General features: G+C 36.5%; 1 protein-coding gene across 1 annotated transcript; it reads right to left on the reverse strand.

Annotated features, from left to right (window-relative positions):
- Positions 1-37,915: 37,915 nt before the first annotated feature.
- Positions 37,916-119,738, reverse strand: si:dkey-12h9.6 (macoilin). The gene is made up of 11 exons (XM_028797448.2): positions 119,519-119,738; positions 88,330-88,471; positions 72,537-72,663; positions 64,243-64,366; positions 61,215-61,393; positions 54,908-55,346; positions 50,113-50,271; positions 49,794-49,970; positions 46,478-46,598; positions 41,686-41,860; positions 37,916-38,611 (listed from the first exon to the last, which is right to left on the reverse strand). Exons 1-11 carry the CDS (start codon positions 119,593-119,595, stop codon positions 38,430-38,432), a joined length of 1,902 nt encoding a protein of 633 aa, XP_028653281.1. The 5' UTR covers positions 119,596-119,738; the 3' UTR covers positions 37,916-38,429.
- Positions 119,739-144,179: the final 24,441 nt, after the last annotated feature.

A 144,179-nucleotide genomic window follows, 5' to 3' on the forward strand; every position in this document is an offset into this window, starting at 1 on the left:
CTGAGCTTTTAGCACCACTGTCTCAATTCCATCATCCATTTCTGCATTTAATTCATTAATAGCTACACCTGTTTGTCTTGTGAAAGCTTCACATTATGCTAGTAAAAAATATTTGCAAAAGAGCTGGTTTATTACTGACTTTTATCACAGTATGTCCAACCTGACTTTTTCTGCTGCATAAAAATAGATTACAGAATTGCTTTTGTCCCTGCTGCATTAACTGTAGTCAAAAAAGATGTTTTCAGCTCCAATTTTTAGTGTGGTAGAAAATTTCTAGTGAAAGTGCGCCTTTATATATTGTTGTCTTAGTATGAAAAATCTTATTGTACTGCCTTTTGGTGCAAGAAATCAAAGTTTCCTTCACTCGAATCATAATTGTTCACAAAACCTATAAAGCCATTGACTATTGATCTAAAAGTAATACAAATTTCAGTAACACTTTAGTTTATGTACTGCACAAATGCATCTAATTCTCATTTACTGCTGTGTAACAAGACTTTAACAAAGGCTTCTTTGTGACTTTATAACACTTAAACAGTAATACATCAATAGATTGGTTATTCATCTCTGTGCAGGGTGGCATATTAACATGATGATGAAATGACTTGTTAATATGAAGGATTCACAATTCTTATACAGTACTAAATATTGTAATATTAAGAGAAATATATCTTAGTTAAACCACCTCAGGCCACTCGAAAAAAGTTTTGTTTTGTAGGCCACATTGCAGATATAAATAAACACTTTACTGATGCTTTGTAAGTGTTATGAAGACCCAAAGAGGTGTTTGTTAAGGTCTTGTTACGTAACATAAATGAGTAATACATGCATTTTTGCAGTACCTGGACTAAAGTGATACTTAAATTTCTTACAATATTGAGGTGCATGGTGAGAATAAGCCTTGTAGAACAGAAAGAATTGTAATCTTCACTCCAGTCTTTGTCCAATAGTCAAACTGTAGTGGGTCCAGGTGGTCTACTACAAGAGAACTCATATAGTCCAGGAACAGCCTCTCAAAGGTCTTCATGATGTTAGACGTAAGTGCCACTGGAATATAGTCATTAGGTGAAGAGGCACCTGTCTTCTTTGGAACAGGAACAATGCAGGTTGTTTTACACAGCAGTGAAACATTTTGAAGCCTTTTCCACAAAGTTGGTCAGCACAGACCTGAAGAACTTGAGGAATGATTTTATCTTGTTCTGTAGCTTTTACTGTGTGTAGCTTCCTCATTTGTCTCCTTACGTGGTCTTCCGTTATGGACAGTCCACACTGATGGTTAGAGGTAGACTTGTCACTGGCCGTTCCACTTGACGTTGTAGGAGTTGTTGATGTAGTAGGAATGGTGTGGGGAGACTGGACATTGGAAGAAGGTGGTAGTGGGAGGGTAAATCTATTAAAAATGGTGCATGGAGTTAGCTTTGTCCACATCCCCTTTCTAGCACCTGAGCCCTTGATTGCATGAGTCCAGTAATTATACCCATTCCATTCTAGACATCCTTCATGTTATTCTGAGTGAGTTTGTTTTGTAAGCTTTTTAAGCTTCCTTTCATTCACTCAGTTTTTTCTTTAGCACACACTTTATGTCCTGCAGAGCCTCTTTGTTGCTGGATTTGAATGCTCTCTTTTTCTCATTCAGAACACTTTTTAGCTCCTTAGCAATCCAGGGCTTGTTGTTTAGAAAACAATACACTGTCTTTGTGGGAACCACTGTGTCAACACAGAAGTGTGATGCAGGGACAGAGTCTGTCAGTATTGTTCTTTTAAGAGTAGGACCAAATTTCCGCCTATCTTAAGATTTTTGAGCCGGTTAGGACTGTTTTCCTACTCTGAGACACATGATAAATTGTGCCACTGGTTTTTACATTATTAAGATTGATTTTGAGTGGTTTAGATGGGTGTTGAAGCCTACACAAACAAGCTTTAGCAATTTTGTCAATACTTGCTCCATCAATATTTTAATTTACTAATCCAGTTTAGTGTTGTAGGAAGTTGCCTATCCTGGTAACATTAGGTGTAAGGTAGGAAACAAACCTAGATAATGTGCTATACCATTTAGGGTAAATAATTAATTGATGACCTTTTAAATTCATCTTTAACTTTAACCATATTCCTCATTCTTTTTTCTAGAAGGAGCCAATGCTTATTAATTTCCTTATTAGAACTTTTCAGTTTTTCTTTTAATGCAACAAAACCTAAATAGAAAAATCAGAGCTGATACCTTCACTAGCAAGTTGAACAAGTCAAAGATTTTGTCTGCCTTTATTTATTCATTTCTTTCCTTTCATTCTTAACATAATGTTGCTGATCGCCTTTAAACTACTTCCAAAAGTACTCGAAATGTAATTTTTTTTTCTTTAGTCAACTTTGCGTTCGTCAGACACTTGAGTTTTTAGACATTGCCTGTAATCACAGTCACACGCACCACTAACCTCAAACCCCAGGTTCATTTAAATACAAAGAAGCTTAGTCTGTAGGGAAAAGTGTGTCCATTCATCTTGGTAGGGGAAAAAAATAAAACCCAGTGCACAGAAAGGATTAAAATGAAAAAGAAACAGGTTAAAGTAATGAATACTGAAGAAAAGCATAAACTGCAGGGAACTATTAAAAGCCAACTATATTCTGTAGGACCATTTGTGTATAATGTAATTAAATATATTAAATTAACTTTTTTTATAAAAATATAATAATACTTCACATGCATTTGAATACATTTTCTGAATTTTTTTTTTAAGGGAGCACTTTTCTAACCTGCTATTTACTGATCACGATAAAAGCACATAATGGCTTGCTTTTGTCCCCATGCGTCCATTAACTTATTTTATTTCCTGCATCAAATGTACTCCATACATTTCTTCTTTTTAGCAACTGACATACTTTCATGCTGTATTTCACACTTGTTTTGTCTGCCCAATTTTTAACTGCTCCTTTTAAAGTTTTTCTTCAGGTACTGTTGAATTAATTTCCCCAAGTTTTCTGCTTGCCTGATTTGCAGTTGCTTTATAGTCTTTAAAAATAACCAAGGCATCATTTTGTGGGTCAGGGAAGCCAGACAACACAATGTTTTCATTTATTGTTGTTTAGCCATGTTCTTAATAAAGTTTAAACTTGGTGGGATAGGCTCCAGCTTGTCCAGGACTCTGCACAGGATAAAGCAGGTTTACAATTTAAATTCAGTAAATGTGTTTTGTGGTGGCACCAATTTGTTTGTGAAATTGATGCAGCTATTTAGTGCCTTCTGTGAGCTGCAAGTCAAGGTCAACTGGAAGCATGTGGGGTGTGACATCACCAGGTCAAGGGTATAAAGGTCAGCGTTGTGTACTTCCTGGCATGTCCAAGTTTGTGGTATTCTCATTAGTGTTTCTATCTTATTTTTGGCATTGAATTCTTTAGTTATTTTACTACAAGTTTTCTATTACATTTTGCTCTGCTTAATCATTTTGGTTTTCGACTCCACTGCTTATTTCTTGATGTTCGGTTTGGGTTTGACATCCAGGGGCTGCTTATTTGAGTCTTCTCTGTATTAGCCTTTGCCTGTAGAAAAAACATGATCTGCCTCTTGATTCTATTCATAATTAAATACTGATGCCACCCAGCAGAGTAAATGCATCAGGTTCATTACAATATACAGGATAGGTGTCATTATTCTTAAATGGGTAGCAAGATTACAATACTAACCTATGTAAATTTTTACGTACCATTATATGAATATAAACTTGATCGATAGAATGGATTCAGTAGTCATTTATGTATTTGAATATCTTACATATTTCATAATTTTAGTTGTTCACAGTGTCTAGTCTGCTGGTGTCAGTGTAGTATGGTAACAGAAGTATACAGCATGGTAAAAGCCTGTTTAGAAAACTGCACCATCTCCTTATTCAGCATTAATTGATTATTGCAATGAATGTAGGGTTTGGCTTTCTAGAATTCCATGTAATTCATGTAAGAATAAAGTAGACACTGAAAACATGTTGTAAAAAAACAATATTGGGCAGTGAAATGTATACACTAAATAGGGAGTTTTGTATTTGTTTGTACCTGTATATGTTTGGCTGCATGTATGCTGTCATGTTTCATTTTTCTCTTTCAATTTAAAACAAAGAAATACTCAACCAAAAAATATTTTTTTATGTTACCTACCCCATATACTTTGTACTGGCGGCTGAGGGAAAATTTTAAATCTCATGTTTTCTGGGAGGAATTTCATATGAGAGATTCTCATAAACAGGACTGACGGTTGACCAACTCTGGACAATGGCAAACACTATGAAAAACATAAATTAAAAATGGAAAAAAAAATCTCACATTGCTTGTGTTGCATAATCTACATGTCTTTTATGCAGTTACTTTCTCAAAGCATCAAGTGAATACTTTTTTTGTTTAAAATGTTCTTAAATAGTTACTTCTGTTCTTACTGTTAATTTTTTGCTTGAAGACATGCCTCTCCCCAAAATTCACTGGTCACAAGTCCTATCTCCAAGTCAGAAAGTCCCTCCAGAGACTTTTTAATTTTCCAGTAGACATACTGTATAGGTTGAGAATTCAGGAAGTGACTATTTAATAATAATTAAATAAAATTGCATTTGTTTTGCATATTTTGTGCTAACAATGTTTTTTTTTTTACAACATTTGACGCTGTTGGTCACCTATCAATCCCATTTTCAAGACTCTCGCTTATGTACTTCCTCCAAGAACACGAGAGTAAAACTTTTTCTCAGCCACCACTGCAAAGTAGAAGGGGATACTAACAAAAAACATAAGTTTTTATGTGGAGTATTCCCATAAGTATTATGTGACCAGTTCTGGTTGAAGCCCATTTGAAGTCCTAGTAGGGGTGGATGGATGTTGTCCCTCATTGTCTGTAGTGGGTAGTTGGTATTATTAGACTTCAACAACTGGGTTTTGGTGTGGGGTGGTCCCCTTTATGTCTGGAGCATGTGTCCCTTCAGTAACACAAATGGTTACCATTTGTGTATATATTATGGATTTTAAGGAGAGTGCGCCCATTATTGTGTGGAGGAAACACAATTTTACTTTCGTAAATAGCACAACACCCACTAATTATAATTAGATTTCAACAGTGGGGTGGGTGGGGAAGTCCCCCCTGGTGTCTGGAGCAGTGCCCAGTGGGTATCAGTGCCCACTGAGTATCCTTAGACAACCGGGGAAGGGTTAACCCATTGGTGGCTGGAGCAGATGCCCCTTAACTTTCATAAATGGCTACCCTCAGATGACAGTGCCCTAGGCAGCCACCTATGCAGCCTGGTGGATTGACCAGCTATTATTGTAATGGCAGTCCAGTCAACTTGACTTTTGAGATCACTGTAAGGTAATACCAGAATAGATATTTAAAGCGGTGGTGCCAAAGTTTGCTTTTTTTGAATGATGTAAGATAGGAGAGAAAGCACAAAATGTGTACCTAGTAGAGAGGCAATCCATATTTTCTTTAGTTGGATGTAAGCATTAATGAGGATTTAACCCACAGGAATCAAGGAAAAGAAAATCATAAGGTTGATTTAAGAACGTCGTGAAGACTCTCTTTCTAAGTGACTGTAGACCCAGGTTAATGCTCAGTGGTTATATTGAGGCTGTGGAGGGATTACTTTTATTCCTTTCAAAACTTAAGCTTCCTTCCAGATAGATGCCTTTAATAAGTTTTTTGCAGTGTTTGGGGAAGTGACTCTTTAAAATTGAAAAGCTGTGTTGTTTGGTGATTTTTGCTTGTATTCTCTGTATGTTTTTATGTTATGTTAATTTAATACATCATATGGGATGTAAAGGATGAACTGTGCTGAAGTACATTATTTCCATGACAGGTGCCAATGTTATACAATTATAAATAAGAAAAAGGAAAGGAGCTTGCTTTATTATAAACACTCCTTTTTGGAGACCTTTTTTACAGGAATTGGGTGTTGGGATAATGTTACATAACAGTGGTCCCCTCTCTGAGCAGCTGAATTCAAAGTACTATATCATGAGCAGCAGAGAAGGGATGTCAGTGGGTTCAATTTGAGCCAAACCTGCTAGAGACAACTGCAGGACAGAGAGAAAAAATGAAATATAGTCCTGTATAGTTTTTGTTGGAATGTGACATACTATGTCATCCTGTCTTGCTTATTTAAGACAGTGGAATTCAGCTTCTGTATCCATACTTTCTAATTCACACTTGGCTACAGGAATACAAACTGTGGTGCACACCTTGTGATAAGTAAGGAAAAACAATTTCAGGAGAAACCATTTCAGCCAATTGATCTGAAGGAAAACTGAAGAGACTAATGAGGCTTCTTATTGGTAGCATGTCTGTTCTCTATAAAGTAGTATGGAATGAGAAAAAGTATTCAAGTTTTCTAATTTATATTGTCTATATATCATTCAAAGAGACTGTTGTGAATCCATAATTGAAAAAATCAGATTCAGATCCTATTATACTCTTTTCCCTTTTACCTTGGAGGCAGCTAGAGTCACATTTCCCTCAAAGAGATGGACATGGCAATCATAAAGTTATCTATAAGAAGGGGAACTTCAAAAGTCAGGCTGTTTTCTACTATTTCACTTTCTCCCTCTATAATATTCCAAAGTTGCATGCCCTGTGATCAATTGATGTTAAGTCTGGGTGAATCCTCAAGGAATTTAGGTGCCATCTTTGACATTAATGTTATCTGTAGGTGTCAGTGTCACATTTTTATACTATCTAAGATCTGTCTTCCCCAGCTTAAGTAATGTAGAAAAACTAAAACTAAGCTTCTCTAGGGTTTGGCTGTCAAAATAGTTTTTTAAAGAGAAAAAATTTTAAAGAGAGTCTGTTACAGATGAAATAACATGTTCTGCAGAGTTATATTGGTATTTTAATTCATTTTTATTATTATTGTTAATCATTGAACAAACATTTGTGGTTGTACGATAATACGAAAAAGACAAATTAATATGATGGGTATTTAGCAGTTTTTTTAAAATGCTCCACAATATTAGCCTGCTAAATTTCTATAGGTAAAATATCTGAGATTTTAGGTGCCTAGCATCAGAAAGCTGCCTTACCACTTCTTTTAAGCTTGGCTCTTAGAATTATAAGCAGACCTCCATTGAAAGATCTAAGGTTACAACTTGGAGTGTAGGGGGACAGGCATTCCAAAATATAGGATGTAGTAAGATTATTTAACACTTTATAAACCATCAGTAGTATTTTAAAGTCAGTTCTGAATGACACAGAAAACCAATGAAACGATGCTAAAACCGGTGAGATGGGCTAGATTTTCTTTTTCTAGTTAAGATTCTGGCTGCTGCAGCCAATTGATGTGTTTCCTAGGTAGTCCTGTTAGGATTGCATTACAGTAATCTAGTCAACTAAAAACAAAAGTGAGAATTAATTTTTCAGCATCTTGTAAAGTTGTAACAAGTCAAAATTTTGCTGTATTCCTTAACTGAAAAAATGCAGTCCTCGTAATCTGGTTAATATGCGATTTTAAAGATTAGGTCAGAGTCAATGATTACCCCTAATTTCTTTAATTCCGACTTGATTTTTAAACCTAAGGGATCAAGTTTATATCCAATATCTTCACTACATCAATGTTTGCCAATCAGTAAGATTTCTATTTTTTTCCTTATTTATTTTGAGAAAGTTACTACTCATCCTTTCAGAGATACTGCTAAAAAATTTCATCAGAGAGCCAAGAGCATCAGGGTCATCAGGCACTATAGGCTCACCTTGTGCTTTAAGATAATGTTACCTAATGGAAGCATATAGATTGAAAAAAGCAGCTGTGGTATAGCGGGTCCATGACTCAAAAAGAGGTGACTGATTTTTGAATAAATAATCATGCCCTGAATGTGCAGGCTTCAACTGGGCTCTGCTGGAAGCACAAGCATATTTTGCTCTGAGGATGGCTGATTGCAAAGGCACATATGAGTGCGTGTGTCAGTCATTCATCCATCCATTATCCAACCCGCTATATCCTAACTAAAGGGTCATGGGGGTCTGCTGGAGCCAATCCCAGGGCACAAGGCAGGAAACAAACCCCGGGCAGGGCACTAGCCCACTGCAGGGCACACACACACACCAAGGACAATTTAGGATCGCCAATGCACCTAACCTGTATGTCTTTGTACTGTGGGAGGAAACCGGAGCACCCAGAGGAAACCCACGCAGACACTGGGAGAACGTGCAAACTCCATGCAGGGAGGACCCGGGAAGTGAACCCGGGTCTCCTAACTGTGAGGCAGCAGTGCTACCACTGCGCCAGTGTATGTCAGTAAAGTGCCTATTTAATTCCTCAGAGGGCGTGTTGTGTTCACACCTGTGCCCTGTTAGGAGTGTCAGAATAAGAGGAGCCTGCATGGGACAGAGAGGTAAAAGGAAAACCAATCAGCAGAAGGAGAGAGAAGAAGCCAGAGTTTAGAAGATGGGACAGAGAGAAGCAGGCAGGTGGACGAGAGAGAGAGAGAGCCAGTGCATTCGTAAGCGAGTGAGAAAAAAGGAGATGGCAGAAAGTCAGGAAGAGAGTCCCTTTGAAGGGAGTGTGTGGCCAATGCTCAGGACTGGTAACGTGGATCACTCTGAATGATAAGTTGAGGAGAGACAGAGTGATTTGGTGCTGGATGAGATGACTCTCGGCAGAAGTCTAGGAGGGCAGTGGGAGTCAATGAGATTTGGAGTCGGAACTTTGTTGGAGTCAAGGACAATAGTTTTCAATAAAAGCACTTCTCAATTTCACACCTACCCCTTGCTTTGTGCGAGTGTCCTCATTTGATAGGCTTATCCCTCAGATATGTTATCAGCGGTAGTGAGTTCAAGGGGCTCCCTGGACACAACAAAAGCCTGGACCCGACCTGCACCATCACAGCAGCAGACCCAAAATAGATCCTTGTGGTACACCATATACAACCCATACACAATATCATACCTGTCCTGGGTATGAGGTTAAACTGCATTCAAGATTAATCAGCTTGAGTAAATACTTACTAAACCACCGGCTTTTTTTACCTTGACGAACTGAATGAGCAAAGCTGTAATTCAGAGATTCTCCTTCAATTAATATTGCCATACCACTTAGTGAAAGAACATTCAGTTTCCTATCACTGATAAGATTGTTAATGTCAAAAGTCTTGCTGGCTAATACTCTAATATTTACCAAAGCCATATTTAATGTCCCAGAAGAGCATAGCTGAATAGGAGTGTTATGACAGCTAGAAATGGTAATTAAGTTATCTGTGTTAATGCTGCTTTGTGTGAATTTTTTCTTTAATCTACTGTATGATCTGTTGTTATAGTTCTAATACAGTACACATCTATAGGTGAAATGGTAATTAAATTTTGCATTTATACTGCTTTGTCCAGGTTTTATAGTTAGACTGTGTTTGGTTATTAGAGAGCTAATACAGTGCACATCTAAAGGTGAACACACTACAGAATTATCACATCCTAACACCGCATTATAGAAAACACTAGCAAAATACCCGCGCTTCGCAGCGGAGAAGTAGTGTGTTAAAGAGGTTATGAAAAAGTAAAGGAAACATTTTAAAAATAACGTAACATGATTGTCAATGTAATTGTGTTGTCATTGTTATGAGTGTTCCTGTCATATATATATACATATACACATATACACACACATATACACACATATACAGATATATTATATATACATATACACATATATTTTTTATATATATATTTTTTATATATATATATATATATATATATATATATATATATATATATATATATATATACACATACATACATATACACACATAGATGCACTTACAATAACATAGAAATCAATATAAACAACATTAACATCATTATCATATGAGAATATGAAGTAATATATAAGAAGCACATTTCATATAAATATAAATAATTAAACAGTAAAATCTTCTTGTATAATTTGCTACCGTGGCTTTTCGTTGGTCTGTCCAGGATATTTAAATCACCTGTAGCTTGCAAACTGTTTCACCTATTGACTTGAAATGTGGTACACATATAATACGTCACGTCTGCTATCCGCTTTATGGGTGATGATTGTATTACTCTTTTTATGTTTATTTTATTTTAGAATCAACTCCTATCTGCGCACACCAGGGCGGCCGTGGGCAGATGCGTATGGTGTATTCACTCCATGTTATCGTGCATTGCGCTGTCACTGGTATTTTGATAAAAGAATTTGAACAATATATAAGAAGCGTATAAATTATTAAACAGTAAAACATTAACATTTAAGAAGTAAAGTTACATTGAGTACTACTGCAGTGCCTTCGGGTATACCTCATTTTTTCTTTGCCCATTACATGCTTAAATGTATACATTTTTTGGTGTACCTACCCGAGAACACGCGACATATAACCGACCGTGGGAGAAGCATGGATTTTAAAGAAGCGTTGAGTTCATCTGCTGGTCTCCCTCGTGGAATAACTGGTAATGTTTCACTAAAATCTACAGCGAGTAAAACGACATTACCTCCTTTTTTTTTTGTACGATCTCTGAGATGTTGCTTTTTTCGGTTCAAGGCTTCATAAGCTCTTTTATGTTCCATGGTGTACTTAATAAGTACTAATTATCCCAAACCATCATCTTTGAATGTTGCAAGACTTTCGCCTTGTATGTAGATCGGGGTAATTACATTCATTGCATTCCTAGTCTGAATCACAATCTGATTGTATGGGTGGTTACCTGGCACTGTAGGGTTGCCACCCGTCCTTTAAAATACGGAATCGTGCCGCGTTTGACAATGAAATTGCGCGTCCCGTTTTGAATCAATACTGGACGGGATTTATCCCGTATTTTTGTAATCATTTTTTTTTTAAAGCAGCGTCTCATGCAAATCATCCCACACACATTTTATGAAGATGCCTCCTTTCCTACTTTTGATAGATAGATAGATAGATAGATAGATAGATAGATAGATAGATAGATAGATAGATAGATAGATAGATAGATAGATAGATAGATAGATAGATAGATAGATAGATAGATAGATACTTTATTAATCCCAATGGGAAATTGATTGGGTAATACTTGATGTCATCGTTAGTTTGATTGGTGTTTTTAACTGTCCAGTGAGGAGGGCGTGTCTTTTAAGTACAGTCTGCAAAGTGTTGGCACTGAGATGTGGCGTCAGCGCCATACTTGAAGCCCCTAACGTTGCGGTCAGCAAGTCGGCTAACATCCGCCATGTGCCGTCTTTCAGTTGCGAGAAGCAGATCATAGAATGGTTGAAACTGTTGCCCCTAACGTTGCGCCACGGCGTGTGGTTCGTTTATACCTCGTGTCTTCTCATTAAACTTTTATCTCGCGAATATGTTATTGCAATCCGCAGCGGGAGCGTTTCTATAAACTTTATTTAAACTTACGTTTTACACCGTGGTTTGTTTCCCTTATGAACATGCTTGTATGCTTAACTCGCTCCGTTCTCAATTGTTTAATTAATTTTTTGCTCTTCGCTGTTTGCGGCTGTTCCTCCATTTCCCCCTACTTCGTTCTTTTATCTCGCGAATATGTTATTGCAATCCTTAACGGGAGCGTTTCAATAAACTGATTGAAAATAGTTTTGCATTTACCTTTTTAGTAAAAGGCGAGCTTTTAAGCCTGAGAAATCACCCCGTAAATGCACACGTTTAATTGGACATGTGTTAATATGTATGTTTACACAGTATTAAAAGACAGTGAACAACGTCAGTTACCTTTGTTCCCGCGTTTGATAAAAGGTGAGCTTTTAAGCCTGAGAAATCACCCCGTAAATGCACACGTTTAATTGCACATGTGTTAATATGTATGCTTACACAGTATTAAAAGACAGTCAAAAATTAACGTCATTTACCTTCGTTCCCGCGTGCGACTCGTGCTGTAAATCTCTTCCTTGTTTTTAGTTCACGTGATTACGTAGGAGGCGTGATGACGCGATACGTGACTCCGCCTCCTCCATTACAGTGTATGGACAAAAAATATGTTCCAGTTATGACCATTACGCTTTGAATTTCGAAATGAAACCTGCCTAACTTTTGTAAGTAAGCTGTAAGGAATGAGCCTGCCAAATTTCAGCCTTCTACCTACATGGGAAGTTGGAGAATTAGTGATGAGTGAGTCAGTGAGTGAGTGAGTCAGTCAGTGAGGGCTTTGCCTTTTATTAGTATAGATTAGGACTAAAATTACATAGTCAGGAAAGACAGATTACCTTTGAGATGTTTTCAGAGAGGAACCAGTTGTTGAATCTGTTATGAAGCAGACCATCTCATCTGAATAAACATGGTCTTTCCCAGAAGAGATCCTAGATGTTTTGTCTTGTGTAGAAGCTTCTCAACCAGTTGTTTATGGACAGTAATCGACTGTAGGCTTTCTTGAGTCTTCTAAGCAATGGCAAAGGACCTAACATGATGATTCCTCTTTTGTGGCCTGAACTAGTGCTACAAAATCCATTTTTAGAACCTCCAACTGTTGATATTGAATGTTGTTTATGCCCGCATGGAGTACGATTGTTACAACAGCCCTGTCATTGTGCTTTTCAAAGACTGTTGGTGCTCATCTTGTAATATCTCGTACTCCTGCACTGGGAAGCAAGAAGCAAAAGATTTCTGTTTAGGACATAAAATACTGAGGTTGTGTACAATTGAATTTCTGATAACAACTACATCACCAAAGTCTGCCGGCACCATGGGAGAGCGAAGAGGGTCAAAGTGGTTGTGGATTGCAATGTTTACCTGAGCTGATGGAGGTGATTTGTCCTTGACCCCCTGTCTGCAACGCTGAAACAGCCAAATCCATTATCATCATCATTGTCATGTTGAGTAGGAGCAGGGGTAAAACTCACTTGGCCTAGTGAGCATGTGGCACAGTGCAGGTTTGATGTTGCAGTTTCGAGACAAGTTGCATCGATCTTGGCTGTTGTGGAGGTCTCTTTTCACAGGTGAGCTTTCTGATCCCTGAGATGTGTCTGTCTAGCAAGAAGTTGCTGAATCTGACTCTCAAGGGCCCATTAGTTCTTCATCAACATGTTGCAGCTCACATTTGGCCATCTTCCTGTTCCAAGAAACACCATAACCTGGTACATTGTTAAAAATATTATTGTATGTGTTAAGAATTGAACCCAATGCAGCTGCATTAATGAACTTTTTATTTAACATGGGGTGGGATACCTAGTAAATAAAATAATTACAGTGAAATGACTAAGATTATTCTGCTGAATCCCAGAATAATTTCATATTTTAAGAGTTAAAAGTATATCAGATTTGTGACAAAGCAGTTTATATTTCTATGTTGAATCAAACATAATAAACAAAAATTTTAAGAACTATTTAAATGGCTGAAATGTAAGAAGCAAACTAAAAAGAGAAATACAGTAATCCCTCCTCCATCGCGGGGGTTGCGTTCCAGAGCCACCCGCGAAATAAGAAAATCCGCGAAGTAGAAAACCATATGTTTTATATGGTTATTTTTATATATTTTAAGCCCTTATAAACTCTCCCACACTATTATAAACATTTCACACACAATTATACAGCATAAACCCTTTGTATTCTCTTAGATATTAGGTAAGATTCGTTGAAATTATGTATGTAAACACAGTTTACATACAGTAAAACCTAAATATTATTTTAAAGATATCGAGCGTCTCCGATATCACATATGTTACAGCCATTACGACAGACAGGCCACCAGCAATAAATACGTACAATGCAAGAAAAATTGTATACAGTAAAATGTGTGTATAGTGACACTAAACTATGTACATGTAATAAGTACTGTACATAGATAATTAATTATTGGTACTCACCAACAATGACACGACGACTTGTCCGATAACGATGAGTTTAATTTTACTGCACAACAAAGGATAGCGTTACAGCTCTTCTAAAGGAGCCTCTTCATGCAACTGTGTAGCACCGCCGTTGTTCTTCTTCCAGCACTCTTCAATCCAAATCCCCAAAGCAGATTCCATCCAGACTACTGCCTTATCACGTCCACTTGCAACTCGTTTTGCGCCCTGGTTAAAGGATACTGTGGCCGTAGATCTTATATGCTTTTCCTCCTTTTTAAATAAAAAGAATTGTGGACTCATTGATGCTGTGATGGTGTCCTGCAGCGGTGTAGCTGTTTCCTTCCTTCAACATATCCAAACCTTTTACCTTTTCTGTAATCATTTGCATCTTCTGTTGGCGCTTGGACACGGCTCCTGAAGCAGTAGCAGGGGCACGTTAATGCTGAATGAGTGAGATTAGACTTCCTGGTTAATGCAGCACTCCGTCGCTGAGCCAATCAGCAGCACACAGGAACTTAACTGTATGCTCTGATTGGGTAGCTTCTCAGCCATCCGCCAATAGCATCTCTTGTATGAAATCAACAGGGCAAACCAACTGAGGAAGCAAGTACCAGAAGTAAAAAGACCCATTGTCCGCAGAAACCCGCAAAGCAGCGAAAAATCCGCGTTATATATTTAGATATGCTTACATATAAAATCCGCGATAGAGTGAAGCCGCGAAAGACGAAGCGCGATATAGCGAGGGATTACTGTACATTACGGGGTACTGAAATTCCAAATAACATGTAAACTAGCCCCTGAAACCCTAATTAAGAGATTAAACAGGGCACTCACCACATTTTTTGAACGATGGATTGCTTACTTTATGACACAATACATTTTTGTAGAATGTTTTGTTCCATATTTGTGTAGCGATATGCTTGACTCTGTTTAACAATCTTGATTTATACAATTGGGTGAAGTATGGCAGGGTTTGTAACTATCAATGAAAAAAAAAACTAAAGGCACCGACTTGTTTTAATGAAACAATGACACCAGGAGATAACACTGGTGGAGTTGAGTTTTGATAGGGCAATAAGATTCCAATGAAGTTTTATTTGAAGATGATCTCCATCTTTTTAAAACCTAGAACTGGCTAATACAGTTATTTTTTGGTTCTGTTTGCATAGGACAGGACCTGGGTTTATTTCGTGACCAGTGTGAACTGTTGTAAGGGTACTGGTCCTCTGCAATGATCCATAAATTCTGCATGACTGTTGACCTACAAATAGCGACTTTGCTACTGCTAAACCTGTCTTGAAAGCTATGGAAGTTGAAACCCAGAACCCCTCTTTTGGACACCTCAGAAACCGGGAAGGAGGAAGCTTCATCACAGAAATCTTTATTACTCTTTGAAGAGGGAGACCTTCATACAGCAGCTTGCACCAAAATACACACCTCTCCCTTTTTTTCATTATAATTTTTTAGAGATCACCATCAACCATTTCCAGTTCCACTCAACCTCCAGTCTTGAGGACTGGCATAGGTCTTCCAATCAATACCTCAAAAGGAGACAGACCTAGCTGTTGATGTGTCAGTACTAGTGGGAGGGCATAGGCCAAGGCAATGTAGTTTTGTTGCAGATTTTAGCCAATTTCAATTTTAATGTCTTATTTACCTTCTCAACCATTCCCAGGTAAGCACAATAGTCCTTCAAATCTGTCAGCAGCCATTCTGCCAGATGGTACATGACATTATTCACAAAATGTGACCCATTATTTTAATATAATTTTCATGGGACCCCCACAACGTGGCACTATTTCTTTAACAAGGCTCTTTGCCATGGATTTAGCATCCGCATGGCGACATGGGAATGCTTCTACCCACCTAGAAAACATGTCTACCACAATTAGGCAATACTTAGAGCCATTTAAAGTGTGTCTGTTCAATGAAATCCATCTGCAGGTGGTCAAAAGTTCCCTCTGGCATAGGGATAGCAGAAGCTCCTACCTTATTTCCTTTTCCTATATTATGCTTCATACAGACCACACATTTCTGGGAGAAGTTGGCTGCATATAGAGTGAATCCTGGAGCCCACCATAACCATTCCACTAGGGCCACCATGGCTTCTTTAAATGCATGATCTAATTTTGCAAAACCAGGAAAAGCAGACTTAGGGAGAAAAGGTCTATTAGTCGGGGTTTGTCTCCACACACCTTGGTCATTGGGGGCATACCCATCTGTCTTCCAGGAATGATGTTCAAATCCTGTAGCTCCTGTCTGTACGAGAAAGACATGGTTAGTTTTGCTAGTGCACTCAGATGATGTTTGTAGCAACAATTTGCACATGGGTGCATCTGGCAAAAGAAGGCTTCTTTTGTCTAGTGGACTGCTAGAGCGTTCCCTTCAATCACTGTTCTTTCTGGCCCATGTGGGCTTGACATTTCACCACTGCCACTCAGGCTGGGAACATTATTGCACTTAATAGATCTATCCATCCATTATCGAACCTGCTATATCCTAACTATAGGGTCATGGGGGTCTGCTGGAGCCAATCCCAGCCAACACAGGGCACAAGGCAGGAAACAAACCCCGGGCAGGGCGTCAGCCCACCGCAGGCAACACACACACACCCACACACCAAGCACACATTATGGACAATTTAGGATCGCCAATGCACCTAGCCTGCATGTCTTTGGACTGTGGGAGGAAACCGGAGTGCCCGGAGGAAACCCACACAGACACGGGGAGAACATACAAACTCCACACAGGGAGGACCTGGGAAGCGAACCCAGGTCTCCTAACTGCGAGGCAGAAGTGCTACCGTTGCACCACCGTGCCGCCCCACACTTAATAGATTCTCCACTAAACTGTGATGTTGAATCAATTTCCCAGTGCTCATCTTGAACTTTCTCAATGCATACCTAGCGTCGGTATCGATTATAATCTCCATCCCTTCAGTGAGCTGACAGACTCTCTTTAACGCAAATAGCTGTGCTGTTTGAGCTGACCAACTAGGAGGGAGCTTTGGTCCTTCCAGTAGCTGTCCATTCCTTACAATTGCGTAAGTTACAGCAGGTTCACCATTTTCCAATCTTAGTGAACATCCAACCACAAATGCCACATATCCCAAATCCAGAGGATTTTCATCAAAATTAGTTCTCAGTTTCGTAAGTATCTGAATTATTTCCTCCAATCATGTGGCTGTCCATCCGTCTGATTTGGCAACAGTATTGCTTGGTTCAAGTTAGCGCACCTTTCGATTATTACATTTGCCAGTGTCAACAAGTCATTCTGGTAATGAGTTAAACATGCTGCAGTTAGATGCGAAGTTCTTGTCTGAGCTTCGATGGAATGAACTGCATGGCAAACTGCTAATGCCGCCACCTCAGGGTCCAGTCCAGAATAGAATGCCACCAGTCTCTTTTTGTACCCTTGGTCCTGGGTCAATACTGCAGTTACAAAACCTCATCTTTCATCCACCTAGAGATAGAAAGTCTCCCTATAGTTGTGTTTACCATCATTAAGGTCTGTTTGAGATCATTCAGAGCCTTCTCAGCTTCCTCTGTCCATGTAATTTAGTTGGCTGGGGCTAATCCCTTACCATGATCTTGGAGAAGCTTTGCTCTTTCAGCAAAATTTTGAATCCACTGTCTGCAGTAGCCAGTCATCTCTAACAGTGAGAGCAATTGCTGTTTTGTTTCCAGCTAGGGCATTTTTTAAAATTGCTTCAATTTATTTATCTGAGAGTGATCTTTCCCCAGGTGTCAACACATGCCCCCTTGTATTGAACATTTTGTTTCACCAATTTTGCCCTGGACACTCTGTGTTCATTTTCTGCCAAATATTCAAGTAATTCTTGTCTTTTTCACACCCCTCTTTTGTGTCAGAACAAAGTAATAGATCATCTACATAATGGATCAATACACTTCTCCCTTCAGGCCAGTAGCTCTCCAGGTTACAAGCTACATCCTGACTTTACACGCTTGGTCATTCTGTGTACTCTTGTAGCACAACAGTCCACATCCATCGCTTGTTTTGAAATGCAAAAGCAAACCAATACTGTGAGTCAGCATTAACAGGTACAGAGAAGAACGAATTTGCTAAGTCAATTAATGAAAACCAGTTACCTGAAGAAGGGATAGGGCAGAAGATAGTTTCAGGGTTTGGTACAATAGGTGCTCGCAAGTGAATTTCAGTATTCATCCTCCCACAAGTCCTGGACGAACATCCAAGAGCCGTCCCCTTTTTTAACAGGAAGAATGGAGGAATTTACTGGAGAATAGGAGATTTCAAGTATTGCACCCTTGGCCACCAAGTCAGAATGGACCCTTGCTATGCCTTCCTCTGCCACCTGAGAGAGAGAATATATTGTGCCTTACTGTATGTGGCTGATATTGTGACAGGGTGAAACACTAGAGGATCAACCCCCGTATGCAACCAAAATCATTTTTCCCTTGTGCCCATAACTGATATGGAAGTGAATCTATCCATGGAAAATCTGAATGTGATTTTTCTAGTGTGATGGAATAGATTTAATCAGTCCTCAAACCACCCCCACATGTTGCATTATCTTCACTTTCTCAATCCCATCCTTGCACTTCCATGTACCTGTCCACTTTAACCTCAGATCTGTCACTGTGTTCCAAATGATTCAGTGTCATGATGCATAAAACTAATAAACCAGAGAGCTGTAATTCAATTTCCAAGACAAAAAAGTCAGATCGACTAAGCCTGTACAGACTGAATCACTACAGCAACCAAATTGATCAAACAAGAATTGTACTTTTGAAGAGACAAAATATAAATTACCTAATGAACAACTAATGCTGCTTCAGAGGCTAGTCTTCTTCAGCTGATGATTCTTTTCTTTTATAACTGGTGTAATCGTGAATTATGCTTGCACCTAACACAAATATGCCACAACAACGCTCTGTTTCATATTAAACGAAACACAAAATGACACTGGTGGTCCAGACAAAAGAGCAAATAAAAGCAGGATGTTACTCTGTATATCACCACAATGGATTTTAAAGAAAGCAATCAAGGTGTGATTTATAGAATTGTAACTCTAATTGAAGGGATTTAACAAAAATATTATTTGAGCTATTCAGAAAAGACATTTTTATACATGGTGCCCCTATTTTCAGGGGCTCAAAAGTATTTGGACATACTAACATAATCCTAAATATAATTATCATTTTCAATATTTGGTTGAAAATGTTTTACAGTCAATTTCTGCCTGAGGTCTGGAACCCATGACCTTCTCCAAGTGCTGGGTTTCCATCCTAGTGATACTTTACTTCAGCTGTCTTCAGTTGCTGCTTGTTCATTGGACTTTCTGCCATCAGTTTTGCCTTCAGCAAGTACAATACAATACAATACAATTTATTTTTGTATAGCCCAAAATCACACAAGAAGTGCCGCAATGGGCTTTAACAGGCCCTGCCTCTTGACAGCCCCCCAGCCTTGACTCTCTAAGAAGACAAGGAAAAACTCCCCAAAAAACCTTGTAGGGAAAAAAATGGAAGAAACCTTGGGAAAGGCAGTTCAAAGAGAGACCCCTTTCCAGGTAGGTTGGGTGTGCAGTGGGTGTCAAAAAGAAGGGGGTCAATACAATACAATACACAGAACAGAAAAAATCCTCAATACAGTATAAAAATAAAAATGTAACTAGTACAGACCAGAATTTAACAGTAGATGATATCACATAATATGATTTGGATTTGTTTAGAGTCCTGGGGACCTCAGTCATCAAGCTGCCTCCCCCATTTGGCCATTCCACAGCTGAAACATTGCTTGGCCAGCCAATCTGATGAATGGATCCCTCTACCCCATGATTCCTGCAATCCTCCATCAGGGATGACTTTACCTTAGGCAGGCAAAACAACTTGGTAGGTGGGCCATGGCACCAAGTGCCACATTTGAGTACTGAGAAGAGAAACAGAATAGATGAGAGTTAGTAACAAATTATACAGTAACTATCATGTTAATTATGTTTTAGTGCTAATGACTAACAGCAGAGATGCAGTATGTACAGTTAATCAGCAGCTCTAGTCAGGATATGCTAAACTGAAGTAGTGAGTCTTCAGCCGGGATTTAAAATCTGAGACCAATGGGGCATCTCTTATAGTGGCAGGCAGACCATTCCACAGTTTAGGGGCCCTGTAACTAAAAGCTCGACCTCCCTTTGTTATTGTATTACTCCTTGGAATCATAAGCAGACCGGCATCTTGAGATCTTACTGTGCGCTCAGGTTTGTAAGTCATGATAAGTTCAGACAAGTAAGCCGGACCGCGACCATTTAATGCTTTATATGTTAAAAGGAGAATTTTGAAATCTTCCCTAAACTTAACTGGGAGCCAGTGTAAGGATTTAAGAACTGGACTTATGTGTTCGTACTTTCTTGTTCTTGTCTTGCAGCAGCATTTTGGAATAACTGGAGGCTATATAAAGAATAGTTTGAACATCCAGTGAACACCGCATTGCAGTAGTCAATCCTACTAGAAATAAATGCATGAATTAATTTCTCAGAATCCTGTTTATTTAGAAAGCGCCTTAATTTCCCAACATTTTTAAGATGGAAGAAACATGATTTGGACAACTTTGTAATATGTGCTTTAAATGACATGCTAGAGTCAAAGATAACTCCTAGATTGCGGGCTGATTCAAGTGAAACTCATGTCCAATTGGGTTGAGGTCAGATGATTGACTTGGCCTTTGAATACTATTCCACTTTGCCATGAAAAACACTTGGTTTGTTTTTGCAGTTTGGCTCATTGTCCGTCTGTGAAGCATCATTCTATCAGTTTTGCATCATTTGGCTGAATCTGAACAGACGGTATAGCCCTGTACACCAAATTCATCCTGCTACTTCTGCCAGCACTCCTATCACAAATGACTGACTTTCATTCACAGCCATGCATGATCATGCCATAAAACGGCCTCCACCATGTTTCACAGATGATGTGTTATGTATGTGATCATAAGCCATTTTCTCTTCTCCATACAACATTCTGGCATATGTTGATCTTGGTTTCCTTTGTCCAAAGAAAATTGTTCCACAACTGGACAGGCTTTAAAAAATGTTTACTGGCCAAATCTAATCTGTCCTTCATATGCTTGATGTTTACGAGTGGTTTGCACCTTGTGGTAAACCCTCTGCCTTTACCTTCATGAAGTCTTCTCTTGATTGTAGACATTGGCAATGATAGATCTGCCTCCAGGAGAATGTTCTTGGTTTGGCTAAATGTTGTAAAGGGGGGTTTTCTTCACCAAGTACAGAATTCTGCAATCATCCAGCACAGTTGTCTTCTGTGTTTTTCCAGACCTTCTGTTGTTGCTGAGTTCACTAGTGCATTTCTTTTTTTAAGAATGTACGAAATGATTGATTTGACCAATCCTCATGTTTCTGCTATCTCTATAAAGGGTTTGTTTTGATTTTTCAGCCTAATGATTGACTGTTTTTACTTGCATGGACAAGTTCACAGTGACAACTTCCAAATGCAAACTTCACACTTGGAATCAATTCCAGACCTTTTACCTGCTTAGTAGGTGTTCTTTCCCAGACTACTTGCGCTGTAGCAAATGCTATCAGAATAAGTGTGACATGACCTTTCCAAGTGAATGCTGCAAATGTCATATTGTAAGAATTGTTGTCAGTACTAAATGACACTACAGTATGGTGTACAAGAAAGAAAAACATTAAATTGAGCTTTTAATACTTTAAGGAAAATAAAATCCTTATAGGAAATTAAATGAAGAAAATGCAAGATTGTCTGACATTTGCAACTGTCAAATATCCCAGGTTATTGTAATTCTAAATAAAACCACAAGAGGTCAGTATGGTACTCTGTATTTTTTTGTAACTTCAGAACAAAAGCTGATTGAAACAGCATAATGCAGATTTTATAGCCGTGGCTTCCACATTCAGTCCAGGGTGGTTGCAGCTTTTTGTTCCAAACTGTTTCACAATCATTATGTTTATATTTACCTTCAATTTATCTCATAGCTTAATTAGCTGGTCATCTTCTACTTTGCTTATTCTGCATACAGAAAAGTGCAGGACTGTGAAGTTCACATATACTTTTACCAGTACTAAACTCTCTGTTGTCATTTTCATCTTAAATCAACTTTTTCCTTGAATTTTACTTGTTACTTTTATGCTAACAACAAAGATGAGCAGAGTGGACACAAGAAAAACTGCACTGAATGTTGAAAGGTGGCAGCTTCTTTTTCAATGTCATATCCACTAGTGTGCTCATTAGTAAATAATGGAATAAATAAGCTAAAATACTTGGAAAATTAGGATGACAATCATAACGATTGTAAAACTCCTAAAAATTCAGACAATAAAAATTAATGCTTGTTACATTCCAAAAAAATGAATTGACATCAAAGCATAGAAATATGGAAATAACAGCTTGCTAAATTAATTAAACGACCAAGCTGGTTGGGAATACTGCCACAGGGGGCCCAAGACTGAACAGGAGAACCACTAACTTATTAAAAATTATAAGATTAATGGGAATTTTATTTATCAGTGGTCTTACCAGATTTTTATTAAATTTAAATAATTATAATAAGACTAATCCTTATAATAAGACTTATCCTTAAAAGCCTATTGAAGACATCTACTGTTGTACCAAATTTTTGACAGAAAGCATCTAAGGGTCAAACCTTAAGGGCACAGCTTTCATGTTTAAAATCACATTGAATAATGAAAAATCACAAAACAAAACCAACACAAAATAGAAAAGGCAAGAACACCAAACAGTACATTGTCTTTTAAGTCAGTGGTCCCCAAACTTTTTAAATTCTCAGCGCCCTTGCTGAATCCAGGTTTTCCCAAGCCCAACCCCATCAAATTCTAACAAGTATACTTTGAGAAATAGCCAGTAATTTTTTTAATTAAAGGGTCAGGTAAAAAAATAAATAAAACACATATTTAAGATCACAAAAATGTAATTGAACATATTCAACTAATTATAATTAGTTGGATGGATGAGCCTGTTGATCACTGCACATTTTCTCAAATCTTGGAATCAAACTGGACACAGCCATGCTCATTTCCTTCTCCACATTGATTTTCACACGATACTTAATTTTTATCACAGCGACTGCCAAAAACCCAGCTTCGCACAAATAATAAGTTGCAAATGGAATTAAAACTCTCTGAGTGTTAGCACTCATAGGGGATATTAATTTTTTATGGATATCCAAAATTAACTTAATTGCATGCTGCTTCTGCAGCAGTAAATTCAGATGGAGCACTAGCATTAAATGGATCTTGAATCCATGCAAATTTATCTATATTATCATTTTGAAAATATTTCTCAAACCAGGTGATAAGCTGTGATAAGTGTTCTTCAAAAATTGATTTCATACCTTGAGAGAAATCAACTCCATTGGAGGTCAAAAACTGCTGCAACAAGGGGAAACATTCTTTGCCTCCGTCTTCATTCATTTTTCTTTTCCATAGTTTCAGTTTTTTTATAAAAGCTGAAATTTTCTCAAGGTGCATGTTGTTTCCCTGCAGGGAGAGATTCAGAGCATTTAGATCTTCAAAAATATCACTTAAGTATGCTAGTTTTACCAGAAAATCTTCATTCACAAAATTTTCAGAATACTTGTGGTCTTCCTCTTTAAGAAAAATATAAATTTCCTGTTGCAGTTCAAACGTATGAGACAAAACATTACCACGAGAGAGCCATCGTGAAGTGCTGTAGTACACCAAAGATGTGTGCTTGGAATCCCATATCCTCACATACACTGTCAAATTTTTCGTTGTAATTTTACAGTAAAATACTGACAGCAGAGTTGCCAGCCACTTACTGTACTTTTACAGTGAAGATGCTGTAATTAAAATTTACAGTATTACACTGTCATTTAATAATACATAATGATACTGTAATATTATTGCACAATACTGTATTGTGAAATGACAGTGTAATACTGTAAATGTTAATTACAGCAGCTTCACTGTAAAAGTACAGTAAGTGGCTGGCAACTCCGCTGCCAGAATTTACTGTAAAATTACATGAGAAAATGTTAGTTTTAAAGCTGTATTTTCTACAGTTATGTATTGTATTTTTGCAGTGGTCATACTGTGAATACCATTTTATAGTGTCACTACAGCATTGATAAGGGCATTATATTGCAATATTTACTGACAGATTAATTAAAATGTAAACAAATAATGCTTCTTTCATTTGAAATATTCCAATAAACATTTATTTTTAAGATCTTGATTAGCTTTTTAAATTACCACTATTTTTAATAGTTAGCAGTCTTTCATTATTTCAGATAAACACAAATGGTTGCAACAGAGGTGGGAAACACTGGCAATAAACATAGTGCAGCATTCAGTACTAAATTTAAAAGTAGCACCAATGTTGACTTTCACATTAAAATAGAATATGAACACCATGTTAGACAAAAATTGCCTAAACTGTCAAAATTAAAAGTGAACAAAGTGGTCTTGGATGAACTCAGACCAAATTCCATTTAAAGTCCATTATCTTACAAAGTGGATAGAAAAAATGAGGGTTTACTGCATTCTTCTTGTTATAGATTACTTGGCTAGTCTTCTTGGATGTAGCTTTTCCTTGATTGGCCTTGGACATTTGTTTAGCGTTGATGTCAAAATAATAAAAAGAAAGAAAAACACATCAACTTAATTGTTTATAAAATAAAAAAAAAATCATTCACTTTGTCATGACTGCAATGGTTCCTCTTTAGGTTCATGTGGGAAAGTGAACCCATAACACATCTTCAAAACAGTTCCTTAGTTCCTGCACACTCAACAATTTGCAACCTCTTAAAAAGATTCAAGTACATGACTGAATTTGCCAATATTTACTTTTATCCAACTTTAATTTATAGAAAAAATATCATGGTGTGTGTCAGGGTGGTTAATAGTGTGTCACAAAAGTTTAATAGGGCATGAGAGGGAGAATAAGCTTACTGTATGTCTAAGAGTAGTGTGCAAACGTTTGCAGGCAGTGTGTAATAAAGTCTGATGGAAGTGTAAGATAATGAAAATATATGTATGGAAATAAGCCAATATTTTACCTTTGAACAAAATCAAGGGTGCTTGCAGTCTCTTCCTATATTGGAGGTTGAAATTGTAACATGAAGCAAACACAGCAGACAAAGCTGGGTTGTGTTCCCTCACATACAACATGACCTTCAATACTCACCATCCACTGCCGGTTGCTTAGAATTTGACCTGAAAATAAAAATTACAAAATGACATTGATTACTCTGTAAAGAGTACTCTGAAACATGAGAAACTTTTATCAGGTACAATTAGATATCTGCACTATTATGTCTACATACCAAGAATTATAATACAAGGACTGTCAGGCAAGTTGAGTGTTCCTTGGACATCTGCTGAAGTGGCAAAGCCTGAAGTAAAAGAAAAAAAAACTGACACAGCATGCAAGCAGACATTACAACATATAAGTCATGCATGCAATCATACATATGATTTTCAAAAAATATTTAACTCATATCTGTTTGAAGCATGAGTCCATCCATTTTCTTACTGAGGAGCCCGAGGAGTTCATTTGTGGTGAATTTGAGGAGAGCTAGGTCGAACTAATTACTACACCAAAATGCTGCTTCTTTGTTCTGAAAAATGTAGTGAAATATCAGTTCAAGAGTGACGCAACAAACAATGCAACACAACATATTAGCTTATTGTCTGACTTATCATGATCTTTTCAGGTGCTGAGCAGTTTTCGGCACTGGACAGGTTGTAAGAACTCTTAAGATGTCCTCTTCTTTCATGTACATTAAATCTTCTACTCCTAAGCCTACACATTTCTCAACTGACTGATTGAGTGGCTCCTCAGGAAGGCTTGGTGTTGCTCACAGTAAGGTTTGCTTAATCTCTTTTTGCAACTCAGACATCATTCTAGTAATGGAAAAGAATGACAAAGAACCATTACAGACAGACTACACAAGGAATATTCAGACAAAGGCAGGCAGATTATTTTGATTAATGCATAAGTGACCCAAATTTTGTGATGTCAATCAGTGAATTCCCTGGTCTACAAGAAAGATATTTCTTTGGGACAACATGTACATTGGAATTGCTGTGAATGAGAATCGACTGAATTTTCCCAGATACAACACCTTCATCATTTCTGTCCAGAACAACATGCTTGTTGTTTTTTAAAGTGTTTCCTGACTGGAATATTTGTTGGTCAATCTCACAATATCTGCAAAAGTTGCTACTCCTACTAAAATTTGCAACAAATCCACCAATGTAGAGTGAGCTGAGACTGTCTCCTTCTCTGGTACACAATGTACTTTTGTGGATTTTTACATCACCAGAGCAGTGAAGACTAAGTCTTGACCCAAGTATTTAAAATCCTGCACAACAAAACTAACTGCATGTACTCAATGCCTGACCTACAGAAAATTAACGGGATTGCAAGCATGACACAAACAGCAAGAATCTCATGTTTTTTCTTTCTTGCTCCAAGACAATTGGCAACTTCAAAGGCAACATGATATAAGATTAAACCTAATGAATCACTATTAACACACTGTTTTCATAAATGTATCTGCCGTCCCAAACATCACAGTGAATATATTTTGTTCTGATTTCAGCTTTTGTTTCCTTATATTGTTTCCTGAATAATAAAACAGTACTTCTAAAGTTTGCTTAATAGGAATGTACTGAGCAAAGTTTTTTCTAAGGTAGACTTCCTCCACTGATTTGTTTTTAGTGCATGGATATTGCAAATCTGGGAAAGATCTTCAGCTTTCATAACATCAATAACCATCTTTCTATCATTTTCTGAAATTCCAAAGTAGTCCATTTTTCATTTAGTTTGTGTAACAAATGTGACTGGTTCAATGTAGGACTCAGATATTTTGACATGAGTGTGAATAACGGAATAGGTCCAAAGTGCATCAGGGACTTTGCTTCAAATAAGTGCCTGCAATCCTCCATAACAAACGAACATAGAACAAGCACTATCAGTTACAGACACCAATGCACTTAGTCCACTCCAAATCATTTTCAGATATAAAAGTATCAAGTATCTCGAACAAGTCTTGAGCCTTAGCACCAGCAGTGATACTTTTACAAAAGAGAAGGTCTTCTACAATGTTATTACCATCTATAAACCTCATCCAGCTGCAACCCAAATTCCTTCCTTTTTATTTTTTTAATCAATTGATCATTGATGTCCTCCGCTATGTGCTGCATTCTGTGACTGATGGTGTTAATGGAGAAAGGCACTTTTGAAAGCAGCTTCCGAGCATACACACCGATCATAATGTTCACCATATCTACAGCAGCTGGTAGAATGAGTTTCTTCTGCGATTGTATGAGGCTTCTTATATTTTGCGATTCTATGTGCCACCTTGTAAGATTCTAGCAAAGCATTGCTTGGTATTGATGCCAGCTTATAAAAACTACCTCTTTGTTGATTTAACTCTTTCAACTTTTTGGTAAAGTAGTCATGAGATTTACTAACCATGCTTGGATGATTGGTTTCTAAATGGCGTTTCAACTTACTTGGTAGCATCTGGTGCCAGAACTTTCATACATAGTACACACTGCGATCTCTATTGAACATTGACTTCTGTCGACGTAAAACCAATGTCCAAATAACTGTCATCATATTTTCAATATTTGCGCTTCTTCACATTCTTGCCACTGGTTGACGGTATGCCCTCTTTATTTTCACTCTCACAACACTTATTACTGTTTAGTAAAAACCGATCCATTTTTAAAAATACATACAAGAAGAAATACTTCAAAAACTTCACTTGACTTTAGCACAACAATATTCAGCGATACAATCTCCAAAAACTAAGCCTGTGCAAAACTGACAGCTATTTATATACGAACACAAAGTACAGAGAAAGTTTAACAAACTACTAAAACAATCGAGAAACTTAATTATTGTAGAGCGCCACCTAGTAACCATTTATAGAGGCTTCCGCAAAACAGTTATTACTAAGTGAACTACTGGTTTGCACCAGGTTTGCTAGATGTCGCATCCTTTCACATTGAATTGAAAAGGGAAATATTTTGCAATATTTTGTGGCACCCCTGTAAGGAAGCCGGGGCGCGCACACTTTGGACACCACCGTTTTAAGTAATATTTGGGGTGTTCTTCTTTCTATGATACTTTTTTTTTTAACAGTAATGGCCACAGCATAAAGGATCTAAGGGTCACTGTGCTTATGGGTTGGTAAGACCCAACAGGAGCGGAGACAATGGGAATACAAACTTAAATTCAACACTCTACAAAATGGTCTGAACAGAGACAAGAGTTTTATGACCAGATATGTAACTGATTGACCAGCTGAATACATCAGTGGCCTATCTTACAGACAATGTGCTTCAAAAAAACCTTACAGGACTTTCTCTAGTGATGGTTATCTTATCTCTACATTTTATTAGTTCATTGTTCTCTTCTTTCAGGGTTAATTCATCTCAGGTGTATTCATTTTGCTAACATTTGAACAAAAGGATTGTTAAGATGAAAGAAAAAAATCACTTTGCTGTTCCAATATAAACTAGAGTATTTTTCAGTTTCTTTGTTACACCTTGCCTGATCAGGGCCGGATTAAGACGAAATTGGGCCTGATGCTGCAGCGCAAAAAAGGCCTATTTTTTCTCTGCATTGGTGCACGTGCATTTGACACTCACCGTACATGCGCACTCAGACCGACCAAGGAGCCTTAATTTCTTGTGATGCAACCAGCCAGCCTTTATTGAACATGAATAATAATAACAACGTAGTATCGTGACAACTCGAGATTAACATCAAACTATGTAACATCAACATTTAATAGCAATTGTCTGATAGATAGATAGATAGATAGATAGATAGATAGATAGATAGATAGATAGATAGATAGATAGATAGATAGATAGATAGATAGATAGATAGATAGATAGATAGATAGATAGATAGATAGATACTTTATTAAGTACACTTAATGCAGAAAAGGCTAAACCAGATCATCTTAACCTAGGCATATTGTCACCCTAACTACTGCCCTAGTGTTGCTTACTTATATTGCTGTTTTTAGAGCCTTAGCAAGCGCAAATTCTTCGATAGTGTCAGTGAAGAATCCCCAAGATATTGCAAAAAACGCAGCTAAACTGTTTAACGTAAAATTGATAGCATTAACTTGAAATCTTCGGTTAACAATAAACACAACGACTTTATAGTTTCCTCACAGTGCAAAGAACAATAGTAACTGTATAATAAGTAACGCTGTGTCTAGGCGTCCGAAAGTCGGACTCCAAATTTCATTCTAAGAATTATTTTGAGGTTAATATAGCAAAGGAAAACTGTTCAGCTTCCGGAAAATTCTCGTCTGTTTTCATCTGGGCCTATTTCAGGAATGGGCCTAATGCTGCAGAATCAATAGCACCCATCTTAATCCGGCCATGTGCCTGATGAAGGGGCCTTAGCTGCCTCGAAAGTTTGCATTTGTAATCTGTTTAGTTAGCCAATAAAAGGTGTCATTTCACTCTACTTATTCTTGCATGATACTTTTTGTCAGAAATAAGGTCTTTCTCTTTTTTACTTATTACTGATTTCTTTTCTTCTTTTATTTATTCTTATTTTTTTTACACATGGCAGTGTCCATCATTAATAAATAAAAAACAGTAACACTTTATAATGACAATCATTTTTTTCTTTTATTAACCTTTACAATTGGATGAATACTACATTTATAACTATATTAGGTACTGAAAAAACATCTACAAATAATCAATAACTAATTTTTAAACATGTAAAGCAGTAGTAAATGTTTTATTATTACAAAGTATTACCAATAGATGACTTATCATTTAATGATATTTAGTATGTACTCACACTGGCAATCCGTTCTGTGCCCAAGCACGTTTGTCCACATGTAACCCCGCAAAGTCTAGTTCTTTGACTAGTGTGATTGCTACATGCCGGGCCAACCGTACTGTAACCTGGCCCACTTGGAAGAGGTGTGCTTGATCACAGTTCACTAGGGTTTGGGAACAGTGTGATTGCTAAACACGCCCGAGCACGGTAAACAAGACATGGCGTCAATGATGCGACAAGTCAGATAGTGCAATTCTCATTTCATTCAATACCATTGGAGTTAAAAACAGGTTTTTATTCTCATGTTACACATGAACATGATTTGTATTTGGCAAGAAAAGCTTTAACTTCCTCCCTTAATATCATTTGTCTCCATAAAATCTTCTCCTACGTGCAACACAATGAACAGTAAAATGCTGCACTGCACACTCAATAAATCTGTAAGAGGGAAGAGCATTATCCTGCCCTACATGACTCCAAAAAAACACAAAATAAATAAAATGATTTTGACACTCGGGCGGAACAGTGGCGCAGTGGTAGTGCTGCTTCCTCGCAGTAAGGAGACCCGGGTTTGCTTCCCGGGTCCTCCCTGCGTGGAGCTTGCATGATCTCCCCATGTCTGCATGGGGTTTCCTCCAGGTGCTCTGGTTTCCTCCCACAGTCCAAAGACATACTGGTTAGGTGGATTGGCGATTCTAAATTGGCCCTAGTGTGTGCTTGGTGGGTGTGTGTGGGCTGGTGCCCTACCCGGGATTGGTTCCTGCCTTGCGCCCTGTGTTGGCTGGGATTGGCTCCAGCAGACCCCTGTGACCCTGTGTTCAGATTCAGTGAGTTGGAAAATTGATGGATGTTATCACTCCATGTTCGGATCTTATTTTGGCTTTACACAAAATCGCATAGTCATGACTAAAGCGTGCCCAGGCCCACAACCTTTAGGCACAGTGTGAGTGCAGGCAAGCGGGGGAGTAGGGAGGAGAGACAGCCACGCTTGGGAATGTACCTAGTGTGAGTACACTCCAAGTGTTTATGTATGAACTAATTATTTAATATTTGACAATGATTTATTGTTGGAAGTTATTAAAAAGTGTAACCCTAAAAACTACTAAATCCCTTGCATAATTATTAAGGAATAAAATTAAAAGACAAACGGATTACAATTTTTTCAGAAACATTAAAGCAAGGAGACAATCAACTTGTAATAAAGAATGAATTTTTACCTTCAAAAAAGAATGAGTTTGCTGCTTTCAGATGAATGGGAACTGATTCAGTTCTGATGACTTACCATTGTATTGCATACTGCAAACATGCATCTACTACACATTTACTCTTATGTAATAATACCTTAACAAAGGCTTATTTTTTGATCTTCATTACGCTTATAAAACATCAGTAGATAATTTGTTCATCTAATTTTGAGTTTTGACTGAAAATCTGACATAGGAATGTGTTTCATAGGAGAAAGACATATTTGACTCTTTCAATTAAATATAAAGATATCTGAAGGTGAGTCTTTTTAAGCAAATGGAGAAATACATATTTGTTTGGTATCTTTACTTGGAATATAACTGGTGCCTTAATCTCATTTAATTCAGTCAGTCATTGCATCATGGACCATGAACACTGAGAACATCCTCTTATCCAAAATAAAAAATGAGGTAAAGATTTACTACTACATAAACTCAAAATTATATAACAATGCAAAGTGTGAGTTTGAAGTTGCAGTAGTCATGTTGACTGTTTGCTCATATCCTGAAATGAACCAAAATGAAAACTTTTCCATTCTAAGAAAAGACAAGCAGTGGAAAGCAGTTTGCCATGGAAACTAAATTATTTGTTAAGTCTTCTATCAGAAAGAAAGGTGAACCTGTTCAACTGTATTGTTCAGTAAAAGTCTCAAGAATTGCAGTTATTTTTGAATAATTCCCTTCTCCAATTCTTAGATATTTCTCTAATACTATTAAATAACTTTAGTTTTATAAATGTTTGAAAAGGATGAAACTCTCAATATAAAAGAAGAATTCTGGAATAACTCATTTTCAAATTCAAAACTTTATTATTTTTTTTGTTATTACATAACATTATTTATAAAAACACATTAACAACAGCCCTTTATTAAATCTATAACAACATCTGGTTTACAGCAAAAATTACCTGAATCCAGAGGTCACTAAACCTAATATTGCTCTGTAAAATTTCAGGTGTAAATAAATAAATAAATACATACATACATAAATACATGAATAAATACATAAATAAAATTCAAGATGTTAAGTCATTAAAGTTGAATTATAAATTTCCCATGAATGAGACAGGTTTTCCATGCAAACAATAAATAGCAAAACAAACAACTTTCCTCTACCTTAAAGGGTTAAGAAATACTTATAACAATAAAAAAATACTCTATGTTTCAGTGTTTGCAATACCTTACTGTACATTGTGTGTGTGTGGCTTAAAGACAATGGCTTTATATTTAGAACATTTCTTTGAATTTCTGACTTTCTCTCACAGGTTGCACGATGGTGCTGTGGTTAGTTGTTGCTTTCTTTTAGTTCCATCAACCAGGACTCATATCTCAAATAGTCCATGCATATTTTCTTTGTGTAGTGTTTTTTCTTTTTTAATGTGAATAAACGTGAATGTTAGATTAACTAAACTGATACTGGAAGGCATTGCTTGCCTTAGATTATAAATAAGTGTAAAGACAAATTGTTTTTGATAATTTGAACATGGGCATGTTAATTTACTTGCTGAAGATCTCACAGAGTCCGAGTAATGGTCTAAGGTAGATTAGACACATCCAAGCCTTTAAAGTTATGTTCTTTCAAACTCACTTAATTTGTGTAATGTTTGTTCTGTTACAATCAATGAACTCTGCCAGGATTGGCTCTGATACCATACAAATGGAAAAAAATAGCTCAGAATTTTAGAGAATAACCCACAATCATCTTTTGAACTCTTCACTGTAAAAATTTATATAAAAAAATAATAATTAAGAAAACTCCATAATGTTCAGTACAAAAGAAGTAAGATGCCTCAAATTGATTAAATTGTCTACAAAAAAATGTCCTGAACTTGAAAGGTCATATTGATATTCTATTAGAACTTGACTAATGTTACCCTCTACACACATTTAAATGCTTGAGGTTTGTGTTTAAAACATCATTCATTTAAAATGTGCTGAAATCATGGTAAACCTTTCAGTAGCAGTCCAGTATTATTAAGTTTTTCTTTTCTTAGTGGGGAAAGACTGAATTTTTTTTTGCATTCAAAGATGCTGTAATAAAGTAGTAAAGATACTTGGTTTAAGGGCCAATAGTTAAAAGTTGTTTTGTTATTTTGTTTGTAATTCTTGTCTGTGTTTGAGGAGGGTTATTGTTGTTGTCTGTTATATTTCTATATTTCTTGAGCTTCTGTAAAAGTTACATTTTGTCTTGGGACAGATAATGTTCTATCTAAATATTAACATGGTACCTGGGGCCTCATGTATAAACAGTGCATACGCACTAAAATGTTGCATACTCCCGTTTCCACGCTCACATCACGATGTATAAAACCTAAACTTGGCGTAAAGCCACGCACATTTTCACGCTAGCTCAAACCCTGGCGTACGCAAGTTCTCAGTTCGGTTTTGCAAACTGGCGTCATCCAGCGTTAAAGCAGTGCTTTTGTTCCAGTGTGGTTTCCCTTTCTTTTTAAGATCCACATCCCTGTTGTGGTTTTATCATATACACTGAAATTAACAACATATTGTTTATTAGTTTAAGGCATCTGATTGTAATTAACCTGTAACAATATAATGGTACAAGGAATAGCCAAACTATTCCAAATACCATAGCTGCTTTAGCGTTGTTACTCTCACTGCACCTTCTTCTTCTTCTTTCAGCTGATCCTGTTAGGGGTTGCCACAGTGGATCATCTTTTTCCATATTATTCTCACTACACCATTCGGAGTATTTATATCACTGTATCTGAGTGTGGAATCACAGCTCTACAGCAGTTGATTGGAAAACAGAATTGTCGGTATAAAGCATCAAGCACACGCTGCCTCAGCCATGCTGCCTATTTGAACTGCTTTCATGCGAGAAACGCTTCAGAGCCTTTCCTGTACGGACCTTGAAGTTCAGAAACAGTTTCATCCCATGAACTATAAACACAATCAATCAGTCCATCAAGTGCTCCTTGTAGAACTGTTTGTACTTATTAGTACAATCACCTCACTTTATAAAGCGCGTATTTACATATGATGACAACATCATTTTTAAGATGAAATGCAGCAAAATGTTTATTATATTATACAGATAAAACTTTAACTTCATTTAAATAATCTCTATTGTTAATAATTAAACACTGTGTCGCAGCGCTAGCTAGGAGCTGGTGTTCTGTTCACGTATTGTTCCTGCCTCGTGCTGTATTGTTGCTGGGGCTGGCGTGACACTGGAAGGATAAATGGATAGAATAATTAAACATGTACTACGAAGATATTTTAATGTTCCTTAAAAGTTTTGAAGAATCGGCGTTCTCAATTTACAGATGGCTTAACATCTACTACAGAGCTGATTGTGTGGCAATTGGGTATTTGGAGAAAGAAAAGGAAGGACAGGAATTGGGAGTTAGTATGTTTCAAAGAGACAGTACCGCTGTAATAAATTATTTCATCGAAAGTCGCGCATGGCGCAGCAAGCATCTTGCGTGAGGCAGGAACAATCTCTGGAACAGGCGCCAGCTCGTCACTATCACTGCGCCACCGTGTTCCCATGTTTAATAACATGCTTTAACTGCTATCATCATGAAAATGATATCAAGTATACATCTCAGTATTTAAATTATTCAGAGAGCTGTAATATCATGAATGTAATGGATTCTGTGTCTTGTTGGATGAAGAGAAAGGCCGTTTAAGAAGCACGTAGTGATTCACACACATAGAGCACATAGAAGAACATATACAAAACAAAGCTTTTAACATGCTACTTTAGTTATAATGGAATTTGAGAAACTAGTAAATTAAACCATTTTAAGATGAAGTTTGTGATGTTTGACTTTAATGACAAAATAAACTATGTGACTAAAGTGGAAATTTCGAGATTAAAGTTGATATTTCGAGCTTTTTTCCCACTGTGTCCCTATTTTTTTTTCTTTTCTCTGAACCCTAATAAACTTTCATATGATAATCAGATGGTGGGCTATGACTCGCCTTTTCATGGTGACTTTGATATCTGACAACTTCTTTTTTATTTTGGGCACTCTGTGACTTTGTGAACTTGAGCTTTAAAGTTTCTCCGACCCTCTATGTCACTCAATCAACTTCCTTTTGTTGTTTATACCACTGTTTAAACCAACAAATAGTATGTTTTTCCTTGACTCCACTTGTTGTTCGCTGAAATTCTATTTCCCCCCATGCTTTTGCCATTGCCTTTTCACAGAACGCTGAGCTTAAGGGCTATTTATATTGATTTGCATATTCAAAGAGGCGTAATTCTGGGAGGAGTTTGGGGGGGTGGGAGCAGGCGTGTACAAATGCGTTACTTTTCACGCTTACCGGGATTTATGGAGTGGAAGAATGTGGAAGTTGGCAAACGCACAGATTTATGCATCTGGATTATTTTGTGCGTATGAAGATTTCTGCTTTTGTCCTTACGCCATGTTTTAGTGTGAATTCTTCACACGGTGTTATGCATGAGGCCTCTGGTGTCCATCAAGTATGTGTAAGAAGTTAGCATAGATCATCCATTAAAGCAAAAACAGTGAAAAGAAGTGTTTAGGACATTACACAATATGACTAACCTAACCTTGCATTACTGCATTTAAACACAAAAGAAAAAATTATCATTTGAACATGGTGTCATTTATGCACCTCTAAAAGGGCAGGAAAGAATCAAAAAGTATATGGCTTTTGGTTCTTAAATTGAGTTTAATCTCTGCATTAAAGTACTGGAGATGAGAGCTTTCAAAAGTTAGAGGTGGGTACATTTGGTGTATTAAGAATTAAAAAAAAACTTGATCATTGGAACTGGCTTTCTAATAAAATAAACTGCAGTATTTTAGATTATATAAAATATAAATACACTAAAAAGTGTTAACCAGTCTTTGCACATTTTCCCTGTAACATTTGTGATGCACACCTTTAAAAATGCTTGTAAATTCAGCATAGCAAATTATGTGGATGTGTGCTGATGGTGTGTAATTGGCACAATTCATAAGTACACCTCCTAAAAAAGATCACAATATATAGCAGAAAAAAAGAAAATTCTGATGAAGTGTACAGAATCTATTAATCTGGAATGCATATAAATTCTGTTACACTAACTACTGCGAAAGTGTTAAAAGTCTAAAATCATGCATCTGTCTATTGACTGATGCATGAAATTGTTTTAGTTTTTGATTGCCTTCTTTCTAAGACAAGTAGTAGATATCAGCGTCTTAATGTCAGTGTATCAGGTAAGGGTAATAATATAGTTCCCTGTGGGTGATTACTTCTGGCAAAGACAGTGTAAAACTATATAAAGGAGAAAACATGCTACCCACAATTACCACTTAATTCACACTAATGATTTACAAATAGTCATAAATTCAAATTTCTTCAGTATAAATTTTTACAAAGTATGTGACATGAAATTCAGAAATAGCACTTTGGCTATATATAAACTTTGTCCTCATAAAGGATTTATAATTGTGCATTAACATGCTAGCTTCCTTCTGAGTTACAAAAGAAATATTAACAGTACATAAAAAACAAGTTACAAGTCAAAACAATTAATAAATATAGATATACAGAATACAAGCCAACATACAGTATACAAAAATAAAAAATAATTATTCTTTGAAGTTTTAAAGAAAGAAGCAAAGGTAAGTTCAAAGATTTGCACATACCTTTTACACATGTTCTACATTCGGATTAAGCTTAGGTTTTAAAAACATAGAAAAATTACAAACAAATGTATATATGGCTGCAGATTTATAGCAACACTATATAAATAACCTGTCATAGCCCAGCTACCTGTTTTTATGTAGTAAGAATGCATGACATACTTAAATACACACAGTAAAAAAGATTATACATTTTTTGAATGCCACTCACTGTAATATGTTGTAATAGCAGCAAACAATACAATTTCACCATTCAAGGAATGGAAGAGGATGCCCTCATAACGGTGGTTTGAAATTTTTAGAGCAACAGAGTAACTTGTTAAACCACCATCCCACATGTACCCCTTAAGCTATTTATTGATTAAAAATGTTAACGAATTCAAACCAACACTGAGTTGGAAAAGGTAATTAGAAATATAGTAATGTGACAGAAAAAAATCTCAAAATATGCACATCCCACAATAAACAACTACTGCATTTACTACTTAAGACACATTTGTATTTCATGACAAACTATCATAAGTCTTAAAACCTACATAAAAAGAACACTGTCTCCAACAATCTGTCAAAATTCAGTTAAATACTCAGACAAGAATGTCTTCTATTTCCACAGTACTAGTACAATGTAAAAGAAAAACAATTGTGGGATCAAAGAGTTCATAAACAAATACATCTTACTATTAGATCTCCCTATCAGTTAATGAATCTACTCTTTAGATGATCTATTTTTTGAATCACAACTTAACATTTTTATGTTTAGGCCATCACACTGACCAGCCTGTAAAACTATAGGTTAATTTGAGTGTGAGAATAATTTCCAGTGTTGTTCTCTGAAGAAAAAGAATGCGTCCAATATACTGTATTATGTTGTACTGACCATCATGTATACAATGACACACAAATTGCAAATCTGGTATGTATAATATTAATGCAATATGTATCAGGAATGTAATGAAGTTATTATCCATGTATTATCTTCTCATGGTAGTTTCTAACTAATTAGGAAGAATAACAAAGTAAACAACACATTTCTAAACAACAAAAAATTGAAAACAATCATACATTGGGTGACTTTTAGCCTTTTTTAACATTCTATAAACATATAACATAGTAACATCTCAGCAACTAGTAAACATGAAATGAGAATGTTTTGTAAAATTTCACTTTAGCTGCGTATTGCTGATAAACAATTGGTAATACCTATAGTAAAGAAAACTGATGCCATTGTTAATCTAAGTGTCTTCTCACATATTTTCATATTTCCGTTTAGAAAGAAAACAAAATTTCATGCTACAAAGTTTATAAAATAAAAACATCTCAAGATTAAATAAACCTAAAATGATTGCGTATAAATTATACTACCAACATATGCCAAATTGTAGGAATGAAACCACTGCCTAATAGGTACATTATATTAAAAATTAAATAGGTACATTATATTAAGAATTAAATTCATAAAATCATTTATCGCACTTTTGAGCAAGCTGTAATAGCCTAGATGGCACTAGCAGCCTTGAATCAAAATACGTTTTAATTCAATTTTATATATCGAAACCGCATAGACTTTAGTCTGTACTTTCTCCGTGAGTGACATAACTCACTTGCACAAATACAAAATCGTCAAAACTGTGCATTAATATGAAATAACTGGATCATCCACATTAGGATTTCTGAAGGAATGAGAGTAATATGAAGCAAGTGCCATTCAGAAATCATTTTTGTTATATATGTATACAAAGCATAAATTTAGAAACCCTTCTAGGGTTTTTCTATACCTTAACCAACCTTCTGGGTCCTCTGACTAATCTGTTTTAGTATGTCCATAAATTTTCACACTGAAAAGCTGAGCAGCTTCGGCTCTTTTCTCCTAAGATAGAGATTTGTAGAAAAACTGTTTAGTGCTTCTACATATTCAGAGCCATAGCAGCTACATAGTGCAACATTCTGTAAACTCACTCCAAGCTTCAGTATAAGATGGGTAAGAACAACAGCTTCATTTTTTAAGACAGTGGTACATTAGTGCATTAGGGTCAAGAACATAATTCTCAGAATTGAGAAACTTTGTTAAATATTGAGGTGTTATTTGATGTGGCACACCATATGGCATGACAGCCATAACTTCTGCAATCTTTTGCTTCATCTCCCCAATCTCTTGGTCCTGTTTCATTATTTTTCCTAGGGAACAAAAACAAACATTTATTCAATGAGAATTACATGGGGCTGTGGATGAACTGCACTGAATGTACAGTATTTATTAAGCACTCTATATGTGACAAAAAGCTGAATTTTAAATATATTACAAGTTGGGAAAGTAATCAGCTTTAAGTAGTGGTCATTAACACAAATTATTGTATACAGTACATGTATAATCTCGTTATTTAAGTTGCGACAATTCAGTTTTTTTTTTAAGTTTCTGCTTTAAAAAAGGTATATTTTACATCATTCCATCTATTAATCTTAATCCAATTATTCCATTTCAAGGTAAGGGGAAGACTTAAAACTTTAGAATTCAGAGGTTAAATCCTAGTGACAGATTTTCTTCTTAAAATGATTATGTTGTATAGTATGTGTACGGTGGAGAATGATTTAGCATGGCTATGTGAGTAGATGTGCTCTGTGATGGAATGGTGTCCCATCTGGGGCTGCTTTTTACCTTGCACCACATGCTGCCATGATATGCTTCAGTCCCAATGACGCCAAAGTGGAATGATTGCAGAAATAATGATACATCAAAAATTTTCCAGGAAATTTACTTTTAAATCAATTTAAAAAAGAATATTTGACATGACTGTGTTATATTACTGGCAAAAGAGTCAGAATGAAAGGTGTTTACAATTAGGCAAAAAGTTTTAATGCCTTTTGCCACTTAACAATAAAAGAAAGAAAGTCAGCCTTCACAAATAAATAATAAGCCTTTAAAATGTGAACATGTAGCGATAATGTAAAATTAACTTAAGGAAAAAGTTATGAAATAAAAATGGTACACAGCTTAATAAAGATATAACAAATAGCACAAGCACAGTACAAGTGAACATAATATAAACATGTTCATTTTGCAAATAAAATATGTACTTTAAATCCACATATTACTAGTGAATCTTACCTTGTAACAAAGCACTGTTAATGTAAAAAAGACGGACAAAAAATGGACATATGGGTGGATGGTGAGATAACCCAATGTCGTTACCTCTTCAAAATGACAGGCATGCATACCTGGAGCTAAAGAAGGGCTGTCTGTTACTCCAAACGTGGAGCTTAGTCAGTTGTCATTTGAGGTTATATACATCTCAGGCAAGAAGGTCTGACACGTAGGAGAAACGAGATGAAAACACAATGTCTGTCAGGAAAGTGTATGAATGACAGACACAATGTCATACTGGGAAGGCTTTGACATTCAGCTTAGAAAGTGAGTAAGAGACTAAGACACTTCTGAGAGACAGGTTAATGCCAGTTGAGGAAGACCTAGGGAGGCAGTAAAGGTTTGTGTTCATGGTATTCTTTCTCTCTTTATCCTCACTTGAATATTTTACTTGATAAAATCTCTCTATTATATAAAAAAAATCCTAGTACGAGACAAGACTTTTTCAGAGAGATAATTTCAAGTGCCGTGAGACAAGACTTTGTGCCAGTTGATTTAACCATGCCCACGGTCTACTCACCTCTCATTCGTGTGAATGCTATTGTCAGACACAGTTCCTGTGCTCTCAGCTCTTATAAATTTTTACGTTTTCCTCATTTTAATACAAGACATACAATCTGTTCAATTCCTTCGATGTAGTCCTCTTCTGGACAATAATTTTATACATTCTAGATGACATGTCAACGACTAAGCGAAGAAGAAATGGCAGTGCGTCGAAAAGAGGCCAAAAAGCGTTGGAGAGAAAAGAATTCAAAAAAGAACAATAATAATCTAAGTGCAAATTCGGAAAATAAGGAAAGCTATAATCAGCCTGGACCAAGTGGAATTGAAAACCTAACATGTCCAAGCGGGGGCGGAAATAAAAGACAAAGAATAGAAGACAAAGTAGAACATTGTAAAGATGTCCAAAAACATTGGCACGATACGCATGCAGAGCAGGTTAGAGATTATGAAAGTACTAAAATTTGAAAGTCTCAAAAAATTGATAGTAAAGATCACATTAGCGCTAATGAATGGAAATTATTACTTAGTGAAATAATGGAACAATGAAAAGAGATTGAATATTTGGACACAGGTGATATGACAGAAGTATGTAGATATTGTTTGGCTTTAAAGTTTAAGTCGGAGACTTGTAGATTGTCTAATTCATGTGGACATCAGGGAAAAGTAGTGTTTCTTCCCAATAAAAGATTTGTTATTTGGTGAAAGTGAACTCCACAACGCTACAGGCAAAATAACGGCATCTACAATAATCTGTTCACGTTCACGTCATTCAATGCTCAAAACGTAGATTTACACGATTCAGGACCATACACTATGAGAATCTGTGGTCCCGCAACAATTAAAGCTACTACAAGTTTAATTTCAAAGAAACCACAATTCTGTCAGGTTTATACTGTACTTATGATCATGGAAAAGCGATGCAACATAGGATTGAAAGAGTTAAACGATCGGACGTATTAGAAATTCTACAGCCAATAATGGATACAAATCCATATGTTCAAAAGTATCACAATTTACACAAAATTTATCTGAAAAACATGGACAAAGAAGTTTTCTTGGATTTCTATATGAATCCGAAAGATCACACTCACGCTCAAATGAACATGTGACGAATTGTCAGCGATAATAGTTTCAAAAGATGGAGATATCAAAGACAGAGTTGATATTCATGTTTATCCAAAATTACAGCACGATTCATCGCAAGCTGCAGATCCAGGAAATGACTAGCGTGTAGGGCACGTACAGGGGTTAGAGAGTGAAGCGAGCAGGGAACAGAGCCCCTATTAAAGCAATACTTTTGATATGTTTTGGCTCCTTGACATTGTTTCTGATGTGGAGAAACACTAGGATGGTGATTTTTCTCCCTAATGTACACACACATGAATGTATGTATTAAAAAATATTTTAACTATCATATTTTTAGATGTATACCATACTCTGAGCCTGTCTTATTATTAAATAAAAATGAATGCATTAAATAAGAATATATAATTGTTATAAATATATAATATTATCAATTCATGTTAGAATGAACATTAGTAGAATACAAAACAGATGGAAAATTGCTTTTAGTGCTTCCTATAACACATTTGGCAAAAATACTAACTTTGTGCAATTCCCAGCTGTCGTCGCGCATCTCCCAGTGCAGAAAAGAGATCCAACTTGATCCTGGTTTCGGCACTTAGATTGTATTCCAGGTGTTGATTTTTATCCTGCATTGCTGACAAGGCTGACAACAACATTTCAGCATCCTGTTCAATACCTTTATATTTGCAAAGCATCTGATAAGGGAAAAAGTCATAAAATATTAGACTCACGTTTTCAAAAACTCTTTGACTTTGATCAGTACTTAAAATTACTTAGTAAACATTTTAAATAGTTTTCTCTGTATAGACTTTGGGAAGGTCTTCGGTTATGTAATTAGCGGTGATTTTCTCGAAAGCATTGTAATGCTAAAGGCACTGTGAACTTCATCTTAAGATCGATTGTAAATTTACGAGTGTTTCCAAAATGTATTGAAGTTAAAGTATCAAATTACCACAGTTTAATTCCTTGGCAGACTGTGTGCTACTAGATCTATTCCATAATAGCTAAATGTTTTTTAAATTATAGTAAGAAACAATAAGAAACAATAAATAGTACTCTGAAAATTAAGAATACTGAGACTTATATTTGAGTAGTTGCATTCTTGGGGGACGCAGTATGATTGTAATTGAGAAAACCTATGCAGAAGAAGAATGTCCATTGAATTAAACAAATACAACCTTATGAACATGGCCATGCCTTACACATTATTTAAGTGAAATCACTAGGTTGACGCTGATACCCATTCATACTTCCAGCCTTCTGAAGCCTGCCATAAAGGTTTTTACACATTATGCCATTTTATACACCAGTGATCTGCAGTCACTACGGACCTTTTATGAATCTTGTGGCAGAGTGGCCTGGGATTACACACAGGGTCTTTATCTAGGCCAATTCAGCATTAAGTTAGAATGCAAGGAAATGTCAGGTTTGGTGGTGGGTGGTTGCAGGGTGATAGCTGTTTACAACTCTAATGAATACCCAAGAGGATGACTGAAGAACAATACAATGCAATACAACACATCAGCAAATCCACAGCATGGTGCAGTGCGATACAGGTATACGGAAAACAGTCCTTTATTGCTTCTATAAGTTATCAGTTGGTATCAGATTTTTATCTCAGTTGTACTACACTGTATTTATGTAATGCTGCATAACAATGCTGCCTGCAGAAGACAAGAATGAAGAGATGGAGGAAAAGTTCCCACTGGTATGGAAGATATGCAGGTTGAAGGAGAGTGGGAATTCTTTAATATACAGTATAAAGCATTATTCACTTATCTTCACTTAAGAATTGTGAAAAATAACAGACTATTTAAAATACAGAATACACAAACAGCTCACAAACTGACCCCAAGCTATCTAGGTGATGCGAAAAGACAGTAGTAAGGTTGTGATGTACTGTCACACACGTGCGCATGGGAGGCAGCTAAAGGGCTTGAGTAAGGGCAATTCTGAGTCATACCGGGATGTGGTAGAGTGCACTGACTCTTTTTCTCCCTTTCCTGTCGACCATTCATGGGAGATCCCACCTGGCCCTCTTGACGTCACTTTCAGGACCGAGCCTATGGAAGGAGACCTTGCCGGCTCCAGCCCCTGTGGTCATAGACATAGAATTACTAGACGCCTCATGACCAGCAGCATCATACGTCAATGTCGCCGGCATATTGCGAGTGGCACTGCTGTGGAGTGAAGTTATGAATAAAGATGCCTCACGCATGTGCTGCTTGGGATTGTATAAACCGCTGTACACTCCAAACCAGATCATAGGGATTACATTTCATAGGTAAAGCTGAACAATTGTTTTGGTTATATTTGGCCATTAGAAAATCCCGTTTTATAATTTTAACTTTAGCTACGCCAGGCTAAAATATCAAAGCTATGCATTTATGTGCTCAAGTGAGCCTCCAAACAACGTTTTGGCTAAACGTATTTAGTCACTAACTATGTAGATTGTTGTTAGCTGTTAACATTTCTCAAACTTTGAAAGTTTCCCAAAGAAATCCACCTCAGGAAGCAGTGGGAGGTAGCCCTTTGACAGGATTTGAGAAAGCTGTCCTGTGATGTGTACCGTGCTAGTTTGGTAACAGATGCTGTACCGGCATCATATGATCAAAGCTACCACTTGCTCACATTAAAAAAACAAAGGAAGTTTGATGATTCCTTTTGAGGGTACAGTCAAGGTGGTCAAAGTAGTTGAGCGTGTTATCCGACAGTTGACATTAAGACAAGCTGTCAGTGAATCTTTGATCAATCAGATTGTTCGGGCTGAGATTGGTTCAGATGATGTGTTTTTTCTCAAGGAGCACATTGAGGAAACACAGCGTGAAATTAACAACCATCATTTTATGCTCATGTCTTTAGTTGTGTCTGTCTTCCACAAACTAAGGCTGCATATTGTCAGACTGAATACTCTCAAATTACAGAGTGGCAACACACGGAAAAAGCTATGTAAGACAGTTCTGTTTCATGGATTTTAGATCCTATCCTGTATATATTTAAGTAACCACATTGTGTGTGTGTGTGTGTGCATAGGAGTGTAAGTCTGTTGGAGATCAGTGAGGTTGTGGAGTGCTTTAAATGTTAAGAGCAGTATTGTGTATTGTATTCTGTAGTTAACAGGGAGCCAGTGAAGTTGAGAGAGAATAGGTGTAATATGTTCAGTGGATTTAGAACAGCAGGTTATTATCCTGGCAGCAGAATTTTGAAGAAGTTGTATGGGATGCCAGATAGAATAGCATTACAGTAATCTATACGTGAGGTGACTAGGACATTAACCAATACTTCAATACTGTGTTGCATAAGAACAGAACAAAGTCTAGGAATGTTTCGGAGATGGAAGAAGGCAGTCCGAGAAATGTTACTTATATGGGAGGAATTATTTAATAATTATAATAATTATTACTATTTAATAATTGTCATTATTAGTGTATAAATGGATATAAATAATTGCATTTAAACGATTCACCAAAATCTGTTGTATGTAAACGATACTGTTTTAAATGTTATTGTTTTTTCATCAGAAAACCCGGTTTCCATGTTTACCTGTATTAGTTTAAATGGCACTTTTAATGGGCTTGAACCTGTGGCTGAAGACCTTCATGAGCCCAACCCCTTTGACCTCACTTCCTGTCTTCCCCTTTAAAAGCCTCCACCTTTTCCCTATTCCCTCAGTTCTGTTTCAGACTCGGTTGTGTGCACATCAGTGCTGTATTCACTTGAAATGACTTTTGCAGCCAGGAAACCAATTGTACGGGTGGCTGCCCCAAACCTTTCTATGACTCTGAGTCGAGTTTGTGACAGTACACACACTTATTTTCTTTACTATCTTTTCTGACTTTTCTTTATTCTTACTGTTACTGTGTGCTTTAAACAACAACACTTCATTGTCCTCTAAAAGAAGAACAAACTCTTATTTAGAAAAAGAAGTTTTTCTTTTACGGTGCATCTATGTTGTGTTCACCTTAGAACCAACTGGTGAACAATTTTGTGCTTATGTGTATATTTTGCCTTATTTATTATTAAGTAAAAATGCCATGTTCTTATTTAATATTACTTTTTACAGATCTTTTACATTCCACCAGAGGATGAAAAGAGTCACAAACATAATGAAGTATTGTCAGTTGGATGTTTTTCCATTGACTTGTGATGCTTTTTGCTAAACAGCTTTATACTCAATTGTAAAATTCCTGATTAAGAGGGGGTTATTGGAAACCCATTAAAAAGCAGCACATGAGTTATGCATGTACAAATGTAATGCTGCTCATTATTCTCTAGGGCTCATTCTTTTTGGAAAACTTACCCCAGCCTGGTTATTTTAATAGTCAAATTAGTGTAATTCTGTTAGCAGTCCATAAAGGGAATTACATTTTATTCCATAAACATTTGTCCATCTACACATCCAAGAGAGGAACTAATATTTTTCACAAATACTTGAAATGATTTATATATGCTATTAAGATGAAAACTTAAAATAATTTTGGCAATGTTTGTCTTTGCAAAAATATATTATTTGATACACAGTAAGCCCAAATAATCTACATAAACAAATAAAGGGCTGACATTATGAATGATTCATACATTTTTGAAAAGAAGTGGACATCTTAAGGTTAAGAAAGAAAAAAGAAGACAGAAGCTGAAGGTCGTAAAATATTTCTGAAGAATGTGACACTATTTATTTAATAAGAAATTCCATCAGTTTGTGTTTTGTTGATGAAAGGCGAAAACATTAATTCAACAGCCACTCCACAGTATACCATATATATATGCATACACAAATGAGTTGATATCTTGGTGATTCAGATTTCCATTATATTTAGTTTACACTGTTGTCAGTCTTTTTAATCCACTGATCACTCATGGCTTCAAAAAGCTTAACCCTTTGATCTATTGTGCCTATCCCCCAATCTATATGTCCATAATATAAATTATCCAATGCAACAAGCCCCTGATCAATTTAATACCATTTTACGAAAGTGGGTGACACCCCAAAAGGGACCCACCACCCCAAACACTCTGATTTTGTACAACTGTAAGAACACGCTTGAAATACTAAGGGGGACAACTCTTTGACTTTATAATTGTACAAGAATGTGTGTTGAAGCAGACTAGGACCCTGATATCTGCAAATGCTACATAAGCCATTGACTGAATGGATGGGAGCATTACCAAGCTAAAATATTCCACTATCATCATGAATATTTTTTTAAATGAAGTAAGAGGTTATATTACTAAACCTGACTATATGCTTTTTGGAAAATATAATATTAGTGTTACATACATATAGATACATAAGCAAAAATATTTACATATACCTCTGCTTCATTTTCTAAGGCTAATTTTTGTCGTTCTCTTTTCTGAAACTCCTGTTGAAGCAGTTTGTATTCACTTTCCAGTTCTTTAGCTTTTTTCTTCAAGTTTTCCACATGTTCCTGCCTAAAAGAATGACATTTGCAATAATAAACAGTCAAGAATATAAATCCAGAACTTCAAGAAATGTAAGTAAAATACAGAATAAAAAAGGATATCAGCTTAATACTGGCCCTGATTAATTATCAATATACTTTTTCTGTTTCAGCATAACAGTGTGATGTATTTTAAACTATTATAAATAATGCTAATCTAAAATACTATGCAAAGCAAATTACTTTTCTTAACAATATTCCATTTTTAAATTAGCATCTCAATAAATGATCAATGTATATTAATAGACATTGTTTTAACACAGAATATTTAAATTTATACCTATGCTTATACTTCAATGCTTATTGTATATAATATATATCTATTACAGTATATAAATATATATGTTATATACATACTGTATATATATATATATATATATATATATATATATATATATATATATATATATATATATATATATATATATATATATAAATATGATATACTATATATTATATAAACAAACACGTTATTTCATTGATTACATTGCTTATGTTCAACTTTTTGGGGCATTATCAAAACTAAATTTAAGTAAAAACCACACAAGCAGAAAGTACAGTGCCTGACAACAGGCAACTAATAGGAGGAGAACATTTGTCTTCAGATTTTACCATGTATGATTGCCAATACCATTTTTTGTAAGATAACAACTGGTAATAAGTGTGATAGTTTCCGACCTTCAGGCCTATTTGTTATGAGTACATCTGATGTGCATTTACTAATTATAAAGAAAAAACAATGGGTTTTTTGAAAAGCAAAAAAAAAAGGTAAAATAAGCCTTAAAAAGGACACCAGGAAGGAAAAGAAAGAAAAGTTGCCTAATCGAATTACCATAAAGTTACATTAAGTGAACAAAAATGGCAGTAAATTAGTACCACGTGCCCTCGTGTAAGACGCGCACTCTAATTTTTACAAAGAAAATCGCGAAAACCATTTTGCCCCGTGTACGACGCGCGTTGTGTTTGTATAGGAAGTGTTTAGGGCACGTTTTCCATGAAATGCCCTTCTGTTTTTGTTGCATGACGGAAGTTTTGCATGTGGTACATGCGTAAATATGGTATCTACATAACAGTAAAGGAATTGTTTTGTGTCAATGCTTAAAGTATATTTTTCTAATAGTGAACACTAAACTATGAGTCAAATGTGTTTTTTTCAAAAAACATGAGACTGAAGGAAGAAACGTTACACAGTACTATACCCTGCCACCTCCCAGCACATATGCTCTAAGTTCAAATTCTAGCTAAGGTGCCATGCCATGTGTACAGCTTGCATTTCTTATCGTAAATGATGTGAATGAGTGTTTGCTGCATGTTGCATACTGGTTGGGCATATAAATAATAATTTTCCTGTACTATATTCACTGGTACTATTAATGCTTCTTCTACTACAACTACAACAGCTGCTATTACAATGCAATGGTTTTCAGTTTTTATTCAAATATAAAACAATTAAGTTTAAGACTATAATAAATTTAGAGCTACTTATAGCTACTGTTTACTTTACTATTTGTCTCCTGCTCTACAAACCAGTACACACAGCTTTAGAAGGCATCCTATGCAATATAATTCTTAATCTATATAAATTGCAGCCAAGTTATGATTTTGAATATGTTCACAATGTCTTACATAACAACAAAAAATGACTGATCATATGTGAGTTCTAATGAAAAAAATAATGTTTTTTAAATGTACGATTCAAAAGTTCAACAATTTATTCTATTCAGTTGAAACTGCAGTTAGGGTTTGTAACACAACAGCATTTTCCTTTTTTGAAGTTGTCTAAGAAAAATACACGTAAATGACAACTGTCTGCTTTCATTCAAAATGGTGCTTTTTTTTTTTAAGATCAGTTAAATCATTGTTACATTTAAAAACTATATCAAAATAACCATCAACTATGTGGCCAATATGCAATGACATGAGCTTTATTAACATGCTACTAAATTTATAATAGCTATCTTATACAGTAAGGAAGTAAATGTCACACAAATTAGATAGGCAATATTGCTATTATTGATGTTTTTGATTTTTAATTATTAATTGATATTAATGTAAAGTTACATCAAAGATTGTTTGCAAAATACTTAAATATTATACATAGAAATATATGTATAGTTCATTTCTATACATATGTATAGCTGATTTCTGTACATAGCTTATTTGAAGTATGTAATTCAAGGCACACGATAACTTAACACATGTACTTCTTGAGTATATCAGCTTCAGTTGTTATCATAAATCACCACTCATGTATTAAACTATTTTTGCCATGGTAGGAGTCCTTCATCCATGAATTCAATAAATGTATGATTAACTTTTCAACTCATGTTCCATGAGGAATACAAAAACTCACAAAACAAGCTTGTATAATGACTCTGGTCATATCATCTACTTGTGATTCCATGATTTATTCCACAAATTACTACTTTTCCAGTACTGGGCAATGGGGCCAGCAGCATAACTTGAGAGAGTCACATTCAGGAAAGGAAACAAGCCATGTTAGGTGATTAGTCCACCAAATGTCATACACACTCACATAGATCCACTTTTGTGTAACAAGTAAATTTAAGATGTAATTTTTATGTCATGCAAATTAACATTTATGAATATCTCAAATTGAGCCTTTCAGATATCTGTAACTCAAGTTAAGATACTGTATCTTATTTCTTTACATTTTAAGATATCTGGAATTAATTCTGAGATATCTCAAAATCACTTCCTTTAAAATGTCCTTTAGATTTTCATTATTTTAGGATTTCTGTATTGATTTAAAATATGTAACACTTTTTAATATGTGAAAAACAAGTTTTTTAACAGACATTTATTTTGTGAATACAAGATGTATCTGTGAATTAACACTTTTGCTACTTAATGAAGTTACAGGCATTACTATGATTTTAGGGGTATTTTATGTTTATTTTAAATACAGCAAATAATTGTCACTTTAAGGTTTTTGGTTGGCACCCATTGCCGATGTACTTTTTACCCAATTTTTTTTATTTTTATTTTATAGTAATATTAAAATCAAGTACCCTGGTATTAGATTTACACGTGTCTTCTGGCAATGATAGCCTAAAATTATTTTAGTCAAACACTGCTAATTAATTAAAAACTCCTAAAAGAAAGAACAACAAATATTATCAATTAAATTAAGGTAAAAAATTACCGATCTGCTGGAACAGCACCCTGAGAAACTGTACATGAATCATCTGTTTTTTTCATTTTCATTTCTAAAAGCTGCTGCTCCAAGCTTGTACGAGCCTCCATTTCTGTTCTTATCTTTTTATCCAGTAGGACTGCAGTTTGTTTGTCCCTCTGCTTTGCCTTCATAATACACAAAATTCTACAAAAAATGAAAAATGATTGACTTATTAACACCTTTAAAGAAAGAAATCTTTACAACATATAAAGAGTAACTACTGTCACAAGCACATTATTAGCATTACAAGAGCACTTTTCTCAGTGATGCTGGAAGGAAAACATACTTATTTTGTAGAAGGTCATTGGTTTGTCGAAGAAGTGCAATTTCTGGCCGAAGGCTTCTTTCACTGTTGGTCAGGTTGCACACATGGCTGCGGAGTTCCTGAATAGTCTGCTTACTTGTCTGTAGGTCTGCTTTTAATTTTTTAACATCCTGTTCTAATCTTCAAAAGAAAAAAATACTGTTACAAGATTACTCATTTGTTACCATGCTGTGTAACATTTTTAGCAACTCATCAGTCCTATAACTGTATAAAGATGAGTATATTAAATTTATGTTGCACATTTTAACACACTCAGTTACTAACTTCTGCTAATCCTGGGAATGTCAATACGTCCAGTAAACGGGCAAGTTTTATAATTAGCCACTTAAGACTCATACATGTTTATAATATAAACTGCCAGATTACTACTTTTTTATCCAAATAAACCTTTCTTAGCTCTGGATTGAACAGGAAGAAACTTGAGCTGGTGGAGGAATACTGACTACTTTACACTTCAGAGACCTAAGAGATGGCCACCTTCTGGATCATTAGAGGAAACATAACTGTAGGGTATATTCAACAATTTACCCTATCAACCAGGAACTTTAATTCTACCAAACATGTGTGCCAATTCTGCCTGTCGCATCCAAATTAAAAAATGTAAATGCATTATGTAACATGCTGTGTCACCAGGCCAGTTTTGAAATGGCAGGTGTGGTCTTTAAAACATGATGCTGCTCCAGGAAGGTAGACATTGCTGGTAAGGACGGGTTCACATGGAGCGGATGATGGAAAGGATCGGCTAGTTGACATGCACGTGCAATCGAGTGATCAGTTTTGTCTTGCCGTCATTAACTGCACCAGGGACTTGGCAATGACTTACAGATCAGGGAAGTGAGGGAGGTTAGTTTTGTGTGACTGAGGAATGACAGTTGCAGTTCAGCCAGTCTGAGCGATCTTAATGCAGAATGTAGGTTCTTTTGTTGACAAGAGGCATTTAACCTGTGACAGGATTGCTGTGACAAGGGGAGTTTGTGATCAAGTTTAAACTGTGGGCACCGACTTATGGAAGCAGAGTGACTTCCCTGTGGTTACCGACTGAAGCTGGAAGTGTGACCCAGTTAAGAAGCAAATGGTGTCAGAACCGCTGATTTGTGGAACAGCAAGGCCAATGGCAATTCTGCAAATGGATGGAGTAAGCAGATCAAGTAATTCATTGCTTCCATTTTAATCTAGAAAGGTTGTGAAATAAGTGATCTGGTTGCCAATTAGACAGCAAGACAATGCTTCATTGGGGGCCTGGAGTAATGAAAGGGCATAGAGAAAGAGGGATGCTGCTTGGGATTTTTAATTGTTTCAACTATTTATGACATTTGTTTTTTTGCACTGCTTTGAGCTTGTATTTATTGGATTTTAACTGTACTTTGGACTCTTCTCTATAGTAATAAATACGCAAATTGGAATGTTTGAAAAATGGAACTCTTTTGTTGTGTCTCTGACTCACCGCTGGCTCATCCATGGTACATGAACTACTAGGAGGACAAGTTAACAACCTAATGTCAGATATACCTCTATCATGGTGACCCCAACATATTAAAACATGATATGTATCCATATGAAGAAATATTTTAGTAAATAATGTTATACACATCAAAGAGACACTTAAAGTAAAGCTTGAAAGTAAAAAGTAGTTTACTGTCCTAACAACTAGTTGTATTGAATTTTTATTTTGTGAAGCTCATACAAACACAACATCAGCACAAAGTTACAGCATAACTGTAATCTCCATTACCTAAAAAACCACAAACAACTAATTTAACACACTTAGATATATTGGTCAAATTTGTGTACAATATGCATATGGCTGAAGTGTTAAAATAATGCATCTCACTGTTTGTGAGTGTAACATGTTGAATGGATATGCAAGTAAAAATTTCACTGTACTTTTTACATGCAACTATACCACAATTACTACTACTACTACTGCTATTATAACTACTGCTGCTGATACTTCTGCTGATACAACAAGTGCAGTTATGATCTCTGGTAGTTCTGGAGTTCTTTGACCTGAGTTGTTAAGTGGAAGTGTGAACAAAGTTTGATGAGTAAGAAAGGATCTTAATGGCTTAATATTTCCATCTACAATGGTTTTATGTTTCTATATTAGGGAGGTGGCAACCAGCGACTTCTGAAGTGTTGCGTACCATTCCCTCTGGCTACATTCTGACAATGGTAGAGATGGCAGAGATACAATGCCAAGCCATGATGTAGAAGGTTAAATCACTTTTCATAAAAGAAGTGTCTGTGGTGAACTTTTAACCATGATAGCTTAGGTAGCTTCCTGTATCAAAATACTTGAAATAGTGGTACCCAGGAACTTGAAATATTGCACTGATTCTACAATAGCCCTGTGGTGGGCTGGTGCCCTGCCCGGGGTTTGTTTCCTACCTTGCACCCTATGTTGGCTGGGATTGGCTCCAGCAGACCCCCGTGAACCTGTAGTTAGCAGGTTGGACAATGGATGGATGGATGGATTCTACAATATGGCCAGTTTTGTATAAAAGCAAGGGTAATCTTTAGCCTTTCTTAAAGGTGAACATTAATTCGTTTTCTTGGCATTTCATTACAGATCATTTAAGCTACACAACATAATCAGTTAAGTTGCTTCATTCCTTTATATATACTGTAGTAGTTATCATTTGTAATGACACTCGCAAGAGTGCTATCATTGGCAAACATTCCAACAGAATCTGCATGCAAAATGCAGTCACCTTTTCTTAAAGCATAGGCTCGTGGGGGCTGACAGACACTTAATAGCATCTTTGGCAATTAATGATGTTACTGCCTCAATCCAGTGTGTTTTTTTTTCTAAAAGCAATACACAGAAATGTCCTTTTCTTTATTATACCAATTTCTACTCTATTACAATGTCTAATCCTAGATGAACCCTTGATGGTTTAAGCGGAGAGAGTTGTGCTGTATAACGATGTGCAGTGTTTGAACTGAATGTGCTTGTGTCGTGTGCAGCGCAGCAGCTAGCTTGCAGTGAAGATGATGCTGTTTCAAGCAAAACCTTTGACTTGCAAGAAATGAAAGAAATGTTTACATTATTAATATAAATGTCAATGAAGGTGTCAATATCATGCATGTGCCTTACACAAATAAAATGCAGTATCATATACTGAACAGGATAATTTGGTGAGGTGGGCAAAGCAGAGTGGGTTTTGCTTTGGCATTGTTGTCTATTGAAAGAATTGAATCAAACTATTTATTTGTCACAAAATCTAGATGTGCCCAATTACAGCACAAAATATTTTATTCTCTAAAGCCTCAAATCACAGAAAATAATTAACCTCATATCTGTTTATGTAAGGGACAAGCAATCAATCTGGCTGTTCACTTTCACTATTCTTTTTTGTTGTTGTAGTAAAGCCAGTTTCTGTTTCTGTATATAAATTGTAAAGAATGAATCTGAACAAAAGCTTTTTATCAATCAAATGACATGCTGCTCTATACAGATATATCACTTTATTATGTACAACATGTAATGGGTAAGTTTCACAAGATCTATAGGTTTAAGATCAATTTGCATAAAAGTATATTATTTCATCTGTATTCACTTCTGTATGCAAATCCTTATGCTGTTTCAAACCAGTTTATGTACCTAGAGGTCATAATTACATGATTTAATGTTTACTTAAATTAAATTTTAACATTCCTTGAGTGTATTAAACAACATCACTTTAGCTGCTGCATTGTGTGTTTGTTATTTGAACAGGACAATCAGTGAAGTGACAATGAATACGTTTTTCATGTTCTTTAAATGCATTTCTACTTAAAAGAATGCATTTTTAAGGAAATTTGATAGAACAACATTTATCAGAAGCAGAAAATAGCTAGAAAATGAAAAAAATTGCTGGTTTCTAGGCTTAAGAGAGAGAGAGAGCAAGGTCTGACCCTACCAGCTATCAGTTTTAGTACTGTATCAAAACTTAGGCTTTGGTAATTTGAATAAATTATGTAATAATGAGTCTATACTTGCTGTTGGAAGAGGCTCTACCATCCATTCCTATGTGTATGCTCTACTTGTGTACCTACTGTATATCAACAATCACAGGCTGAGTAAAATCAAGTGGGTTACAACTCACTAAGAATTTAGTACCAGTTCAGAGAGCATCTTATGTCTGACATATTAATTGCACCTTTAAAATGCTGTATACTTTTTTGAAGGTCTGAAAAAGACAGAAAATTTGAATTCTGTGTGATTTAATTCTATGTAACTTCTGTTTTGGAAAACATTTTTATTTTACAATCATTCACTGCAACAACACAAACAGAATATTAGAGGCACTAAACACAATTTAGTAAGGTTTACCAAGAGGTATAGTACTCGTAGAAACTGCAAAAATGTGTTGTGAATTATACACTTAATTTTATCATTAACCTGCTGATTCAAAACAACGTGTTGGTAAAGTAATTTTTTTAATCAGATACTGTAAGTGTGTTCAGCCTTATATTTTAATTTCCCTGAAATAACAAAGACTTCTCATACAGAAAAAAAGTTGTTGCCTGTCTTAAAGTACAGTACATGAGACAATATATTCCATAAAGGTATGCTTCATAGGTCAACTATCAGGAAATGAAAGTTGTGTAAAATGTCTAAAAACATTTTATATCAATACTTGAAATAAACCAAGACAATGTAAATTATTACTTCCAGCATGGCAATTGTATGCAAAAAAATATCATTGCAAAACAAATATAATCACCAGAAAATAAGAACAAAAGAAAATATATTGAAATAATAAAAACATACCTCATTATGAGTTCTGAGTGAATATTCAGACTAGGAGAACAGCTGTCTTTACCCGTCTCTCTAGTAGGACTGGTGCTTTTGGTTGAGCTTTTCTGTTTTTTTTCTCCTTTAACAATAGGCACTATACTGTTATTAGGTGTCCTACGCACTTTAGGTGAAGAGCTTTTAGAAGTCCTTGGGATTTTGGCCCCATGCTCCTCTTGAGGTAGACTTTCAGAACTGTCGGAGGTCACACAGTTTTTCTCATTTTCATTTGTTTTGAGAGCTAAAGGTTGAGAGGCCTGTTCATTTGACTTGTCCTCTGTATCTTTTTCTTTTTCATTTTTTTTCTCTTTATACTCAATTTGTGGATAGTCTGACAAGTACTTATCATCCGCCAACAAAATACCATTACGGAACTGATATTGCGTACATTCTGGTTTTGACATCCATTTTGTGGCTGTAAAGTGAAAAATACATTATATGCTGTATATATTAAGTATATAAAATTCCTACAGACTTGGTACAATATATAAACAGTAGCATATAAATAAAGGCTGAAAACTCATCTTTCTGTCTTCTGTTTATTCAATCTGTGTTAACTTAATACATTTATCCTGTTGTGCTTTACTTTGCTCTCATTTATTTTACTGAATTACTTTCTAACTCCTTTCAAATGTCAAATCTTTTCCAACTTCCTACATTTCTATCATTCCTCAGCTTATGCTACACTAATCTATAAAAATAAAGTTGTAACACCCTCTGTCAGTCTTTTGATTTTTTTCAGCTTCGTTTGATGTTATGTATCTGTTTTGCACACTAAGGAATTCATTTCGGCTCTCAGATTGCATCTTGTCCAATTTTTTTTTTCTGTTTGTTTGATCACCAATTATGCAAAAACAGCGGAATTATTTTTCACGAAATTTTGCATGTAGGTTGCTTTTGGTCCACCTTAAAAAACAGGCTATATGGTATTTCAAGAATTTAACCAGAAGGTAGTAACAGTAGGGGGTAACCCAAAAACTGTGCATCATTCCAAAATAACTGATTGTAATTAAATTTGCGTGTATAATAAAGCTGAACCAAATTAAAATTCAGGCTATATGGTGTTTAAAAAATTCATAAGGAAGGGTGATTGTAATTAGTTAGTAAAAATTCATGAAGTTTTGCATGCATATTACTGTTTAAACAGTTTAAAACCTAGTCTTTAATGAATTTCAAAGAGAAATAAGATTGAAATGCACAGGTACAAAACAAAAGTCATGTTATAGCCCCAAAATTCAGTTGTTGGTAATGAATTTTGCATACTGCTTATGTCTGAACCTACTTACAGTGAAGACTATAATACACTCCAGTGGTTCAAAGGAAGTGACAGCTAGGGTGTGTGTGTGTGCGTGTGTGTGTGTGTGTGTGCGCGTGTGTGTGTGTGTGTGTGACATTGGACCAACACAAAAATAATGCTTCACTCAAAAATACTTATTTCTACTTTCATGAAATACCATATTTACATTATTGTTCATGCAATTTAAAATATACTATATGTTTCATAGAGTTTCAAGAATTTCATTAGAAGGTAGTAATGGGAGGGCCAACACCAGAAAACAGTTGACAGGGTGTTCACAAAATTTTCCATGTATATTACAGTTGACTCAACACAACATATGGAGTTTACATAGTTTAAAACTTTCATCATGAATAGAGGTTTAATATATGAACAACACAAAAGCTTGTAGTTTTACGCAACTTACATGGTGTATCAATAATTCAACAGGCCCTCCAGTTTATTAATGTGGGATTAAACATCTATTAATGAAACCATACTAATCCAGGAAATCCATTAAAGTAGTTCTCAAGGTTCCAATCCAGCAAGGAGTTACCATAATTATGAAATCAAATCATACACAAGAAAAATTCTTGATTCATGAGAGCTGAGAAATTGACAAAGAGGTAGTGAAGATGACAGATAGGACATTTATATTTCAGCCAGCACTGACAAAAGGAAATGGTATTGTTTTTATTTGAAAGGGCAATTAGTAGGAATAACAGGAATTTAGGTTATAAATATAACTTCACCCTGTAGCCAATTCTTTAAATGTGGTTGCTTCAGTCAGATTTCAATGTAAAGCTTTTATTTATAATTTTGTACCATTAAAAAGTTTTGTAGAGTTCAGATCAAAAGCAATATACACTGAATCGTGTTTTTCTTTAACCTATTACATACACCATTGACACTTACAGGCTGCACATGTTCTGTTGTCCATAGATAACTGACAGGTGAAAAGAAGGACCAGAAAAAGAAGTCAAGATGAACGCGAAGGTCAAAACCAAGAGAGCAATAGTAAATTATGACAAGGCCAAGGGTAAGACAACAGTGAGATCTATAAACCACATTGACGTCAAAACCAAAATCAAAAATTAGGTAATGCTTCAAAAAATGCTTTAGAAAGTTGTAACATAGTTGAATACTACATTGCAGACCTGGAGGATATTTAAGTTGCAACACTGGGGGGAGTAAGTCCTTGACAACAGCATGGCAACCATGCACAAAATGGATCTGCAGAATTCCAGAAACATAAAATACAAAATCTAAACAATAACCAAAGGCTTTATAAAAGAATCTAATTAACCTCAGAGGATACAGATAAAACATAACCTTACTATAAGGTCTTGTATTTCTTCCAAAATAAATTTAAAACAACATTGGCTTATGACAGCACCAACTGTGTGACACATGCAATGAACTAAACATTTTAACAGAGGTGCAAGACTATGACAAAATTAATAATTGATGATTATTGCCTGTGACATTATAATTGTGATTAATAATTTCAATTAACAGTAAAATGAAAAATGCATTTTAACCTGTTAATTGCATATCCTGTATTCTGTTTACACACAGTACAGTGCAACCATCACTTTGCAGGAGGCCATTTAAAAAATTAACAAGAAAATTATGAATGTTGGATTTGTTGAAAAATTGAAAATTTAGTGTTTAATCATTTTTTTAATTAACTACAATAACAATACAGCACACTTTGTGTCACAAAATTTGTATCTGTTTTTAATACAGTAAATACATTCAATTACTGATTTGATCAAATTTAAGTATAACTCCTTTGTTTCCAAAACTAAAGTTCCTTCTAAAAAAATACCATCATTACCACTCACCATTCAAAAATGTAAAATGAGGGAAAATGTTAAGCACAGTTTTGCTGTATTAGAAAACAAATGTTGCATGTGTATGAAACAATTAAAGTTTATGATAAAATCTTAAATGAAAGTAACATACTGTAAGATCAAAAAGTTAACGTAAACACAAAATGACAGTACTGGTGTACTAGTATGTAAAAGCATTAAATGTAACAGTATTAATTTATTGCAAGCTTGAGTAGTATTTCCATAGTAACACACTGTTATATGCTGCCAACAGACTACCGTTATGCTTAGGCATAAAGTGCTTGTTTTCTTTCAGATCCATTTTAATTTTTGTCTGACATTTAATGAAGAAGGGGGACTGTAACATGTAGAGTCAGGAGCATGGAGCAAAACCTATGATCATCCTGAACACAATTTCTGTGGCTTCTCTTTTAGAAATTCAAGTGACAATATCTAAGACCAACATCTCTCCCACTGAGTTTGCAGCATTGTGATCGCTAAATAGTTGGGATGGGGGACGCATCAGACTTCAGTGCTGCGACTGGGGTCTGGGAGTCAAAGGATCAGAATGGATAACCAATAGCCAAGATAACCTGCCATCTATGAGTGCAAGTAATCAACAGGCAAAGACAGTGCTGGCTAAGTACTGAGCTTTGTTTCTTCCTTGAGCTTCACTGAGCATTCTTTCTGCATTTTATAAAATCATTATGTCTCATTTTTCCTGTCCAGGACGCCACCCCATCTTCAGTTATTCATCCACACTATTGGTTACAGATACTGTGTATATGGCTTGTCAATCACTTCTGCTTCATCCTTCATTTACATAAAGATAAGTTAGCATAATAATAAATATTGACAAATTTTCTTTTTTCTATGATGTCACCAAATTTTTATCAAATCCAACAAGGCATTTTTCAGATTTTCGGGTATTTATTCTGTTGGAAGGTTGGGAGGATTATCCCTAAATACTGATAGAGTGAAATTTCCTTACTTAGAAGATACCTATTGACCTAGATGTACCATCCTGAAAAATTTCAGCTTTTTAACTAAATGGGAAATAGTTAGTGTTTTTTGTTCAGTGAGTGAGTGAGTCACTCAGTCAGTCCATTTTGCATCCTCCACAATTATTGGCACCCCTGGTTAAAATGTGTTCTTAGGCTTCTAATAAATTGATTTTTTCCCCAAAAAATAAAGGCTCACAACACAAAAAAGAGAAAAATCCAACCTTTAATTGAAGTACGTTTATTCATTGGGGAAAAAAAAAATCCACATTAAGAAATACATTTTTTACATGAAATTATGTGTGCCACAATTATTGGCACCCTTGCTGTTAATATTTCGTACAACCCCCTTTTGCCAACAAGACGGCACTTAATCTTCTCCTATGACATTTCAAAATGTTGGATAATACAGAGACAGGGATTTTTGACCATTCCTCTTTGCCCAGTCTTTCTAGATCGTCCAGAGTCCTGGGTCCTTTCTTATGCACTCTCCTCTTCAGCTCACCCCACAGGTTTTCAATGGGGTTGAGGTCTAGGGACTGAGATGGCCATGGAAGGAGCTTGATTTTGTGTTTTCTGAGCCATTTTTGTGTAGATTTTGCCATATGTTTAGGGTCATTATCCTGCTGGAAGACCCAATGACAACCCATCTTCAGCTTTCTGGCAGAGGCCACCAGATTTTGATTTAAAATGTCCTGGTATTTCAAGGAGTTCATGATGCCATGCACCCAAACAAGGTTCCCAGGTCCTTTGGAAGAGAAACAGCCCCACAAAATCACAGATCCTCCACCATACTTTACAGTGGGCATGAGGTGCTTTTCCGCATACTCATTCTTGGATTCACGCCAGACCCACTTAGAATGTTTGCTGCCAAAAAGCTCAATTTTAGTCTCATCTGACCAAAGCACATGGTCCCAGTTGAAGCCCCAGTACCGCTTAGCGAACTCCAGACGTTTACGTTTGTGATTGGAGGTGAGAAAAGGCTTTTTCCTTGCATGTCTTCCAAACAACTTGTTGGCATGGAGATAGCGTCTTATGGTTGTCATGGAGACTGTGTGAACCCAAGATACCACTCTTTGGTGCAGTTCTCTAACAGTGAGCTTTGGAGAATGTTTTACTTCTCTTACCATCCTCCTCACGGTGCGTGGTGGCAAGATAAACTTGGGTCCTCGTCCAGCCTTGTTTGTCACTGTTCCCGTTCTTTTACTCTTCTTTATTATTCCTCTGACTGTAGATTTAGGCGAGTAGCTATTTTCTTGTAGCCATTACCTGACTTATGAAGGTCGACACACATCTGCCTTACTTGAACGGCATGTTCTCTTGTCTTTCCCATGTTGAAGAGTGGCTAAGAGCAATAGGACTCTGTGTCACATCATATTTATACCCCAGGGACACAGGGAGTCATTAATTACTAATTAAAAGTTCCAATTTAATCTGATCAACTTAAAAAACTAAACTAGAAATTACAAAAATGCTTCAATTACATTTATTTTATAGGTATTGTTAGGGGTGCCAATAATTGTGGCACACATGATTTCATGTAAAAAATGTATTTCTTAATGTGGGATTTTGTTCCTAAATGAATAAATGCTCTTCAATTAAAGGTTGGATTTTTCTTTTTTTTGTGTTGTGAGCCTATATTTTTTGGGAAAAAAAAAAATTTATTAGAAGCTTAAGAACACATCTTAATCAGGGGTGCCAATAATTGTGGAGGGCGCTATATATATACTGTATATATATATATATATATATATATATATATATATATATATATATATATATATATATATATATTTATTTACATTAACAGTCCAGTACACTAAAGGAAGCATGTACGCATTACTAAGCACCTTGTAATAGCACCTTATTGCTTGTATCGTGTAAAATGAAGGTTAATTAAATAATGGACAAGGTTAAATTATTAATTCATGCAAAAACTAAAAATAATTGGGAATTTTTCATGAATATTGACAGTTTGTTTTCTTTCAATAATAAAAGGTGAATGTGTTCATGATGAATAAGTATTTGTATAAACATTTTGTAAATTGAAAAAGAGGTTGTGACAGAAATTATAATTAGAGACATGCTTTTGCATCCTTAATCGGCTCAACAAAAGATAATCAAAAGAAAGAAAACATTCAAAAATACTGCATTTTACTTTGATGACTTACTTTCTTTACAGTCAGATTCATATCTTGGGTATAGGTGCAAGCCTGGAGGTAAAGCCTGTTGCAGTAACTGCAGTAAGAAGTAATTTTCTTTCCTCACTACTTTCTGTATTCGCAGTTTAATAATGCTGGTGAAGTAACAAGTTGCATCAAATCCCAAATAGACCACAGGATACCCAATACTTTGAAAGAGGAAAAAAATATGGTCATTTTATTGTATACAATACTGAAAGAACAACAATATTCCTTATTTTACACGTATTGATTTGTTTCTTACTACATTTTTGGAGAGATTTTTGACTGACAGGAACATATTCATTTATGTTTAAGTAGGTTCACACAATGGATGAATGAGTGGATGCATGTACAGTGAATCCGGAAAGCATTCACAGCACATCACTTTTTCCACATTTTGTTATGTTACAGCCTTATTCCAAAATGGATTAAATTCATTTTTTTCCTCAGAATTCTACACACAACACCCCAAAAAGTTTACCTGAGATTTTTGCAAATTTATTAAAAATAAAAAAACTGAGAAATCCCATGTACATAAGTATTCACAGCCTTTGCTAAATACTTTGTCGATGCACCTTTGGCAGCAATTACAGCCTCAAGTCTTTTTGAATATGATGCCACAAGCTTGGCACACCTTTCCTTGGCCAGTTTCGCCCATTCCTCTTTGCAGCACCTCTCAAGCTCCATCAGGTTGGATGGGAAGCGTCGGTGCACAGCCATTTTAAGATCTCTCCAGAGATGTTCAATCGGATTCAAGTCTGTGCTCTGGCTGGGCCACTCAAAGACATTCACAGAGTTGTCCTGAAGCCACTCCTTTGATATCTTGGCTGTGTGCTTAGGGTCGTTGTCCTGCTGAAAGATGAACCGTCGCCCCAGTCTAAGGTCAAGAGCGCTCTGGAGCAGGTTTTCATCCAGGATGTCTCTGTACATTGCTGCAGTCATCTTTCCCTTTATCCTGACTAGTCTCCCAGTCCCTGCCGCTGAAAAACATCCCCACAGCATGATGCTGCCACCACCATGCTTCACTGTAGGGATGGTATTGGCCTGGTGATGAGCGGTGCCTGGTTTCCTCCAAACGTGACGCATGGCATTCACACCAAAGAGTTCAAACTTTGTCTCATCAGACCAGAGAATTTTCTTTCTCATGGTCTGAGAGTCCTTCAGGTGCCTTTTGGCAAACTCCAGGCGGGCTGCCATGTGCCTTTTATTAAGAAGTGGCTTCCGTCTGGCCACACTACCATACAGGCCTGATTGGTGGATTGCTGCAGAGATGGTTGTCCTTCTGGAAGGTTCTCCTCTCTCCACAGAGGACCTCTGGTTCGGGTTCTTGGTCACCTCCCTGACTAAGGCCCTTCTCCCCCGATCACTCAGTTTAGATGGCCGGGCAGCTCTAGGAAGAGTCCTGGTGGTTTCGAACTTCTTCCACTTATGGATGATGGAGGCCACTGTGCTCATTGGGACCTTCAAAGCAGCAGAAATTTTTCTGTAACCTTCCCCAGATTTGTGCCTCGAGACAATCCTGTCTCGGAGGTCTACAGACAATTCCTTTGACTTCATGCTTGGTTTGTGCTCTGACATGAACTGTCAACTGTGGGACCTTATATAGACAGGTGTGTGCCTTTCCAAATCATGTCCAATCAACTGAATTTACCACAGGTGGACTCCAATTAAGCTTCAGAAACATCTCAAGGATGATCAGGGGCAACAGGATGCACCTGAGCTCAATTTTGAGCTTCATGGCAAAGGCTGTGAACACTTATGTACATGTGCTTTCTCAATTTTTTTATTTTTAATAAATTTGCAAAAATCTCAAGTAAACTTTTTTCACGTTGTCATTATGGGGTGTTGTGTGTAGAATTCTGAGGAAAAAACTGAATTTAATCCATTTTGGAATAAGGCTGTAACATAACAAAATGTGGAAAAAGTGATGCGCTGTGAATACTTTCCGGATGCACTGTATGTTACAAGGACTCTGTTTGAGTAATATGATGCCTGTGGTCCCTACCTGTGGTCTGTCAGTCAGAAACAGTAAGGTCCAGTTACAGGTGGATACTGGCAATCCAAGGTGTGCCAGGATTTCCGCCAGCTATGTTGGATGAATGGGGTTAAAGGCTAAGCTATAGTCTAACCTGAAAATTGCTCAAGAGGCGCTATACAATGACTGACCATGTGCTCTCACCACAAAAGGTCATTTAAAAAGATAACTTCCCTTAGGGGATTAATACAGTGTGTCAAATACCAAATAGTCTAGGAAAAGCATACGTACATAAGCATTTCTGTTGCCCAGAACTCATACTGCTCTATAACTTCTTTTAAAACGTACACATTTTATTTTATATGGCTTGTCTATTTTTAACTTGTAATTTTATTTTTTTTTAAATTATTATTTATTTATTTATTTTTAATTATTTTTTAGCTTTATTGGATCTAGGCTGAGTGACTTGTTTTTCTTGTCATACACATTTCATTGTATGTTGACCCTGTGATAACCTATATACTGTATGACAAATAAACATAACATAAAACAAACATATAAACCTAAACCTTAACATTGTCAGCTGACCTTACTGGGTGATAGGCAAACTGCAGGGGATCAACAGTCCATAGGATGACAGAGTCAACAAATTTTAAAACCATTTTCTCTAGGCAATTCATGGCAACTGATAAGTGCAGGTGGTTTTGATTCCTATCTGTATGGAATATGCATGTTTGTGCCATGTTTGTATTGGTTTTCTGTGGATATTCCAGCCTCCTCCCACAACTCAAACATATGAACTTCATGGTAGTTTACAGCTCTAAACTGGCATACTATAAGTGAAGGTGGGAGTGTATCCTATGGTGAACATCTCTTGTCTTGAGCTGGTTGTTTACTTTTGTTAAATGCAGCCAGGATCGGCATAGGCTTATCTTTGGTGAACTATTCAGTGCTTTTTACAATTAAATAATAGACAGGCACACCAAAAAACAAACAAACAAAAAAACAAAAAACAACCAAATGCTAGCTTGAACTTCTTACCAGTGTGCTGCAAACAGGTGAGACAAATTCACATAAGAATTTTTCAGATCCTTAAACCTGAGAGCTGCTTCAATATATACAAGAATTATCCACAGCAGTACTGTAGACAAGCAAAGACCTCTTTCTAAAAAAAATACAAATTGCAAAAGAAAATATGTTATCAAATGAAATATAAGAAGTAAAATGATTAATTAATTTATTATATTTCATTCTACTATATTCAAAAAACAAAACTGCATATACATTAATGCAATACTATCATAAATTATACTGTCAATTCTGCTTGAAAATCTTCATAGATTTTCCTCAGATGCAGGATATTGTCACAGAAGCTTTTTTTACTAAGTGCAACAGATTATTGTTTCCATCCTTAGCAGATTGCTATAGTAAAAAATATGTTTTGTGTGTGAATTATTTTAGGGTGTGCTGAGCATGTGGAATAAATCTGCAAGGAGAAAACCACCGGAACATCACTAGAAATACTGGAGCCTCACATCTTCTCATGGGTAGTCATACAAATTTATAAGAAAAAGTGCACATTCTCAGTGAAAATGCTCAATAATGACTTTATTCCAAATATTTTACCAAATGTGTTGTTCTGGTCTGTTTTAGTAACAACATTTATTTCTATAGCACATTTTCTTACACATAATATATCTCAACGTGCTTTACATGATGTCAAAGAAATAGTTACAAAAAAGAAAAACCTGTTAAATTAGGCAAGAATAATAAAGAATAAATGATAAAATAAACCAATATGACCTTACATAATATACATATTGTGATGGACAGCCAGGGGATCCTGCCCAGACGGGACACCCTTTAAATGAGAAGACCGTGGGAATGGGCATACTACCAGGAGTACCCTCCCCTGGGACATGAGAGGGCAGCCCCCCTGGGTTTACATCGGGGCCACGGATTTGGAGCTCAGAAGCTCAACCCGCTGGGGGTGTGTGGTCATCACCAGGGGGCACCTGAACAGCTCCAGAGTCAGGGCATACAGCACTTCCGCTATGCAGCGCTTCCGCCACACCCGGAATTGCTGCCAGAGGTTAATCGTGGGACACCTGGAGCACTTCCAGGTGCACTATAAAGGAGGCCGCCTCACTCCATTCAGGGGCCGGAGTCGGGAGGAGGAGGAGGACGAAGCTTGGGAAGAGAGGAGTAGAGGCGGCGAAAGGGAGAGAAGGACTGAATACTGTATTGGAGGACTGTGTTGTGTGCAGGACCGTCGTGAAATAAAACGTGTGAATTTTGGACATACGGTTTCTGTCTGTCTGTGTCTGAGGCCTATCTTCTACAATATATAATTAGTAGGAAAGTAGAGTCCTTATATATAATATTGTATCTTAAGTCTCTAAAGATTAGTCTGACAATAAGGTCAGATTGCCGTGAGGACAGAGAATAAAAAAAAAAAAATCTGCAGGGGTTCCAAGGCTAAAAGGCTGTCCAGCCCTCACTGGGCATTTTACCTAACATACATGATCGTAAGTCATTCCTCATTGTTTCCAGGCTTTGTCCCATTAGATTTGATACAATAGAGAGCTTAGAACAAACAATATTACAGAATCGGCACTGGTTAAAATAGTAAATGACTTGCAGATTAGTGCAGACAGAGGCCATATTACTGTTCTTGTTCTCTTAGACCTGAGTGCAGCATTTGACATCATAAACCACAAAATTCTTATAAATCACCACAGACAATGGGTGGGTCTCTCTGGTGTTGTCTTAAGCTGGTATTATTTAACAGGCAGAAAATTCTTTGTTGGTTGTGGTGATTGTAGTTTGGAGGAGGTCCTTGATATTGTATGCTGTGTACTACAAGGATGCATCTGCTGCTTTTGTCAATCTACATGCTTCCATTATGCTCATTTAATGTTATTTTTTTATCCAGTTTCTTTGGTGCAATTTAATTAAACTGAATTGAATTAAACTTTATTGCCAGAGAGCATGGTTGCTGGCAATCTTGGATTTATAGGCATAAGTTTATTAATAGTAAAATTTAATTGATAGTAGAATATGCAATGTACTTTATGATCTAATCATGACATTAATTATAATGGCAAACAATATTATAGTGCACAAAAACACATACATAAAACCATACAGCAAAGTACTCTCACTGAACAAATTATTATTATGCTTATCCATACAATTATCTAATCAGCCAATAATTTGGCAGTAGCTTAATACATAAACTTCTGTAGATACATGTCAGGATCTTCATCTTGATGTTGACATTAAACACCAGAATGGGCAAAAAATGTGGTCTCAGAGATTTTGAGCATGGCATGATTGTTGATGCCTATAGGCCTGGTGTGAGTATTTCTGTAACTGCTGCTCGCCTGAGATTTTCATGCATAACAGTCCCAAGAGCTTACTCAGAATGGTGCTAAAAACAAAAAACATCTAGTGAGTCTCATTTCTAAGGAGAGAAACACCTTGTTGATGAGAGAGGTCAGAGGAGAATGCCCAGACTGGTCTGAGCTGACAGAAAGGATACAGCAACTCAGATAATCACTCTGTACAACTGGTGAGCTGAAAAGCTTTTAGAATGCACAACATGTCTAACATTGAGACAAATGGGCTACAACAGCAGATGACCACTACTGGGTTCCACTACCGTCAGCCAAGAATCGAAAGCTGTGGTTGCAGTGGGCACAACCTCACCAAACATGGATAGATGAAGACTATAAAAACATAGCCTGGTCTGATGAATCTTGAATTCTGCTAAGGAACACAGTGGCATAATATGGTCTTCAGTGTTTCTGAGGCCAACAAATCAAGTGGTTGTATTCATATTTTCTGTTTTTAACATTGTTAAAAATGATATACATTCTTCTGCAGCGCTGTCTTGTTTTCCCTATGGATGCCATCGTGTTGGAGACTGGTCGCTAGGATGTAAGACCACATTGCTGGTAGATGGTTCTTGAAGGCCGTGCATCTCACTAGTCACTATTGCTTCATTTTAAAAACCCAGCACCACATGTACCTACTGTAATTGTATGCCATCAGGTATTTCAGTATTGTTGCTGACCATGTATGTCCCTTCATGGTCACAATTTACCTACAGCTATTTCCAGCATGAAATTGGCCCATGTCACAGAGCAATAGTTGTCTCACACTGGTTTTATGAACATGCCAATGAGTTCAGTGTTCTTCAGTGGGCTTCTCAGACACCGGATCTGAATCCAATTGAACACCCTTGGGGTGTGATAGAAATGGAGATTTGCAGCATGACTTTGTAGATGGCTAATCAGAAGAAATTGAGTGATCTAATCACATCAACATGGACAAACATCTCAAATGACTGTGTGGAATACATGCCACAAAGAACTGAGGCTGTTTTGAGAGTAAAAGGAGACCCTACCTAGTATTAGTAAAGTGCTCCTAATAATTTAATTAGTGAATAAGCCAAGCAAAATGACACCTTTTATTGGCTAACTAAAAAGATTACAATATGCAAGCTTTTGAGGCAACTCAGGCCCCATCTTGCCTGAAGAAGGGGCCTGAGTTGCCTCGAAAGCTTGCATACTGTAATCTTTTTAGTTAGCCAATAAAAGGTGTCATTTTGCTTGGCTTTTCTCTACATTCATAATGGCTAACACGGTACAACACCCTAGTATTAGTGAATAAATAATATTGCACTGGAAATCCCTACAAAACAAATATTTAAAAGTAAACACAGATTAGGTTGGAGGAAGCCATTAGTAATTTTGGAGATCCAGAGGTGAATCAAAGCTGCAATTTACTCCTCTAACCACAATAAGAAGGAAATTATGCATGTGTCGAGTGGTTCCTGCACTGACTGACTGGAAATGTTTCTGTGATGGTAATAACTAGGTAAATAGGGTCTTTGATTGTATTGTTTGATTGATTTACCTTAAGACAAATATAGATACTGAACAGTGTCCAGTTTCAGGCCTACAAAATCTGCTGCCTAAATTTATGTTTAATGAATAGATGTGCTGCCCAAACAAATTTTTATGGAGTAAATGAGGATGCTTTTAATGACAGCTTTATAAAGAAAAAACAGCACTGACTGAAAAAGGCTCAGCTTATTAATTTGAAGGAGAAACAATATCTGCCGTTGAGCTTCTTTGATAAGAGAAGTTATGTTTCAAAACATGTAAATAATTCTCCCCTTTTGATGGTGACACTATTTCTAATTGGGAGAGTTGGGAAATGAAATGTCTCCAACACCTCTTTGACTTTACAACCTTTTCCCACGCTTTAAATGTATCAAGTCCAGTTTGTTCAGGGCACACCGACAGGCTGGCTGATCCACCTTCAGCCAATATGGTACCCTATCTTCATCTGTGGTCAGGCCAATCAGGGTGGTTTAATCAGCAAACTTCAGCAGTTTTAAAGAAGAGTCACTAGAGACATAGTTGTTGGTGCAGAGGGAGACAATGAGAGGAGTCAGAATACATTCCTGATGAGACCATCTGCTAAGGGCAGGGGACTAGGTCTGAGATCCACCCTGCTTCATTGTCTAATGCCTGTTCTCAGAAAGTCAAATGTTATGTTGCAAAGTTTGCAATGGACAGGCTCCAGTATGACAAGTGTTAAATGCTGAATTAAAATCCACAAACCGAATCCTAGAATAACTACTTGAGGAGTCTAGATTTTGAAAAATATAGAGCCATGTTAATCACATCTTTAACTGATCTGTTGGCACAGTTAGTAGACTGAAAGGGGTACTGAGATAATTCTGGATACCTTGAAACTGTAAAGAAGTTTGCATTCAGTCAAAACTGGTTAGAGTGAGGAGTGCTATACAGAAATGAACTGAAATAAATTGAATTAAAATACCTGATGCTAACTCATCTGGGTAGGGGGTCAAGAATTAGAGAGGACAAGAGATATGATGGAGTTGGGCATGAATAGGGTATGTGTATAGTCCAGAGAGGTGGAAGAGAGAATCATAACCCTGGACTAAGTATAATTTACGTGACTAGGTAGAGCACCATCAGTCTGGGAGGAATTATGTATATGTAATAACAAATCATTTGCAATCCTTCCCAAACAAAGGGACAATCATTAATGGAAAGTCTCTGTTCAACCTTGTTCTTGTATCTAGATTGTGAATCCTTAAATAAAATGACTAGGTGAAATTTTAGCTTTGTGTATGTGGTGTTATCTCTATTTGTAAAATTTCAGTCTTCGAACAGTCCAAACACATTCATTACATTACACGTCATTTAGCTTTTCTGAACTGTTTCCCCTGCAAAATCAAGTATTTAAGTATATGGCTGACTTCCTGATGTGTAAATATCAAAAAAAGAATTGCCTGCACTTCCCAGCATGTAAACAACTGCAAGAAAACAAAGATCTTCTGATGTCTGTCTCCTAGATGTTCCAAATATTTGCAACAAAGTCTCATTTTGCAGCCCTTAGTCTTCTATTTTTCATTTAATGACCTTTTCGTGTTCCTTTTGTGAATAGTACATTAGTCTATGCATTTATATTAAGTTTTATTAATTCAGTGGCATATCATAGTATACTACCTAAAAAATATATATACTGTATATACATAAAATATATATATTTACTAATCCCCTGATAATGTTAAGGTAGTAATGTTTTTGTTAACTGATTATCATGTACAGTGAATTACAACCATAAATAAGATTAATCTATATTTTTTACTAAGCCCTTGATAACTATCATTACATAACTTACATTAATTGATTATATTCACTTACTGCAATGAATAAGTATTGCTCTAAAGACCACTTTATTTCTCTAACATTCCATCATATTATTAATGATGGTTAAGTAGGGTTTAGCAAGCAGATTTTATTTATAAAGTCATCCATGCAAATATAATAAATTAAATTGCTTTAGTTTGTGGAAGAAAGAATTGTTGACCCGTAAAATGGAAGGAGTCAGAGTCTCACACCAGAAGAAATGTTCATAAGCTTTCTTTTATTCTTGCATACCTAGACTGGAGTGTCAGTAGCATGCGCGCTGACAGGAAAGAGTTCAGCTCTTTTATATCAGCTGATTGTGTGCAAACTTTACAAGTTCGTATAAAGGCAGATTAATGCATGAGCCTTTTAGGGCTTAAAATAGACGGCAGTTACAGATGAGTTCATAGCTTAGCTTATTCGTAAAACAGGAAGAACAGTTTATAAAAATACATTTCTGGTAAAGGCAGCTTTCTGGTAAAGTCAGATTCTTTTGAACTGCTCACACAGGTCAGCATCAGTAATATATGTTAAACGTCACATATACAGTTTCTGAAAACTGTCAAGTACACATTTTCTTATAATATAAAAAGGACAGTTATCTGTAAACTGAAAATTTCCATTCCACAAGTTTCAGTTTACCCTAGGTTACTGTTTGCATAGTTTATTCAGGAACATTTCATTAGGCTGCCTTGCATATGAAGAAATACCCAAGAGCTATACTAAATGCAACATTTCTTTTACTTCTTTTATGTGCCAGGTAGTTATTTGAACATAGTGAGCTAATAAGCGCAGGTGTGGTTTGACGTAGAACAAAAAAAACCTGAGTTTGAAACAAGTTCAGTGTCATACTTCAGTGCTTCTTCTTTGATTTTTAGTTAAAATTAATGTGTGACTGATTCTTTCCCAGGCCCATTAACAATGCTGAAACAATGCACTTATTCATTTGTAACATCTTGTTCTTGAAAGTCAACTCTATCATTTAATTCACTAATATATTTAGTTAATTGTTTTTTTTTTTTTGATAATGCATTTAAATGTCAATTACCTAACAAATCAGTAGTCAATCAAGCGTTATTGAATCAGCCATTTACTGTCACATGCTGCAGGTTGGATAGCACAGTAGCACAGTGGTTAGCACTGCTGACTGACAACTCCATGAGCCTGAGCTTTAGTTCTGTCACACTTAATGTTTGTGTAGGTTCTTCACCATGCCCAACAAAGGCTTTCTCTAGACATTCACAATTCCGCTCACATCCCCAAAACATATATGTTAGACTACCTGGCAATTCTAATTTGGCACGATATACTGTATGTGAGCAAGAATGTGTGAGTGAGTGCCCTGTGAGCGACTGGCATCCAATCAAGGGCTAGCTCTTGCCTTATGCTCGATGTTATCAGAATAGCATTTGGCTCCCAGAGACTGTGTAACAGAAAACATGGAGCAACAAAATAGAAAGCAGAGTTAATGTCTAAGAAGATGTATTGAAATGAGAACTAGAATTGAATGAATCAAAAGTGAAGTTGTTTTTTTTTAACTGAAACATCAGATTGTCATGTTTACCAATTTTAAAGTATAGTAATTTAAGCATTATGATTTGAGCCATAGCAGCTTTCTGAAACTGAATCAGCCATGAATTCCACAATGTTCCAGAAAATACTTGAGCAGAATGAGAGGCCATCTGTCACAAAGCTAAAGAAAATGAATATTGCCACAGGATGCCCAAGAAAATTCACAACAGAATTGCACTCAAAGATTTTTTGAATGGCTGGTTCAAAATCCAGATAAACTGTAAATTCTGTTTTAACACAGTGGATGGTGCTTAAAGCTGTACTTGAAACAAATGCACTTGAACATTTGCCACTGTAGAAGTTCTCTGTGCAAGAACTGGTAAATATTCCTCCCAGTGCATATGAGTAACTCATTGAAACTCATAAGAAACACTTAAATTAATTGGTTTTTAATGAAAATGACACTCTATATTGAAGTCAGTGATGCATGAATACTTATTCCAGCCAAAGGGATTCTACTTATGCTGTTTTTTTTAATAAACAATTGCAAAGTACAGTCATTCAAAGTTATTTGTTGGATTACTGTATTTTACCATAATATATTAATAAAACTGAAATGAAGATCAGTTTGAATATGTTGGCATATATAAATAGATTCATCACTGTTTACACATTTACATACAGTACAAATGAATTGGAAAGATTTCTACAAAGTAGTGTGCCTTGCAGTGTGTTATTTTCCTGCACAGAGAGGGTTCTACTTCACTCTGTCACTACTAGGACAGGGTCTTCTGTCCTGTAAACATGTACTGGATAAAAGCAGGTTCAGAAAATGGACAGATAAATAGATAACAAATTGATCCATCCATCTATCCATTCATTTTACAACCCCCTTATTCAACTCCTAGCAGCACTGAGTAAAATGGGTGGCCATTCCCATCAGTCTATTGCAAGGCACAGTAACACAAAGTCTCAATCATTCATACTCGGCTAGTTTCGATAAGGCATTATTCAATTTTTGAATTCACACATACATAAAACATACATAAAACATTATATTTTAATTATGCATAGTACTTATGATCTTACCTGTATGCCATATGTAATTAAACCATACATAGGTGCTGGCAGCAAAGAACAGCCAATCAAGGGGTAAAAAAATTAAACAAAAAACATCCAGAGTGAATGCTGCACATACAAACACCACACAAATAACCTGGAGGAAAACAGCAGAAGAAAACACAATGAATACTAAAGACCTTTTCTTTGCTTTTTTTTAAATATCAAAATAGTAAAAGAAGACAACATTCAAAACAACACTTTAAAACATCATAATTTCAACATTATTTCTTGTGTAAATTATAATACCGGCAGTGTATAATAGTGAAAATCACTCCTAATTTACCTGTCTACCCATTTTATAAACTCACTGTTCTGGGATCAAGGTGACCTGAGGTAGAGCACCTGGCACAAGTTGGTAGCCAAAACTGGATTTGAGGTCAGTTCATTGCATGGTAATTTCACACCCACACCAGCATCAGTCAGCAGCACAGCTGTCAGTCAACCTATTGGTAATGGTATGTCTTTCTACTGAGGGATGTAGTACTAGGGTGTTGTACCGTGTTAGTCATTATGAATGTAGAGGTAATATCTTGCCTGAAGAAGGGGCCTGAGTTGCCTCGAAAGCTTGCATATTGTAATCTTTTTAGTTAGCCAATAAAAGGTGTCATTTTGCTTGGCTTTTCTCTACTGAGGGATGAAAAGTAAATGCCTCAAGGAAACTCAAGAAATACAGGCTGAACATGCTCAGCTAAGAAAGAAACAGAAACTGGGCTATACAGTCTGGTGGGTAGCATACTTAGTCATGACATAATTCTGAAAATAAGTGTGTAAAAAATATATTTTAATACAACCTACGGATTAATTGCATACTATTTCTGGTGTCTTACTGAAGACTGAATTTGAATAAAAGTACAGAGAAAAATGCTCAGCCAAAGCATTTTACTATGCTCCTTAGGGATCTAAGTGAGTATTGTTAATCTGTATTAACAGTAATGATTCACTAAACCTTTACTTACTATTTAAAAATGCCACCAAAGTAAAATAAGGTGTCAAAAATAATTTTTAAAAGGCTGGGTAAAATGGGCCAGATTTTAAAAATACTAGACAAATTAAATAGGAGACAGGTACTGCGTTTTAGGGATGTCACAAGACTGATAGTTCGTTGCCAAGTGGATACCAAAATTCTGAAAATGTAATGGTGTTGGCTTCTTACAGTATTGGTAGTATGAATGGAAAGTCTGTACTGCACTTGTGTGACTGCCAGTAGATAAATTATTTTGGAAGGCACAATAACATACGTAAGATAAATGTGAATAAAAACAACATATAAAAATGGCTCACAGTAGTGATGACACAGAAATGCATGTTGAAAAGAAAAAAAGCAGAAGTCATGTGTGGAAATGGATGTTTTTCAGGCAGTAGAATTCCTGGAATTTTAATTATTATTAATTAAAAAAAGCCAAAACACATACACACTGACGCCTTCGTTGTTGCCACTTTTATCTCATTATAAAGTTAGTTTAGTAATGGATTTGTGCATGCTTTGACAAGTGCATTGACAGGACAGATCAGATGTGAGTTGTAATTGCAACAGATGTGTAAGAGGAGATAAAATGATAGTGAGATCAATCTCTTTTTAATACAGTGTCCTACACAGACCCAATAAAGGAAGAGACGCTTAACATTCATTCTCTGATTGTGATGAGTACATCTATATTTGTCTGTCCAACATCCACTCATTTTCTAAGCAGCAAATACAATTAAGGGTTGCACACAACCATAATTAGGAACATAAGACCGTGGGATGTGGGAGGAAACTGTACACTGGCAGTGCAAACAACTGGCTATGACAAGTAAAAGTCGAGGTACTGCAAGTTTGAAACAATGTGGATATTTAGCATGTCTACACTAATGAGAAAATGAGTTTCTCCATTTGTCAATATGAAAATAAAATTCACTTAGTGTTTCAATGCTTCAAAGCAAAAAGTACCTCTCCCTATTGTTATGATACGTTCCACCCATCTATCCATTATCTAACCCACTATATCCTAACACAGGGTCACAGGGGTCTGCTGAAGCCAATCCCAGCATGTTAACAAAAACCATAATGGCCATGATGGGCAAAGCAGCATACTGAATATGAATATGCAAATGCTAAATGTGTCATTTGTTAGGCAAACTAGTGCTTATAAGTATAACCCTAAACTGTGATGAACAAAAGAAAAGCACATATGTCACATTTTTGAATGATTAAGACTAATTGACAACAAGTAATGTAAGTCCAGTTCATTTTTTAAATTTTTATGCACAGGCTAAGCAATAACAAAGACTGATCACTCACATAAGACACCATGAAAACAGAATAATAAAGGTCATATTACAGGTCTTCTGAAATAATGGAGCAAGGTAAAACATAATTTTTGGACAAATGTAAAAAGAAGAGATAGATTTGGACAATTAAAAAACCAGGAGTGACATTTGAAATTTATACTCATCCATTTAATATTACTATTTAGTAAATTCTTAAAGAGCTAATTATGCAAATATAAATCTTACAATAGCAAATATTACACATCTAACAGTGGGATTCCCTGACAAATTAGATTTTAAAAACATGTTATTAATACAGCTTTCAAGAGTTTCTTTAACAAAAATACCCTGGATTATCTTAAAATTCACTAATTTAACAGTGCTAATTTAATAATGTTTGAATATTTATTTTTATTATCGATCCTAAGCAGTATTTTTCAGTTACTGGAGAGAAAAATATCAGAGAAGAAATTTGGAATGTGCACATAAGATAAATTGGGTAGTTTATCATGATATTATTATTCATAAAGCATATAACAAAACCCAACTAAAATTACAAAAATCCACACAGTGGTAGACCATGAAAAACTCACAGAGTTGAGTACTAAAGGGCATAATGTGCAAATAATTATCCATCCTCTGTTGCATAATTCTCAACTGAGTTCTAAACTGACTACAACAGTCTAAGCAACATCAGGACAAGAATTGTTTTATTGAAAGCTTCATAAAATGTCTTTTTTTTTTTTTGGCCAAGCAGCTTCATACAAGCTTAAGATCATTATGTACAATGTCAAGCAGCAGCTGGAGTAGTGTAAAGCATCAAGTTTGATACTAATGGTCATTGTTTTGTAATGGAATGTTCAACATGCTCATATAAGTGTGATGGTCAGCTGTCCACAAGCAATTGGCCATATAGTATATCAGTATCTCTGAGGTCTCCACCATCATAAAAATATGAGATTACTTTTTTACTTAGCCTTCAGTACAAACAACATGGGGTAAATATCATATAAAAGAATCATCATTTGTCAGTGGAGTATTCCATTAAAAATTGTTAAATTATTTTTTTGAAAAGAATGTCATCTTGGAAATGTCACTGTCACTTGGAGTTTTTCCTATACTGATTAAATCACTTTGCTCTAGCATTATGTTTGAAGTTATTTTTATTTAATGTGATATTCTTTCTACTTATCTATCACTCATTTCTTCAGTTCACATTCCTTGTGGATCAGTATGAAGGAATCTGGTAATATTCTGCATAAATATACTGTACACGATTCAAGATGTTATTTTAAAATATGTTTTTCAAAGCATGTACAAGATATACCTTGAACACAGATAATGGAGTCCTTAAATGAACATTACTACCTAAATATAAAGTTGATTGTAATATACAAAACCAGTGGCCTTAATTCATAACCTTTTCAATTTTCTATTACATTTACAACTGATATGAGCGAGTGCCTATCCAGTGCCTAGTGGTTTTAAATTAGGAGACACAATTCATTTTGTGGTACATTCATACACAATCAGCAAAGTTTATATCAGATCCATACATATTCAGTGGTGACACAATCTTTTTTGAAAAGTAACAGAAAAGATGAGTACCTGGAAAACACGTTTAACTTTGAAAGAATGAGTAAACTCCAAACACAATTAAATCAAGATATTATTTGAATACTGATCTATGGGACTGTGCAGCATTACTGCTAACCACTGCACCATCAGCCCTATGGGATAATTAAATTTTCCTACTTGGATTAAATTGCCTAACCTAACAGCCTAACCTAAAAATCAAAATCCTCTAAAAATGTGATAGATTACCAGCTTCATATAAATTAAGGCCTTAAAAATGAATATAAGCAAAGGCAAAACTGTCTCGCTAACTGATTTATCTTTCTGCACTTATCAAATGCAAAAGAATCCATCTATTTGCTTCTTTAGGAGAAAATGTAAAATTGGTCATCAAAAATCACTTTCAATTTAGAAGGAAACACCTAATTTCGGCTTTGCATAAGCACTGCTTAACGCTGCAGAATGCGGCTCGTTTAGCAGCTGTTGAAGGGGAGAAAATTTGAGAAAATACAAATGTAGTTATTTTCAAATATAATCTTCTATTTCTGTCTGAAAATTAACAACAAATTTCCTTTAATCTGTAGTTTGTCAAAACGAACAATCGGGCTACTCAGTTTCAGGTATTTTATTGCTATATAAATCAATCATGATCAAAAGGGAAAACAATTATTTTCCCATATAACAGGTCTAAATACCAAGGTAGTATTTTTACAGGAGACTTACTTAATAAGTAAGGACTAGTTTTGGTTGCAAAGAGATTGGATTGCACAAATCTTTCATTCTAGCTATACAAAGAAAACTAGGGGTATGGAAATCTTAATTCACAAAACAGTCCCATTTGTAGTATCAAACATAGTATTTGATTCTGAAGGCTGATATTTTATGGTGGTGGGTAATTTATTTCAATCTAAAGTAATTTTGATAAATATCTATGCATTTAATGTGGATGATAGAGATGTCATCCGAAATATATTTGCATCTATTCCTAATGTGAACACTCATAAAATTATAATCGTTGGAGACTTTGTGTTTTAAATCCAGTCATGGATCAGTCTTCAACTACAGTGGCAATAACATCTAACACTGCAAAAATAATCACACCATTTGTAATACAGCAGAACTTTTCAGACCCATGGAGATTTTTAAATCAAAAGCATATTCCTTCTTCTCACCAATACATCACAGTTAGACAAGAACCGATTATTTCTTAATTGATAATAATTTATTGCCCTCTATCAAATCTTGCAAGTACGATGCTATTGTTATCTCCAACCACGCCCCTCTGATCATAGAAATGGAACAGCTCATTTTTAAACTGCAACATCAATACTACGAACACAGAGAGAAGGCTAATAAGCTCATAGCTCAACAAATCCACAAGCAGGAAGTTTGCACCTCAATAACAGAAATTACCAACACAGATGGAGATAAAATCATTGACCATCAAAATATAACCCACACATTTAGAGAGTAGTATTAGTCCTTATATCCTACCCAGCTTAAAGATGATAAGACACAATCTAATGAGTGTTTGATGCATTACAAATACCATAGCTAGATACTATTAGTGCAGAGTAATGTGATAAAACACTGACACTCTCAGAATTACTAGACGCTATAAACTCACTCCAGTGTGGGAAAGCAACAGGCTCTGATAGATAACCAGTGGAATTTTATAAAACACTTTCAAATAAGTTAGCTCCACCACTATTAGCAATGTTTATAGAATCTAGAGACAACAAAATCCTACCTCAAACTTTACGCCAAGCATTAATTACCGTCTTTCCAAACAAAAATAAGGACTTATTACAATGTGTATCATACAGACAAGTTTCACTTCTGAATAATGATGTTAACATATACTTACTATACTTCCTTAGAAGGCTGGCGTCTTTCAACATCTGCAATAAGATGCTGCAGATGTTCTATCAAACGGTTGTGGCGAGCGCCCTCTTCTATGCGGTGGTGTGCTGGGGAGGCAGCATAAAGGAGACGGACGCCTCACGCCTGGACAAACTGGTGAGGAAGGCAGGCTCTATTGTAGGCAAGGAGCTGGACAGTTTGACATCTGTGGTGGAGCGGCGGGCGCTGAGGCTCCTGTCAATTATGGAGAATCCATGGCATCCACTGAACAGTATCATCTCCAGACAGAGGAGCAGCTTCAGCAACAGACTGCTGTCACTGTCCTGTTCCACTGACAGACTGCGGAGATCGTTCCTCCCCCACACTATGCGACTCTTCAATTCCACCGGGGTTGGGGGCTAAACGGTAACATTATACAATGTTATTCACTGTTATACAGTACCTGCCTCGCACTCTCCACCTTGCACTTTTTAACTTGCACTGTGTTTTTATCACTCTTTAATTAATATTGTTTTTATCAGCATGCTGCTGCTGGAGTATGTGAATTTCCCCTTGGGGATTAATAAAGTATCTATCTATCTATCTATCTATCTATCTATCTATCTATCTATCTATCTATCTATCTATCTATCTATCTATCTATCTATCTATCTATCTATCTATCTATCTATCTATTTGAATAAAGGTGTGCTTTTTCTAGGTGAATTGCACACAATATTAGACTGGACACCTTGCAATTTATTTTAGTAGATCAGTACCTAGGGGTAAATATCACAAATATCTATAAAAGAAAAAATGAGAAAATTTTGCTATCTGCATGGAAAAAATTAAACAAGATGTGAACAGATCGTCTGAACACCATCTTTCATTAGTAGGGAGAATCAACTGTCAAGATTAACTTCCTTCCCAAGCTTCTATTTCTACTTCAGAGCATCTCCATATACATTAAAAACTGTTCTTTAAGAAATTAGATTCAATTATAACCTCATTTATTTGGAATCTGATGCACATGCAAAAGGTGACTCTATAATGACCTAAAGCAGAATGGGGCATAGTGATACCTAACTTTCAATTTTAATACTGGCCAGCATATATACAAGCTATAAAGACCTGGGTCCTCATGCATAACGTCGTGCGTAGAATTTGCACTATAACATGACGTAAGCACAAAAGCCAAAATGTGCTTACGCACAGAAAAATCCAGATGCAGGAATCTGTGCGTTCACCAACTTCCGCGTTCTTCCGCTACATAAATCCCGCTCAGCGTGGAAATAAACGCACGTGCACATGCTTGCTGTCCCACCCCAACTCCTCCCAGAATTACGCCTCTTTGAATATGCAAATCAATATAAATAGCCCTTAAGCCCAGCATTCTGTGAAAAGGCAATGGCAAAAGTACGAGGAAAAATAGAAGAATTTCAGTGAATACCAAATGGAGGCAAAGAAAAACGTACTATTTGTTGGTTTAAACAGTTATATAAGCAACAAAAGGAAGCTGATCGAGTGACATAGCGTGTCGGAGAAACTCAAAAGCTCAAGTTCACAAAGGCGCACGGTGCCCGAAATAAAAAAGTTGTCACATATCAAAGTCGGCGTGAAAAGGCGACTCGTAGCCCACCGTCTGAGTGTCATATGAAAGCTTATTAGGGTACAGTGAAAAAAAAGGCACACAGTGTGAAAAAAGCACGAAATGTCAACTTTAAAATCGAAATTTCCACTTTAATCACGTAGTTTATTTTGTCATTAAAGTAGAACATCATAAACTTCATCTTAAAATCGTTTAATTTACTAGTTTCTCAAATCCCATCGTAACTAAAGTAGCACGTTAAATGCTTTGTTGTATATTTGATCTTATATGTGCTCTATGTACCTGAATCACTACGTGCTCTTCCTCCGACAGGACACAGAATCCATTACGTTCGTAATATTACAGCTCTCTGAATAAAACTGAGAAGTATACGTGATATCATTTTCATGATGATATAAGTTGAAGCATGTTATTAAACATGGGAACATGGTGGCGCAGTGATTGTTCATGTCTTACAGCAAGATGCTTGCTGCGCCATGCGCGACTTTCAATGAAATGCTTTATTACAGAAGTACTGTCTTTTTCAAACGTACTAACCCCCAATTCCTGTCCTTACTTTTCTTTCCCCAAATACCCAATTGCCACACAATCAGCTCTGTAATAGACGTTAAGCCATCTGTAAGATTAGAACGCCGATTCTTCAAAACTTTTAAGGAATATCGAAATATCTTCGTAATGTTTAATTATTCTATCCATCTATCCTTCCAGTGTCACGCCAGCCACAGCATAAATACAGCGTGAGGCAGGAACAATCTGTGAAGAAAGCTCAAGCTCGCTAGCGCTGCAGCACCGTGTAGTTAAAGTTAAAGTTTTATCTGTATAATATAATCAACATATTTTGCTGCATTTCATCTTAAAAATGATATTGTCATCATATGTAAATACACGCTTTATAAAGTGGCTCAGGTTGTGCAATATTATAACTGTATCTTAAGTACAATTACCTCACGGCAAGGACAAACAGTTCTACAAGGAGCACTTGATGGACTGATTGAGTGCGTGTATAGTTCTTGGGATGAAACTGTTTGTGAACCACGAGGTCCAAACAGGAAAGGCTGTGAAGCGTTGGTCGGATGAGAGCAGTTCAAATAGCGAATGGCTGAGGCAGCGAGTGCTGTATACCAATAATTCTCTTTCCAATCGCTGTAGATCTGTGATTCATACTCATATACAGTGATATAAATACTCCGAGTGGTGCAGTGAGAGTAATATGGAAAAAGATGATCCACTGTGGCAACCCCTAATGGGAGCAGTAAGAGTAACAACGCTAAAGCAGTTATGGTATTTAGAATAGTTTGACCATTCTGTAGACCATTACATTGTTACAGGTTAATTACAATCAGATGCATTAAATTTAAGAATGATATGCAGTTAATTTCAGTGTATTTGATAAAGCCGCCGTCGTGGATGTGGATCTAAGAAAGGGTAACCACACAGGAACAGTAATACTGCTTTGACGCTGGGTGCCGCCAGTCTGCAAAACCGAGCGGAGAACTTGCGTACGACAGGGTGTGAGGTACCGTGGAAAAGTGCGTGGCTTTACGCCAAGTGTAGGTTTTATACATCGCGATTTGAATGTGGAAATGTTCTTACGCAACATTTCTGTGCGTACGCACCATTTATACATGAGGCCCCTGGACATTGACACAGATAAATGAATATACATAAGCCTGGTCTGTAGTAGAAATAAAATCTTCCTGTACTTTATATGCCCTACTTTGTGCCCCAGTAAGTAAAAATTATCATCAATATATTGTTAATTCAAGTGTCCACCGATCCCTTAGAATATGGTATCAATGTAGGAAGCACTTTAAGACAGAAAGGCTCTTATCTGTTGCACCTCTACATGATAAACACTTTTCTGTCCTCTTAAACCTACACAGTATTTAATGTTTGGAAAACGTCCAGGATTAAAAACACTTAGAATTTTGTATATAAATAATGCCTTGCCATCTTATGAACAATTACACTTCAAATTTAACTTCCCAACAACACAATTTTTCCAGTATTTTCAAATCAGAAATTTCGCTAAAAGCAACCTACCCAAGTTTCCTCAACTCCCACCTATTTCTATTCCAGAGGCAATACTTATCAATCCTGAAGACAGCATCTCAACAACACATAAAAACATTTTAAAGTCTCTTCCTTTTATAAGACCCTAGGGTACATCTCTGAAAAGGAGTGGAAGGCAGCCATACATAGAACACACTGTAGTTCCATATGCGCAAAGCATTCAATCAACAAACTTGAAATCTTTTATTGAGTACATTTATCTTGTTTAAAATTGTCCAATATGTATGCAGGCCAATATTTAACCATGTGAACATTGCAATTTAGCTCCAGCCACACTTGGCAACATATTTTGGGCATGTACCAAATTAACATCTCTCTGGACAAAAATTTCTAATACTTGTCAGACAGCCTTGGTGTCACAATTACTCCTAACCCATTAAGAGCTGTTTTAGGTGTACTCTCAGATGGGCTTAAAGTGGAGAAGAACAAATTGACTGTAATTATCTAAACCATAATTCTGGCATGTAGACTTATGTTCTGCGGTGTGTTGGCACCCTGCCCAGGATTGTTTCCTGCCTTGTGCCCTGTGTTGGCTGGGATTGGCTCCAGCAGACCCCCGTGACCCTGTGTTCGGATTCAGCGGGTTGGAAAATGGATGGATGGATAGACTTATGTTGCTGGAAGAATACCAGGACACCTCTTATAAGCCAGTGAATAAATGATGTTCTATACTATTTGAAATTGGAAAAAATTAAACTCTCACTTAGAGGACCTGTTCAAAACTTTTTAAAATATGGCAAGATCTAATTAAGCAGCATTCAAAGACGTGCAGGTTAATTGGATTGGTGATACTACATTGGCCCTAGTGCAGGGGTGTCCAACTCTGGTCCTGGCGGGCTGCAGTGGCTGCAGGTTTTCATTATAAACCTGTTCCTAATCAGTGAGCAGTTTTTACTGCTAATTAACTCCTTTTTGCCTTCATTTTAATAGCCCTGTTTTTAAGGATTCAGTCCTCTGAATTGATCTGTTTCTTCATTAGATGGCAGCCAAACAGAAATTAGATGTGAAACGAGCCAACAGATGACCAGCTAAATTGGAACGTCAACCTCTAGCTAATTTCACTCCAACCAGTTTCTTAATGAGAAGCCAATTCTTGCTGTTAATTAAAGCCGTTATTTAATATCATGACTTGTTGCTGCTCTCATTCTGCCACAGTAGACTGTTGATTTTCTGTCATTTCTTAGACCACCGTCATGATGTTTTGGTGACCTGGGCAGACCAACATGACCGAGACCTTCACCTTTCTTTATTTTCAGGTTAGCTGGTCATGTGGCGACTTGTTTTGTGTCTCATTATTGTTTGGCTTCTCATTAAAGAAAAAGAAACAACTAAGGGGTCTGAGTCACGTCACTTAAAACTAAGAAAAAACAAGTTAATCAGCAGCAAAAACAGCTCACTAATTAAGAATGAAAACCCGCAGCCATTGCGGCCCACCAGGACTGCAGTGGGACACCCCTGCCCTAGTGTGTTGCTGGAGTGTGAGTGTGTGTTTACCCTGCAATGGACTGGCACTATGTCCAGGGTTTGTTCCTGCATTGCGTCCTGTGCTAGCTGGGATAGGCTCCAACACCCCCTGTTCAGGGCTAAGTGGGTTAGAAAATGACATGACATGACAAACAAACAGGAAAATGTAATGAAGGGCTAAGTGACCAATTGGTCGAGGTCTCCAGGACTGTGACTTTGTTTTTGACTTTCTCTTTTACAATTTTAATCTCCACCATTGTTAATAAGCCATAGCAGATCAAATATTTCATAGAGAGATATTGTTGGTTTCCATTTATGTTTAATCGGCTCATCCTTATTTTCTGCATGTTTTAAAAAATATGGAATTATACAGTCAGGTTCAAAAGTATTTCCTCTGTACACCACCACAATGAATTTGAAATTAAGCAATCATTATGTGATGGAAGTGTAGACTTTCAGCTTTAATTTTTTTTGTTTTGTACTTTATTTCGCCTTATACAATTTCTTGTATTAGGAATTTGTTAGTTTTTCGCATACCCTTTGGGGTCAGAGCGCAGGTTCAGCCATTGTACAGCGCCCCTGGAGCAATTGCAGGTTAAGGGTCTTGCTCAAGGGCCCAGCAGAGTAGGATCTCTTTTGGCAGCGACGGGGATTCAAACCGGCAACCTTCTGGATACCAGCATAGATCCTTAGCCTCAGAGTCATGGGGTTTACCATAAATATTATATGAGCCGTTTAGGAATGACAGCCATTTTTATTCAACCCATTTTCTTGGGGTTCAAAAAGATATCCAGCATTTGTCATAGTCAAGAATTTACATTCAGTAATGTGCCAGAAATCTTGGATGGTTTCTGTTTGATTTTGCAATGGGTCATTTTTGCTGCATTCACTTTTCTGACACACAGGGAGTAGAACAGCACCAATAAAGACTTCTTTCAAAGTTTCATTAGCAACATGTGACTTTAAAGTACCTGATGCACAGTGTCTAAAACTGCCCTAAAAAGTACTGACCTCTGTGACACCAAGCTGGACAAACAGTTGAACGGATGGATGACTTTAAAATTTCATACAAGTTAGAAAAAATACTAGACTGTCACCGCACATTAAAATATTCGTTGGTGCTTCTCTATTGCTTAGATAAGCAAAAAATGGTTAAAAAGAAAGGTGGAATATATTTAAATACTGCAAAACACCCAGTGTTCATGTTGATATGTTGTAAAGCTTTAGAAAACAAGTGATATTGAATTTATTTTGCCGGCTGACGCTTTTTGTCATTCCAGTAAAACACAAGAAAACGAACTGCCTTTGTTTGCCATTACCCTGAGCTACATATTGCCCTAATATAAAAAAAAATTAGTCATTAGCATTCATTAATCTTTACCACAATTAAGTCAATCATAAGTCACAAATGGCTCTTTACAAATGAACAGTATCAGCACTTCACGCAAGTGCAATAAAGAGCTCCACGTACATCAGTATATTGTTAAGAAGCGAGCTATAAATATGCCTTTGTGTTGAAAAAAAAAGATCACACTATCATACCCTCAACCTTTAGACACTAAAACCTCAAAATATACATGAGCTGCTAATACGACAGCACACTGAGTAAAAGAATGAATAAATCCAATAAAAAATGATACATGCAAACACCACAGATGATGGCGCTATCAAGAAAATGAGTCTGTACATGCTGCTTTTTTATTATTCTGTTAGTTTCAGATAGAACAGTATAGAGGGTAGCAGAAAAAGATTATTTGGATTCCAAAATGTATTATTCCAAGGTGCTGTTTCAGAAAATCCAAAACATGCAACAATGTGTTTTAATTTTTTTTTTTTACTAAGACAAATTAGTTTTCACACATTTTCATGGTCACCTTTCTTGAACAATGACAGTGCTGAATAGATGTTGATGAGTGTTACTATTTTCACTAAGGTATCACATTAAGTCTCCGACTCTAGTCAGTGAGATGGCACCTCTTTAGCCTCACTGATCACACATTGTCAGACAAATCTAGTGGGCAAGAATAAAGTTCAGCAGCACCACAGTTATAAATGGTGCCCATGTTGAGACTTATTATATTAGATTTTTTCTTTACAATTTTGCCAATTTTCTAAAAATTATCATTGAGTTTTGCAGTATTACTTTAATAAAAAATCTGAAAACCTAGCCATCATTTTCAGTGACTATGTATATGAAGTACTGCATATATTACCTCATTAAGGAAGACGATAAAGGCTTATTTATTACTATTCCTGTTTACATACTACACATTTTGTAAAATCGGAAATTGCAGTGGTAGAGCTGCTGCCTTGCAGTAGGGATGTGAGTATATTTATCCTGGGTCATCCTTGCGTGGAGTTAGAATATTCTCCCCATGTCTGCGCGGGTTTCCTCTGGGTGCTCTGGTTTCCGCCCACAGTCCAAAGACATGTAGGTTAAGTGGACTGGCAATACTACAGTGGCTCTAGTATGTAGTTGGAGTGTGTGTGCTCACCTTACAATGGACTGGCACCCTGTCCAGGGTTTGTTCCTGCGTTGCGCCCTGTGCTAGCTAAGATAGGTTCCAGTACCCCTCAGTGACCCTGTTTAGGACTAAGCAGGATAGAAAATTACATGACGTAATGTTTTGTAAAATGGTACAAACAAACAGGAAAATGTAAAGAAGGGATAGGCAGCCATTTGGGCGAAGTCTCTAGGACTGTGAGTTTGTTTTTGACTTTCTCTTTTACAATTTTAATCTCCACTATTATCAACAGGCTGTAGTTGATCAAATATTTTATGGACAGATATTGTTGGTTTCCATTTATGCTTAATCGATTCCTACCTTTTTCTCTGCATGTTTTAACAAATATGAAATTATACAGTCAGCTCCAGGAATATTTAGTCAGTGACACAATTAATGTAATTTTGTCTCTGAACGCCACCATAATAAATTTGAAATTAAGCAATCATTATGCACTTGAAGCATAGACTTTCAGCTTTAATTTAAGGGGATTACCAAAAATAGTCTATAAGCCATTTAGGAATTCCATCCATTTTTCTTCATAGCCCCTCATTTCCAGGGGCTCAAAAGTATACGGATATTTGAATGACATGCTGTTCCATAGCCAGATGGGAGCAGTTCCCTCATTTTTTCATTAACTATTAAGTAAGTGAAAGGTCTGAAATTGATTCCAAGTGTGGAATTTGCATTTGGAACTGGCAATGTGAACTCTCAATATGAGGTCCAAAGAACTGCTCATGCAAGTAAAAACAATATATCATTAGGCTGTGAAAACAAAACTTTTAGAGAGATATCAGAAACACGAGTAATGGTCAAATCATTCATTTGGCATATTATTAAAAAAAAAAGAAACACACTAGTGAACTCAGCAACACCAGAAGGTCTGGAAAACCACAGAAGACAACTGTGCTGGATGATTGCAGAATTCTGTTCTTGGTGAAGAAGAACCCTTTTGCAACATTTAGCCAAACTAAGAACACTCTCCTGGAGGTAGATCTATCATTGCCAAAGTCTACAATCAAAAGAAGACTTCATAAAAGCAAAGACAGAGGGTTTACTAAAAGGTGCCAACCACTGGTAAAACCTGAAGTATAAGAAGGACAGATTAGACCTTGCCAGAAAACATTTTTTAAAAGCCTGTCCAATTCTGGAACAATTTTCTTTGGACAAAGGAAAGTAAGATCAATATATACCAATATATATGGAGAAGAGAAGAAACGGTTCATGATCCAATGAATACCACATCATCTGTGAAACATGGTGGGGATAACGTTATGGCATGATCATGCATGGCTGCAAAAAATCAGTCACTAGTGTTTATTGATTATATAACTGCTGGCAGAAGTAGTAGAATGATTTCTGAAGTGTACTGCTATATTATCTGCTCATATTCAGCCAAATGCTACAAAACTGAGAGGATGACACTTCACAGTATAGATGAACAATGAGCCAAAACATGCTGTGAGAGCAAAGCAAGTGCTTTTCAAGGCAAAGAAGTGGAATAGTCTTCAATGGCTAAAGTCAATCAACTGACCTCAACCCAACTGAATATGAATTTTACTTTCTGAAGACAAAACTGATGGCAGAAAGTCCAATGAACAAGCAGCAACTGAAGACAGCTGTTGTAAAGGCCTGGCAAAGTATTACATTGAAAAACTTATTTGCATGTGCACTCTTACTTTTGTTTGTTTTTGGATTTCTTTTTCACCTGAGTGTTTTTAGTTTATTGTAATGCATGGGAAAGGTGCTACTGTATATAAGTAAAATGTATTATTATTATTATTATTATTGTTGTTGTTGTTGTTATTGTCTGTTGTTGTGCATTCTTGCCAATTTCTGGAGGATTTGCAGAATAACACTATCATTGTATTGTATTGTATTGCATTACATATGACAATAATGTTGAGGTTGAAGTTGACTGTAAAGGGTTTTCAACCAAATATTGAAATGCTCATTATATTTATAATTATGCTAGTTTGTCCAAATACTTTTGAGCCCCCGAAAATAGGAGGGCCAAGTATATAAATGTCTTTCTTTTCTAAACAGCTCATACAATATTTTTGTTAAATTAAAGCTGAAAGTCTATACTTCAATCACATCTTCATTGCTTTGTTTCAAATCCATTGTGGTGGTGTATAGAGCCAAAATTATGAAAATTGTGCCACTGTCCAAATACTTATGGACCTGACTGTATGTGTGCCAGTTCTGTAATTTAGTAATTAGTTCTATATAATCAATACCTGTATTTTACCTGAGCATTTTTCACAGTGCCTTGTGCCTGCATGTTAAAAGTGCTATACAAAAATAAGTTGTAAGTTGTACTGAAGCTATTAAAAAAGCATCAAATGGAAAACATTAGCAATTGACATGCTTCATTTTACCCCGCTTTTAACTTCACTTTATTTTTCATTTTTGCATAATTTTAAAATAAAATCACTCTTACCAGGCCATGGCAATGGAAAAAGGTGTAAACACTCCCAAAGAAAAGCCAACATGGCCAAAGATATTCAAATCGAAACTCTAATATGAAGTCTGCCATTAAGATCACAATCCAGATGATCATAAACTTCAGGAATGCAAAAGCACTACAAAATGAGAAAAAAAGTAGATTAGACTGATGCAGTGTTTATACTGAAAAACAGGAAACACTTTAAGAGAAAAAATGAACAATAAAGAGAAAAAAATAACAATCTTTAATCTGCAGGTACTCTACCTGTTTTTCAGGTAGCTAATTGTGGCATACAAATTGATTAGAAGAAAATGTTAAGAACTGACAAAATGAGAACAGTGAGTTAACATCTGTAATGATGCACCTGCCTTTGCTGCCATATTTATCAAGAAGCTACAACTCCAGTGAGGTATTGTTCATTGCAATGTACTAAATAGGTTAAATATAGTTCTCCTTAAGATAAGCACTGCATCTATACACAAAGATCAATGTATCTAAATGCTGAGGGGAAACTGAAATTATAATTAAAAACAGAATAGATTTGCTTTAAATGTAATCCTCAGTGAAGAATCATGTGTACAAGTGTTGGGTCCAGGACTATTTTTATAGGATAATATCATGATGTATACCAAAAAGAAATACTTTGTGCATTTAAATTATAGAGGTATCTACGTTCACATTACGAATACAATTTTCAATGGACACTTGGGAAACAGTTCTGGGATTTAAACATTTACATGCATATACTTACCCAGAGCATAGGATGGCAGAATAAATTATCATGACATCAGTGTAATATTGATTCCAATAATGTAACCATATTTAGGCATTTTCACTAGGAATAGAAATATTTTTAACTAACCACAATAGATATGATCACATTCTTAATGTTTTTATCATACTCTTGTGTAATGGTTGTTGCTGTGTAAAATCCCAACTTTTTTTTAACCATCTTTAGGTATGATTACTTACAGTATATACAGATGTTACCAAGCTAAATTCTTGATGCTGGCATAAAATATTCTTTTTTTCTTTTAATTCATATTAATGAATATTTAAAATTCAGATAATAGGATGTGCACATATAAATATTGCACAGAAGCTTTTCAGCTCATAATTCAAAGCTTTTTAAGCAATGAATTTGAAATCCAGTTTTACCTAGAATAACACAGAAAAATATACTTTTGGTTACTGGCAGTAACAAAGTTTTGATTTGATGAAAACAAAAAGATTTCCAATATAAAAACTAACAAATTTATGGAAAAATCATAATAAATAACATTCCAATTCTACATACTGTATCTTTAATGGCTTTAGAGGCATAATCTCTGAAAATCTAACAGAACTGCAAAACAAGCATTGCTTAATTCAACTTATTTTACAGTGTGACACTGAGGAACAATGTAAAGATGAATAAAAAGTTGGTACATAATTGGCCTATCAAAGTCCATGTTGCTTAACTGTATGTTATGGGATTATTAAAACAGTTAATCCCAACAAGCAACAGCCACTACAGTAATATGTCAATAAATTTCTGAAGCAAAAAAACTAAAAACTTCTGCAGAGTTTAGAAACTTAGTCAAATAAGATCCATCTCAATCCATCTCCAAATTCTCAAATTTAAAACATAAGAGTTTTGACAAATGAGAGGACACAACTTAGTTTATTAACTTTGCATGTTTCACTAAATTGTCCTAATGTCTCACACATCACATATTCTCATACTTGCTTAAATTTCTTTCAAAATTGCACTTCATTCACAGAGATCTCTTTCACATACCACACACTCACTCAAGGTTGTGTTTTTTTATTCACTGATCAACGCATTTATAGCCTCCTTGCTGCTCATGCTTATATTTAATTGGCAGAACAAACACCAAACAGCCTCTCAAGATGCAAGCTGGTGTTAACTTCATCAAATTGGGAGCATTCACAGCTCAGCTCAATAGGGTACTGGTCTCCAGATCACAGGAGGCTCCATGGCGATCCAAGTCAGTGACAACAAGGAAAGACAAATCTTCAGTGGCGAGCCGATTCTACAAAAACAAGAACACTTCCAGGATTGGGACACCACACAGTACAATTCCACGCAATAAAGCATTCCCAGAAAAAAGCTATGCAGTCACAGAACATATATCAACTCAACACAGAAAACATATAAGCTTGAACCTTCACTTCCCATCACCGGGTAAGAGTGCTAACCACTGCACCACCATACACTCCACCATATTAGTTCCTAAAATACACAACCTCCACACACACACACACACACACACACACACACACACACACACACACGCACACACACGCACACACACACATCAGGCACATTCTGATTCATACAAGAAGTTGTCTCCCTTGTCTTTTATCATTGTCAAAAGAACATTTTTCCTTGAAACTTGATCAGCGTTTGAAGGAAAGATGTTTTACACAGTTATAAACAGCTCTGAAGCAAAGTGGAGACGTCTCATTTTTTTTTTGAATGTTACACATACTTTAACCCAAATTAACCCAGAGCACCCAGAAGTAATTTATATCAGATTTATTTTCTTCATTGAAATCCTTGTCAGCAATTGCTCCTTAAAAAAACAATGTTAACAATAATTTAAACAATACATAAAGATAACTTTCTTTTTCTTTCTTTTTTGTTGTGCTTTTCTCTATTCCTATTAGGAATGACCTACTAATTACTTTGATTACTGTTTCAGTGTTGGTGGGGTTGTTACTTTTTCATCAAAGCTTGAACTAGCTCATGAATGACGGAGGCTAGCAGCTGCAGTGAAAGGTTCACACAACACAGCTCAAGACGGCACTTTTTTTAAGTGACAGTGTCACTTTTTATGAATTTTTTTATTTTAACATGCTGCTGCCATGCCGATACAGAGTGCCAACGCATTATGGATTTTTTCATTGCTGTTTTAATTAGTGCGATTGAGACTTTGTCGGCTTTATCTGCACTGAACCTATTCGTTTTAACTGACTACATGCTACAGGTGACTCGACTTTCAAAATACCCTAATATCTGCATGCACTGTTTCTGTGCTTAGGACTTAACACATACTGGTAAATTGCATAGTTTCTTGTAAAAGTAACACTTTTCTAACATGTCATTTTCTAATAGTTAACGGTATAACATAGTTCGTGAATAACCGTGTTCCCCAACATGGCACTTATTTTCTACTTATGCTTTTAACAAATGTCTGTATGTCAATAGCTCCTACCCTTTAGCCTTATGGAGATCTCCGATCAAATTAACTGTGCCCATAGTTTTTGGTGAAATCAGATCTCTGCTATGATGGATGTCACTTAACTCCCCACGTTTCTTTTCATTTGGATTTTTTTAAAATCCAAGTTAAAAATAAATGTGCACACAAGAAGCATTTTTTTTGAGACAGCTAAAGGGCCCGAGTAAATGTAATACTACACCAGACCAGGGGGTGGCAGAGTGTGCTGACTGTCTCTCTCAGTTTCTTGCAGACCGTTCCCAGGAAATCTCACCAGGTCCCAGCACCTCTGATGACGTCACGTCCGGCTCCGGCACCTCTGATGACGTCACTTCCGGTCCCAGCATAGATGACATAATTTCCTTCCCCAGCCCTTAAAACCGCCATCTTATCTCCAAGTATTCAGTTCTGTTTTGGACTCAGTCTTGTGAATATCTCTGTTCAATTATTTAAAACTTTTGCAACTGGGATATAATATACGGCTGGCTGCCCCAAACCTTTATAATGTCTGGAGATTCATTCTTCTCACAATATATATATATATATATATATATATATATATATATATATATATATATATATATATACAGTTAGGTCCATAAATATTTGGACAGAGACAACTTTTTTCTAATTTTGGTTCTGTACATTACCACAATTAATTTTAAATGAAACAACTCAGATGCAGTTGAAGTGCAGACTTTCAGCTTTAATTCAGTGGGGTGAACAAAATGATTGCATAAAAATGTGAGGCAACAAAAGCATTTTTTTAACACAATCCCTTCATTTCAGGGGCTCAAAAGTAATTGGCCAATTGACTCAAAGGCTATTTCATGTGCAGGTGTGGGTAAGTCCGTCGTTATGTCATTATCAATTAAGCAGATTACATCTTGCCTGAAGAAGGGGCCTGAGTTGCCTCGAAAGCTTGCATATTGTAATCTTTTTAGTTAGCCAATAAAAGGTGTCATTTTTCTTGGCTTGTCTTTACATTCATAATGGCTAACACGGTACAACACCCTAGTACTTCAATTAAGCAGATAAAAGGCCTGGAGTTGATTTGAGGTGTGGTGCTTGCATGTGGAAGATTTTGCTGTGAACAGACAACATGCGGTCAAGGGAGCTCTCCATGCAGGTGAAAGAAGCCATCCTTAAGCTGCGAAAACAGAAAAAACCCATCAGAGAAATTGCTACAATATTACGAGAGGCAAAATCTACAGTTTGGTACATCCTGAGAAAGAAAGCAAGCACTGGTGAACTCAGCAATGCAAAAAGACCTGGACGTCCACGGAAGACAACAGTAGTGGATGATCGCAGAATCACTTCCATGATGAAGAGAAACCCCTTCACAATAGCCAACCAAGTGAACAACACTCTCCAGGGGGTAGGTGTATCGATATCCAAGTCTACCATAAAGAGAAGACTGCATGAAAGTAAATACAGAGGGTGCACTGCAAGGTGCAAGCCACTCATAAGCCTCAAGAATAGAAAGGCTAGATTGGAGTTTGCTAAAGAACATCTAAAAAAGCCAGCACAGTTCTGGAAAAACATTCTTTGGACAGATGAAACAAAGATCAACCTCTACCAGAATGATGGCAAGAAAAAAGTATGGAGAAGGCGTGGAACAGCTCATTATCCAAAGCACACCACATCATCTGTAAAACACGGTGGAGGCAGTGTGATGGCTTGTGCGTGCATGGCTGCCAGTGGCACTGGGACACTAGTGTTTATTGATGATGTGACACAGGACAGAAGCAGCCGAATGAATTCTGAGGTGTTCAGAGACATACTGTCTGCTCAAATCCAGCTAAATGTAGTCAAATTGATTGGGCGGCGTTTCATGACAGAGATGGACAATGACCCAAAACATACAGCCAAAGCAACCCAGGAGTTTATTAAAGCAAAGAAGTGGAAAATTCTTGAATGGCCAAGTCAGTCACCTGATCTTAACCCAACTGAGCATGAATTTCACTTGTTGAACACTAAACTTCGGACAGAAAGGCCCACAAACAAACAGCAACTGAAAGACGCTGCAGTATAGGCCTGGCAGAGCATTAAAAAGGAGGAAACCCAGCATCCGGTGATGTCCATGAGTTCAAGACTTCAGGCTGTCATTGCCAGCAAAGGGTTTTCAACCAAGTATTAGAAATGAACATTTTATTTCCAGTTATTTAATTTATCCAATTACTTTTGAGCCCCTGAAATTTTATTGTGTTAAAAAAATGCTTTAGTTGCTTCACATTTTTAAACAATCGTTTCGTCCACCCCACTGAATTAAAGCTGAAAGTCTGCATTTCAACTGCATCTGAGTTGTTTCATTTAAAATTCATTGTGGTAATGTACAGAACCAAAATTAGAAAAAAGTTTTCTCTGTCCAAATATTTATGGACCTAACTGTATATACACACACAAAAACATTCCCTAGTGATAGTGATAATGTGGTGATGATGCTCTAACACACACAGAAATTTAGTTTTATATATAATACTAGCCATGTGCGCCCAACTACGTTGCGCGTGTTAAAGTTGTCTGTGAAGGGCTCCCTGTTTAAACGCGGGTGCCAGTCGTGAACTGGGCCCTTCGTCGCACAGCATTATAATTTTTTATAAGGGAAACAAAATTACAAAACAAAACCCTTGGACATTAATTCGATAGGAACGGCCTACTCGGAATCACTGTCCGAATAGTAATTATGTGGTGGTGGAGGAGCATTTCTGCTTCTCTCCGTTCACAGTCCGTCTCGTTTTCATGACGCTGTCGTTTCCTCTCACGATCTCTTCTCAACCTTTCTCCAATCTCGCAGGTTGCTTTGTGGCAATCCAAAGAGTAAGGAAGAGCCAATGCTTCTTTCTTGAACTCCAAACGCCGACTGATAGAAAATCACAGAAGTGTGCCCGACTTATATACTCTGACTGCTGACTCCAAGAAGTGGGTGAACATTCGATTTGGACGAAGTGCTGCCAACGACGGTTGATAGAAACACAAAAAACCACAGTCTTGACAACGAAGCAGGTGTCGACGCCAGATCTAAACACAAAGCACGGTGTCAACACCAGATTTAAACACAAAGAGTGCTATCGACAGTGTTTGTAAACAAAAGTAACAACCAAGGTGTTGTGTATTCAGCCAGTACAAACAGCACGTAGTCTCCTTTAGTTCAGTCCTCTTTAATCACCACATTCCAACCTCATCCAACGATCCTCCCCCTCACTTCCTCTCCTCCTCCATCACTACTGCCCTCTACTGAACACAGCAGGAACACCACACAAGGCAGTGAATTCGCGGACAAACAAAGATCAAGATCCAAATGAAGATTATATATAAAGATTTATACTTTTATACACATGTATAAGTCATAGTCATATATGCTCACCAGCCACTTTATTACGTACACCTTTCTATATATATATATATATATATATATATATATATATATATATATATATATATATATATATATATACTAATAAAAGGCAAAGCCCTCACTGACTCACTCACTCACTCACTCACTGACTGACTGACTGACTCACTCATCACTAATTGTCCAACTTCCCGTGTAGGTGGAAGGCTGAAATTTGGCAGGCTCATTCCTTACAGCTTACTTACAAAAGTTAGGCAGGTTTCATTTCGAAATTCTACGCATAACGGTCATAACTGGAACCTCTTATTTGTCCATATACTGTAATAGACTGCAGCTCGATGGCCGTGGGAGGCGGAGTTGCGTATCGCGTCATCACGCCTCCCACGTAATCACGTGAACTGACTGTGAACGCAGTACGTAGAAAACAAGGAAGAGCCCCAAAGAGCGCTGAAGAAAACATTCATTACACAATTGAGAAGGCAGCAAAACAATAAGAAGCGAGCGAGTGACGCATACAAGCATATTCATAAGTGCAGCTACTGCGGAAACAAAGCACGGTGTAAACCGTAAGTTTAAATTAAGTTTATAGAAACGCTCCCGCTGCCGTTTACAATACCATATTCGTGACATACAAGTTTAATGAGAAGACACGAGGTATAAACGAGACTTTGGATCACTTTGTAATGGAGTTAAAATTGCTGTAGCGAGAAACTTTTAAGTGCCGGGTCTTAGCTAACATTAAATAAAGCCGTGGACATCGCAACATCACACAAGAGAGCGGCTCACGTGAACTGACTGAATGCAGCACAAGTGATCACTTCGATGAATCAAACCTGTTCAAAAAACACATTACACAATTTATAGAAATGCTCCCGCTGCCGTTTGCAATACCATATTCGCGACATACAAGTTTAATGAGAAGACACGAGGTATAAACGAGACTTTGGATCACTTTGTAACGGAGTTAAAATTGCGGTAGCGAGAAACTTTTAAGTGCCGGGTCTTAGCTAACATTAAATAAAGCCGTGGACATCGCTACATCACACAAGAGAGTGGCTCACGTGAACTGACTGAACGCAGCACGAGTGATCACTTCGATGAATCAAACCTGTTCAAAAAACACATTACACAATTGATAATGTAGGAAAAGAATATGAAGCGACTGACGCATACAGACATTTTCATGAGTGCAGGTACAGTACTTCGGAAACAAAGCACCGTGTACACCTAAAGTTTAAATTAAGTTCATAGACCTACAAAAGGTTGCCATTGATTTGAGGCAAGATTGCTTTTCTCCTGTACAACTATACGTTGCATTCTCAACAGTAAGCTTGCACAGCTTGGTCATATTACAACCGGAGTGCTGAACTGACAATGTGGTATACAAAGAGAACTATAACAATCGTAATAAATGAACAATAAAACAGCGGAGAACCTGTGGATTAAATAAAAAGGCTGCTTCCTTGGTGAAGCAAGGAAAAAGGATGACCTTATATGGCGTTCGTTTATAAAACAGCGGAGAACCTGTGTAAAGGCTGCTTCACAAAAAAACAGCAGAGCGCCTTATATGAGCAGGCAGTCAGCTAAAGAAGGGAATCAATAAATAACTATAATCGTAATAAACGAACAAAAAATAGCGGAGAATCCGCGGATTACATAAAGGAAATGGGTACCTGAACAGAAAAGTGAGTCTCAAATAGCTACACAATAACTATAACAATTGTAATAAACGAACAATAAAACAATACAGAACCGCTAAGCAAGGAGAAAGGACGGCCTTATATGGCGTTCGTTTATAAAACAGCGGAGAGGCTGTGTAAAGGCAGCTTCACAAAAAAACAGATCCTTAACAAATTGTTTATATCTCTATCTATCTATTGGTATATTTTCCCTCAATTTAAAAAGGTTTTCTTTTCTTCTTAATAAAAATTTAAAAGCAGTACTTCGCCGCTGCGAAGCGTGCGGATTTGGCTATATATATATATATATATATATATATATACAGTATATATATATATATATATATGTGTATGTATATATATATGTAGATATGTATATATATGTAGATATGTATATATATGTAGATATGTATATATATGTGTATATATATATGTAGATATGTATATATATATATGTAGATATGTAAATATGTATATGTATATATATGTGTCTGTATGTGTATATATATGTGTGTATGTATGTATGTATGTATGTGTGTATATATATATGTATGTATATGTATGTATGTGTATATGTATATATGTATATGTGTGTGTGTATGTATGTGTGATATGTATGTGTATATATATTTTGATATGTGTATATATATATATATGTATATATATGTGGATGTGTATATATATATATATATATGTATATATGTATATATATATGTGTATATGTAGATATGTGTATATGTAGATATGTATATATATATGTATATATGTATATATATGTTTACATAACCTCTTTAACACACTACTTCTCCACTGCGAAGCACGGGTATTTTGCTAGAATATATATATATATATATATATATATATATATACTGTATATATTCACACACAAATAACATTCCCTAGTGGTACTGTGGTTATTGAAAGATTCAGTAACACTAACAGAACAACATTTATTTATAAAGCACATTTTCATACAAATAGTGTAGCTCAAAGTGCTTTACAAGATGAACAAAGAACAGTTTATAAAAGACAATAATAAGATTAGGCAATACTAAATAACAAAGAATAAAGTAGGGTCCAATGGCCAGGAGGACAGAAAACACAAAAACTCCATATGGACTGGAAAAAAAAAACAAAATCTGCAGGGGTTCCAAGGCCACAAGACTGCCCAGCCCCCACAGAAGATTATACTTGCTTCTTTTTAATATTGGTTTAACACTCACAATAATATACAGTAATAATTAAAGGAGAGCTATACTTGACCAAAGCATGATGCAATTGGGGTTTCCTGCAATCTATGCTTGTCCAGTCTTTGACAGTGTGGGAAAGCTTTGTCTTTGGCACAGGCATTCTATAGGCATTGCTTTACTAAGATTGCCAGTCCTAGTCTTCTAACTCTTCTTCAGTGGCAGATCACTGCAAATTTCTTTCTATATCTAAATTTAGATTCATATTGAAGATCAAACAGTTCCTCTGACAATATAAATATCCAATTAACAGCAAATATGTTCGTACTCTTATGCCATGACAGCATTTTATTAAACTCAGTCATGACACCTGTTGCATATTTTTACTTATTGTTTTTATTTTCTATGTTATTTATTTTCTATTGATTTTAAATAGAGATGTTGAGGGAAGGTAATTTACATGATCACAAAAACATTTACTAAAATATAGACTTTGAGTAGCCTCTTATTCAAAAACATCTGTCCCTCATATGCATCTAACAGCTCAGTTAGTTACAGCATCATGTAGCCATGACCACACATGCAGTGTGTGTGTGCGCAAACAATTCAAAGGAAAAATTGACAAAGTTAATCATTTTAGTGACTTTTAGTGTGATGCAGTAATGAACACCAGAAACCATGCAACTAATATGTCAGTTTTCATGCATATGTCACTGTGTAGCTTTCAACCACTTTTTCCAAGGTTGTCCTTTGCTCAGGAAAATCCTTTGCTTTGTGAAAATCCCAGTAGATCAGTAGTTTTCTGAAATACACAGACCAGCCCATCTGGAACTAACAGACATGCCACATTCAAAGTCACATTTCTTCCACATTCTGATGCTCAGTTTGAACTTCAGCAGGTCATCTTGACACCATGCCTAAATTTACTGAGTTGCTGCCATGTGATTGGCTGATTAGATATTTGCATTAAAAAGTAGTTGAACAGTTAGATAGAATCTAATCAACTGGCCAGTGAGTGTATATTGCTATTATAGAACAAACAGTTTCTTTCAGCCTCATCTAAAAGATGGTGTGGGTTGAATGTGATAATTTAGAAACTTAATGTAAACAACTTAATATCATGAGCTTAGGAATATCTTCAAGTGGAACATTAGCACTGTATTTAAAACTGTTTCTTATTTTGTACTTATTTTGGATTAAAAAGGTCCAGTGAATGAATGAATGGAATGATGCTTTCTATAAATGGACAAATATATGGATAAGTCTAGACTCCTGATTTAAAATGCAAAGCTTGTATTTCTAAAAACACAACTTCATGTAGTAAATGAATATATACCTTGATTTTGAACAAATATCTGACTGAGAAACACCAAGCTTATCCTTTAAACCGTACAATGCTTCTTGTTTTCTCATTATATTCCCTGCATATTTACTGTAGTACAGTATATTTACAGAAATAAAGCTGACTCATATATATGTATGTTGTCATGCATGGGCGTCAAATAACTCCTCCAAGGGCTGGGGAAAGGTATGTAATAACCCGCCAAGACGAGAGGGGGTCTACCACCAATTTTGTCCTGCTTTACTTCTTCCCTCACAGCTCCAAGAAACCACCCAGTAAGGGCACTTAACCCTGCCCCTTCCGGGAGTTTTGCCATAAAAGATGCACAGCCTAAAGACAGGCATTTTCTGGACGGAAGACCCCAATAAGCCGCACGGCGGATCACAAGATTAAAAAAAACTCCAAAGAAGGAGGAAACCCTGACCAGGAAGCATTGGCTTGTTTTTTCTTTGCTTTTTATTTTTATTCATTTCGTCTCATCATGAACAAAAGGGACAACCTGGTTGGCTTCCCAAATTTTGACTGATTCCAGTTTGTCCTTCCACCACCCGACCACAATGTACATTTGCTCTATCATTACTCAAATACAGCTGTAGATATTTTCATGAAAGTTAGAGGATAGTAAGCAATATACAATAGGCTATAAGGTGTTTCAGTCCAGGAGGAGGGAGTGCTCTGTAAATCTGAAATCTTTTGAGTTTCTGATGTTGAGCATTAATACCCTTCGTTATGATGTCAAAGGCTAACCTGAAAGGTGATTTATTGAAAGTGAATTACAGCCACCAAATGTGACTCAGGGAGAAGAAGAAGTGACCCCAATCTTAATATCTCTTGATAGGAGAAAGGAGAATTCATATTTATAACAAATTCCTCTCATCATATCAAATTACCCCTTTCATTTCAAATGGCTGCAGTTCCCTTTGAGTCTATATTTTGTAGCCATATATCTCCAATCAAATTGCTTCTCTCACGGGCAGTGGGTCAACTGTAAGCCAAAAAAATTTTTTTTTTTTTGCAGTTGAAGAGTTGTTGCTGTAAACAACATCAACCAGCTTTTATATACAGTACATTTAACTGCAACACAATAAAAAGTTATTTAGATTTACACTAGAAACTTTTGTATATGTCTAGTAGAGTCTGCACAATGGGTTGCAACAATTTGATATATGAATAAAACATTGCTTAAGAGCTACTTTGAATCATCTGTGCAAGAATTATTTTGGAAACTGAACTGGTACAAAACCCTTGCAGGTCTTTCTCTTTGTTTCTAAAAAATCTAGCTAATCCTTGTGCTAGCATGCTATATGCTTTGTCTATTCTGTCTAGTAAATATCACATCACTTCCTTTTTGTATGGGGTGAAAATGTTATGTACTCTGCAGTTTAATTCTTAAATAAGCTAAACTAGTTGTGTTACTCTGCCGTGGGTTGGCGCCCTGCCTGGGATTGGTTCCTGCCTTGCACCCTGTGTTGGCTGGGATTGGCTCCAGCAGACCCCCATGACCCTGTGTTCAGATTCAGCGGGTTGGAAAATGGATGGATGGATGGATGGATAGTTGTGTTACTGGCTTTACCCGGGAAATTTTGTAAGATAAATGGCCTTGGTTATAGTGCAGTTAATTAATCAAATGTATTGGAAGGACTATGAAACTAAATAACTACTGTATTTTTTTTTTCTATGCAATATTTATATATGCATTTTACCAGGGACTAATATTATAATTCATTGGAAGCTACTGCTTTTAAACATACTACATACAAATGACCATGAGTAAAACATTCCTGCCACAGATCAATTCCTGCTTTACCAAGTGACTGATATTGGCTTTTGTTGATGATCATAGGAAAACAGTATTTTACAGAAAAGTGCATTCTTTTGAATTCAAACAAGTAATAAGCTGAATGATGGGAATTTTGGGTATAAATATAATTTTACCCTGCAGTACTTCCTATAAAAATGTTAACTTCAATCAGATTTTAATGTAAGGCACTGATCTGTATACTTGTACTATTACAAAGTTTTGGAGGGTTTAGATGGAAAAAAATATACTAATTGAAACAGGCCTCAGGCATGGAGAAAATGGCAAATTAAAATTGCAACCAATAAGAACAGAAATAAACTCCAAATAGACTTACAAAATGGAAAACAATGGAAAGTAAAATAAAAAGTAGTGTAAACCACAAATCCTAACCTTACATACTCATCTTACAACGGTGGCAGGTGAACTGAACTAAACTCTGCTTCAGATAAGGGTTTTTCTGATCACTCAAGAATTTGTTTTTGAGTTTAACACCAGTCGCATTTTCATGGGCATAGGGGAATGCAGTACTATAGCATTATTATGGGTTTGTTGATACGTCAGTGAGTGTGTGAGTCAGTAAGATATATATATATATATATATATATATATATATATATATATATATATATATATATATATACACTAGGGGGCTTTGCCCCCTTTTTACTTTGCTCGCCAACCCCTTCCCCCCCGCTACTGCTACGTGCCATTGTACCAAGGAGACACGGCTACTCCTCCGAAACCCCTCTTAAATGGTGATACAATGGGAAACAAATAGTTTTTTTCCTTCCTCTTTGCTCGATCAAGCTGCTGGCTTGCTGCTGCTGCTGTGTCGCATGATCTGCACTTCACCCACCTACACCTCTCTGTCTGTTTCATTGTCTTTTTTTTCCTCTTTCTTCATCATGTAAAGCACTTTGAGCTACATTATTTGTATGAAAATCCATCCATCCATCCATCCATTATCCAACCCGCTATATCCCAACTACAGGATCATGGGGGTCTGCTGGAGCCAATCCCAGCAAACACAGGGCGCAAGACAGGAAACAAACCCTGGGCAGGGCACCAGCTCACCACATTGTATGAAAATGTGCTATATAAATAAATGTTGTTGTTGTCTCTCTTCAAAAGATCACATCTCATAGCAGGAAAAAACTTTCGTATAGTCGCAAGATTTTTCTTAATACAGTGATCCCTCGCTATATTGCGCTTCGCCTTTCGCAGCTTCACTCTATCGCGGATTTTATATGTAAGCATATTTAAATATATATCGCGGATTTTTTGCTGGTTCGCGGATTTCTGAGGACAATGGGTCTTTTAATTTCTGGTACATGCTTCCTCAGTTGGTTTGCCCAGTTGATTTCATACAAGGGACGCTATTGGCAGATGGCTGAGAAGCTACCCAACTTACTTTTCTTTCTCTCTCTTGCGCTGACTATCTGTGATCCTGATGTAGGGGGTGTGAGCAGGGGGGCTGTTCGCACACCTAGACGATACGGACGCTCGTCTAAAAATGCTGCAAGATTATCTTCACGTTTCTACCTTCTGTGTGCAGCTGCTTCGTGAAGCAACATGCTGCACGGTGCTTCGCATACTTAAAAGCTCAAAGGGCACGTATTGATTTTTGCATGTTTGTTTTTCTCTGTCTCTCTCTCTCTCTCTCTCTCCCTGCTCCTGACGGAGGGGGTGTGAGCTGCTGCCTTCAACAGCTTTGTACCGGCGGTGCTTCGCATAATTAAAAGCCAAACAGCCCTATTGATTTGTTTGCTTTCCTCTCTGTTTCTGACATGCTCTGCTCCTGACGCGCACTCCTTTGAAGAAGAAGATATGTTTGCATTCTTTTAATTGTGAGACAGAACTGTCATCTCTGTCTTGTCATGGAGCACAGTTTAAACTTTTGAAAAAGAGACAGATGTTTGTTTGCAGTGTTTGAATAACGTTCCTGTCTCTCTACAACCTCCAGTGTTTCTGCGCAAATCTGTGACCCAAGCATGACAATATAAAAATAACCATATAAACATATGGTTTCTACTTCGCGGATTTTCTTATTTCGCGGGTGGCTCTGGAACGCAACCCCCGCGATGGAGGAGGGATTACTATAATAGATATATAGATATACTAGGGGGCTTTGCCCCCTGCTCGCTTCGCTCGCCAACCCCCGTTTTTATTTTTCCAGATACACACTTTTAAGATTTTTTCCTTTGAATTGTTGCTATTTCATTAGATTCACTTTTATTTCAGAACTTCTGTAAAAACAATATTTGGAATCTTTCGAGTCCCAACGTTCTGAATCTTTTTAATGAGGTCAGTGTGTTTAATGACTTTGTACCATAATTTACGATAGGTTTCTCTGTTTGGAATTTCAGCACAGACAAAACGATCTACATCATCAGCAGTGAATAATTTTTTTTGCAAAGTAACCAATAAATGCATGTGAGGTAAACTCCGTTTTTGAAATTCTCTTGACTTAAACTTCAAAGCCTTACAATATTTACATACTTCTGACATATCACCTGTGTCCATATATTTGATCTCTATTCGCCTTTTCGTTATTTCTCCAAGTAATAATTTCTCTTTCTTTGCGCTAATGCGATGTTTACTTTGTTTGTTTTGACACCGTCGTTTTTTTCTGCTTTCATATTCTGTATCTTGCTCTGCATGTTTTTCTACGAGTCTTTTGAATTCCATTTTTCATTATCTCTAACCTGCTCTGCATGTGTTTGGCCCCTTGTTTTTTGAGCTCTTTATGACGTTTCACTTTATTTTCTACTCTGTCTTTTATTTCTGACCTCGCTTTATCCTGCTTCTGCTTCAATGACACCTGTTCCGTGATTACTTTCCCTTTTTGAGTAATAATTTCCATTTGTTTGCGGTCCTGAGATCTGTACTTTCTTTATTTTATACTTTCTAATTTTCCTACTTTCATATTCTTTAACTTTCTCCACATGTGTATCGCGCCACCTTTTTTTTTTTGGAGCCTTTTGAATTCCACTGCTTTCATAATCTCTAACGCCAACGTCCTGTTTGGACGTGCTTTTTTTTTCCAGTTCCACTTGTTCCGGGCTGATAATTACTTATCATTACTTTCATAATCTCTAACCTGCTCTGCATGTGTATAGCGGCAACGTCCGGACTGGACGTGCTTTTTTTCAATTCCACTTGTTCCTGGCTGATAACTACTTTCCTTATTTTCTGAATTTGCACCTAGATTTTTCTTTTTTGTCTCTCCAACGCTTTTGAGTCTGTTTTCTCCGCGCTGCTTTCTGCCTGTGTCGCTTTGCTCGCCCATGCCCGTGTTTGGTTTACCGGATATACAGTTTAAACAGATTGTTATTTTCATGGGAATTGTTACATTTGCATTATTTTCATTTTTACTTTAAAAACTTTTGTAAAAACAATACTTGTCCTTTATTTCTGGCCCCGTGCGTGGTTACATCTCTTTCTCGCCAGACGTATAATGCTGCTCGCGTTGTGAAGGGGGGGCGGCTGAACGCATGCTAAGTATATGCCGTCGATTTGTCTGCCAAATGCAATCCAACAACTGCTAGGTTAGATGTCTGTGGACCTGTTTTAAATGATGGCTCACTGCCTTCTCTCGCGTGACGTTGTAAAAATAATAATTGTCCCTTATTTCCGGCCTGGGCATGGTTAAATCTCTTTCTTGCAGGGTGTATAACGCTGCTCGCGTTGTGAAGGGGGGGGAGCCCTTCGATCATTTTAAAGTGTGTACACCCGCTGTCCTTTTTGCTACTTCGTGTCTCTGCTGCTCGTGTTGTGATCACTTCTCCGTCATCATAAATATACACCTGACCGAATTGTGTTTTCTTTGAAATTAAACTTGTTGTCGCTTTAACTCTTGCGGGACCACAGATTCTCATAGCATATGTTCCATTATTGTGTAAATCTACGTTTTGTGCATTGAATGCTGAGGATGCGAAAAGACTTTGTTTTCTGCTCTTTGCCTTTTATTTCTGACCTCGCTTTGTCCTGCTATTTTTTCAATTACACCTGGTCCTGATGATTAATTTCCTTTTGTTTGCACTAATGCGATCTTTTATTTGTCGACATTTCATTTATAACGTATTGTCCTTTATACGCTTTATATGCACTGAGACCCCTGTATCTGTGTGTGCTGCTTCCCTTTACACTACTGATTTTTTTTGCCCATTCTCTTTCGTCTCGCGGTTCTTTTATTTGTCTTCCGTGATCTTAACGTGAAGATCACGTATAGTCGCCTAGTCATTCATTCCACAGAATTTTTTTTATTATATATATATATATATATATATATATATATTTGCAGCTGAAGATCCACAAAGGGAGAAAAAATGAATCACGTATCATGAAATAGTTTTTATTCCTGAGCTTTCAACCCCTGCCAGGGGTCTTCATCAGAGGATAATGCTTAGACTTAGAAGAATCAAAGGCAATATATAGCAAAACATTACGTGGATGGGGTGTGGGGGGGGGTTGCTAAGTCAGTGTGATGGGGGGGGGGGGTATTGGGTGTACAGTTTATTTATTATGGACAATGTACAAGTAAAATTTAAGGCCAGCACTAAAAGTGCCAGAGAGCTGGCCGAATCTTGGCTATCAAATGAGAACGCCATCAACAGACACTTGGACATAAATCCAGCATTTGCAAATTTAAGAAGAACATGTTCATAATAAATAAACTGTACACCCAATACCCCCCCCCCCCCCCATCACACTGACTTAGCCACACACCCCGCGTAATGATTTGCTATATATTGCCTTTGATTCTTGTAAGTCTAAGCATTATCCTCTGATGAAGACCCCTGGCAGGGGTTGAAAGCTCAGGAATAAAAACTATATTATGATACGTGATTAATTTTTTCTCCCTTTGTGGATCTCCAGCTGCAAATATGCAAACCGTATCACAGACCTTCTCTTCCATATATATATGAAGTTTAAATTTCAACTATGGTTTGGTTTTGGATGAACCTATTGATGAAGATTTGCTCTTTTTTTTTGGATAATATATCATACATACCCAAATACTCTATACTGGTACAAGCCAGTCCATACAAGCTGTACAAATTAAGGCATTCATGAACACAAAATTGAACACACAAGATGAACATTCATACAATGGAGACATTAAAGCATCACACTATTTCTACAAATTTCTCTTAGTCTTAAAGTTAAATTTATCTTCCCAGTTGATATAGTTGAAAATATTCCCTATTACACATATTATTATGGTATAGACAGCATTTTCACACATACTTATATCAAGAAATCAAATGGTTATAGGCTATTACTTCTGAAAAAGTTCACTCAGATTGCCCACAAATTATAGTGTTTGATGTAGTATTTACTAGGCCAATATACTGTATACTTAAACAGAACCACAATCCCACTCTGCCCTAGAGCTGCCTTAGGTGCAGAATGTAACAGCATCAGATCGCAATATACCATTTAAGGAAATTGTATTTCTTCAGTGGGAGAGGGTTAAAAGAGATGAAGAAAGCAGTGCAAAATACCATGCCAGGTGTCATAAACTTTAGTTTGTAGTGTCTCTCACCTCCACTTTATCTGTGTCTTTCTCTCAGGTGCTTTTCCTCCTGTTGGTAAACTGCCAGATATTTCACATGTTCTTGGCCTGAACAGATCACATGGATTTCTTCTGTAGTAAAAGGCCATATCAAAAAGCCAGTGACCATGTTGTCGTCTCCCAGCCATAGGACACACTGGGACTCTATTTTCTAGCTAAAGTACATCATGGGCCAGGCTGTAAGGAGGCATCCTGTCCAGCAATATTCTACTGACCAACCCTGCCAAAATATGTAATAATAAAGAGTTTGAAGATGATCCTTCAAGTAATAATATGTCCTGGTGGTGCACCTGCTCACATATCACAGAGAATAAATACTAACTGGAACCTCCTTTTTCCCTAAAAGCAAGACTGAATATCTAAATATAGACTGTATAGTTTACCATAACTGGGCCAACAAACATACAAACCCTGAAACTATTGACAGCCAACATTATCTTTTACATGGAACAGAGGGAGCCTTATTAATAAACAAATCCACAGTTTCTAGTTAACTAATCCCCCACTATCATAGCTACAGTCTGTAGTGAGAAATTCACAAAAAAAAATCATGTACTAAAATGAGCTTTTGTTCATTCCACTGGAACACTGCCTGAGAAGTCTCACAGCCTTAAATTGTGTCCATTATTTATATGCATTAGTACTGTATTTTCAAAAGTTATTCAAATACTTAGTGGACAGGATATTTAACTGCACATCACTAGAGTACACTGAGGAGAGTCTCTATATAGTGCAAAATCTTCTCAAAAATCTTGCAATCACATTCTATATGTTTGTCATCCTGTCATTATGCACTTCTTGTTATGTTCTGCTTTAAAGTATACTTTACTGTATCTTAACACTGCTTTTCAGCCTCCATCAGTGCAAACGTAACCAATCAGGCCTATGCCTTTATGGTTTACCCACTTCTATTAATTCAGATTGCATGTAAGAGGGTGTTCACCACCTACTGTAGGTCCTGTTTTTCTTTATTTTAAAGGTTAGGTCTTTTTTTAGCTGTGTCAAAAAAAGCTGTATGAGACTTATCCACCAGCCTGCTTTGAGGAGCTGGCTCCCCAGGGGGCATTTTTCTCTTTTTTGATGTTACACTCATTTATATCTGCATTCCATTTACTATACCACAAACCTTTAAAATGAAGCAAGATGTTATTTCTGTTTTCAAAAAAACAAGCAGGTATAGTACTTGCCCAACTGCAGGATTCAACATCCTCTCTTCATGTCAATATCATTACCATCCATCCATCCATCCATTTTCCAACCCGCTGAATCCGAACACAGGGTCACGGGGGTCTGCTGGAGCCAATCCCAGTCAACACAGGGCACAAGGCAGGAACCAATCCCGGGCAGGGTGCCAACCCACCGCAGGACATACACAAACACACCCACACACCAAGCACACACTAGGGCCACATCATTACTAGACAATCTATTATTTTTGCACAATTTGCTGCTTTTAACATTTTGCCTTAAATACTATCCTGCCTACTATTCCAAACATGTCCATCAAAGGGTATACCTCCTTCAGAATTCAGTTCATTTAAATAATAGTGTTCAGCTAATAGCATAAGCAGTAAGTAGATCCCTTCTGTGCCCCTTGGCAAAAAAGGACAATAACTTTCTAAGAATAAAAATAACTGCACTTGATTTCTTTTTAATGCTGATTGCTGACAATCAGTTCAAAGCCCATTTTGAGGAAACAAGCAGATGCATTCTTTTAAAAGTTTGTTTTTCATATCAATTGGATAATGCTGGAGTAATCCTGGTTAACAGAGAGCAAGACTGAGCTTAGTGAAGAAAATCCAAATGAAAGCAAATATCCTGTTGTGAAATTTCAAGGTGGTAGAGACTTCTCTCAGTTGACAAGCCTCTTTTCTTCCATATACACTGCATTGGTATATTGTTCTTAACCATTATTCAGAGCAAACTTACAATTGAAACTGTGACCTTTGCAATAAATGAATGCTTTTATTGTGATCATCAGAGGTGACTGTGTGCAGAGGGTGCAGACCTATAAATACCTGGGAGTGCAGCTGGATAATAAATTGGACTGGACTGCCAATACTAATACTCTGTGTAAGAAAGAACTGAGCCGACTATACTTCCTTAGAAGGCTAGCGTCCTTCAACATCTGCAATAAGATGCTACAGAGGTTCTATCAGACGGCTGTGGCAAGCGCCCTCTTCTACGCGGTGGTGTGCTAGGGAGGCAGCATAAAGAAGAGAGACGCCTCACACCTGGACAAACTGGTGAGGAAGGCAGGCTCTATTGTAGGCACGGAGCTGGACAGTTTGACATCTGTGGCAGAGCGACGGGCACTGAGCAGGCTCCTGTTAATCATGGAGAATCCACTGCATCCACTGAACAGTATCATCTCCAGACAGAGGAGCAGCTTCAGCGACAGACTGCTGACACTTTCCTGCTCCACTGACAGACAGAGGAGATCGTTCCTCCCCCACACTATGCGACTCTTCAATACCACCCGGGGTGGGGGGTAAACGTTAACATTATTCAAAGTTATTGTCTGTCTGTATACCTGCATTGTTATCACTCTTTAATTTAATATTTTCTTTATCAGTATGCTGCTGCTGGCGTATGTGAATTTCCCCTTGGGATTAATAAAGTATCTATCTATCTATCTATCTATCTATCTATCTATCTATCTATCTATCTATCTATCTATCTATCTATCTATCTATCTATCTATCTATCTATCTTTAACAGGCCACAACAGCAAATCAGATACTGTACCAATTGCCAGTATGTTCACAGACAATACCATTGCACACTGACTGCTACACTTCTAACTCCCAAAGACATACTGTATGTGATTGATCAACTGGAGGGTCTAAAGTGGCCTGGTCTGAGTAACTGAGTAAAAGTATAATAGAATAGAGTTCCTTTTTTGAGTTTTGGTATGTTTTTCTCTATTACCCTAGGTTCTTGTCTATAAGCCGGACTCATGTATAAGCCGGAGACCAAAAATCACACGAATTTTTAAAATAAAATCGTATCATAGATAAGCCGGACTCATGGATAAGCCGAACGTACTATAACCTATAACTAATAGAAGGGAGGGAGGTCAGTGGTCTCACTCGCACCCATTTAATTTCTTTAAGGGGGGAGAGAGTGTGAGATATTGGCGTCTCTCTCACTCCCCGCATGGCGCGGTTGGAGCGGCCGGAGCGCGTTCTTTCTGCTCTGGGCATCGCCGAGTCAACACGCGCACGTAGCGGTCATTTAAATTGTGATTTTATATGTAAGCATATTTAAATATATATCGCGGATTTTTTGCTGGTTCGCGGATTTTCTGCGGACAATGGGTCTTTTAATTTCTGGTACATGCTTCCTCAGTTGGTTTGCCCAGTTGATTTCATACAAGGGGACGCTATTGGCAGATGGCTGAGAAGCTAGATTGCTTACTTTTCTCTCACTCTTGCGCTGACTATCTGTGATCCTGACGTATGGGGATTGAGCAGGGGGGCTGTTTGCACACCTAGACGATACGGACGCTCGTCTAAAAATGCTGAAAGATTATCTTCACGTTGCTATCTTTTGTAAAGCTGATTCCTGAAAAGACATGCTGCACAGTGCTTCGCATACTTAAAAGCTCGAAGGGCACGTATTGATTTTTGACTGACAAACAAACTCTGTCTCTGTCCTCTCTCTCTCTTCCTGCTCCTGACGGAGGGGGTGTGAGCTGCCGCCTTCAACAGCTTTGTGCCGCGGTGCTTCGCATACTTAAAAGCCAAACAGACATATTGATTTGTTTGCTTCACTCCTTTGAAGAGGAAGATATGTTTGCATTCTTTTAATTGTGAGACGGAACTGTCATCTCTGTCTTGTCATGGAGCACAGTTTAAACTTTTGAAAAAGAGACAAATGTTTGTTTGCAGTGTTTGAATAACGTTCCTGTCTCTCTACAACCTCCTGTGTTTCTGCGCAAATCTGTGACCCAAGCATGACAATATAAAAATAACCATAAAAACATATGGTTTCTACTTCGCGGATTTTCTTATTTCGCGGGTGGCTCTGGAACGCAACCCCCGCAATGGAGGAGGGATTACTGTATAAACCGGAGTTATGTATAAGCCGATATTCTATTTTTTCATTTTCACAACTTTTTTCCTTAGATAAGCCGCGGCTTATAGACAAGAACTTAGGGTAATTCTGGTAATCAGATACTGTACGTGTTTTGGAGTTTTTTTTTTTTTAATCAATGAGTTTGATTCAGTAATCCATTTGTGGTGATCTTTCTTTGTTTTGATGGGTAAATATTCTTTGACTGCTTTGTCCACCTTTTTGGTTTTCATGCTGGCCGCAATTTTGGAGCTCCTGCCATTAAGCTAGAACCACTTGTTGTTAGGGGTTGTGTCTTCCGAGGCTATGGCATTATAAGAAGGCCTGAAAGGTCCTCCTGGAATTAATTTGCTTATGAAAGTTGCAGATTCAAAGCCTATTTTTCTAATTGTTCTTTCAAACTCTGCTGCTAAATAATTCTTTGCTCTTGTTTTTTGACCATGAATTTTGTATCTCATTTTGACTTTGATGCTTATACTTTTTGATCACCCGGTGTTATCCCTTATTTGGCTTTCATATATTCTCCTGACATTAACAGTGCTGGAGTGTGAATATGCCCTGTGATGAAATTACACTCTATCTATTGTTCTTTCCTTATCTCTGATGCAACCAGGATAGATTTTAATCTTCCTGGCTGGGGCTTTGAAGGTGGATGGTTAAATAGATTGGATCAATGGGGAAAAAACAGAACTTTTCACTCTAAAGGCTACATCAGCTTTCTAAAGCTGATCAACAACATAAAAACCTATAAGTGATGTGTATGAAAAAAGGTACCATAATTAGACCCACTTATGTCACATGTTTAATAATTACTTCAACTCCAAATTTTGCATCAAGGGAAATCTGTCTATGTTATTAGCCAGAAGCAGTCACAGGTAGATGCATGTTAGGACCATCAGTGTATTAAGAGCTTTTTTCATTTTTATTCCAACACCGATTCTGTCCTTTTGTGCCCAATATCCAAGATAATGTAATGTATTACAGAGAAAGAGCAACTGCAACAAAATAAGTTATAAGTGACTAAGCATTCCAAAGTGCTTTTTATATTTATAAAACTGCCTAACATACACTATAACTATGAGAAAATGTTTAACTGCATGTTGTTAAAGTACATTTCCAACAAAGCAGTGCGCCACAGCATAAATAAGAAAATGACTAATTCTGCCTACTTTTTGAAAATGACAGCAAAATCTAGCATTTTTACAAGTCTCTTCTTCAAGCAACTGTACATCAGATGTTCATGTTGGAATATTTACAAATGATATATAACTAAATGAATATGCAAAAATACACATTTTAATTAAAGCACAAATCGATATCTATGCAAAGATATACACATAGAATTGGCAATGGTAATTATGATTATGCAAAAATGTTACTGTTTTTGGTATGTTGATTGAACCATTTAAAATTAACCTATGTGTGGATTATCTATCCATCTTAATTCATGATATTATCCTTTTTTTAACAGTGGTGCCACAGGTAGCAAGGAAGCATCTCAAGAGCTTTGACCCACAGCTTAGTGTTAATCCTACTTGTCTTTCTCCCCAGTCCACATTTATACAGTCAAATTGATTGAAGATTCTGTGTGTATGCTGTATTTGTGTATCTTTGTTGTAATGGCCTTTGTCCAATATTAGATTGACCTCTAACCTAAACTTATCAGTCAAGAAGATGGGATTGGCAACAGTGAAATGGTAGTTTAATCCATATACAGTATATCTGTAGTAACAGGTTTTCTCACTAGAGGCAACAACATACATGTACTTTTTGGGTAGTAATTATTATTCCAGAGTTACATACTGTATTATTCATGGGCAATGAATTTGTTCACAGATTTTTACATTCTAATTTAAAGCTATGAACATGAGCTATTTTCGGACACAAGTTAATAGGGCCCCTAGGTTGTCTGGTATGGTTGCCTGATGAGTACAGGGGATATAATAAATTAGAAAATATCCATCCATCCATTTTCCAACCCGCTGAATCCGAACACAGGGTCACGGGGGTCTGCTGGAGCCAATCCCAGCCAACACAGGGCACAAGGCAGGGAACCAATCCTGGGCAGGGGTGCCAACCCACCGCAGGACACACACAAACACACCCACACACCAAGCACACACTAGGGCCAATTTAGAATTGCCAATCCACCTAACCTGCATGTCTTTGGACTGTGGGAGGAAACCCATACAAACACGGGGAGAACATGCAAACTCCACGCAGGGAGGACCCGGGAAGCGAACTCAGGTCTATATGCTATGCATTTTCAGTCACCTAAGTGCTAACATAATATAATTATAGTTACTAACTATAATTTAATCACTATATATGCTGTTGATTTCAGTGGGGCAGTGGTTACATCATATTTTTTTTCCCTCAGGGTGCTGTGCCAAATCCAAAGCCATGTCTGTTAGCATGATTCTCCCAGTGTGTGCTCTAGTGGCCTCTGTGATGGACTAGAAATCCTCCATGGCTGGTTCTTTCCCAGATGCTAGTGCTGTCAGGACAGGCTTTATCCTCCTGCAATCCTGAGCTGGTTTATGCAGGTGTGAAAATGTATGGAGTGCAACTCTAAACATCAAAAGGTATCAAATAATAAGATTTGGTTATTAGTGACTTATTTATTATTTAGTTTAAAGCTTAAAGTTAAAGGTGTATTTTTGCTAGTGAAACCTAAACTTTTGGCCTTGGCAGAGACTAAGAATGAGTATGCAATTTTTAGGCTTTTCTGGTCCTACAATAAAGGAAGCAGCTACTTCACAGCCTTACTGTAAAGAAGTATTTACTGGATTGTGGAAAAGATCACAATGACATTTTAAAGTTACATCTCCCCCAGTCAGTCACATGCCAATCAGTCACCTCCCAGTTTCATTTAATTTATTATGCTGTTTTTATCATATTAATGTAAAGTGCCGAGAATCCATGTAATTATTGCTTCATGTAAACGGGATCAGACATTCAGCATTACTAATTGGCTAAAAAATGCAGTACATATTCTGACTTACACGGATGATATAATTATGGTTGGTCTAGACAGTGTATGAATAGCTACTGCACAGCTTTGACCTTATTAAGTTATATGCTTTCATCATGCTGATTTAGTGGCAAAGCACTCTTACTTTCAACACCTATGACTTTGTCTTCATTAATGTTGTAAATTCATAGATGCAAAATAAGAAACAAGAACAGCTAATCTACCCATAGTCCATTAATCCCAATAATTTATTTCAAGTCATACTTCCATTTTCATGTACAAAGATGCTACAACTGGTAACAGTAAAAAAAAAAAAGGGTTTTGAGTATTTTACACCATTTTCAACTTATTTTAAGTGAACTGCACTTTAGAATGTGTGAAGGGATGAAAATGTGTGTAGACATTTAAATTCTAGGAGTCATGTATCGTCTGATGCACCACTTTGTCTGGTAACCATGACAACAAAATTATTGAAGATCTGAGAGGAGTTGAAAAAAATTAAGCTGCAAAAATGGTCTAAATTTGAGCAAACTACCTATGTAATAATCATCTAAGAAAGCGTTTAAAGGTGCATGTGACTTTCAAATAAATAGTATAAATGTAACATTGAAATAAATAGTATTGCTATCTAAGTCTTAGATAAAGAATACTTTCTTTAATGGACAAACAGTTTCAAAGTAGCATTAAATATCAAAGGATGTACACCACTAAAAAATGTATATTAACAAACTAACACAGCATATTAAATACATTTACAAACTTCTCTCACAAAGAGTGCATGACAGTTAAAATGATCCACTGAAATGCATATATGAGCCATTCATAAGATCCCCAAATAAAAATAACAATAAAAAGACAGCAATAAATTATTCTTACCAAGACAAGTCACTTAAAATTAATTGCACAGCAGATTAGTATACAAGCCCGAAAGTACATTTTCATTTTATTCTCACATACAGAAATTAAGTATTTGTGCAAGTACCTTAAATATGAGAAGCATGCTACAATTTTCAAAAAGAATAAAGCCATTAACAATTACAGAACTGAAATCGGCATCCCTCTAGAATGCTTAAAAAGCACACAAACAATAAAACCATGAAATGATGTTACTCAAGGCACCATGGCTTTGAGGTCTGACATTTCTTACTGTTTGAAGCGTCAGCAAAGGTGACAACCATGACGTTCCACTAAATCACTTGATAACAGAGAGCAGAAACAGATTAGTGATTTATGTTTCAAACATATGAGGTTCACAAATGGAAGAGTTACACACACAGGAAAATCACAAGTATAAATAGACCAAAGTAACAAAGTATCCCTGTCAAACCTGTCTCTGTTTAATGGAGTCTAGCCTTCTTTTTACCCCTGGTCACTTCTCCTCCAGACAAATAACCTCATTCACCCATCCAGCTAAGGCATATTCATTTATTTTCATGTGGCCCTTTTAATTTAAATTGCTAGGATTATAAGATTAGTAATGTAGAAGCCATTGAAACTGAATCAGGCTTTATCCTAAAACACCTGGTGATACCATCCTGCATTAAAGCACATCAATCTGAACAGCTCTTGCATCCCACCTGGCACATATATTTAAAGGGTGCGTACATAAAAATAGTAACTCTATCCAGAGTATTCTGTATAGTTAAAAAGGCAACAGGTAATTGGCCATTTTTATGCAAATAAAAACAGCAATTGATACTAAATGGCAGCTGTATACAGTCATTAAATGAGCTGTTTCATAAGTAAATGATATCAGATCTGTCATTCAATTTCTGAACTTGGCTGTTTTAGTAATAGGTCCCCATAGAAGCATTCATAGTGTCAAAGCACTGGAAACCATGTAACGAACCAGCTTTGGAATGGGGCACCAGTCTATATCACTGCCACACACACATATTCTGTCACACACACCTGAACACTGTAGAGTCACCATTCAAACTAGCATACAAATCTTTAGGAAGAGAGAAGACACCAGAGTGTCCAGAGAAAAGTAAAAGAACATAAAACATACAAAACCTGCAAAAACAATGGTTATATTGATAACGTTACCACCATTCCAACCAAAATCAAAAACATTTAAGTGATCCGGAAAACAAACATGTTAAAACAGATTTCAGATTAACTGATGTGGTTGAAACTGAAACACACTATTCTAAACATCATCTATGATACAAGTAACCACTACCCTAATCTAAGCATTTTTATTAAGAATGTATGGAGGGAGAACATAACTGATTAAAGCTTAGGCATGTGCCAATCTGTTGCCAGCTTTTGTAGAAAACATTTAAACATTAAAATGCTGGTACACAATGCTAAATGTAGTTTATAAAACCTCTTTCCTAACACTGCAAAGTGGCATTTCTTTAAATATACTATGACTACTTGATAATATTCCCTGATTTACAGCCAAAAATATATATTTTATTTTAGGCTACATTTATTAAAATGTTGTCCTTTCTTTTTGTCTCTTTGGTGTGTCCATGCAGTTCCAAACTATAACAGGACTGTTATCCAGCCCCTGAGTGGACCTGGCAGTGGACTGACGTTGGTATCATTTACAGGGTCAATGTAGGATTGGTGCTTGTCTTACATACAGTGTTGCCAGAAAAGGCTCCAACAGTGAGCCTTCATTGAATTAAGTGGGTTAGAGATTAAAAGGATATATGATTTGAATTTTAGTTACAGTGGAGCCTTTAAACAAAAAAAAAACCTCAAATTAACTCCAATGAGAGTTCTTCCTTTCTATTTTTAGCAAAATTCTAAAAGAAGCAGCCTTTGCTTTTTGCTTTAATTTATACTATTGCATTGAAAAAGCATTAACTTTGTAAAACAAAAAACAAACTAAACAGTTACAATACATATTAAGACAAAAATAAAGCCTTCATAATATTTTAATGTGTTTCTTTCAAAATCATAAATGTTTTGGCTGTCATGCCTATTAAATGCATCATTGCCCAAATGCTAGTTTTTATAAAGTTTTATTGCACTTATTCTACTATGGTTCAGACCATGACTAAATAATTGAACTATATATAAAAATGTATAGCATAACATGCTAAAATCTGCCAAATACAATTCAGGTTCTGGTTTGGGGTGTCTAGAGCCTATCTCAGCAGCACTGAACACAAAGCAGAGATCAGCCATGGATGGGGAGCCAGTCCATCACAGGTTCCACCAATATGTACAACCACACTGAGGCAATTTAGTGAGGATATAAGCATGGCAAAAATATCTTTGGGATTTGAGAGGGTTAGGGCTATTGTTAGGGTAAAACCAATGCACAAGTAGAATGAATAAGCAAACTACAAATAATTCAATGAACTTCATGCGCTCTTCACTAAGTACAGGCAAAGTGTGCTATGACAAGTTCCCAAATAAATACAAAAACAAACTGACATTGAACCAAATTCCACAAAATGTGGAAAAACAATGAGGATGAATAGCTAAAAGTAATTATTGTATCACCCTTGATAATGCCTTTCTAAACAATATATCCAGTTGTTTTTATTAGGCTTCTTTAAATATGAATATAAACTGCATTATAGTTTTTCCTGTTTTATTAGTTGCTGGAAACCGATGATTCAAGTGTTATTTAATTACATTATAGCAGACACATATTTGCTCCTAATTCTGTCTGAAATTCCCTGCCTTTAACTAAGCCAAGTGCTTTTTCAATTTCACCTGCACCTTTTAACCATTTCTTATACACAATATATATGTTTGTATTTTCATTTGGGCTGTGAAATACATTAAAGGCCTGTCCAGAATTTTTTCTCACATACCTAACTGAGATTACACTGAACTGAAGTGAAAATGAATTAATGTATAATTGTAATTTACAAGTTTATATCTTAAGTGTACTTTATATCTTCTTAAAATAAAAGAACAAATGATCTTATCCAAACTGAAGACTTCTCTATATCATAAATTCAAAGTGTGATTTGAATACTTAAGTGCATAATAATCTCCCTGTATTTTATTTGTTTGACTAATGAAATCATCACTTATCTTTATAAATCGATATATTTTTAAAATAAAGTATATTAGATGCTATTTGATGATTTTGTAATCGTTAATACATAATGAGTTATCTATACACCATACTGTGGTTTTTAAATAAATCAGTGAATGGTGCTACATGAAAATAGTTTGACTAAAACAGGTTACTGCTTGACAATATTAATTTTACAGCAGTTGAGTAAAAATTCCATGCTGCACATATGGTCTTATGTCAGTTATTTTTAAACTGACTTTCTTTACATGTCTTGTAGATCAAGACATAATATAAAAGCCTAAAGCTGAAAGGTGCTGGTCAACAAAATATTTTTTTGAAACTCCTTTCTGAAAATAAAACCACCTTTTGTGGCACTAATAGAGAGATCCACTAAAGTCTACATTCCTAAACAGAATGCTGTTGTTGACAAATCACTGACAGTTTAGAAAGGTCATTTGAAAATGAAATGATACAAACTTTATACAATGTGTCTTTACTAAACAACAGAACAAGTTTTTTCTATATATCTCTTATATAGTGCCTTGCATATGTATACCACTCATAATTTTCAGGTGCTGTTTCCATTTTTTCTAGCTATCCATACAAATTTGCAAACTCTAGCACTACTTGCTGTTCTTGTGTATTACCTATTCAACAGCGTTGACATTATATGCTAATTTTCTGTGTTTTCCACAGAATAGGTAGATGGGGTCTAGACAATGGTTCAAGCCCATATAATATTGTTGTAGCATCACATTATTTACTAGATACATCATACCATATATATAAAAACAAATGCAAAAGCTTCTATTTGCAGTATCCAATAATGATAAAAAGCATACAACAGCTAAAAACACAATGTGCAGCCATGAGCATGAACACAAATGAAAGACTCGATGCAGAAAGACGATTAAAGGACTTAAGGAAGGCGTGCGTAGGACATAATGGAAAGAGATGCTCGGTGCGTGCCTTATGGGACAGGAGAAGAGAGGACTTCGAGATCAGATAAACAGAGGTACGCCGACAAGGTGCAGTTTCTGTTCCCCGCGTGTTTCGTTGCATGGTTACCATCCCTTAAAGAAACCCGAGATCATAAATCCTTGTACACCACCGTGCTCTAACGCGACGAATACGACATCAGTTTCACCCTTCCGAGAGGCGGGTATGTTCTAATGTGTTTTGTAAGGCCAACTCCAATATACAGAACTAAACAAGGACAGGTCTTTTGTTTACATGCATCACTGGCAGCTACACTTTATTGGCATGGTCTCGCTCCAGTCTTCACCAAGTATTGTTTCCATAAATTGAGCATTGAGTGCTTTAGCTCACAGCCTTAATCAATCCACTTACAACTCTCAATAAACACAAGACAGCAGCGTATACGTCACTCACTCACCCTGACACTGTCAATCTCGGACCAGACAATTATGCACCATCTGCTGATCAGTCGCATCTAAATTAAGTTACCTTATACACCTTTGTAACGGCACCGTTATCTGCATATTAATCGATAATAACCCTTCAGAAACTGCAGACACCCCAGGGTGATAGTGACGTGATAGAGAGGAGAACGATACACACCGACTTCAGGTCGCGACGTGTTAAATATACTTAAGTTGAGTGCTGATGGCGTGATCGGGGGAAGAAAATAAAAATGTTCCAACTGTTCACAGGAGTAAATGCACCTCGGAGTCCTCCACCTCTCGAATCCGACGCCAGAGCCACGCAACAGAACAAGTAGCTTTCTGCCGACTGGCATTTGTGAAAGTTCCTACAGTCGAATTAGTGCGTCGCCAGCCTGCAGCCATCTCAAATAAAAAACATGAAACCGCTATGCTGTTTGCATATCCTTGTTCGCTATGTCTGAAGATGCAATAAAAGCCCCGTGATCGCATGGCGTACAAAAGGATGCGCCATCGACACTGAAAAGCCTTAAGCGCAGCTAGCTAGCACTCGTGTCACCTCAGCATACCTTTCTGAAAGCCGCTCTGTGATTTTACTCCGTTTCATTTTCCTCAGCCTGCTCGCGTCCACATAACGTCTCTTCATCGTATTTGTTCCGAGGGAAAAAAGCACCACAACCTCCGTTGATTCCACGGAATATCTACCCCCCCACCCCGAACCAACAGAACAAAGAAATTCTGATTTTCTTTCGCAGCTTTTGTGGATGAATGAAACTCCAATCTTCCGGTACTGCGCATGCCCCGAGTCTCTCCAATGTTTTGAAAGAGATGTTAATAACAGGATCCATACGTGCACGTGTGTTGCGGTGTCACAGCGAGTCGGCCTCCCCAGACACATCTCGTCTATTGTCTGGGACTCGCTTATTAAAATTAGAATTGGGGATTGCTGATGGAAACACCAGACAACTAAAAGCACATCACACACACCCTGTTCACGCCAGTTGTCTTTGAACGAGGGACTGATAAATGACATTGGACCCAAGTTAAAAAAAAATGCTGAAAATTCCTGAGAATGGGTGATTACAAGGAATAAGGCTTATTATTGTGTCACCAATGATGCAGCCTTTTAGAAAAGTGTAATCGGTTATTTTTGTTAGGCATCTGCAAATAAGCATTGTTGGAAGCCGCAGATCAAAGTGCGATCTATTTATATTATAACCGACACAAATTTACATTGTTGCTAATTCTCTCAGAAATGTACTGCCTTTTACCCGGCTTTTTAAATAATATCTTGGTTATCACCTATACTTTTTAACCTTTTCTTATTCCAAGGTCGATATTTGCCATCGATCGAAAGATGTGTTTAGTGCATTAAGTGCACTATACTGTTATGTTTTCAGGGCCAGTGGCATCCACGCTTGTTTTACATTACAGGTAACTGAGGTGCCTTCACACACTCCACGGGACACCGAGCTAAGGGGCTGTAAGGGCCCCCTAATGGCAAAGGACGCTCTTTATAATTGACTGGGGCCTTATACGCAAGTGCAGTTGCCGTTATAACACATAATCTTTTTTTTTTCTTTTCCCCTGTATTCAAACAGCATTACACCACAATACGTAATATTTGCAATTAAACCGAACGCATGATATAATCAAACAAAAATAAAGAGGGTTACAGTGGCAGACTATAGATAGGTAGGTTTAGAAAACTGCTGGATTGCTTGCTGACAAGCTCACAGGACAGTTTTCTTTGTCTGGTAAATTATAAGGAATACTGATTCTGAACTATTATCAAACTGGAAACAGAACTGCGAAACTCAGAGTGTCACCATTACAGATCAACAGATTTTGTGCATCTGTTGTGGACTTTCAGTTTTACACGTTTTCCTTCTAAGGAGGTCTTAAGAGAGTTTTGTCATGCAATTAAACCATCTGCTACCGATATAGTGTATTAGTCAAAAGCACAGAAGAAACACCAAACAGTTCCGAACCCAAACCGCAAGCTGCAGCTCATCAATGAGTTTTTTTTTATGTTGTTGTTGGGTTACAGCAGGAGTCAAAGTGAAGGTCCTGGCAGACATTTTTCAAATAAGTATGTCTACTGTTAGACACATTATAATCACATGGGCCAATAACATTTACCTTGTCCTGGGATCAATGCCAATTTGGAAGTTTAGGCAACAGGTTCAAGCTACAATACCCACCACATTTTTGAAGAGGTGAGGGTGCTAATAGACTACACAGAGCTAAGATGTCAGAGTCCAAAAGCACTCCAACTACAGTCTGAGGTGTTCTCTTCATAGAAGAAAACCACCACCTTCATAGGACTGATTAGAGTTTCACCATGTGGAGCTATTACCTTTGCTTCTAAACTCTACACAGGATCCATTTCTGATAAAGAAATTTCAAATAATCAGGAATCCTAGACCTTCTAACACCCGGAGATGGCTGAATGGCAGACAAAGGGTTCAGAATTGATTGGGAGTTAGCTGGATGTGGGACAAAACTAATCATTCTTCCATTCAAAAAAGCACTTTGATTCATCAGAAAAGAGATAGATAGAACACAGGCCATTGATCCCCTTTGGATCCTGGTACAACAGGTAATCATGAGTGTGAAGGAAAACCATATGGCTCTGAGGCTAGGGATCTGCACTGGCAATCAGAAGGTTGCCGGTTTGAATCCCGAAAATGCCAAAAAGGACTTTGCTCTGTTGGGCCCTTAAGCAAGGCCCTTAACCTGCAATTGCTGAGCGCTTTGAGTAGTGAGAAAAGTGCTCTATAAATGCAAAGAATTATTATTATATCTGGGACACAGCAATTCCTCTCACTCTAATAGGCACAGTGAACCAAATATGGACCAACTGCTGTTTGCTAGCTAACTTTTAAGGGCCACGTAATGTGAAAGGACACAAAGCTGTATGAGGACACTCTTAAAGCTCCTGTTATACCGGGAGACGTAACACACCCAGACTTTGAAATCATTAGTTATACAAATGCTCACTTCTTTTAAAAGACATTGAACAAATTACACTTTTGACTGTCACTTTAATGTATGTTATTAAATAAATGATATTGTTTACCTTAAAATCTTATCTCACTTTTAAAAATTTTAACAAAGTTAAAAGTGTTACTACCAGCCTCCAATTTAAACCTTTTAAACATGTTTCAATAAATACAGTATACTTGTGAAATAAATTAAAATATTTAATAAAAAGTATGAAAATAATAGAATATTTTATTTTTGTAAGAAAGTAACTTAAATAATTTCAGAAGCAATTATGAGAAAAAAAAATAATCACAGAGTTTTGGCACCTGGATTCAACTTGATATTGTAGAAAAAGAAACAGTACTTTCAATGTTCTTAAGCATACGGCTACAAAACAGTTATTTACAGATTTCTAAATATTCTTCCATATAGTCACCAAAGTAGTAGAGGTTCTGATGATCTTTCATTTTAGAGAACATGTCATCATCCCTCCATACTCTCTCCCTTTTTATCTCTAATAAAGTCACACCAGCTCAGTCCAGTTATAGCCAGCTGACCTTGCACCTGCCAGAAGTACTTACATTTTTTTTAAGTGCAGCTTGACTTTTGATGAACTTTGTGTGTCCTGCTTCAGAAACATACTTAATATCTGTACATTTTATTTTGGCAAGTCCAAAGCATGGATTTTCAGATGGCTCAAATACTTTTGAATCAGGGCTTGTCTCCAAGTTTAGGAGCATCTGGATGAATTGCAAAACCTCAAGGTAACACCTTAACAACAACAACATTTATTTATATAGCACATTTTCATACAAAAAGTAGCTCAAAGTGCTTTACATAATGAAGAAAAGAAGAATAAAAGACAAATAAGAAATTAAAATAAGACAACCTTAGTTAACATAAAAAGGAGTAAGGTCCGATGGCCAGGGTGGACAGAAAAAACAAAAAAAAACTCCAGAAGGCTGGAGAAAAAAATAAAATCTGTAGGGGTTCCAGGCCACGAGACCGCCCAGTCCCCTCTGGGCATTCTACCTAACATAAATGAAATAGTCCTCTTTGTAGTTATTGTTCGCACGGAGTCACTTGATGCTGATGGTTATACAGACTTCTGGCTTTTAATCCATCCATCATTGTTGGAACATCATGGTGCTTTGGGTAGATGGTGGTGGCACAAGCCACCACCAATAGGACACCGGAAAAGGAAACAGAAGAGAGAGTAGGGGTTAGTACAAATTTTGAATGAATAGTTATTATAATGAATTGGATATACAGAGTGTCAGGATTAAACCTTAACAGGGCAGAATTCATAGTACAGCTCCAAAACTGCTGGTTCAAGTTTAAGAATTCTTTTCATTGCTTCAGTCTGCTGTGTTCCATTGATTATTCTTCTTCTCATTTATTATCCTTGTACATGGCACACTTCTCAAAATCTACTTGCTGTTACCCTTAGTCTACGAATTTCTGACAATTCAGTGCATTGATACTGTTATTTTTTTCTTTCTTTTATCAAATCTGACATCTCAAGACTCACTTTTAACACTAGAATTCCTGAAGCCTACGACAAAAACCTATAATCCCAGCCCACCTTAATTCCCTTCGCACCTCTCCATCAGCGTCTTTTGTTTTGTAAATGTATCGATCAGCACATGCACCAAGCAGCCTGCTGTTCCCCCCCCCCCCCAACAAGTTCTCCCAGCTCAAGCCAAGACTCCTTATTTGCATGTGAGATCTGAAGTTGTATAGGGTGTCACAAGAACGACCATGAGACATCAAGAAGGTTTGGGGCAGCCACCCATTTAATCCATTACGGCTGTAAAAGAGATCAAAATTGGCATACATGTTCATTCAACTGAGTCCAAAACAGAACTGACTTCTTCAAACAGTATGGCGGCTTTTAAAGGCCAGCTAAGGAAGTGACGTCATCAGCCCCAGAACCGGAAGGAACGTCATTGGCTGCCCCAGAGCCGGGCGGGATTTCCCTAGAATGGTCTGCAACAGATTGAGAGAGAAAATTAGTACACTCCGCCACCCCCTGGCCTGGCATGGAATTACCTATATTTAAGCCCTTTGGCTGTCTCCTAAACACACGTGTGTGACAAGGGTAAATAATACAGCATATCGTTATTTGGAATAAATGCATTTCATGTGTGTTCTGTGTCTACAAAGATCTGGGTAAGTGTAGGATGAAAGGAAATGCGAGAAACACAAGAAATGCTGAACACATACCGAAACTTTTTCCATGTTATACTAATGATGACATGAAGTGTATAATGTGTGAAGACTTTAGTCCAAATATCAAATAAACACATGCACTTTTATTAAAGAATATAACTGAAGAAAAAAAAAGCATTCAATTTACATGTCACAGTCAGTAAATTAAAAACTCAAGTTCAAATGTCAATCGACAGGGCATTTACATGTATTCTTGAATGGTGCAGAGGTAAGAACTGCTGCCTTATAACCCGAAGGTCTTGGGTTTGAGACTGGGTGCTCTGCGTTTTGAGTAGTGAGCTGCTATTATTATTTCTACAATATAATAAAAACTACATTTGATTTGAGTCTGTAACACCCAGTGAAAGTTTTGGCTACTTGTAAAAGTTAGCGCTTGTTTTTTTTATTATTCGGTTTTATAGTCTCGGTGACGTTCATGTGGTACAACGAACCTGCCTCTCCCTCTTTGAGTTGATGGCATTTATCTACATTCTTTTCACAATAGCAGTGCTGTGGCTGACGCCTGCTCAGAGCTATTTGTTGTACCAGCAATCAAAGATATGATTTCCAGTGACTGCTATCAGACTGGCAAAGGCAGGACCATAGCAACTGAGAGCTTCTTCACAGCACTTTTGCTGGCTAATAGACTGCTCTGCACCACAGTGCAACTCTGCTTGGCATCGTATGTAAAATGGGTTAATGAGTGAACATGGGCCTTCTGAGTAAAGTTTAATAGAAAAACAATAGCAATATGACACTAAGGCATTCAGCCACAACAGGTAGTCCACTAGCTGTTATATTGTTTGTATTATTATCAAGCAAAATAAGATTACCCTTACTGTGTAGCAAGTTATCCTACCTTTAAATATAAGTGATATCTGCTTTCACTAATAACTTGAAGGCTGACTAATTTAAGCACATAACACACTGTTCATATAAACACAGAAACATTGTAGGTGAGCAGAGATGCTTTGGGGGGGGGGAGGGGGGGATAACCAGCACCAAAACATTCATAGAGATCTGCAACCGCAATGAATAAACATCAAAACACAAAAGGGTAACAGAACAAATTAGTTTATAGGATATCTGTAACCGCAGTGAATAAATGTCAAAACACAACAGTGCAACAGAACAAGTAAGTATAGAAGATATCTATAACTGCAGTGAATAAATGTCAACAGACCACTGTATAACAGAACATTTAAGTTTAGGTTAGAAAACTGCTTGACCAAACCTGTAGAAAATGTAGTTCCTTTCTTTTCCTCATTGATCTGTGACTTCTGCATCTTACCACTGTCTCCATATTCAACACATTTGATAATAACCACATACAAAGAAAAAATGAAAACGAAAATTGCTACATTCATAAATTACCATGTCACATGATGCTAGCAAGCAAAACAGCATTAACAAGTACTTACCTTAACAGTTGAAAAGATCATTTTCATGAAAATATTTGTATCCTTTTTCAGGTTTTTTAGATGACATGTTGCACTCTGATTGTGTAACATATGCCATGGTCAGTTTGGGAAAATTATTGCGAGAACAGCTGAAAAACAGTCCTGATTGCTCCACTGTGTTTGTCAACAATCATTCAACAGGATGTTGATTATCCCATCAAGAAAATGACAGGAAGTCATCATACTGTAGATACCCGTGGAGATGGTTTATAATGTACCTTTGAGAATAACGAAAGAAACTATTAGAAGTTCTCCAAGCCAGTTTTTTCATAGTTTAAACAATTACAAAAAAGGATTTTGATCAACACTTTCTCTTGTATTTTTTTTTTGTCAAGCTGAATTTTTCTTCTCTGTTTCTAGTATGTTGAAATACGAATTTAGTTTTGCAGATCGATTAAACGCTTCCTGGGTGTAATGTTTTTACTCTTGCAACCTGACTGAATCATCACCGGAGAACAAAGAGAAAAAATAAAACACTTATTAAATACACAATTCATTAGAGTGACAGTGGTACAGGTAATTATTTTAATGCATTTCCAATGATGTAAAGAAATTTCGTATTATTAAAATACTTATGCAGCTTGGTTTAATGGATTTGCTTACACTACCATTCAAACATTTTAGAACACGTCAATTTTTTGAGTTTTTAAGGAAATGCATGTAGTTTAATGTTTAAGGGATTGATCAAATAAATAATGGCAAATGAAAAAAATAAGTCAAGAAATCATTAACTGTATAAAATTTTATTCAAATTTTTTGATTCATCAAAGTAGCCACCTTTGGCTGATAAAGCAGCCAAACAATGGTAACCCTTTTGATCCAGAATGCCAGTCACTGTGTGCAAGACCATCATACTCTCTCCTCCATGTCTGATAGATATCTATAGATATATATATATATATATATATATAAGATATATATAGATAAGATATATATATAGATTATATAGATAAGATATAGATTATATAGATAAGGTGGGAGCAGAGAATGCCATCATCTATATGCTACACCGATCCCCCTCTCACTTGGACAGAGGCAATGGTGCTGTAAGAATTATGTTTCTAGACTTCTCTAGGGCCTTCAACACAATCCAACCTCTGCTCCTTAGGGACAAGCTGAGCAGAGATGGGATTAGATTCATACCTAGTGGCATGGATCGTGGACTATCTTAAAGACAGACCTCAGTATGTGCGTCTTGGGAACTGCACGTCTGACATTGTGGTCAGCAACACAGGAGCGCCACAAGGGACTGTATTTCCTCCGGTCCTGTTCAGCCTATATACATCGGACTTCCAATACAACTCGGAGTCCTGCCATGTGCAAAAGTTCGCTGATGACACTGCTATCGTGGGCTGCATCAGGAATGGGCTGGAGGAGGAGCATAGGGACCTAATCAATGACTTTGTTAAATGGTGCGACTCAAACCACCTACAACTGAACACCAGCAAAACCAAGGAGTTGGTGATGGATTTTAGGAGGCCCAGACCCCTCATAGACCCCGTGATCATCAAAGGTGACTGTGTGCAGATGGTGCAGACCTATAAATATCTGGGAGTGCAGCTGGATGATAAATTAGACTGGATTGCCAATACTGATGCGCTGTGCAAGAAAGGACAGAGCCGACTATACTTCCTTAGAAGGCTGGCGTCCTTCAACATCTGCAATAAGATGCTGCAGATGTTCTATCAGACAGTTGTGGCGAGCACCCTCTTCTACGCGGTGGTGTGCTGGGGAGGCAGCATTAAGAGGAAAGACGCCTCACGCCTGGACAAACAGGTGAGGAAGGCAGGCTCTATTGTTGGCATGGAGCTGGACAGTTTAACATATGTGGCAGAGCGATGGACGCTCAGCAGGCTCCTATCAATTATGGAGAATCCACTGCATCCACTGAACAGGATCATCTCCAGACAGAAGAGCAGCTTCAGCGACAGACTGCTGTCACTGTCCTGCTCCACTGACAGATTGAGGAGATCGTTCCTCCCCCAAACTATGCGACTCTTCAATTCCACCCGGGGGTGTAAACGTTAACATTTAACTTTATACAAAGTTATTGTCTGTTTTTCACCTGCATTATTATCATTCTTTAATTTAATATTATTTATTGTATCAGTATGCTGCTGCTGGAGAATGTGAATTTCCCATTGGGATTAATAAAGTATCTATCTATCTATCTATCTATCTATCTATCTATCTATCTATCTATCTATCTATCTATCTATCTATCTATCTATCTATCTATCTATCTATCTATCTATCTATCTATCTATCTATCTATCTATCTGATAGTTGGTGTCACACACTGAGGAACCATCCTTTCACCAGCTTGGCAGTGTACAAACAGCCTGCATGATGAACCGAAGATTTCAAATTTTGATTCCATTGGCCAATAAGAGTTTCTTCCAGTCTGCAGTAGTCCACAGCCGGTATTCCAAGACCCTACTTTGTCCTTTAAGGACTGGCTTTCTTACTGCCACTCACCCTGTCAAACCAGCTGCACAAAGTCTTCTCTTTATAGTAGAAGTAGAGACTTGCTTTTATTGACCACTGTTAAGCTGTTCTTGAAACTGTTGTGCTTTGAGGTGCCTGTCACGCAAGCTGGTGACCCACAGAAACTTGTCTACTGATTGGGTTTTGACTTTGGGTCTGCCAAATCTCTTCCTATAAAAATCTCCAATTGCAGTGTAATATTGTCCAAGCAGCACTTCAGAGTGTGTAGTAAGAAGTTGGGACACCTGTGCAAATTGTTTGCTTCAACCAGCAATGCTTAATTTACTTTAATTGTTGCAGAACATCTGTAGATTTGTAACCTATTAGTTGTTCCCTGAAGAAGGCCCATTTGTAATATTCTGAAATTTCATTTTTTCCAGATTTTGGTAAATTAAACTTTAAATTTAAAACTCTGGCAATTTATTGCTTACCTTTTCACCATTTAGGTAATTCCTTGCATTTCAGCTGAATACATTTGAAGAAAAAAATGGAAAAACTGAGGTGTTCTAAAACTTTTGATCGGCAGTGTATAATTCCTTAAATGTATGTTAGTGGAGGGTATGGGGTTGGGGATTGGTAATCTGTTAAAACTCATGCAAATATGGAGAGAAAATGAAAATGTTATTACAAAAATGGTGTAGATAGGATTTGAACCTAGGAGTCTGGAAGTGAAAGGCAACAGAACTAGCTACCATCAGTCATGTTGTAATCATCAATCACTTAATACTAAATGTAAATTTTATTGCTCATGTAGAATATAAATTAATGTGTTGTATTTTTCAGTAAATTCTTAAAATCCAATTCTAATAACAAAATACTGTTTGAAATAGTACAATATAAATATATATATTTTTGAGTGGCAGGAAAAACCTTCTATTATTGTCTCTAACTAACATTCTGATTTAACTTACATTGTGTTGTCTTTTTACTGCATATTATGTATAATATTTTATCTAATAATATGTATAATGACTAACATCTAGCCCACAAACGTTTAAAGGAATTACCTAATGTAATATTTTTACCATATATTTCTGTTCTGCAAAAACCTACTCATGATATGTGCTGAATCAAAACCCCCATTAAATTGAAAACTATAACAAAGGAGGCATTACACCATTAAAAAGGCCAGCAAAACACTGTTCCTGATTGACATTGTTATACTCCACCTCATGCTTGCATATTATTCAAAACAATCAAAAATGCACAAGCCCACACATTGCACCTGACTTTCTGTGGCAGATAGGCAAACAAATCTGGTCATTGTGTGACTTACAAAATTTAACACTGGTCCCAGTTATTGTTTATAAAAATACTTAAGATGTAACACTTGTATTTAACGTGGTTTGTAAAGTGCAAGTAAATATTCTAACCTGTATGCATTGCCTAGTGAGCACACCTGCCCTGCTGACAGTCTTTAGGGTTAGTGCCATAAGGTTATGCTCAGCAGCTTAATAATCTGTCAATAAGCAGCAGTTATGTCACTAACTGATAGTTTCCAAAAATTACACAGTCACAAAAAATCAAGCTCACTAAACAGAAACTTTAGAGGCAATAGTACTAAAAAATGAATGTTTTCTTAAACCAGAAGTAAACTGTTTTGTCAGTGATATTAAAACAACTTGTAAATCCTTAACATTTTCTAATGCTCTGTTGATAGTTTTTAAAAGTTTGTACCTGTTACAGTATTTCTAAAAGCAATGTTTAAGGTCAAATGCACACTGAAACTTATGTTCTTGGCCGACAGAAAAGTTTATTATTACTTGCTTCTTCCAAGAAGCGAAAGAGCAGAAACGAGCGCATTGTCATTGTCCTAAATGTAGGAAGGTAGTTCCAAGACAACACAATTTCAAGACCCATCTGGGAAAGCATAATAATGTACAGTGTTCTTATGTACAACAGGCCATGTCTTTATTTATTTATTTATTTATTTTTTTGTTCTTTATTTCGCCTTATACAATTTCTTGTATTAGGAATTTGGTAGTTTTCGCATACCCCTTGGGGTCAGAGCGCAGGGTCAGCCATTGTACAGCGCCCCTGGAGCAATTACAGGTTAAGGGCCTTGCTCAAGGGCCCAGCAGAGCAGTGGCCTTTTTGGTAGTGACGAGGATTCGAACCGGCAACCTTTGGGATACCATTGCAGATCCTTAGCGGTAATTTCCTAATTGTTTAAATTATTTGCAGGACACTTCTGTCTGTACAGGGTAAATCGGGTGTGTTTATTATGTAGGATTTCCAGACCATACCTACAGTATTTTTGCTGTTGTTTCATTTTTTAGTGAACTCCAACATGCATCTATAAAATAGCAAATGAAGAAATGACTACCTTTCCAAAAATCACAAAAAATCATAGCATGCCTATAAAAAACACCTGGGACTTTATATCATTGGTCAACTAAAAGATTAATAACTGAAACTTAATTACAAATTAAAATATGCTGTCATGCATTTGATATTTTATCATAACTATTTACTTTTTATTTGAGAGAATTATATAAAGCAGCCATCACAGTTCTGAGACTATTTTGTTTGTGTTTCCAACTTTGCATACTAAACTTATTTTCCTTTACAGCCTGTTATAGATAAATGCACAGCTGGGCCATAATATCTCCATTTTTCTATTATAGAATAGAACAACAATAGTTTTATGTTCGTAATTCACCTGATATCTCGCCACCCTCCAGCCCATGCTAAAGCAACTGAGGGTATGCATTTTATAGGCACTGTATTATAAATAATTTGTCATTTTTTGTGATATTATATCAGTAGCATGACGATGTTTTAAAAATAACAGAATATGTAAAGTTCAAACCACAAGTTAAAAATATATATATTTTCTGTTGTCAATTTCTTTTTCTTGACATCACACAAATAAGCCAAACAAAGTGCTTTTAGGTGACAAATGAAGATACAAGGTAATAATGAGGACAATTCAGTTAAAACACAATCTGAAGAACAGTTAATTTGCAGCACTTTAACCTAGGGCTAGAAATTTAGTTTCTATGCATATTTGTTATTCCATCACTGTTCATCCCTTTGTGTGAAGTTCTAAACCTGGCCTGTTATAAAATCCCTGGCCCTCATCTTTGACTTACTCATACTCATACTCATACCTACTAATACTCACAATATTGGTACTCCTTCTGTTCAAATGTAAGCCATCACAGCAGAACACGTACCATCTTTTCTAGAAAGTCCCAATGTTCCGTAAAGCTATACCTTTCTATACTACTCCAAGGTTTGAATCATGCATTAAATATTTTACCAGGACTGCTTTGTAGTACAGGAAGACATTCAGTGACTACCTTGTCAATTCTGTACCTTCTATACCTCTTTACATTTTAACTGCAGATCTGATAGCCTGCCTTTATTTATCTTATTTGTTACAACATGACATAAAATGACATCTAGAGATTCTCCACCACTCTGGCCAAGAGCCTGTCCACCCTTCTGGAGAGTTCCCCCACCTGTGGACCCAGAATTCAATACACAGTACAAGAGTGTCTGCTCCTGGTGCAAACCTGCATTTCAATACTGTACCTCTACAGATTAAATCCACGTGCGTGCGTGTCATTGTCCACTGAGTGTGTGCTGCTGTACTGTTCGTGAAACGTTGCCAGACATCCAAATTTGAGCTGGACTATTCCGTGTTCAACAGACAAATCCAGAGTCCCACACTGCCTCTGAAAATCCCAACTAAACAAAAACTGAATATCTGGGCTCGCTAAATTTTTGTATCACCTTTTACAAATAAAATTTGTAACTGTCAGCTGAATCCGAGTGTTTGAATCGTGTATGCTCATAATTGTACGTTTCTCATGCTTACCTTAGTTCCTTAACAACTATTTTTATGTTTTTTTTTTTTTTTTGCTCGCTTGAAATGGTGGCTGTCCCGATCTGTGATTTTGGAAACCTGACAACCCTGAGTGCGTGCTTGACACTGGCCTGCGACAACGTAACAGTACAGTATGCGCCATGCTCTAACTGCTGCTGTCTATCGGTACTGAAGTTATATTCGTAACACTTTTGAATAAACGCTGATTATTTCTGTTTATTAGTCAGTTAATTGCTAAGTATAATTAAGTCAGTCATTTTCTAACCCGCTTAGTCCTTAACAGGGTTGCGGGGTCCGCTGGAGCCAATCCCAGCTAGCACAGGATGAACACACATACACAGCCACACACTAGGGCCAATTTAGGATCACCAGCTTACCTATCCTGCATATCTTTGAAATGTGGGAGGAAACCAGAAAACCTGGAGAACACCCACATAGACACAGGGAGAACATCCAAACTCCACACAGGGAGGCCCAGCACGACTATTGCCCCACCGTGTCACACTTATAATAATGTTTAAAGATTATTTATTTGTAACATGTACATCAGTACTGCATTTGACAATAATGGTGGCAATGACATTTTTTCTTTTCAAATTCGACAGTGAAGATAGAATAAAGGTTGCATAAAATTACGTTTAAAATGATAAAGTCATTACAAAGAAATATTAAAATGCATTTAACAATAATGAGCAAATACATCTCAGTATGAATATGCATTATACTGTATATCCTGTACATTATGTGAAAGAGAACTGATGTACCCCACAGTCAATTTTCTCCATAGTTCCGAAGTAAGTACCATATACAATATAAATTTCTAAAAATACAGTACCTTCAAGATACCACTGAAATGTATTTTCACATTTAAGTCCGTTTTGAATGCAAATCTATTATTTTTTTTACTTTCTCCATATTTTGTATATTGAAGTGTTGTTGAAAAAACACTAAGGTTATTCAACTACAAAGCAGGTTTGGTATCTCTATGACATGTTTTGGGTATTATTGAAGACCCTGCTCTATGCTGATGCTTAACAGTCACAACACTCTTAAAAATAATTGTTCTAAAATGGCACTTCATAGGTTTGTGTGGTTTCCTGTACAGCCATTACTTGACAAAGAAGAGATCATTCTGGGAAGCATTCTTTGCAAATGAAAACAGAAATATTTAATGTATAGTAGGCTACCTAGCAGGATACTATTAAATTAAGAAAACTTGAACTTAGCCCCCTATGCAGCAAGAGTCCTTTTAAAATTCTTAACCCAGTGGTATTTCACAAATTTTTTATTATTATCTGTTCATGGTTATTTACTGTTTGCAGCCTGATACAAATTTAAATAAATAAAAGTTATGTCTGGGACCTTCCTGTGGATAATTTTTTAGGGAATGGCATCGCTCTGAAGAACCATTTTGGCAGCTTTATTTTTGACAGTTCACCAGAGAAGCACTGCAAGATAAAGTCTTGCTATAGATTGATCATCTTAATCAGTTTTGTTTTTGCCTCAACATTAAGAAGACTGAATACCTGTAAACATGCCCAGAAGATGGTACCTTCAAAGTTAGTAGTGAGGACCTAATAAAGACCAACACCTTTAAATAGCTAGGTTCCCACCTGCTATTTAATAGCAGAAACAACAATAAAGAGCAAGCAAAAGTAAATGCAGCTTGGTTGTATTGGAGATAGGTTTCTGGGATACTCTGTGACAGACTCATGCTAACTCACCTCATATCTAAATTATTTCCAAGAGGAATACACCCAGTCACATTATATGGAACAGAATGCTGGTCAACCATCAAAAGAGCTGAGCATCAGTTACATGTCATGGAGGTTGGACAATGGAAACATCTCATCTGGATTATATTTGCAGTGACAAAATTAGACAACTGGTGGACACTGCACCAATCACACATAAAATACAGGAAATATGATTGAGTGGTATGGCTCTGTCCTGCAAACAGCACCAGGCTCTGCTGCACACATTTTCTACCATTTTGAAATTGGCGGCCATCAGCCTCATGGAAGACCAAAATAACAATGGTAAGATACAATAAATTTAGATATTAAAACTGTCAGTGTAAGCCCAGATGATGCGTTCATTCGTTTCGAAATGGCATTATAAAATTAGAAAAGCGGACCCTGCAAGGAAATGCCAAGTTGAACATGATATATGTCCAATTGCCTGTGTGCTAGTTGGTCACTGGTAAAATTGTGTGGACACTGTAACTTGTGAATGAATAAATCAATTTGTATGACATTTTGTGGTAATTTATAACAATAATAATAATACATTGTACTCCTTATTTGTATGAGCCGTTTAGATTTTTAGCAAATTCCAACTATTCACCTGTAAACTTTTAAACGTCAATACCAACAACAGCCAGATCATTGCTCAGATGTTCAAAACATTCAGTCATAACACATTTGAAACTTTAAAAGAAAGTTTTTTGTGAATTTGGAGTTTAGTACAAAGATCTAGCTTTACACATTGTGTCTCTACCCTGTTGTTTGCTCTAGTCCTCAATCATCAACACATCTACAAATTTAAGGTTGCCTTTTAATCTGTTTTGGACACAGATCAAATTTAGCACCCAGAGAAATCACACTTAAACTTAGACAACACATACTGTACATAGTTCATACTGCATGGATGTCAGTGTTAACCACTGTGCTATTACTGCTACCCTTCATTGTTTCCCAGTAGCATATTTCTGTTGTTCAAAAAGTAAGATGTCCGTTTAGAACTTTCAAACTGAGCCATATCACAAACACATGTTGCAAAGTAATTAAACTAATGTAAATTCCAAGGAATTAAAACATTTAATAAATACTAGGGGGCTCCGTCCCCTGCTCGATTCTCTCGCCCACCCCTGGGTTTGGTTAACCGGATATACAATTTTAAGAGATTGTGATTTTCATGGGAATTGTTACATATGCAATATTTTCACTTTTACTTTAAAACTGTAAAAACAATATTTGGAATTAACTTTTCTTCAAAGATCTCATTGAATTTTGATTCAGTGTTTGGACTTACATTGTGACAACGCAACATATAACTGCCTGTGATTGAATATCGTTTCTTTCTCTCTAATAATTAAAACAACTTTTTCAAATGTTTGTCTATGCTCTTTCTCCTTTGTTTCGTTGTTGACGTGCTTTTTTCTGGCCCCGGGCGTGGGCTCGTCTCATGGGACGTATAAGTGTCTCTCAGAGAAAATCACATCTCGCCTCCTTCCAAGATTTTTTTTTATAATAGAAAGAAGATAAAACTAATCAAATAAATACCTGAATTGGTAAATATCTCTGTCCCTTATCCAACACAATCATCCAGGTCAGGGTCATGTAGAGCTGATGCTTTTCCCAGCAGCATAGGGTCCAAGGATAGGACCAATTCTGAATGCAGTGGCAGGATTTTAATTTTGGTTTGTTTTTGTATAGTTCTCTTCACTGTGTGCTGTAACAAATTAACATGTAAATTACAGTTACAAACTTTCCAAATTAAAAAATATATACACATAAAAATACAGATCTTTGAACCCACAGGAAACAAAGCTACTTCAGACTGATCAACAGGAAAGATCCTAACAGTATATTTTATATGTCTATTGATATTAGTCTTGCGATATGGCCAGTTGACACTTCATCGTAGGCCACATTCATATGGCCAATTTAGAATTGCCAGTTAGACTTATATTTCTTTATGAAGTGGGCAAAAAACTGAACTACCCAGAAAAACCAAGAGATTGAGACTGTGCAGAATCTAAAGCTCTAAAGCAGCAGTGTTAGCATATGTGTGAGGTGGGGGGTGGGGGAGCAAAAATTCCCAGAATTGTTAAAAGAAACATTTTTTTATAACATTTTTAGAAATTCCTTTCTAGTCATCTTCCAAATACTCCCTTTGAGATGCAATACACTTGTTACAGTACTTCTCCCATTCCCAGAAATGTTTCACGTACTCATCTTTTGTTACCATGTCTAGAGCCTCTGACGTTTTTTTTTTCTTGATTACCTCCACAGTAGCAAATCTTCTTCCCTTTAAATCTCAATTTTAATTTTTGGATCAAAAAGAAGTCACGTTCATCTGGTGAATACAAGGGGTGCAAAGCAACAACCACATTGTTTTGGTCAAAAAATCTTTGAGAGACAACATGGTGTGTTCAGGTGTACTGCATTTGTTTAAACAAGTCCGGGAATCTTTGGGTCTTCCCTTGTACATACTCACATAACATAATACAGCCAGATATAAGTTGAGCTCTGTTTGGTGTGGTGGAGAGTTATTGTGTCAGGAGTCTTGTAATTCTTTTTTTTTTTTTAATATTTTTATTTTATTAATTTTCATTGTAATCACTCCATACAAACAGATCAATTTATAACCCAACAAATTTGAAGACAAATCAAACCCCACCCCTGAGAAGGAGAGCTTAGCTAAAGGAAAATTGCTTTAAGCTTTTTAATAAGGCAACATTAGACAAAAGAAGGGGAGAAGTAAATATCTATATAAATAAGAGATGGAGAAGGGAGTTAAATGCAATAATAGTTAATTCTCTTATTCTAAAATAATATTGATTAAATCCTGCCAAGTTTTGAAAAAATTTTGTACAGATCCTCTAACTGAAAATTTGATTTTTTCCAATTTCAAATAATATAAAACATCAGTTTCCCACTGACTTATAAGAGGAGAATTAGGACTCTTCCAATTTAACAAAATAAGTCTGCGTGCCAAGAGTGTAGTGAATGCAATCACCGTTTGTTTGTCCTTCTCCAATTCAAGTCCATCTGGAAGGACACCAAACACAGCTGTTAGTGGGTTAGGAGGGATTGTGATACTAAGGCTGTCTGAGAGGCACTTAAAAATTTTTGTCCAAAATGATGTTAGTTTGGTGCAGGCCCAGAACATGTGACCCAGTGAGGCGGGAGCTTGGTTGCAGCGCTCGCAGGTTGGATCCTGGCCTGGAAACATTTTGGACAGTTTTAAGCGAGACAGATGAGCTCGATATATAATTTTTAGTTGAATAATTCTATGCTTTGCGCATATAGAACTCGAGTGAATTCTCTGCTTTGCTACCTTCCACTCCTTTTCTGATATATTGATTAAGAGATCTTCTTCCCAATGTCCTCTTGGATCTTTGAAAGGTAGGGACTCTAATAAGATTTTATATATTGCGGAAATAGTGTTTGTTTCCTCGGAATTGAGCAGTATTTTTTCCAGCATTGTGGAGGGTGCAAGGTGGGGGAAATCGGGCAATTTCTGTTTAACAAAATTTCTAATTTGAAGATAGTAAAAGAAATGTGTAGCTGGGAGGTTAAATTTTGAACGTAATTGTTCAAAAGATGTAAATATGTTGTCTATATAAAGATCTCTGAGCATTTTAATCCCAAAACTTTTCCAGGTATTAAAAACTGGATATACTTGCGAAGGTTGAAAGAGGTGGTTCCCTTGCAGAGGTGCCACTGATAAAAGATTTTCCATCTTAAAATGCTTCCTAATTTGGTTCCATATTCTGATTGAGTAAAGCACAATTGGGTTATTAGTATATTTGCGATAACTTTCATTTATTGGAGAGCAGAGCAGGGAATATAAAGAAGTACTACAGGATTTTACTTCTATTGCAGACCAAGCCTGTGTATGTGCATTTATTTGTGTCCAGGTTTTTATGGCTTGTATGTTTGCTGCCCAGTAATAAAACTGAAAATTAGGTAAAGCCATGCCACCTTCTGCCTGAGGTCTTTGTAGGGTCGCTCTTCGGATACGTGGGTGTTTTGAGTTCCAAATGAATGAGGTTATTATTGAATCTAACTGTTTAAAAAACGATTTATTGATATATATTGAAATGTTTTGAAATAAAAAGAGAAGTTTAGGAAGGATATTCATCTTAACAATGTTAATTCTTCCGGCTAGAGTGAGATGAAGGGTTGACCATCTATGCAAGTCTTGCTTAATTTTTTCCATACAGACGCCAAAATTTTGTTGATAAAGAGCTTTATGTTTACTTGTGATATTTACCCCTAGGTATTTAAACTGATCTGCTATGGTAAAAGGTAGGGTGTCTAATTTATTATTATATGCTTGTGAGTTCACTGGAAAGAGTATACTTTTATTCAGATTAATTCTAAGACCAGATATCTTTTGAAATTCTGTTAGTGCTGTTAAAACAGCAGGGACAGTGTTTTCTGGGTCCGATATATATAAGACCATATCATCTGCATATAAAGAAATTTTCTGTTCCAGTCCTTCTCTGACAATCCCCTTTATCTGATGAGAATTTCGGCAGTGAACCGCCAGTGGTTCAATAGCGATTGCAAACAACAGTGGCGACAAGGGACATCCTTGTCTGGTACCACGTTCTAGTTTAAAGTCTGAGCAAATTTTATTAATACAAACTGAAGCTTCTGGACTGGTATACAGTAGTTTAATCCAAGCACAAATATTCGGGCCAAACCCAAATTTCTCCAATGCAGTGAAAAGGTAATTCCATTCGATCATGTCAAATGCCTTTTCTGCGTCTAATGATAGTAATATCTCTGGGGTGTTTGATTTTGCTGGTGAATATATAACATTAAACAAGCGTCGGAGATTTGAAGATAGATGTCGGCCTTTAATAAATCCAGTTTGATCTTGTGATATTACCGAGGGCAGCACTTTCTCCATCCTTCTAGCTAGGATTTTTGAGAGTATCTTAACATCATTATTCAGGAGTGAAATTGGTCTATATGATGCACATTGTAACAAGTCCTTATTTTGTTTAGGAAAGATGGTGATTAATGCTTGTCAAAATGTTTGAGGTAGTATTTGGTGGTCTTTAGCTTCTGTAAATGTTACCAATAAGAGTGGAGCTAGCTGAGTGGAGAATTTCTTATAAAACTCTACGGGGTAACCATCAGGGCCTGATGATTTCCCGCTTTGTAGTGACTTTATAGCGTCTAGTAATTCTGTTAGCGTTAGAGGTTTATCTAGTTCCTCAGCACTTAAAGCATCTATTTGTGGTATTTGTGAATTATCCAGAAATGCATTAGATTGCGTGTTGTCTTCTTTGGGCTCAGTGGAATATAAAGACTTATAGTAATCTCTAAATGTGTGCATTATTTTATTATGGTCGATGATTTCTTCTCCATTCTTGTTGGTGATTACTGGTATTGCATTGTGAACTTCTTGTTTATGAATTTGTTGAGCTAAAAGCTTATTAGCTTTTTCTCCGTGTTCATAGTAATGCTATCTAGACTTATAAATAAGTTGTTCAGTTTCTTTAGTTGTTAAGATGTTAAGTTCTGTATGCAGGGCCTGCCTTTTCCTGTGAAGAGCTTCACTTGGACGCCTGGCTTGTTCTTCATCTATTCTAGTAATTTCATTTCTTAGCTCTGACACTTTCTTGGTTTCTAATTTATTTCTATGGGAAAGATATGAAATAATCTGGCCTCTTAGGAAGGCCTTTAGAGTTTCCCAGAGTGTTCCTGCAGAAACCTCTGTAGACATGTTTGTCTCTAGGAAGAAGCTGATTTGTTTGGATATAAATTCTGTGCAGTTCTCGTCTGCCAATAAAAGAGGGTTAAGTCGCCATCTGCGAGGTGAGTACGAGGGGCTTATTGATTTTAGCTCCAAGACTAGAGGGGCATGGTCAGAGATAACAATTGTGTCATATTTGCATGATTTAATTGTAGGCAGGAAATTATTATCTATAAAAAAATAATCAATTCTTGAGTAGCTATAATGCACTGGTGAGTAGAACGAATATGTTCTTGAGTTTGGGTTAAGAAACCTCCAGGGGTCTGATAAGTTGTGATCATTTAAAAACTGTGTAATTATCTTTGCAGTATTAGATGTCGTCCCCCCTGTCACGGGAGTCCTATCTAAGAGTGGATTTAAAACACAATTAAAGTCCCCAGCCATTATAATTTTATGAGTGTTCACATTGGGAATGGATGCAAATAGATTTTGCATGAATTCCTTATCATCAACATTGGGTGCATAAACATTTATCAAAATCATTTTACTGTTATATAAGTTGCCCATGACCATCACATATCTCCCTTCAGGGTCCGACACTACCTCTGATGCTACAAATGGAACTGTTCTATGTAATTCTTGACAGGTCAGCCTAACTGGAGGATCCAAATAAGAGCTGATTTTCACTTTACACTTTAACAACATCGGTGCTGGGTACTTATCGCTCTTCATACTATATGCCCTTTTTAGGCTTGCATAAAGCACTATAATTTCATAAGCAGATTATTTACCATGTCTTTAAGTGCTGATAAATGAGGGGCAAATCCTTTATTTTTTGGCTTACATGCGCCTGACCGTGTTCACTTTATCTCACTTGTAATCACACCCTAATTCCAAATGCACACATCCAAAGGTTATGTAATAATACATAGATAGACTATTCCATATCATTTTCTAAGCCCAATTAACCCTGAGCAGGGTCACAGGGAAATAAAATATGTATTTTTTCAGCTTAATTATTCAGGTTTCATACAACTATAAACCCTAGCAGCCCAAAATGATTTGAGTGGGTTTGAAAATGTTATGTGTTCTCTATATGTTATTTTATCAATTGTAGAACACTATTAGACACTGGAGAAGTAGGTAGAAGAAAAAACATAGTTCAAAAATATGCCCAATAAAGAAAAAAATCCAGTCATCTCTAAGCAATAAATAATGTTTCAATGACACAAAATGGGTTAAATCTACTGTCTATATGTAAAATCCTAAGCCTAAAAGTACAACGATTTTGTGCAACGATTTTATGTGACTTTTTTGTCACGCTTTAAATTGGGCTTATTTGAAACCTACATATATATGTTTAGTATCATTCTTTTCAGAATTTATCAAACTTTAATGTGATGTTTATTTTTAGATTCTTATTCCATTTTTAAATTATAAACAAAAATATCAAGAAAGTCGTGGTTTTTGTCAGTTAAAATGTATGGATCATTTATTTAGTCTCTTATAAATACTCATAGACCATAGTGGACCTCAGTTTAACAGGAATACTCCAATCGGTAAGAGAGTAAATATTTTATTCTCATTTCATGATTTTGAATCCGTTAAATAATAATTAATTTTTCTTTTACATAATTATAGTATTTCGTGATTTTGACTCCAATAAATAATCTTTTCTTGTACATTTACAGATTTTACTAATATTCTGGGAGCAACTGGGGGTTGGGCACCAAAGGCGCCAGGGGGGCTTGATCTCCTAGTGCATCTATAAAATTAGTTTGGTAAAGCTATGGTGAAGTATAGACTAAACAAATTCATGGTCCATTACATATTGGTAAAGGGTACAAAAGTGGAAAGCATAATGTTTACCATTGCTGCCTCACACCGCCAGAGACTTGGGTTCAACTGACACTTTGGTTACTGTTGGTTCAGAATTTGCTCATTCTCCCAATGACTGCATTAGGTTTTTTGATGGTTGTCAGATTTTTCTTCCCCATCCTAAAGTTGTACGTGCTAGTTAATCTAAATGAGTAATCCTAAATTTTCTATGTGTGTGTGAAACTATGAAAGTACACTGTGAGGGACTGACGGTCTGTCTGGGACTGACTCCAGTATAAACCATCTGCAGAACCGTATCATCATGACATCACTACGGTTTTAAGTCATGTGGTTTTTAACCCTGTGCCACTTAGCACATCACCGGGAAGTTAGTTTCAAAATGTGCTGTAACACACAGAGTTATCTTCTTCTGGTGTATAAACCTAAGATAAAATAGACAATTAATGAATCTTTATATGTGAATCAGTGGCCAGTGATTTTAGTATCCTACAATTCAGTTTGTGGCTTGCTAAATTTGAGCTGTCTGAAATAGTGATGGACACCACAACACTAGCAAACCCAGGTGCACACTAGAACTTCTGATTCCCTGGTCAAGTCTTTTTTCTTAGCCAAAGTGGTAATATACGGCTGTAAAGATATACATGTATGCGGTCTAGGGTGCTTAGATGTTGAGTCTTAGGGTAACGTATTAGGCCATGACAGGCATGCGCTGTCACTCATCATCCAAGTGATATAATAAAGATCAATAGTGATTTTTGAACTCGAGTAATTATGAGCTCTGCCTATAGCCTTTCCTCTTGCCTACATTTTTATTCTGGGTCCCTCCTGTCCTGTCAATATTAATTTTGCTTCATCTAGTCACATAACGGGAGACACAGTGGAAATAAAAGAGGGGTCCAAACTATTCACCTTCACTCTAAAACTTTGCAGTCTACCTTTGGGAAAAGCTCTTGTTTGGTACTCTAATGCTTTTGACTTTTTATAATTTTTGATTTTGCATAGCCAACAGAGAGGTATAATCATTTGAATTTCAACAAAAAACAGGAGGGAGAACAGCTTGTGGTACTATGGTGAAATTCAGTTAAATGACTATAACACCCATATTGGTCAGACATACATCTTCCAGTTATGTATGGTGTGCTTTAAAGTTGTAGCACTGCCACATATTGTGCTCAGTTTTTCTTGATGTTACCAGTGCTGTTGTTTTGTTTTGACATCCTGATGCTGTTTGATAAAGGAGAGAATTGCTTGTTTTGGAAATTCAGGACAATGAGGCATCACCTAACAACAGCCCTACAAGTGTAATTGTTCCAAGTCAGATGTTGAAGGTTGCCATGGACTCTAATTTTGGTGACACCGGGAGCCCTTTAAAGGGGTTTGAGAGACGCAACAAAAATGATGAGCAAATAACAACTTCAGAAGCAAACTTTAACAATATCCAAGTAGTGTACCCAGATGGTATATGCACTTGCCCGGATTTAATAATCTAACGTTGTTACTTGGTGGTTGCCCAAGTTCTCTGTCTGCCTGGATGCAGCATGGTATCAGTGCATTGGGTGATCTTTCTGGTTATGCTGGCCTTGGTTATTTTAAAATCTTCAGATTGCTTTGACATTTCCTTCTTCAACCTTTTTCTACTATCTGCAGCTTTCTTCAGCACTTATGGCCTATGGTGTCTGCCTTACATCTTCTTTACCCTATGACTATATCTTCTCTCTTATTAACTTTTTCTCCACTCAGAGAAGCTGTCTTAGTTTTCTATTCATTGTTATGTAAGGCTTCCCTTAAACCTCTACCCCTTATTTCTCATTAGTCTCAGAATCTCACATTATCCTCTCATATTTACAAAATATCAAAGTTTCATCTAGAAACCCCAACCATTAATTTAATCAGTTTAAATTTGTTAATAGGTTGTATCTTACCCCTTGTAAGCTATTTTTAATCAGTTTTAGTTAAGTTCCCTTTTGTCACTTTTGCCCAAATGATGTCACAGAGACATTTATGTACCTGAATTGGTTTTGTCTTCCTGTGCAGGCTTTCTGATTTTAAATATCCTGTTCTCTTTCTTCAATGCTGTCAGTTCCTATCCCCCTTTTTGCTACATATTCTTATACTCCGAAACCTTTCAGGCCTCTCTGTCTCTGTGCAACAGCATGAATTTTTATGATTGGGCAAAGTAGCTGCTACACTTCTTGCTTCTAGATGGAAGACCCAAGACCTGATTATGATGACTGTCTACCTTTTATACTTAGATTTTTTGGAGCTGTCTGTATCACAAATTCATGGAGCATCCAGTATCTCCATTCACGACTGGGATTCTGCTGCTTCCAAACTTAAATATTTCTTGAGCGGAGACTAGTGATGCAGTCACTCCCTTGATTGATTGTAGTGATATTGCTGGTTGGCAGTTCTTCAGTTCCTGGCAGTATGGCACAGGACATGGGACAGTTTGAGGAGTAGTAGATGAGTGACGTTTTGGTTCTTGTTCTCTAATGTTGCTTTCATTTTAATTTTATTAATAAAAATTGATCACAAAAACAATATTCATTATATTGAGCAGCAATTACAACTAGCTGACAAAAAGACTGCTGAATCACCAGTGGAGAGATTCACACTAAGAGACATGGCACCTCAAGCATATTGTCTAGCAAGCAGCTCAAACAGCTCTAGATGGAGATAATAATAATAATACATTTTATTTATATAGCGCCTTTCCCATGCTCAAGGCACTTACAGAATATAATAAAGAACAGCAGAATATACAGTATATAGCATTGAACAAACCAGATAAATAAATAAAGAAGATTAAGACAGTAAATTCTGAAAAAAACAGACAACATAATTGATGGTCTAGCACACACATACAGGTTACATTGGCATCTTGACAGAGACGTAAACTGAGAGAAAGGTAATAAAGTCAAGTACAGCTAAAAGCCTTCCTGAACAGATGAGTTTTGAGTTGTTTTTTAA

Source organism: Erpetoichthys calabaricus, chromosome 3 (assembly GCF_900747795.2).
Source record: "Erpetoichthys calabaricus chromosome 3, fErpCal1.3, whole genome shotgun sequence".
Classification (NCBI taxonomy): domain Eukaryota; kingdom Metazoa; phylum Chordata; class Cladistia; order Polypteriformes; family Polypteridae; genus Erpetoichthys; species Erpetoichthys calabaricus.

What these genes read in the sequence shown, in the direction of transcription:
- si:dkey-12h9.6 (XM_028797448.2), bottom strand. Translation starts at nt 119,595, where the DNA reads ATGAAGAGACGTTATGTGGACGCGAGCAGGCTGAGGAAAATGAAACGG. An exon ending in TTTTCCATTGCCATGGCCTG is followed by an intron (nt 72,664 to 88,329) that starts GTAAGAGTGATT and finishes GTTTTCCTCCAG; the next exon opens with GTTATTTGTGTGGTGTTTGT. An exon ending in TAATTACATATGGCATACAG is followed by an intron (nt 64,367 to 72,536) that starts GTAAGATCATAA and finishes TATTTTTTTTAG; the next exon opens with AAAGAGGTCTTTGCTTGTCT.